General features: G+C 36.3%; 2 protein-coding genes across 7 annotated transcripts; one reads left to right on the top strand and one right to left on the bottom strand.

The window, feature by feature from the left end:
• The first annotated feature begins 53,201 nt into the window (after positions 1–53,201).
• Positions 53,202–58,396, top strand: LOC131149669 (UDP-glycosyltransferase 86A2). Of its 2 annotated transcripts, XM_058100312.1 has the most exons (3): positions 53,202–53,222; positions 54,758–55,268; positions 57,221–58,396. In XM_058100312.1, exons 1-3 carry the CDS (start codon positions 53,202–53,204, stop codon positions 58,120–58,122), a joined length of 1,434 nt encoding a protein of 477 aa, XP_057956295.1. In that variant the 3' UTR covers positions 58,123–58,396. The 2 variants fall into 2 exon arrangements, with proteins under 2 accessions (XP_057956295.1, XP_057956296.1); XM_058100313.1 differs by lacking the exon at positions 53,202–53,222 and having other exon boundaries at positions 54,719–55,268.
• A 14,095-nt stretch (positions 58,397–72,491) lies between these two features.
• On the bottom strand, positions 72,492–126,797 carry LOC131148869 (ABC transporter G family member 3). 5 transcript variants are annotated; one of them, XM_058098817.1, is made up of 13 exons: positions 126,514–126,742; positions 125,633–125,675; positions 124,822–125,530; positions 124,634–124,713; positions 123,952–124,238; positions 122,823–122,994; positions 122,315–122,428; positions 122,063–122,191; positions 78,357–78,548; positions 75,756–75,842; positions 73,705–73,977; positions 73,087–73,194; positions 72,492–72,865 (listed from the first exon to the last, which is right to left on the bottom strand). In XM_058098817.1, the coding sequence occupies exons 3-13, from the start codon at positions 125,291–125,293 to the stop codon at positions 72,611–72,613; spliced, it is 2,169 nt and encodes a 722-aa protein (XP_057954800.1). In that variant the 5' UTR covers positions 125,294–125,530; positions 125,633–125,675; positions 126,514–126,742; the 3' UTR covers positions 72,492–72,610. The 5 variants fall into 5 exon arrangements, with proteins under 5 accessions (XP_057954800.1, XP_057954799.1, XP_057954797.1 ...); XM_058098816.1 differs by having other exon boundaries at positions 126,472–126,733; XM_058098814.1 differs by having other exon boundaries at positions 124,822–125,675; positions 126,514–126,797.
• Between the last annotated feature and the right edge of the window lie 17,382 nt (positions 126,798–144,179).

The raw sequence follows: 144,179 nt of genomic DNA, 5'->3' as shown, positions 1-144,179 counted from the left end.
ACAATTCTTATATCATTTTACTGCTATATATAGATGATATGCTTATTGCAAGGTCTAGCATTGAGGAGATTAATAATCTGAAGAAGCAATTGTCAGAATAGTTTGCAATAAAGGATTTGGGAGTTGCAAAACAAATCCTTAGAATGAGAATTATTAAAGACAAGGCTAATGGTACATTGAAGCTTTCACAGTCAGAGTATATGAAGAAAATTCTCAGCAGATTCAACATGAATGAATCTAAACCAGTGAGCACACCCTTGGGTAGTCATTTCAAACTAAGCAAGGAACAATCACCGAAGACAGAAGAAGAAAGGGACCATATGAGCAAGGTGCCCTATGCTTCAGCTATTGGCAGCTTGATGTATGCTATGGTGTGTACAAGGCCAGACATTGCACATGCAGTGGGAGTTGTGAGCAGATTCATGAGTAGGCCAGGAAAGCAGCATTGGGAGGCAGTAAAGTGGATTCTGAGATATCTGAGGGATTCATCAGATACATGTCTTTGCTTCACTGGTGCAAGTTTGAAACTGCAGGGTTATGTAGACGCTGATTTTGCCGGTGATAATGATAATCGAAAGAGTACTACTGGATTTGTATTTACTCTGGGTGGTAGAACTATATCTTGGGCTTCAAATTTGCAAAAGATTGTTACTTTGTCTACTACAGAAGCTGAGTATGTTGCAGCAACTGAAGCTGGAAAGGAGATGATTTAGCTACATGGTTTTTTAGAAGAATTGGGTAAGAAGCAGAAGATGGGCATTCTACATAGAGACAGTCAGAGTGCAATCTTTCTTGCCAAACATTCGAGTTTTCATTCAAAGTCGAAACACATACAAACAAAATACCACTTTATCCTTTACCTTGTTGAAGATAAGCTGGTAATACTTGAAAAGATATGTGGATCTAATAACCCAGCAGACATGTTGACTAAGGGTGTTACTATTGAGAACTGAAGCTGTGTGCAGCTTCAGTTGGTCTTCTAGCTTGAGGAGAGGAGGTTGAGTTGCAAGGATGAGGGATTGTTTGTTTAGGAGGATTGCAGTTAATATTGGTGATTGAACTAGTCTCCAAGTGGGAGATTTGTTGGGCTTTTGTGGAGCCTAGTTGTGTTTTAATTTGGATGACGATCCGACCTCTTTTTAATTAGAGATTTCTATCCTAAGGTTTAGTCCATGGAGCGAAGGCTTGGGCATTCGGAACGGAACCCTAGGCGCAAGAGGGAGAGCATTGTATCGCCGTACTCTCTGTGTTTTCTTCCTAATAATATTGAAATCCCTACAACTCCGTGGACGTAGGCAAAATTGCCGAACCACGTAAATATTGTCTTGTGCGTGTGATTGATTTTTTCTTTGGTGTTATTTTTTCTTCTATTTTGTTTCTCACAGGTTTCGGGAATTTGTTCTTTATTCCCAACAAATACTAAACAACTGTATATACAAGATATCTCCAATATTTACATTCCGTGAAATATACAAACATATTTAACTAGTACTACTACACAAATATTAGTTCTACACTGTATTCTCTAATTCCACTCAGATGCTTGTTATGTCTAGTTCTTAGTACATTCTGCATAGTTATCTATAATATGGAATAATGATTGGGGTAAGACGACGCTCAGTAAGTAATGACTAGATTATTATCAGTGTGTGGCTAACACGAGCCTTACAATGTAAACATTCATTCAACATTTAAAACTTAATATCGTAACTGTTTAAAGACATCATTTGACCAACTGCAAATCATTTTCATTTGTCGTATACATATATATATATATATATATATTGTCACGCCTCAAACCCGGAAATGGGACCCAAGGGTGAAATAGTAATCTAACATGTCCTTGTATCATACAAATCACCAAAGATACAGTACGATGAATGAGGGTCCGACCTCGTGGGGTTCCTAGGCACCCTATACACATTCATATAAAACCATATACACAACGGAAAATAAGTCTTTCTATACATACACGGTAACATACCATAGTCTACACAAAGGAGTCGAATTCCGCAAAATACAACACAAGCCCTGGTGTCAACCAAAACCACCAAAAGACCACCTAGTACAGTCTTAGTACTTACCCAAGTACCTCTCGCAGTACACTGACCACTACGCTCCCACACCAAGATGCTAATTTCGGTTACTCGACGGACCTAAAAAATATGTAGATACAGCAAAGGTGAGACACCTCTCAGTAAGGGCAGATACAGGTTATATAGGTGTGTGGCATTTGAGTGTTATCATGACAGCAAAACATACACAATTAAATGCAATTTCCAGTACTTCCACAAATAGTTTCAAAATAGTGCATACACGCACACACACATGATCAAGTAACTCGGTGTCGTCACACCCTTCGGCCCGAAGCCGACCTGCAATACCCGACGTCAGTCCGTAGCCGGCTCGCGATACACGGCGTCCCTGGCACATGGCAAACCCTAGGCTCCCATGGCATCGTACGGTTACAAACTGGTGGATCCACACCCTTTGGTGATCAACCGGTAAGGCTCACGCCCTCAGATATAGAGTCAGACACTCTTTCAGTACCTGGAACAACTTGGAACCCAGTTCCTATTACATTTCATTTTAAAACACAACCATGCATGCTCATATAACCAAACAAACCACACCCATTTAGTAATCCATAAATCATGATTTTTCAAACATACACAATTTTATAAAGTCAAGGCACGACCATCCCTAACACAGTACATAACACAATATACCAAAGGCTTTCCAACAAAACCAGGGAATGCAACCCAGTACCCCCTTTTTCCCAAAAACTGTTACATGAAAAAACCCACAATTTTACCCGTTAGATTTCCCCAAATAAGTAACCAAAACACACACAAGACCGTGAACCATAGTTCTATCGAGTCCAATTTCAAAAATAACCGACATAAACTGAATCCTCTTACCTTTTCCCAAATGACAAATCCCGAACTCCAAGGTCCCTAAACAATGAACTAAGTTCCAAAACCTACACACCATAATACAGAATATGCTCACAACCCTATTCTCTACACAACCACTAAATCAGAGTTGAAAATTGAGCCTAACCTCGATTTCGAGCCAAAACCCGAAAACACCCGAAACGAAGATCTGATCCATAGAACTTGTAGAGAATCCTTCCACGATCCTTGTGGTAACCTCGGATCAATGATTCCCACAAACAACAGCACATAAATCTAGAGAGAGGGAGAGTACGTTGAGTTTCTAGATGGATAGAGAGAGAATTTGAGTTTTCTTAGCTGAGAAGTAATGAAAATATCTATTTATAGTATCTTTGACTCAGTTGTCCTCATCGACGAATGGCGTTCTTGTCGACGAGGCCATGTAGACCCCTCATCGACGAAGCGGTGACCTCGTCGACGAGCCTGAGATTCCTGGTTTCCCAAAACCTCTCGGCTTCTCCTCGTCGACAAGCACCTAAAATTCGTCGCCGAGAACTACAAAGCCTTCATCGACGAATTCTAACTTTGTCGACGAAGCCTGCTTAAATTCCAATTTTACCCTTCTCTTAATTATTTAAATTCATATATTACGGTTCGGGTTCTTACAACCTCCCCTCCTTACAAAAATTTCGTCCTCAAAATTTGCTATCTCTCATTCATAAACTCAAACACAAACACGCAACTTTAGAACGAAACTAGCAACTACTACAATGTAGCCCCTTCACAATATATACATACCCTCACTTATGGCGGAGGAACACTATGATTACAAACATAAACTGTCTTAGGAGTTCACAAATACACATGCTCCCCAAGATTAACCACTTATTCCAATATAAAGTAAGGTAATATACATAACTCAGAACAACTATGGATACTTCCGGCGTATTTCTGCTTCCAATTCCCAAGAAGCTTCCTCAACCTCGTGATTCTACCACAATACCTTCACCAAAGGTATGTCCTTGGTACGTAGCTTCTGAACTTTATGGTCCAGAATCCAAACAGGTATCTCCTCATACGCTAAAGTATCCCCAGTATCCACATTCTCGTAGCTAATAACAATTGAAGGATCCAACATGTACCTTCTCAACATGGATATGTGAAACACATCGTGGACCCTCGAGAGTGCTGGGGGTAGTGTAATCATGTAGGCTACCAGACTCACTTGCTCAAGAACCTCGAATGGTCTGATGTACCTCGGGCTCAGCTTGCCTTTTTTCCCAAATCTCATAACCCCTTTCATTGGAGCGATCCTAAAAAATACCTTACCCCGTACCTCAAACTTCAACTCACGGCGGCAAACATCTGTGTAGCTCTTCTGCCGACTCTGAGCTGATTTAATTCTTTCTTAGATCAAACCTACCTTTTTAGATGCCTATTGCACAAGTTCAAGTCCTAGCACCTGACGTTCACCAACCTCACTCCAATACAGAGGAGATCGACATCTCCGACCATATAGAGCCTCGAACGGTGTCATCCCGATACTAGCTTGGAAATTGTTGTTATAAGTGAACTCTACTAATGGCATAAACTGTATCCAGCTACCACTGAAATCTAACACACAAGCCTGTAACATATCCTCCAAGATCTGTATAGTCCTCTCCAACTGTCATCAGTCTGGGGGTGGAACGTTGTACTGAAAGTAAGTTTCATCCCCAATGTTTCCTACAAGCTCGTTCAGAATCGAGAAGTAAACATCGGGTCTCGATCTGATACAATGGACACCGGTACCCCATGCATTCTAACTATCTCATGCACATACATGTCTGCTAGCCTACTCAAAGGGTAGCTAACCTTCATCGGTAAGAAGTGAGCAGATTTCGTCAACCTGTCTATGATCACCCAAATAACATTTTGCCCATGAAGTGCTGGTGGCAATCCGGTCACAAAGTCCACGAAAATATGCTCACATTTCCACACCGAAATAGCTAAGGGTTGTAACGGCCTTGCCGGCTTCTAATGTTCAGCTTTCACCTACTGACACGTCAGACACTGCTCCATGAACTGAGCAATTTGCCTCCTCATACCACTCCACCAGAAAGTCTCGCACAAATCCCAATACATCTTTGTACTACCTGGATGTACCGTATACAAAGAGCGATGCGCTTCCTGCAGAATCGTCATTCTGATCTCATTATTGTTCGAAACACATAGCCTGGTCCCAAACCTCAACACACCTCCTTCAGAGATGTTGAACTCTGAATCCAATCCCTGCTGTACCTTTTCCACAACCTTTGTCAACTCCGCATCACTAGTATGTGCGGCTTTTATACGCTCAAACAAAGTCGACTGGACCACCAAACTAGTAAGGAAAGCCTAATGATCACCACGCACTAACTCTATTCGTGAGCTCTCCAAATCCTGTCTGATGTGATTCTGAGCTACAACTGCAGAAACTATAGCATGTTCTGACTTTCGACTCAACGCATCGGCTACCATATTAGCTTTTTCCAGGTGATAACTGATGATGCAATCGTAGTCCTTAATCAACTCAAGCCACCGTATCTGCCTCATATTCAACTCTTTCTGCGTGAAAAAATACCTGAGGCTTTTGTGATTAGTGAAAATCTCGCATTGCACACCATACAAATAGTGTTGCCAGATCTTCAGTGCATATACAATAGCAGTCAACTCCAGATCATGCGTAGGGTAATTCTTCTCATAATCCTTCAGTTACCGAGAAGCATAAGCTATTATCTTACCCTACTGCATAAGCACGCAACCCAAACATTTCAAAGATGCGTTGCTATAAATCACAAAATCGCCATCCCCAGAAGGAATGGTTAACACTAGAGCAATAACCAGTCGATGCTTCAACTTCTAAAAACACTACTCGCAATCACTGATCCATTCAAACTTTACCCCCTTCCTGGTCAATCAAGTCAGAGGCCCAGACAACTTAGAAAACCCTTTCACGAACCGACAATAATAACCCGCCAGTCCCAACAACTCCGAACCTCCTACACACTCTTCGGCCTCACCCAGTCAACCGCAGCTTTGATCTTGCTTGGATCAACTAATATACCATCACCAGACACTACATGGCCTAAGAATGCCACCTAATTCAACTAGAATTCACACTTCTTCAATTTAGCATACAACTTCTTCTCTCGCAGAATCTGTAATACTAACCTCAGATGGTTCTCATGCTCTTCCGTACTCCTCGAGTATACCAGAATATCATCAATAAACACCACCACAAATCGGTCCAGGTACTCATGGAGAACCCTATTCATAGGATCCATGAACACTTCCAGAGCATTTGTCAACCCAAATGGCATGACTAGAAACTCGTAGTAGCCGTATCTGGTATGGAAAGTAGTCTTTGCTACATCCTCAGATCTGACCCTCACCTGATGATATCCTGACCGTAGGTCAATCTTCGAAAAGACCTGCGTACCCTGCAACTGGTCAAAGAGATTATCAATACGAGGCAAAGGGTAACGATTCTTCACAGTCACCTTGTTAATCTCACGGTAATCAATGCATATGTGCATCGACCCGTCCTTCTTCTTCACAAACAATACTGGAGCTCCCCAGGGTGAAACACTAGGTTGAATGAAGCCCCTGTCTAGTAATTCCTACAACTACTCCTTTAACTCCTGAAGTTCTGTTGGAGTCATCCGGCACGAAGCTTTAGAGATAGGTGTCTTACTAAGAAGCAACTCTATCGCGAACTCCACCTCATGATCCGGAGGTAAACTGGGTAAATCATTTGGAAACACATCCGAGAACTCACTGACTACCCGAATATCCCTGAGCCTCAACTCATCTCGCGGTGGTTCCCTCACACAAGCCAAGTACCCTTGACATCCGTCCAAGAATAATCTCCTCGCCTGTAATGCTGATAGAATCTATGGCGTTGAACGCACACACGATCCCACAAACTCGTACTCCTGCTCCCCAGGAGGTCTGAACATTGCCACCTTCCTACGATAGTCGACCACAACATATATGGAGAATAACCAATCCATTCCCAATATAACATCAAACCCTGACATGTCGTATACTATAAGGTTTGCTGGTAGCAGCTTCCCTTGGATTACCATTGGGCAATCCTCCAACATCCTCCTACATAATGATATAACCCCAGATGGTGTGGCTATAGACAATTCCTCTTCCATGACTTGGGTCTCCACCCCACACAGTTTCACAAAATTAATAGATATAAGGGAGTGGGTCGCACCCGAATCAAATAAAACCACAACTTTATTTAAAAGCAACATCATAGTACCTATTACCACATTCCCCGCATGCTCAGCATCCACTGGAGTAAGTGAGTACACCCTCACTGGAGCTATATTCGTTTGGTGGGTTCCCCGGGATACCTGATTACTCCCTCGATTCTGACTCAAAGAAGGCGTACCCCTCTTCGGTACGTGACAATCCCGAGCCATATGACCTGACTGACTACAGTTGTAGAAGTTACCCCCAAACGGCTGGCACTCACTGCTATGCCATCTGCGACACCTGGTACAACGATCACCCACCTGGCTCATCTGAGAACCCTGATGCTTGGTATTCTATCGGTAACTCGAGCCCCTGTTTCTCTTCTTCCACGATCCCTGACGAGATCTAGACTGACAACCAGAAGGTACTGACCTCTTCTTCTACTCTTGGTCCACCTCGTCCTCTCGAATGCCAGTCTCAATCACAGTGGCTTTATTCACCAAAACCAAGAACTCACGGATTTAAAGCATACCCACTAGTCTGCGGATATCCTTCCTCAAGCCCTTCTCAAACCTCCGAGTCTTCTTGTACTCATTCAAGACCAAACATGGCGCAAACCGGGATAGCTCTATATACTGAGCAGCATACCCCTGCACCATCATACTCCCCTGAGTCAGCGCAAAAAACTCATCTGCCTTAGCGTCACGTACAGAAGCCGGGAAGTATCTGTCAAAGAATACTTCCTTGAAATGGCCTCAAGACATCTCCACAGGACCAGCCCTTTGCTTCTCCAACAGACTCACGACAGTCCACCATCGCCCTGCCTCCCCAGATAATTGGAAGGTAGCATAAAGAACTCTCTGCTTGTCTGTGCAGTGTAGGACCTCCAAGATCCTCTCAATCTTCTCAACCTAGTCCTCTGCTATCATCGGGTCATGTCCCCCTAAGAACGTTGGAGGATGCATGCGTTTGATCCTCTCAATGGTGCATCCCACAGACGTAGGAGAACGTTTGCGTCTCCTGACACTCTGCCCGATCTCCCGTAGGACCTATCTCGTCAGTCCTTGAGGCACAGTAGGAGACTCATCACTCGTCGTCTCCTCGAAGCCACTTCCCAGGTCATTATCCTTGGACTCCATTCTGAAAACACAATAGAGTTCTATCAAGGCTTCTACAACAGGTACAGTTTACATAATTATCTAACCCTAATCATGTTAACTATCACCTGTCAGGTCCAGGTCTGTCCTATCACACTAACACAAAAGTCATCAATGATTTGCCGTGATTTTATTGAAATCTTCATTCTAGGAAAAACACAGAACACTGCCGACAAGTCTTGGTTTAGCAACAGAACATCCCTCAACCAACTCTACCCACATCCAACCTCTTATGTTCTAGTATGTACACACAGCTATGTCTAACCAAGTATGTAAGACCTAACAACCCAATTAGCTCTGATACCAAGCTGTCATGCCCCGAACCCAAAAATGGGACCCAGGGGTGAAATAGTAATCTAACATGTCCCTGTATCATACAAATCACCAAAGATACAATACGATGAATGAGGGTCCGACCCCGTGGGGTTCCTAAGCACCCTATACACATTCATATAAAACCATATACACAACGGAAAATAAGTCTTTCTATACATACACGGTAACATACCATAGTCTACACAAAGGAGTCAAACTCTGCAAAATACAACACAACCCCGGGTGTCAACCAAAACCACCAAAAGACCACCCAGTACAATCCTAGTACTTACCCAAGTACCTCTCGCAATACACCGACCACTACGCTCCCACACCAGGACGCTAGTTTCGGTTACTCGACGGACCTAAAAAATATGTAGGTACAGCAAAGGTGAGACACCTCTCAGTAAGGGCAGATATAGGTTATATCGGTGTGTGGCATTTGAGTGTTATCATGACAGTAAAACATATACAGTTAAATGCAATTTCTAGTACTTCCACAAACAGTTTCAAAATAGTGCATACACGCACACACACATGATCAAGTAACCCGGTGTTGTCACACCCTTCGACCTGAAGCTGGCCCGTAATACCCGGCGTCCCCGGCACATGGCGAATCCCAAGCTCCCATGGCATCGTACCAGTACAAACTAGTGGATCCACACCCTTCGGTGATTAGTCGGTAAGGCTCACGCCCTTGGATATAGAGCAAGACACTCTTGCCAACGTGGTAGGCAATAAACACAGGCCCTCGGATATAAAGTCAAACACTCTTTCAGTACCTAGAATAACTTGGAACCCAATTCCTATTACATTTCATTTTAAAACACAACCACACATGCTCATATAACTAAACAAATCACGCCCATTTGGTAATCCATAAATCATGATTTTTCAAACGTACACATTTTAATAAAGTCAAGACACGACCATCCCTAACACAGTACATAATACAATATACCAAAGGTTTTCCAACAAAACCAGGGAATGCAACCCAGTACCCCTTTTTTCCCAAAAACTGTTACATGAAAAACCCATAATTTTACCTATTAGATTTCCCTAAATGAGTAACCAAAACACACACAGGACCGTGAACCATAGTTCTACCGAGTCCGATTTCAAAAACAATCGACATAAACTGAATCCCCTTACCTTTTCCCAAATGACAAATCCCGAACTCCAAGGCCCCTAAATAGCGAACCGAGTTCCAAAACCTACACACCACAATACAGAATATACTCACAACCCTATTCTCTACACAACCACTGAATCAGAACTGAAAACATTGCCTTACCTCGATTTCGAGCTAAAACCTGAAAACACCCGAAATGAAGATCTGATTCGTAGAACTTGTAGAGAATCCTTCCACGATCCTCCTGGTAACCTCGGATCAACGATTCCCTGCAACCAATAGTGCAGAAATCTAGAGAGAGGGAGAGTACGTTGAGTTTCTAAAGAGATAGAGAGAGAAGTTGAGTTTTCTTAGCTGAGAAGTAATGAAAATATCTATTTATAGTACCTTTGACTCAGTTGTCCTCGTTGATGAGTCCATGTAGACACCTCATCGACGAAGCAGTGACCTCATCGACAAGCCTGAGATTCCCGATTTCCCAAAACCTCTCGACTTCTCCTTGTCGACGAGCACCTGAAATTCGTCGCTGAGAACTACAAAGCCTTCATTGACGAATTTTGGCTTCGTCGACAAAGCCTGCTTAAATTCCAATTTTACCCTTCTCTTAATTATTTAAATTCATATATTACGGTTCAGGTTCTTACATATATATATATATATATATTTGTGTGTGTGTGTGTGTGTGTGTACACTTTTTATTCAAATCATCATTTAGGCCTAAATGGTCGTAATCACATAAATATATAAATATGTATAAAGACTCATTTTAGCTTATGAGTGTCATGTTTACCCTCATGACTGAGTTGTGCAATCCGAAAATTAGATTTAACTGGTTGGCCGACCAAACTAAATCAACATAATCATAAGTGTGATTTTTCCTATCAAGTCCTGGTCCGACCAAGGTGTGCACATGGGAGAAATCCACTATCATTCACCAACACTTACACAATAGTGTGGTTGCACTCATATATAAGTTACGGTACCGAACATTCATAAGACTCGCCATCAGGCTTCTTAAAACATACAATTACAATTTATATAATAAAATAGTATCATAAAAATCTCATCATTATAAAACAAGTAATAATTATAACATTTTAAAATTTTCATTCTTGCTCATTTATGCAATAAACTAAACTCATGCCACACAATTTTTACATGTTAATAATTATTTATTATTAATAGAATTTTATAATGCTGTAAATTACTTGAGTGGATTAAAACACTTTAAAATAATAATCTTGTATATATAAATGCGTATATATATATATATATATATATTGAATTAAAACTATTTATTCTGATAAAATCCAATCTTCATATTTTAGTTTAAATCAGGTTTATTTAAGTAAACACGGTTATAATCCAATCCTCGTATGATAATTTAAATCAGGTTTATTTAAGTAAAAACAACTATAGTCCAATCCCTATATAATAGATTAAATTAGGTTTATTTAAATAAAAAATGGCAATATTTTAATCTCGTATGATAATTTAAATCAGGTTTATTTAAAAAAAAAAAAAGGCTATAATCCAATCCACGTACGATAATTTAAATCAGTTATATTTGAATTTAAACGAATATAATCCAACTCTCGTACGATAATTTAAATCAGTTATTATTTGAATTAAAAGCATGACTGACATAATTCAACCCACTTATCCTCATATGTTCCTTTAACACAGTTCAAGATGAGTTTCTAAAGTGAGTTGGAAAAGAGTGGAAGAGTAAGAATTTTAAGTATGTAAAAATTTCAGTCCCCACTAAATCTTTTTCCTCACTTATCATTTAATTCCTTCTTTGAAATTTCTCAATAAATAAATAAATAAATAAACTGAGGATCTCCTATTTATAGAGAATTTGGAAGAAATATATTTTCGTAATTTTTAAGGTTTCTTAAGGATTAAAAAATGGATATATATATATATATATATATATATATATATATATGAAATATTTAAAGGATAAGGAGAGAGAGAGAGTGACGTGGGGGGGGGGGGATTGAAAATTTTCAATCCTATCTAATGTGTGTGTGTATCTATATATATATATTATTTAATTATTAATAATAATAAGTTATTTATTTATTTAATAATTATTTTATTTATTTTAATTAATTAGTTTTAATTTTATTTATTTTTATTATTATTATTATTATTATTATTTAGGATTATTACATTCTTCCCTCATAAAAATTTCACTTTCGAAATTTACTAACTTTACATTTGATAGAAATCTATGAAATTTATTTAAATGGTTACCTGACTTAGTGTTAAGTCTCATTGAACAGATGTGAGTACTTCTGACGTATTTCCTCTTCTAACTCTCATGAGACCTCCTCAATAGCATGGTTGCGACAGAGTACTTTTACCAATGAAATCTTTTTTATACGTAATTCCTGATCCTTTCTGTCTAGAATCTGTATTGACACTTCTTCATATGATAGTGTATCGTTGACTTCCAACGATTCATAACTTATCACATGAAAAGGATCTGAAACATACTTCTTTAACATTGAAATATGAAACACATCATGAATTTTGGATAACGTTGGAGGTAAGGCTACTCTATAAACAGTCAAATAGCTCGAACGACCCAATATACCTAAAGCTTAGCTTACCTTTCTTCCCAAACCTCATGATCTCCTTCATTGGAACAACCTTCAGAAATATATTAGCTCCTACTTCAAATTCTAACTCTTGTCAATAGGAATCTGCATAACACTTTTGTCGACTCTAAGCTGTTTAAATTCTATATCGGATGAGCTTAATCTTCTCAGATGTTTGTTGTATGATCACCGGCCCCAAAAATTGTCGTTCACTAACCTCGTCCCAATATAATGGAGATCGGCACCTACGACCATATAATATTTTATAAGATGCCATCTCTATGCTGGACTAATAGCTATTGTTGTATGCGAATTTAAACAATGGTGAATACTGCATCTAACTTCCTTTGAAATCTAGCACACAAACCCACAACATATCCTCTAATATTTGAATCGTCCTCTCTGATTGTCCATTAGTTTGAGGATGGAATGTTGTGCTAAAGGTAAGTTAAGATCTCAAGACTTTTTGCAAACTTTTCCAGAACTGAGCTGTGAACCTTAGGTCTCGATCTGATATGATGGATACTAGTACGCCATGTAGTCTAACTATCTATTGAATATACAACTCTGTAAGTTTATTCATGAAGTAGTTAACTTTGATTGGAATAAAGTGGGTAGTTTTTGTTAAACGGTTAAAAACTACCCAAATAACATTTTGTACATGGAGGGTTGGTGGCAACCTTGTCACAAAATCCATAGAAATGTATTCCCACTTTCACTCAGGAATATAGAGTTGTTGTAGTGGCCCTACTGGTCTATGGTATTCAATCTTCACTTACTAACATGTAAGACATTGCTCCGCGAATTGTGCAATCTCTTTTTTCATGTTGTTACACTAGAAGGATTCTCGCAAGTCCCGATGCATCTTAGTTTTCCCTAGATGCACTGTATAGAGAGAGAGCGATGAGCTTCTTCTAGAATTGTTCTTTTAATCTCTCCATCATTGGATACACATAATCTGATATGGAATCTCAAAATTCCATCATCTAAAAGATTGAAATTCACCCTCAGTCCACTCTGTACCTTACCCATAATCTTCACTAACTCTACATCTTTCATCTATGAAACCTTAATCTTTTCCAATAAGGTTAGTTGGATTACCAGACTAGCGCAATGACAGCCTGATGATTTCCCTATACTATTTCCACACCAAATATTTCTAGATCCATTCTGAGTTGATGTTGAGTCACCATTGCTGAGACTAATGCATTCAATGACTTCCGACTTAACACATCTACTACCACGTTGATTTTTCCTGGGTGGTAGTTGATGGTACAATCATAGTCTTTAATCAGTTCTAATCATCTCCTTCGTCTCATGTTCAATTCTACATGACGACATGGTTATTATACAAATAGATTAGTGTTTATGACGACAGATAACATAAGCCAAATAAACCAAATAAAGATAGATTAGTGTTTAATAAAGAAGAAAAGTATAAAGGAAAATGAGTTATTTGGTAGTATATATAACATTAATACTTGTTATAATAACCATGTCGTATCAAAATATAAAGGAAAATATAGTGGTTTCTTCTCTAAAGAAACTTTCTAAAGAATATTATGTCGTCATAAACATTAATTTGGCGTCATATTAAAACACTAATCATAAGCCATCGACGGCGACGCCATTCACCGGCATGCGTAGAACAATTTAATTTGTCACAGAGGTCTTGGAGCTTGCCGATAGGGAAGGAGGACGAGGAGATCGTTGGGTTTTTGCGCGTGTATGGGGGCTTTATGGGTACCTCATGGGTGGAAATGTCGTGCAATCAAAATATGCCACGTCATTCATTGGATGACCTGGGGGATGATTAGGCAAGGCCAGCGGGCGGTTCGATCTATCACTGATGCATTGAGGAGTGGGGCTAGGATATAAACAAAGCATCGTTTTTATACATCAACATCTTTTTACAAATCACCCCCTTTTATTCTAATTGTTTTTTTTTTTTTTTTGCTATTTTGCCCCTATTTCAAAAAAATAATGTTCTTTCAAAAATAATTTTCATACATTTAATATTTCTTTAATTTTTGGTAAAATTTTAAAAAGTAATCTTAAAGAAATCACAATAGATATTTCGTCTTTTAAATTAATAGTTGCATAAAAAAAAAGGTAGTTCACATGCAATGCAATAGAATTAAAAGTACTAAATGTTATAAAAATATTATAATTTTCAATTGTAAGTATGAAAAGTAATAAATTAAAAAATACCATATATATCATATAGTTGGTCTATTAGAGCATTCTGTAGTGTTCCTAGCAATTTAAATTTTTTTTAAAAAAAATACAATTAATATTAAATTATTTATTTGTGGGTTAACATATTTTAATATTTATCTAAGATAAATGATTAAAAGTCCTACTTGTATGACATTACCGTCACAGTCCCCTTCAACTATCAATTGAATAAACCTACGTTTAAAGTTATTTGTTTATTTATTTAATATTTGCAATCGCCATATATATGCAACAATTAGAACCTTGTATACCAAACCTCAATATCAAACATGTTTAGCAAGATGTGTGTGTGAATGCCCTTGAACAACTGAGAGAATGCCCAAAAGATGTTTTAACTTGACAGAGTGTAGGCAAGGTATGCAAAAATTGCTCTCTTCTTGTCTTGTTATCTTCTCCTAGGGTTTTGGGAGTGTTTAAACATGTATTCTCAGCATTGGATCAAATCCTAGTCGTTGGATCATTTAAAATAAACTATTTACATTCGTGTCCGCACTGAACCGCCATTCTACGCCTCGACATTCGTTGACGAGAGCATGCATTCGTCGATGAGTGTACAACACCTATTCGTCGACGAGAACTTGAGTTCGTCGACAAGAGACCCGCCTGAACTTTTTGGGTTCTCAGTATTTTTTCTTCGACGAGACAATAATGTTCATTGCCGAGTAGCCTTCATTCGTTTATCAATGAGGCCATGGGGTTCGTCGACGAGGCCTCTATTTTCAATCCTATTTTACCTCTAAAATGAAAATCCAATCCTATGATAAAAGTATGTAAATTTTTCATGATTTGCATGAGTCCTAGGGTCAGTCTAGTGATCATTTTGAGCTTCCAATCTTATGAAATATGTAAATACAAGTGATACTAAACACACATTACAACTGAAAATCTGACGTGTCTTCATCCTTTTGCTCTTTTAATTTCATTGAATATGTCAGGTCGTATGCGCTTCAAATTCCTCATGGCTTCCATAGTGTCGCGACGTCCCGGGAGCGCGTGTGCCCCGAGCAGCGAAATTAAAATCATTTTTATATTTTCATGGAAAAACATGGATATCGGAGTCGCCACTAACCTTTAGTGCGGTTAGAACACATGATTACTACCCCGTTAGGGGTAGAATCGGTCTACATTACTAGAGTTGGGGCCGGGAGTTCGGTTACGCGAGGGGAAGGTACGAGCACCCCCTACGCGCCCGTCCTTACGAACGGTACCTAATTAATTTGAAATTATCCCTAAGTTAATCTAATAATTCTTTAAATTATTCCTTTTTATGAATTTATAAATACATGTAAAAATATAAATAAATAAATAAATATATACATATATATATTCTCTCAGAGCTTAGGGTACGTGATGCCCGAAGGCTCATACCCTTGCAATAAAATCATAGGGATTGAAAATAAAGAAAATAGATTTATAAAATACACTCCTAGGATTTTTTTTTTTTAAATTTATAAGATTTTTCTAAGTATGAACAATAATACTCCAGGAGGTTTTGGATAATAAACATAATAATTTAAACATATAATAAGGATTAAAAAAAAATAATAATAATAAACTAAAATATTAGAATACCACAATTCATGCTAGTCAATGTACATAACACAAACTAAAATGTTAATATTAAAATACTACATGCGCGTTATGAACTAAAATGCTCAAACATACCTTTATACATATAATAATAATAATAATAATAATAATAATAATAATAATAATAATAATAATAAAAATAGTAATAATAATATATCAAAAACAATAAAATAAATGGAAAATAAATTTTAAAATAAAAGTACTAGTAAGGATAATAATAATAATAATAATAATAATAATAATAATAAATATACTAATAATATAGGAAAATAATAATAATAATAAAAAATAATAATAATAAAGTATCAATTTTGAAGAAAATAATAATAATAAAAATACTAATAATAATAATAAAATAATAAAACAAAGGGAACCCCTTGTTCTATTTGGCTAGGGCAAAAATAGGGTGTCTACAGCTGCCCCTCTTTGTTGGCTTAGTTGCTTCAATGTAACGGTAGGAACTCTCCTACGTTTTTGTAGCAACAAGCCTGCAAAGATAAAAGATACCTATTTTAGCCAAGCCATTCAACTCTCTATGGCTTTTCACGTTAATCAAGAGTTGTTTATTTCTGCCAACCAGAGACGATCTGCACTGAATGTAAGAATCCAGGTTGAGGTACACAGGGATGGCTTGCTGCGAATGTAAGAATCCGAGCCGTAGGGATACGATGATCCAGCCATGGGACACAATGATGGCTTGCTTCGAATGTAAGAATCCGAGCCGTAGGGACACGATGATCCAGTTATGGGACACAATGATGGCTTGCTTCGAATGTAAGAATCCGAGCCGTAGGGACACGATGATTCAGCCATGGGACACAATGATGGCTTGCTTCGAATGTAAGAATCCGAGCCGTAGGGACACGATGATCCAGCCATGGGACACAATGATGGCTTGCTTCGAATGTAAGAATCCGAGCCGTAGGGACACGATGATCCAGCCATGGGACACAATGATGGCTTGCTTCGAATGTAAGAATCCGAACCGTAGGGACACGATGATTCAGCCATGGGACACAATGATGGCTTGCTTCGAATGTAAGAATCCGAGCCGTAGGGATGCGATGATCCGAGCCACCTCAACTAGTAACAAGATGTGAAAGCAAAGTTTGGAAAGTTGTTACTCTATTTGGAAAATGCGCTTGGGGTAAAATCCGAATGTCAATGAATGAATCCCCTTGTCTTTGGGATCTATTGCCCCAGTATCAAAATAAATCAATGTGTGCTTGGGGAAACTTGCCCTAGTTTTCCAAGTAAACCAATGTGTGCTTGGGGTCAGTTACCCTAACACAACTGAAATCTCTCCATCAAGGATGTCAAATAATCGTTCGAAAGCTTAAGATAAGTGTGAAGAGTGCTCTATTGTTGCTTGTGATGCCAGAATGCAATGATATGCTGCTATATGTATGCATGTTGCTAACTTATAATGCAATGATATGTTGTTATTGATATGCATGTTACTAACTTGTGATTATATGTATGCATTTTTTATTTTTTATTTTTTTGTGTAATGTATGAAACGCACAATGGCGATGCATGAAATGTATGGTAATGCGTGAAATGCATGACAATGCATAAGATGCATGGTAATACATGAAATGCATGACAATGCATGTAATGCAGGGCGATGCATAAGATGTATGGTAATACATGAAATGTAGGTAATGCATGCAATGAATGACAATGCATGAAATGCAGGCAATGCATGAATTGCATGGCAACGCATGAAATTTAAGTGATGCATGAAATACATGGCAATACATGAGATGTATGGTAATGCATGAAATGTATGATAATGCGTGAAATGCATGACAATGCATGAGATGCATGGTAATACATGAAATGCATGACAATGCATGAGATGTGTGGTAATGTGTGAAATATAGGTTAATGCATGAAATGCATGGTGATGCATAAGATGTATAGTAATGCGTGAAATGCATGGCAATGCATAAGATATATGGTAATATATAAAATGTAGGTATGACGATGCATAAGATGTATGGTAATGCATGGAATGCATGGAAATGCATGAAATCTTAGGTGATGCATGAAATACATGGCAATGCATGAGATGTATGGTAATGCATGGAATGCATGGCAATATATGAATTTTAGGTAATGCATGAAATGTATGACGATGCGTGAAATTCGGGGTAATGCATGACATGTATGACAATGCGTGAAACTTGGGGTAATGCATGACAATGCATGAATATTTTCTCCCAATGATCTCATCTTTGGTCTCTACATGAGATTCGCCACATTTGAATGGATTTGTAACCAATCTTAGCTTAATCTTCTTTATGCATCCGGTCATGGAAGTGATTGACTCATAAAATCTGCCCCAGTTGAATGGACCTACAGATGATCTTGACTCTGATTTCCTATTCCAATCCGATAAGAAAGTACTTGAATGGGACCTACTGAGACTCAACTCGGAATTTGCCCCAGTTAAATTCATCTGCCACCGATCTTGAATCTATTATTGGATTCCTTTTGAACTTGACATAACATTTGCCCCAGTTTGACTGCTCTTTCTCCACAAGGATCTTCTTTATAGAAATTTCTGGTGATTCTGAAACTCTTTGACTATCCATCCTCTTTTAATGCTCTAAAGAATAAGAAGGGTTCCTTTTTATTTTTTTTATTTATTTTTATTTTTTTTAAGGAACGAGAAATGATTATGCAACTATGACATCAATTTGCTAAATCAAAAGTCATCTGCACAAAATAAATGTTTTACCATGTTTCAATGCTATCATAGGAAAAGTTTATACCAGTATTCAAAAGTCATGTAACGTTGATTTCCCAGCTTAGACGACTGTCATTCTCTTCAATTGCCCCAGTTCCATCAACCTATGCTTTGATCTCAAGATGGTCTTTAAGACTCGGGACGAAACGTGGGCTTAGGGATATAAGCTTTCAGAATAAAAGGGAAACTAAGGCTCAAATATACCACCCCAAATGATGTTTTATGCCCCCAGTTCGAGTTGAGGCGCTTTGCAAAATGTTGACCGAACTTGTTATTTAAGCAAGCTGCCTACGTACCTTTTCAGGATCAGGTCATTACGTAGTTCAGACTCAGTATTGAGTCTGACAAATCATTTAAGACAATAATGTATACCAATCTGGTCAGGACTTTCATTTGGACCGTAATGTAGGCTAAGGATATGGGTTAAAAAAGAAAGGAGTTACATAAGGCTCAAAATCATCAATTTCATTAAAGGTAATTTGGTCAAAGATCACATATGTAGTAAGGGTAATTTGGTCAAAGATCACATATGTAGTAAGTCCCTTATTCTCTTTCTTCTTCCTCCTGTTTTTCTTTTTCTTTTCTTTCCTTTTTAATCTTCTTTTCCTTCTTTTACTACAACTTTCACTTTTCCTTTTATAAAGGAATCTTGTCTTCATTTTCATTTGAACTTCAATTGGGACCAATCTTTTAAGAACTGCCCCAGTGTGGGGTGTGATCCTTCAACAGGATAATCAAGGAATGAATTTTTCAGGCTCAAAAGGGTTGTCAAGGAATTTCTTCTTTTACTTTCTTTTGGATAGCAGAAAAATGGCCTGCCATCCTTTTGGTAATGACTATTGTCTCAAATGATTTGCCAAACGCTAAGGGACCCAAACCCAGGTTGGATTTTTGATGATCTGACTTTTAAGAAAAAGCTGGTTTAACATTCAGGCTCAATTTGGTTAACAAATGGTAAATCATTGTTTGAGTTCTTTTAGGGATAACTGGTCAGCCAAAGAGGGCCATCTATCATTTGATCAAAACATGAGTGATTAATTTATCAAAACAGTGCAGCCACCTCGTTGAATTCCTTGGAAAGTAAAAAAAAACTTCTTCATAATGTCTGAATTCAATGATTGTTTCATCCTTTAACATCTTTTTCTAGCTCATGAACACTGGCAATATTACTTTCCCTATTCCGGCATGAATCATAAGCAAACATAATTTGGCAATGGGACTCATGATGCAAGTGAGATAATGAAATGCATAATTCATTTTATTGAATATAGAAACTATTCCGGGACACAGGCGTCCACGGATTACGAAAAGCAAATAACAATGGAAAACAAAAGAACATCAACTGAAAAGGATTAGATAGTCAAAAGTTCAGTACTTCATCATTTTAGCCTCGGTGGATAACGACTGAAACCATTGATTTGGAAACCTCCTGGATATGTTAACCACTTCCTTCCTCGTGTATGGGAAAATGATTCCCCTGGACTCCTGGTTGCTTGTCATCAAAAGCTAACCATCCTGCATCTCTTAATGATTGCACCTTATGCTTAAAGGCCCAACATCGGTCAATAGTATGGCCAGGAGAGTTAGCATGGTACTCACAACGAACCCCCGGATCATACCATTGTGGAGGAGGGTTCGCAACGGGCGTCCCAGGGATTGCAGATACCATCCCCCTTTCCCGCAGCTGCGGAAATAATTCAGCATATGTCATGGGAATGGGGTCCACCTTTCGGAAGTTTCTAGTCACATTCCTATCTTGTGCTTGCTGATTCGATGGACCAAAGTGAACAATCTGGGGCCTTGTGCCTGTATGCGCCATTTGGTTTACCATGGGCTCAAAACCAAAGTTTCTTTTGGGCCATTGGTTCCCACCTTTGGTGTACTGATTCTTCCAATTAAACTGCCCCTGTATCATTTGTGCCTCTTCCTCCTTCTTCCTATTAGTCCACCTTTTGCCTAAACCAGTTTCTGTGCCACTATCCTTGACTAGGCCTGCCTTGATATCACCTTCAATTCTTCCTCCGGCAGCCACAATGTCCATAAAATCATGGGGAGTTGCTCCCCGAAGGTGCGTACGGTAGGGGTCTTTTAATGTGCTCACGAACAAGGAGATGGCCTCTCGGTCACTCACCGGGGGGTCCACTTGGATTGACATATCTCTCTACCTGTAAGCATATTCTCTGAATGTTTCGGTGGATTTCTTCTCCATTTCTTGTAGCATCATCCGATCAGGCACCATTTCTGTTACATGGCGGTAGTGAGTAACAAAGGCATTGGCCAAGTCCTTCCAAGTGCAGACCCGAGCCTTATCTTGCTGAATGTACCAACGGATAGCGGACCCAGTCAAACTGCTTTGAAAGCAATGCATCATTAGTTTTTCATCGTCTGAGTACGCGGCCATTGCTTGGCAGTACATCACTAAATGTGTTCGAGGGCACCGGGTCTCGTCAAACTTTTCAAAGTTTGGCATTTTGAACTTTGGCGGCAGGGTGACTTTTGGCACCAAGCAAAGGTCATTTGGATTAACTGAATCGAAAGTATTAGAACCTTCCATTGCTTTTAAGCGCTCTTCTAATACGTCACAGCGACGCTCAACCTCAGATTTGCTGATCCCCATATCAGAAGGTACTAATGGAGGAGTTCCTACTACTGGGAACCCCTGTGCTGGCATAGCAGGGATGAAAGGAGGCATATTTGGCGGTGGACCCCCCATAACACCAGGTGGCGGAATTGATGTTTGTCCATGATCTGGGGTGAACCCTGGGGGATGAGCGGGGTCCACATCTACTTCGGGATCAACATGCACTGCCTTTCCCTTATTCATCAGTAACTCCAGAACCTTACTTATCTTGTCATTTATCTCTTCTTGTCCTTGTTCTAGACCCAGGACTCTATTTTCCAATTGTTCACTCATTTCTCTCGCTCTTCGCCTGGTATTGTACTGATGCGTGGTGGTCTCAATTATTGCTTTATATTACTCAAACCACCTCTTTGATTAGGAACTGAAAACCAAAAAATTTCCTTTTTTAGAACCATGAATGCACAATTATGTACTGCATGAGTGAAAGCGTTTTGATGCATGATTAGGGTATGCAATAGGTGTTTATGCATGAATGCAACTAGTGCACTTACATATACAAACAAAGATATAAACGTGCATGCAGCCTATCGTGCATGACTATGTATGAAATGAAATGCATGAATATGATGTCCTAAATTACTACTTAGCTAGAATTCTAGAAAAATCCCACTAATGAAACAGGTCAGGATTAACATGACCATTGATGGGCCACGATTTCAATTCAATTTCTCCCTTACCCATTCATTTCCTTGATGATGGTCCATGTACCTCAGATTCTATAAAGGGTCAAATTATGTTCTGAGGTTGGTGTTGACCCAGGCTAGTCAACCCATTGGATTCATTCAATGTGGACTTGTGGACTTTAGTCTGCACTTGGGCTTCAAGTATTTTAAAATATGGGCTTCGAGCTATTTCATGATGGGTTAAGGCCCTAGTTGAAAAGGAATTGGGCTTGGATTACTTGAAAAAATGTTGGCCCAAATTTTTAGGCAATGGGGTTGAAGTCCTCTTTTGAAATCTGGGTTTGCCCCTTTTTGAAACTTAGGCATGGACCGAGTTTTTGCTTAGGAAAAGGTTAAGCCCAAGATTTGTTCTTAAAGAATTGGGCCCGAGTTATTTGAAAAGGGTTGGGCCGACCCATATTTTTAAAATGTTTGGGCCAAGTGCTTCGTTTTTTTTTTTTTGAAAGGATGGGCCATGGTCTCATTATTGGGCTTTTTTAGAATACTGGCTAAGTAGTATGTAAGTCTAAAATGGATGCAGCATGCATAATATAATACAAGGTATCTCACAGCATATATACAATAGACGGTATGGGGATAAGGATGTCCCAACCCAGGGTAGGTATGTATATACAGGGTTCGTCATGACACTATCCTAGTTAAGGAAAACTATGTATAAGTATGTGTGGGTAGGCTCTATTCCTTATAGACAATAGGTTCCCAGCCTGAACCCTATCTTCACCCAATGGGCTTAGACAAAGTTTAAACTGAGCGGAGTGGTTCGCGCGCCCCCAAGGACCTTGTCCCATGAGGGCTAACGGTATTGTGCTCCTTTCTAATCCTAAAGGGTGAAGCCCGGGTAGAGGGCTAGTGAGAGTGTGTGCATTCAAATTGTAACCTAATCCCACTATCCCCACATTTATTCACATGCTATTAAAAATAAGGAAACAAGATATTTACAATTAATATATTTATTCAAAAGATATGGAAACACAATATCTACAATTAATATGCTTATTCAAAAAAATTTGGAAACAAAATATTTTTAGTTAATATGCTTACTTAAAAAAAAAAATTATGGAAACAAAATATTTACAATTAGTATACAAAATATCTATCATTAACATGCTTATTCAAAATATCTAAACTTAATAAAAAATAAAATAAAATAAAATTAGGAAACAAAATATATTTACAATTAATCAAAGTTATTTACAATATTCACAAAATAATGAGTAATTAAAAGATTTATTAAATTTGAACTTGGGATAATTTCTAATTAATTAATGGCTCGACCCTCTAATGTCCCCAGCGGAGTCGCCAAGCTGTCGCGACGTCCCGGGAGCGCGTGTGCCCCGGGCGGCGAAATTAAAATCATTTTATTATTTTCATGGAAAAACATGGATATTGGAGTCGCCACTAACCTTTAGTGCGGTTAGAACACATGATTACTACCCCGTTAGGGGTAGAATCGGTCTACATTACCAGAGTTGGGGCCGGGAGTTCGGTTACGCGAGGGGAAGGTACGAGCACCCCCTACGCGCCCGTCCTTACGAACGGTACCTAATTAATTTGAAATTATCCCTAAGTTAATCTAATAATTCTTTAAATTATTCCTTTTTATGAATTTATAAATACATGTAAAAATATAAATAAATAAATAAATATATACATATATATATTCTCTCAGAGCTTAGGGTACGTGATGCCCGAAGGCTCATACCCCCGCAATAAAATCATAAGGATTGAAAATCAAGAAAATAGATTTATAAAATACACTCCTAGGATTTTTTTTTTTTAAATTTATAAGATTTTTCTAAGTATGAACAATAATACTCTAGGAGGTTTTGGATAATAAACATAATAATTTAAACATATAATAAGGATTAAAAAAAATAATAATAATAAACTAAAATATTAGAATACCACAATTCATGCTAGTCAATGTACATAACACAAACTAAAATGTTAATATTAAAATACTACATGCGCGTTATGAACTAAAATGCTCAAACATACCTTTATACATATAATAATAATAATAATAATAATAATAATAATAATAATAATAAAAATAGTAATAATAATATATCAAAAACAATAAAATAAATGGAAAATAAAATTTAAAATAAAAGTACTAGTAAGGATAATAATAATAATAATAATAATAATAATAAATATACTAATAATATAGGAAAATAATAATAATAATAAAAATAATAAAAAATAATAATAATAAAGTATCAATTTTGAAGAAAATAATAATAATAAAAATACTAATAATAATAATAAAATAATAAAACAAAGGGAACCCCTTGTTCTATTTGGCTAGGGCAAAAATAGGGTGTCTACATATAGCATTCATATAATTTGTGCATGCTAAATAATGATCCTACTAAAAGACTCAATGCACAAATGAGATAATTGTGTTTTGTCATTATCAAAACGAGATCTGATTAAAAAAGTCAACAAGTGGGGCTCCGTTTTCAAAGATAAAAAAGGATAAGTTGGATGTATCAATGGTTTGGTATTCTAACTTTTTTGATTTCAAAACAGTCTCCACATGTTAGGAACCCAAATGGGTCCTTAAAGCCTAATGTCGATAAGACCTATCAAAAGAGTCAAAAAATTCTAGCAGTGTTTAGAAATGCTAGAAAATTACAAAAAAAAAAAAAACACACACACACACACACCTAGTTTTGCCTCAATTTTTGTGCATGAGGTCAAAAGCTTTTCTGGACCCATCCCTATAATTTCAAATTGTCCTAAATCACTTGGAATTGTCAAAAATGACAAAAATAGTATAGAAATGCATATAAGATAGGGTTTCACTTCTGATTTCGTACACAGGGTCAAAAATTTTGCTACACCCCATTGTATCATTTTAGAGTTTGAATCACTTGATATAGTCAAAATGGCAAAAAAACAAAAAAAAAACAAAAAAACAAAAAAAGGTGCAAAAAAAGCAAAAAAAAAAAAAAAGATTAGGTTTTTGCCTTGATTTTTGCACAGGAGGTCAAAACACTATCTAACTCCTTGCCTTATATTTTAGACTATTGACATCAAGTGGGGAAAAGCAAGACAAAACAAAAAAAGAAGAGGAAAATTAGGAAGAAGAAAATGTAATGTCCTAAAATACATTGAAAAAGATGTCTCATACCAGACTACGATAGTTTGTTTGAAAGAATCGAGGATATATTCAAGACTATATTCTACCCCTAACTCCAATATTAGGGCAGATTTCTTTGATGTGTGAAGATGATTCCAAACTAGAGCAATTTTATTTCATTCCCCAACCTTTCACATTGGGGCAAATTTTTAGGTCGAATGTATGGAGATGCTTGCTTAATGTTTAGGCAAGTTTTGTTCAAAAAGGGTTCGTCATCGAAGCACAGGTAAAATCAAATTCATGATAGCTCCGACAGCCTCTATTTAAGATCTTAAGTTACAATAAGGATAATGTTACAATCAATGAAATGACATAAAACCTATTGTCGCTTCCTTATTAGAAATAACCTATTTGTGTCTTACTCCTTGCTACCAATTCCCAAAGCCTGGATCAATTCCAATTATGTTATGAAACTTGCTTTCTTATCCCTTTGAGAAGTACATTTTCAAAATGAATGCATAATTTTGAACTCATTTGCATTTCAAGATTTGAATTTACATAAGTTTATGCTAATCGTTGTTCATCTTGAAAGAAAATAAGTGACTTGAGTCAAAATTATCACACTACTCTCTTTAGATAAAGAAGAAGTTGGTAAAGAAAGAATAGACATTCTTAGACCTGAGATGTCAATCCATTGAGTACAAGGAGACAATCCTTTAACTTGACTTTGATTCATGGACAAATCTTCAAAGTTGGAAGTTGTTAACATCACAAGCCCAATAATTAAGAAATCAGTAGGTCAAGTCTGGGAATTGAAGTGTTTGATCAAAGGCATGAAGACAACTACCACTAAAAATTGGGATCTAGAAAGGGACTTGTTGAGTTTCAAAGTTTATGGTATCATTGTCTTAAAAGAAAATTTTATTTTCATTCATTCATTCCATGGTACGCATCATGCACGTAAGTCTTATCTCATTTTAATTAGTCTAGGTTGTGTAATGCACGTAAGTCTTATTTCCTTTCAATTAGTCTAGGTTGTGTAATGCATGTAGTCTTATCTTCATTTAATCATTCCAGGGTGTGCATAATGCACATAAGTCCTATCTCCTTCCATTCAAAGGTGTACAAGATGCACATAAATCATGCCTCCTTTGAACCTGTCTAAGGTGTGCAAGATGCATGTAAGTTTTGTCTTCCTTAATATTATCATTCCAAGGTGTGCAAGACTTAATCTTGCATTCTTTCAACCATTCCAGTGCGTGCAAGATGCACATAAGTCCTATCTCACTTCAATCATTCTAGGGTGTGCAAGATGCGTGAAAATTCTACCTTCAATCAATCATTCCATGGTGTGTAAGATACACGTAAGTCATGTCTCCTTTCAACTTGTCTAGGGTGTGCACAATGCACGTAAGTCTTGTCTCCCTTCAATCATTATAGGGTGTGCAAGATGATCATCAATAAATCATTCCAAGGTGTGCAAGATGCATGTAAGTCCTATATTTAGTCAATCATTCAAGGGTGTGCAAGATGCATGTTGTGACTTATGTATTCCCTAAAGGGGAGGGGGTGAATTGGATATTTAAAAATTTCTAGTTCAAGATTGTCCTATTTGAAAACACAACCAATATTTCACAAACCTAGGGTTTTTGAAAACAAACTCAAATCCCACAAATGTTTAAGTATGCAAATATTTAAAACGTATACAACAAATTAAACGTAAGCATACAAGTGTGGAAATGTAAAGAATGTAGGGAAAGAGAATGTAAACACAATATTTTTAACGAGGTTCAGCCAACCCTACCTATGTCCTTGCCTTGGGCAAACCACCCAAGGATTCCATTATCTGCTCCGTTAAACAGGTGGAGCAAAACCACTTATAGCACTCCTTACAGGGTGGAGCCTCCCTTACAACACTCTTTCAGTAGGATGGAACCCTCCTCTTCAAGAGATACCCCACACTTGGTCTACTCTTTCTAAGCAGAGCTACCTCTCCAAGTGATACCCCACACCTGGCACGGTTCACTATCCGAACCGTAGGGATATAAGAGTTATGAAAAATAAATTTTTTGTACAAAGAATTACTTCTTCAATAAGTTGATTTGTACAAATGAAAATCTATATGCACTCTTAAATGATTTTAAAACGAAGATCAGTAGAGTTGGGGGGTTTTCCTCTCAAAATATTTTCCAAGTAAAAATGAGAGATTGGAAAAATGAATTTTCTCAAATAATTGACCTTTGTAATATCAAGAATGAGAAGATTATCAAGCAAGTATATATTAGATGAATATATGATCTAAGCTATCTTGTATTACTCAAAGATTTTCCCCAAAAATATTTTCAAATTGAATGATGGAGAAGTAGGAATTTGATGTTTTGAAATATCATAAAAGAAGGCAAGCCTTGGAGCAATATATATAAATTGAATATAAGCTCAAGCCTTTCAATAAAACTCAATAGTTTTTTTCCCAAAAATGTTTTCAAGATAAAAGTAGTAGGAGAAATAGAAATTTGCTGCTCAAGATGAGTATAAAAAATGTTTAGGAATTGAAGAATATGCAAGTATGCTCCCAATAAATTTTCTAACATGCTCGAAGTGTTTAGGTTTAGTATTTATAGGAAAATTCAAATTATAGCCGTTATATGATCGTTGGATAATAAAATAAGATTTTATTTTCAAAAAATATGACCGTCGGAGCTTAAAATTAGCTCAACCTGAGAGTTCCGATCGACTGGCTTGAGGTCTAGTCGATTCAATCAAGGGGGATTTTCCTTTTCACCACAGTTCGGTCGATTGGGCACATGATCCGGTCTGCCGAATCATCAACCGCTTGAAGGTCAGTCGATTGGGCTTCACTGGGCTTTCAAGAGGCTAATCGACTAGGCCTTTGCAATTTTGGCAAAATGGTTTGACGGGTCGACTAGGCTTTAATAGCCGGTTGACTAGACAGGGCCCTTTACAATTATGCATTTCTAGCGATATGCACTAGTCGGTCGACTGGGGCTTGGATGCTAATCGACTAGGCATTAAAAAATTCAAATTTTCAGCCCTTTCTTAACTTCAAAATCATTTCAAAACCTTTGAATGATTTTAACTTTTTAAGCAAAAGGTTTTTCATGACACTTGGAATCCTAATGTCAATCAATGGTCAATGTTTGATTTTTAATTTAAATTCAAATGAAATGCGTGCACACATTAAACCTAATTACTATTACAACTCTTGAGGTCTGTCTTTTCACTCACCCTTACAAAACATTAGTCATATCCCTCTCACTTTGTTTTCCTTAGCCTAACCTTTGTTTGACATTTAGTCAAAATTGACATCATTATCTTTGTTCAATCCTTTTTATTCAAAGTTCTTGATTGGGTAGTTGTCAATAACCATTTTTATATAATAACCAAAACAAAGATTGGAAAGTCCTAATTATCCTTCTTTGGCCTTTGCTATTTATTTTATACTTTTTTGCTTCTTTTGTCATTTTTTATCGTACCAAGTGATTTGGGACAGTTTGAAATAGTGAGGAGGGGTTTGACAGTGTCCTTGACCTCATACATGAAAATTGAGGCAAAGGTCCTAACATTTTTGGCTTTTCAATACTTTTTTTGCCTTTTTTAATTACATCCAGTGATCCAAGATAGTCTAAAGTAGTAAGGTAGTGTTTGACGATGTTTTTGGCCTCATTCACAAAAATTGAGGCAAAATCCCTACCATTTCTGACTTTTTTGCTCTCTTTTCTCCATTTTTGATTGTATACAGTGATTTGAGATAGTTTGAAATGGTAAAAAGGGGTCTAATAGTGTTTTTGACCTTGTGCATGTATATCAAGGCAAAATCCTATCATTTATGGCTTTTGTAGTCTCTTTTCATCATTTTTTACTACACTGGACGATCTAAGCCAGTCTGAAATGCTAAGGAAGGGTCCAACAACATTTTTTACCCTGTGTATGAAAATTGAGGCAAAGTTCCTTTTATTTCTAGCTTTTTTGCCCTTATTTTTTTGTCATTTTTTGATTGCGCCAGATGATCCAAGATAGTATAAAATGATAAGTAGGAGACTAACAATGTTTTTGACCTCGTGCATGAAAATTGAGGCAAGACACTATCTTTTCTGCAATGTTTTGGCATTTTTGGATACTTATGAAATTTTTGGCTAGTTTTGGTGGACCACCACTTGTCATTTTCTTCATTTTAATAAATAAAATAATTAAAAAAAACCTAATATTATAACATTAATAATTGAAATAAATAAATATATAAAATATTCAACAAATAGAAATTTTAAATATCAAAAATAAAAAAAATTAAGGCCATCGTATGGGAAACCATGTGCACACACATACAAACACGAGCATGTGGAACTTGAAATTACATCATTTTGTTTTGATTTTTAAACTAAAAAAATAAGTAAAAATAGTAGGCGTTTGCTTGCACGTGCATACATGCATGTACCTACCCTTTAGTGGGTGGCAACATTTTGGGGTTATTTTAAATTTATATATATAAAGCTTAGAAGTCCGTTTTTGGTGATTGCACCCACTTAATATGGTATCTAAGTCCCAATAAATAAGATTTGGGGGCTAATTCAAACAAATATTTTAGAGCGTTGAGTTATTTTATTATCTCCTAATTCGAGATGAACCTAAATTACTTTTTTTTTTGTTGGAAAAATACTCTTATATTTCCTAAACTATTTAAGGAAAAAAAAAAAAAAAACACTCTTATACCCTCTAAACTTTATCATCTACTACAAATGTCTCCTTGAACTTCAAAGAGTGATACTTACACCCCTAAACTATATTCATGATTGTCTTTCCATTAATAAAAAATAATTAAATCTAATAGATTATTGTAATATATAGAACAATCATGAATATAGTTTAGGGGTGTAAGTATTACCTTTTTAAATTTAGGAATAATAAAAATAATAAAAATAATAAAGTTTAATAATAATAATAATAATAATAATAATAATAATAATATTATTATTATTATTATTATTATTATTAAACTTTAGTAAATAAGTGTGTCAAAAAAGATTGTAAGGGGGGAAGACAATAAGTTATTTTTGGCTCAGACAACAAAAAAATCAAAAGAAATAACATATTAAAAACATAAAAAATAATTGACTTATAAGAATAAAAAATGAAAAAAAATTCAGAAATTAGTAAGTTAATTCTCTAAAATTAAAATACATTATATCCATATTACATAGATAGAATAATATACATTAATAAGTAACATATACTCTATCCTGTAATTTTATCTATTTACATAATATTATCTTATGAAATTACATTGTATTATCTCAAAAACTTAATTAAAGAAACAATTTAAACTTTCTAAATAATTTTTTTAATTTTTCATTAAATTGAATGCATTTTATACATAACAAACGAAAATAATATTTATGATTATAAATAAATAAATATAAAATTTCAATTTTTTATGCATAAAATAAATTTTAAAAATTTTAAATGCTTTATGTATGAAAACCCTAGTCCACGCTCACTCTATCTGGGCTCTAGATGAGCCACTGAACCACACAAAATGTGAAGACAAAATAAACCCTACAAAATTAAGTAATAGAAAAAGACTAAGACTAGGCCTGCACCATCGCCTAGAAAAAGAATAAGACTAGGCCTGCACCATGGGCTAAGCTACGCTACAAAAGAAGGGTAGATCTAATCTTCAATTGGTAGCATGTTCATGATATCTATAATAATTAAAATATAAAAAATAAAGTAGCATCCTTCTAAGCTCCAGGACAATTTTTAATTTGACGTCAAACTGTAGTTCACCAGTCCCTGTCTCTTCTCTTCACTGTTCATGTTCTGTATTTTGTTTAGAGAACCGCATAAATTAAAATATGTCAAATGTTTTATTATGATTCAAATTTATGATTAGTATTATTGACTAGATTTTATAGTTTATAACCTTCGAAATGACGTACATTTAACTTAAAAAAGGTATCTATAGATAGGTGCACGATTTATCTTGTAAATACTTTCGGCTAAATTAAACTCATTTCATGGGTCCTCGGGAAAGTGGTCCACCCGCTTCGTTTAATATAATGCAATGAATAACTATCACTTTGACCTATACCATTTTATTTCTCTACTTCTTTCTCTAATGACCTCTATTTTCTTATATGTATTCCTTTCTCTCTTCCTCTCATCTCTTCAAACCTAAAAGTTCCAACAAAAAATATGCCAAATTTAGACAATTGGAATGTCTCCTAGGAGACAATTTAAACTTTAAATTATTAAAGAGAAAAATAATAAATTGTTGTTGTTTATTTTTAAAATTTAAACTCATATTTTTTGAAATATTCAAGAAAAATGTAAAATAAATTTATTACATATTTATAATGAAACCTATTTATAATCCATTAGTTAATTGAATAGGTTTGGATTTATATTTTATCCACCCAATTATAAATGGGTGTATCATTTTGAACCAACCTGTTTCAGTCCTATCCATTACTAATGTTTCAGCCTTACCTTACGTATTTGTAATCTAATCAAAATTTAACCAATTGACTCTGTCATGACGTCTAGGAGAGCAGCCCTAGGGGCAAGGGAATAAAATATGATTTTTAAAAAATTTGAGTCGCCACTAACCTATTTTCTTTGGTGTGGTTAAAACACCTAATTATTACTCAATCAAGAGTAGTTTCGCTCTGTAGATACCAGAATTGGGATTGAGAGTTTGGTTATACTAGAGGAAGGTATTCGCACCCCCTATACACCCGTTCTACGAATGGTACCTAATTAACTAAGAACTATGCCCTAATTGAATTTAATAACCTTTTATATTAGCTTTACTGTAATCACAAGAGGGGGATGAATTGGTATTTTAAAATTTAATCCCTTAGGTCAATCTACTAACCGTAGTATTACACAAACCTAAGGTCAATTTAGTGCGTATAAAATTAAACAATATATATATTCAGTGGAAATTAAACTGTATAAGTAATTTAACCAAGCATGCACAATAAAACAGTAAATGGAGACGACACAAAAAATGTTATCGAGGTTGGCATACTGCCTACATCTCCGTCTTGACTCACAAGCATTAAGATTACACTATAGGCTCACTTAACGGGTGGAGCGATACCTAAATACAATCAGGTCAATTAGCATAAGGCCGACCTCAACTTTTATAACCAATCCTTCCGGCCTGGATTATGGCCATTCTCATGCCATGCCTAGAATATAACAAATTTACAATAAAATTTGCATACAAACTATATGCTTCTCAATCAAGCTGATTTGCACCAATATAATTAACACACTACTAAATGATAAGATATGATAAGCTCAGTGTAGTCTTAATATCTACTCTCAAACATTAATGCAAATATGACAATAAGTACGTGAGAGTGTACATGTGACAGGATCTTTGTGTCAAGATAATAGTATCAATCACAATGCAGCAATAAAGATCTCAAACATACTTCAAATATCTTCAACAAATATTTTTTTCAAAATAAACCACAAGAGATATTTGAAAATGGGTTTGTAAAATATTATTTCACAAAAAAAAAAAAAAAAAAAAAAACGCAATACGAACTCTTGAGTATTGCAATGAATATGCAAAACTCACAAGCTCAAAGAAGTTTTCCTACAAAAGACTTATAAACGAAATCTCCTAGAAAAACTTTAATGCTTACTCTCAAAATAAAATAATCTCAATCAACGCAAGTAGATGAGAGTGTAAGCTTAATGAGATGAACACAAGAGCACTCTTACTAAGTGGTATTTGCAATATGGATGAGTAAGAATGGTAATATGAAGCTTTAATATAAGAAATAGGCTTTTTGATTCAGAGAGTATTTTCTAATCATGTTTGCTAATCTTGTACTAATCTTTGCAAATAAGGGGGTATATATAGACACTCCTAAAATTATAACCGTTTGGGACCTATCTGATATTTTTGGAAAAGTTTAAATGAGGTTAATAAAAAATAACAGCGTTTTAACCTCAATAAAATCTGAGCAACCCGAGAGGGTTGGTCGACCATCTTAATGGTTCGGTCGACCGTGGTGCTCAGTTCGGTCGACCAGGATAATTTTGAACTGAGAAGATGGTCGACCAATCTTAAGGCAATTTCCAAAATTATGAGGTTCAGTCAACCAGACTGAGTTCGATTGACCAAACTTGGGTGTTCAGTCGACCAGGTTAATTTCCTTCTATAAGTTTGGTCGACTAGACCATTGGGATCTCCCCACGTGTCAATTCGGTCGACCAGGGCATTGCAACACATTATGTGGTCGGTCGACCAAAGGGTCAAACAATTGACCTGGTGGAGGTTTGGTTGACCGAAGAGCCCTGAGTATTAGGGTTTGATCGACCAAACATGCCAATTTGGGCATTTTGATTATTTTCGTTTTATAAGATTGTCCCTATTCATATGAGGATTAACTTTAAGATAATAAGGCACATTTTCATGTAGAAATGAGGGTCCTAAGGTCATTTTAAGTCCTTTGAGCTTATCTACTCTATCATGCGTGTAATGCATTAATTATTACAGACCCTTGCGCTTTAATTATTACAAATCTGAATAAAAACTTAATTAAATTACAATGTATAAAAATTTTGGGTCTTTATTTTCCAAGACTTCTCATGCCATCAAGAGATCTTACTAATATGAACCTGCACACAAACTGGATAGACATTAGATACTTGAGTATTTGTTATTATCAAAACAGGGTATAACCTATACAGTCAACATTCTCCTCTTTTTTGATGATGACAAATACATCATGCAAAAGTAGGTACAACCTTGAAAGGCTCCCCCTAACAATATGCATAAAGAGAAGTTTAAGGATTAAAGTTCACAAAACATTTTTCAAAGTACCCAATTTGGCATTTTTCTCCCCCTTTTGCCAATAGCAAAAAGGGCTATGATATAAAACATGTAAGTAAGACATTGAGTGTGAGTCATTTAAATACAAGATATGGTTGGGAAAATTTTTAGAAATTTCGGCAGCATGCCATTTGAAAAAGAGCATTTTCCTAAAAATACTTGTATAGAAATGACCTGATTGAGTTTTTAAATTAACAATTTATCCACAACTACCAACTATTAAGCATGCAAGAGATATAATAGTCATACATTTGCAAAATACATACAAACTCATAAAGTATAACGCAATGATAGATTTAAAGTTTAGAGTCGTATGTTTTTCTATGTTAAGAAGCTCCCCCTAAGTTTGTGCACTCTATCCAAAAGCTAGGAGGCATCTCTACTATGCATTAAACCTAGTTCTCGCCTAATTTGTATGAACCTATCTTCATGAAGGGGTTTGGTCAAAATATCAGCCCACTGCTCATTTGTGCACACAAACTCAAGGGCCACATCCTCTTTTTGCACATGATTACGAATGAAGTGATGTCTAATCTCAATATGTTTGGTTCGTGAGTGTGAGATAGGATTTTTAGAGATATTAATTGCACTAGTATTATCACATTTTATCATAATCGTATCGTAGTGCAATCCAAAATCCATGAGTTTTTGCTTCATATAAAGTGTTTGAGCACAGCAATTCCCAGCCGCAATATATTCTACTTCAGTTGTGGATAAGGCAACTAAGTTCTATTTCTTGTAGAACCAAGAAACCAGAGATTGTCCTAAATAGTGATGAGTGCCGCTAGTACTCTTCCTATCAACCTTACTACAAGCAAAGTTAGCATCAGAATAACTAACAATCTCAAAGATCGTATGCTTAGGATACTATCAACCTAACTTTATGGTTCCAACTAGATACCTAAGAATTCTCTTGACCGCTAATAGATGGGATTCCTTAGGAGCAACTTGAAACCTAGCACACATGCACACACTGAACATAATATTGGGTCTGCTAGTTGTAAGATATAAAAGACTCCCAATCATGCCATGATATAATTTCACATCAATAGGGATCTCTTGCTCATCTTTATCTAATTTGGAGGAAGAACTTCTATGAGTGCTAAGAATTTTACCATCTTCCATACTGAATTTCTTGAGCAAATCCCTAACGTATTTAGATTGGCATATGAAAGTCCCGTTCTTAGCTTGTTTAATTTTAAGCCCTAGGAAGAAACTTAGTTCACCCATCATGCTCATTTCAAATTCACTTTGCATGCATTTGACAAACTCATTACACAAATCTTCATTTGTTGCTCCAAAAATAATATCATCTACATAAATTTGCACAAGGAGCATGTCATCATTTTTAGATTTGATGAAAAGTGTAGTGTCAATTTTGCCACAGGTAAACCCATTTTCCAGTAGAAAACCACTAAGCCTTTCGTATCAAGCTCTAGGAGCTTATTCCATTCCGTACAAGGCTTTGGACAACCAGTATACATGATCAGGATACTTATGATTTTCAAAACCGGGAGGTTGTTCTACACACACTTCTTCATTAATATATCCATTTAAGAATGCGCTTTTAACATCCATTTGATACAATTTAAAGTTCTTAAAAGCGACATAAGCAAGCAACATATGAATGACTTCCATTCTAGCAACAAGAGCGTAGGTTTCATCAAAATCTATTCTCTCTTTCTGATTATATTCTTCGGAAACTAGTCTAACCTTATTCCTAGTTACTACCCCATTCTCATCCTTCTTGTTTCTATACACCCATTTAGTTCCAATAATAGTATGATCATTAGGCCTAGGAACTAAAGTCCGTACTTTTCTTCTTTGAAATTGGTTAAGCTCTTCTTGCATAAACATCACCCAAGACTCATCTTCTATAGCTTCCTTAATGTTTTTGGGTTCTTCTTGAGATAAGAAAGCAAAAATGGCTAACTAGGTTTCTTAAAGAGGACTGGGTTGCTACACCACATGAAGGTTTACCTATGATTTGATCTAAAGGGTGGTTCCTAATGAATTTCCAATCCCTAGGCTGCTCTTGAACCTCACTCTCATTTTTATTATCTTCAGATGATTTATCATTTATTTTTGTATTTTCATTCACATTGTTTTCAATAGATAGCTTGTCTAAGTATTTTCTAAATTAATATAATCTTCATCATCTTTCTTAGAAAATAGATTAGATTCATCAAATATAACATGAATAGATTCAATGATAGTTAAAGTTCTCTTGTTAAAAACTTTATATGTTTTACTATTAAGTGAATAGCCTAGGAAAATACCTTCATCAGATTTAGAATCAAATTTCCCAATTTGTTCATTATCTCTAAGCACAAAGCATTTACAACCAATTACATAAAAATAAAAAATATTAGGTCTATGACTGTTCCACAATTTATACGGAGTCTTATTAAGTGAAGGCCTGATTAATACTCTATTTATGATATAACATGCAGTACTTACAACATCAGTCCAGAAATATTTGGGTAATTTATGTTCATTTAGCATAGTCCTACCCATTTCCTACAGTGACCTATTCTTTCTTTTTTCAACACCATTTTGTTGTGGGGTCCTAGGTGCAGAAAAATTATGTGAAATGCCCTCTAGGTCACAATAGTTTTCTATCCCATCATTTTTGAATTCAATTCCCCTATCACTTCTTATGTGTGTGATTTTGTAGCCTTTTTCATTCCGAATTCTTCTACATAATTTCGTGAATTGTTCACATGATTCATCTTTATAAGAAAGGAATAGCACTCATATGAACCTAGAATAATCATCCATAATAACAAAGGCATACAATTTACCACCTAGATTTTGAACTTGATTAGGACCAAATAAATCTAAGTGTAGCATTTCAAATGGTCTAATGGTAGATATGATTTTCTTTTTCTTAAAGTTTGATTTAGTTTGCTTACCCATTTGACATGCATTACAAATTTTATCTTTCACAAAATGAGTTTTAGGTAGCCCTTTAATCAAATCTTTTTTCACAAGTTTAGACAACAAATCCATACTTGCATGTCCTAAACGTCTATGCCATAACCAGCTAGCTTTATTTATTGCATAAAAGCATGTAACTTGTTGAGAAACTAAATTATCAAAGCTAGCTGTATATAGATTTTCATAACGTTCAGCAGTTATTAGCAGCTTTACTTTCAACAATGCATATATCATTTTCAAAAGATACTTTAGATCCTTTATCACACAATTGACTAATACTCAATAAATTATGTTTCAATCCATCAACCAATAGTACATTATCAATAACGAGAGAAGGTTCCTTACCAACCTTACCTACGCCGATGATTTTCCCTTTTGCGTTGTCTCCGAATGTCACGAATCCTCCTTCCTTAGGAGTGATGGATGCGAATTTGACCTTGTCTTCGGTCATGTGCCATGAGCAGCCGCTATCCAAGTACCACTTGTCCTTGGAAGAGGACAACCTCAAGCATACCTACAAAAATATCTAAGAAACTAACGCTGGTCCCCAAATTATATTAAGTCCAAAGGGGTTAGTTTCTGATTCACCTTTCACTCTCCACACCTTTTTAATTTTTACGTGCTTGTTTTTAACTGGATAGTCAAACTGAATGTGACCAATCTGTTTGCATTTAAAACATATCAATCGACACCGAGGGTCTTTAGGTGGAATTTGGGAGTTTGATTTTCGAGTAAAATGTCCCAAATATAGATTAGGTCTTCTCACATTTTCAATGCCATTAAATCCAAGACCCTCTTTACTAAGAGAGTTTCTTTGGGCCCCAACGAGTTTTTCAAAATTGCGTTGGCCCTCAAAGAATTTATAAATAATCTTGAAGCTATCCTCCAATTTTCTTTCAAGTTCATCCATTTTCAAATTCTTTTCTTCTTGCCAAGCAGAATGAATAGATTTTCCCATTTCGACAAGCTTTGAATAATTTTCACATTTCTTTTTCAAAAAATCATTTTCCTTAGTCCATTTATCTAGCAATTTTGACACGGGGATATATTCATATTGCAATTTTTTATAAGTAGACATGCTATCAGAATCATAATCATCATCATCAAAATAATATGAAGATAAAGTAAAATAAACTAATAAATATGACAAAATTAAATTAGCACAAGTAAATCAATCTAGCATGCACCGTATAGTAAAGCAAGTAAAGTAAAATAACACCGGATATGTTATCGAGGTTTTGCAAATGTGCCTATGTCCCCGCCTTAACTCATAGGCACAAAGATTCCACCACGGCTCACTTAATGGGTGGAGCGGCACCGATTACAATCAGGCCAAATTATCGGGGATGACCCTAACCTCTACATACAATCCTTCCATACTAGATTATCACCCTTTCAGGCCCCGCCTGGAATATAGAAAGTAATCAATACAAATTTCATGTACAAAAATATGAGTTTCTCTAATAAGAAGATTTGTAACAGTATAATCAATATACTACAAGATGATAGGATATGATAAGCTCAATGTACATTAAATAACTACTCTCAACGTAATGCAAGTATAGCAATCAGAAAGTGAGAGTGTATACGTTAGTATCTTTGAATCAAGATAATAATATCAAACACAAGGTGCAGTATCAAAGATCTTAAGCACACAAGCAAATATCTCAAAAATGTTTTCTAAAAAATCATGCACAAGAGATATTTGAAATTAGTTTGTAAAAATATTTCACAAACAAACACAATACGAGCTCTTGAGTTTTTCAACAATAATCCAAGACTCACAAGCTCTAGAGAGTTTTCTCAAAGATGACTTATGAACCAAATCACAAGGGAAAACTCAAAGCTTATTCTCAATAAAATCAATCTCAATCAAATACAAGCAATGAGAGTATAAGATTATAGTATGATCTCTAAAACACTCTTACTAAATGATTTTCAACAAGAAGGGTAAGTAAGAATGGAGGTAGTAAGCTTGTATGTGAAAAATGGGTATTTGAAAATTCAGAGAATATATTGCTAATGATGTTTGCAAATCAATACTAATTAAACCAAATGACGGAGTATATATAGACATTTTAAAAAATATAACTGTTCGGGACTCATTCGGCATTTTTGAAAAAGTTTAAGGTTAATAAAAAATAGCCCCTATTTAACCTCGGTAAAAATTGAGTAACCCGAGAGTTTCGGTTGACTATATTTATAAGTTCAGTCGACTAAACCACTTTAGAACTACAGAATATAGTTGGTTGAATCAGGGCAATTTTGGAACCCTTCGAGGTTCGATCAGCTGTATCTGAGTTCAGTCTGCTATTCATCCAGTTCAGTCGACCCAATCAAAAATGAACTTGGAAGTTTGGTCAGCTAAACCGTTGGGTGTCAGACACGAGCAAGTTTGGTCGACTAAGGAAGACATATTCAAAAAGATATAGTCAACCGAACCTAAGTCAACAAGGTGACAATTGGTCAGTTCAGTCGACTGAGGCGTTTATAACGCACTGCATTCGGCCGACTGAAACTCATTTACACTTAAGAATGTTGTCTTGATTTTGAGTGTTGTTACGTGCAGGGACCTAAGGTCTACTTGTGGTCATTTTGAGCTTATTTGTCATATCATGCATGCAATGCATTAATTATTACAAACCATGATTAATATTACAGACCCAAAATAAAATAAGTAATAAATACAATTGAAATTATTTGGTCTTCATTTCCTTTGCCTTTTCAAATGGCGCCATATGATGTGAACATTGCGGTCCTTATGGCTTCCTTGCATCCTTACTATCCGTGCATGCTAAGGGTTAATTCTTGTTAATAAGCTTAATGCATAGGTAAGAACTATTGGATTTGTCATAATCAAAATGGGAAGGACTCATTGAGTCAACATTCTCACCTTTTTTTATGATGGCAAATACAATAAGTAAAAGTGAGAAAAGCCTAATAGGCTCCCCCTGAGAATATGCATAAAATTTTAATTTTAACCAAGAATCTCAAGCATTTAACAAGTGAAGACGAAAATTCCAAAGTTTATGCATTTAATGTCATTAAGGATTTAAAAACTACCACGTAGTTACCTTTCCCAATTTTGCAATATTATACAACTCCTGCTTTTGACATCAGCATTGGAGTCCATCTGCTGTTCACTCCGTACTTTATCCATAATTTTCATCAACTCTGTGTCTTTTATCTGAGCGACTTTAATTTTCTCTTGCAATGTTGGTTGAATTATCAAACTAGAAATGAACACTTTGGCTCCCCATCCATTAACTCTACACCCAACCTCTCTAAGTCCATTCTGATCTGATGCTATACAACAACTACCAAAACTTGACGCACCCACTTATTTCAGACTCAACGTATCAGCTACCACATTAGCCTTTCCGAGGTGGTAACTAATGGTACAATCGTAGTCCTTTATCAACTCAAGCTATCTTCGCTGCCTCATGTTCAACTCTTTCTGGGTGAAAAAGTATTTAAAACTCTTATGATCAGTAAAGATCTCACACCTTTCACCATATAGGTAGTGCCTCTAGATCTTTAATACAAAAACTACAGCTGCCAGCTCCAAGTCGTGCATAAGATAGCTCTTCTCGTACTCCTTGAGTTGGTGAGAAGCATACGCAATAACCTTTCCTCGCTACATCAAGACACACCCAAGTCCTTTTTGAGATACGTCATTGTAGATCACGAATCAACTATCTCCTGATGGAATGGTCAACACTGGGGCTGTGGCAAGTTGTTGCTTCAATTCCTGAAAACTCTGCTCGTATTCACTAGTCCACTCAAACTTCCTGTTCTTTCTTGTAAGTTGCATCATAGGACCTGATAGCCTCGAAAACCCCTCAACAAACCGGTAATAATATCCTGCCAGACCCAAGAAACTTCTAACCTCGTACATGTTCTTTTGTCTCGCCCAATCAACTGTTGCCTCTTCTTTGCTCGTTTCCATTGAAATTCCCTCACTAGATACTACATGTCCCAGAAATGCAACTTGTTCCAGCCAGAATTCGCATTTCTTAAATTTAGAAAATAGTTTCTTTTCCCTAAGTACCTGAAGTACCAATCTTAAATGAGCTTCATTCTCTGAAGGGCTCCTTGAATAAACCAGAATGTTGTCGATGAACACCACCATGAATTGATCTAAGTACTCGTGGAACACCCTGTTTATCAGGTTCATAAATGTCACAGGTGCATTTGTCAAACCAAACGACATAACCAAAAACTCATAGTGGCCATACCTAGTACGGAAAGCCTTTTTTGGTACACCCTCAGATTTAACCTTCACCTGATGATACTCGAATCGTAGATCAATCTTAAAGAAAACCTGCATGCCCTGTAGCTGGTCAAACAGGTAATTAATACGAGGCAACGGGTACTTGTTCTTCATGATCACTTCATTAATTTCCCTATAGGCGATGCACATCCACATCGACCCATCTTTCTTCTTTATAAACAGCACCGGCGCTCCCCAGGGTGATACGCTCGGTCTGATGAACCCTTTGTCAAGTAGTTCCTGTAGCTACTCCTTTAGTTCCTTTAGTTCAAACGAAGCCATTCTGTATGGAGCCTTGGAAATTGGTGACGTACCTAGAGTTAACTCAATTGCAAAGTCCAACTTGCGATCAGGAGGCAATCCCAGTAAGTCCTCAGGAAAAACATCTAAGAATTCCCTTATCATTGAGATATCCTCCAGCTTAAGCCCCTCCTTTGAAGCTTCTTTTATAAATGCTAAGTACCCCTGGCTTCCCTCCAAAAGTAGCCTCCTTGTCTGAATCGCTAAAAAGATCTGTGGTGCAGAGCGCACACACAATCTGACAAATTTAAACTTTCACTCCCCAGGAGGTCTGAACACTATCTGCTTCCTCTAACAATTGATACTTGTATAGAAATCCATCCTTAAAATGACGTCGAACCCATGCATTTCAAAGGCAGCCTTCTCCCCTGCATCTCCACTAGGTAGTCTCTGATCACCTTACTGCATACCACAACTGACCCTATCAGCATGACCACACCTAACTCAGCATCTAACAAATGAGTCTCTACCCTGCACAATTTAACCAATCCCCAAGATACGAAAGAGTGTTTCATACATGAAACAAATAACACTACAACACTATTTGACAAAATGGAAATAGTACCTGTCACCACATCGTCAGCATTCTCTGCATCTCCTAGCGTAAGTGAGTAAACTCGCGCCTAGGTGGTGCCCCTCTAGTGACCACCTCAGGGTGCTTAGTTACCTCCCCAATACTGATGTTGAAGGAGCATGAGTCAACGCCACATGGCAGTCACACGCCATATGTCCTTTCCCACCGCACCAGTAGCAGATAGCTGATCCATCCCTGTACTCGCCCCAACGCCTCTGATGGCATCAAGTACAGGTTGGACACGGTGAATTCCCATAATGATCTCAATATCCCATCTCTTGCCGCTGGCCCATGAAATTACCAAGCCTCCTCCATGAACCCTGGCTGGTGCTAGTTTGAAATCCCTGAGGCAAGGGACTTTTATTTTGGTGTGCTTCTCTCTCGCCCTCCTAAATGTTAGCCTCAAATGCTAGGGCCTTTTCCACCAACTCAGAAAAATTCCGAGCCATCAACGCCACCACCTATGCACGTATACCCTACCTTAAACCTTTCTCAAACCTCCGGGCCTTCTTTAGCTCATCTAGGATCATGTATGGTGCAAAATGAGATAACTCCATAAACTTAGCCGTGTACTACTGTATGGTCAAGTGTCCCTGAGTCAGATTTAGGAACTCCTCAGACTTAACCTCTCTGGTGGCAGTAGGGAAGTACCTGTCGAAGAAAACCTCCCTAAAACGACTCCATGTTATAGCTGCAGGTCCTGGCCGTTGTTCCTCCACCAGCCGTACTGATCTCCACCACTTTTTCGCTTCCTCCATTAGTTTAAATGTGGCATACAGCACCTTTTGCTCCTCTGTGCACTCTAGCACACCCAGCAGTTCCTCTATATCCTAAACCCAATCTTTCGCTACGATTGCATTCACTCCTCCTGCAAATGCCAACGGACTCGTCCAGATAAACAGCTGAAAAAGTGCAGCCCCTCTTAACCGGTGGATGATCCTGTTCTCTAGAGTCTCTCTAGTTTTCCTTCCTAACCTACCATTCTATACCTCACAACACTGTCGAGGTGTTAACTTTGGTGCAATCCCAAGAGGGGGGTGAATTGGTATTTAAAAATTCCTTCCTAGGTCAATGAGTCTAGCAGTAGTTTTACACAACCTAGTGGCAGTCTAAGTATATATGAAATTTCATATATGAAATATTTACCAATATGTAAAGCATACAACGCAATTTCAGTATTTATCAACTCAATGCAATTATGTGTCTACTAGATACGCAGTATATTCAGTACAGAAATTAAATCAAGCACACAACAGAATATAATGCAGGAAATGTAAAAGTGACACCGAATATGTTATCGGGGTTCAGCCAATCCTGCCTACGTCCCCGCCTTGGCACACCCACACAAGGATTACACTATAAGGCTCACTTAACGTGTGGAGCGACACCTAAATAATCAGGTCAATTAGCACAGGGCTGATCTCAACCTTTACAGACAATCCTTATCAGGCTGGATTACCGCCCACTCAAGCCACGCATGGAATACAAGAGTATTTTTCTCAAAATAACAGGGTACAGTGATTATACTTCTTAGTCAAGCAGATATGTATCAAAATACAACACAAACAAATATGCACTCACCAATGATATGGATTTAATGCTCAGGTGAGATCCAATATGTAAACTCTCTATGATGTGTGAGTGTATGTATATGTGAGAGTTCAACCTTTGATTCAAGATAAGATATTTAACACACAAATGATTAAAGGAAGTTTAACACAATCCAAATCAAATATCTTAAGGATATTCTAAGTGTAAAACTCAATAGATATTTTGGATTGAAGCTAGAAAAAATAATATCAAAGATAATATGCAAGCTTGTGTAAAATAATATTTTTGCAAATAAAAATCCCCGAGCTTGATGAGTCTTGCAATCAAGATGCAAAGACACACTAGCTATAAGGGTATTCCCACTCAAATATTTATTGTTGAAATCGGGGGGAAAACCCTAGTTAAGATCTCTCAATGAAAATAATCAATCAACAAACAAGGAGAGTTTTAGCAATGTAAAACACTCAATGACACTCTTAGGAACTTGATCTATCAAGGGAATAGCAAAATAGAGATTGTATGGAAGTAGTGTGAGCTAAAAGGGATTTAAAAAAATTTGAGAGAGTTTTTCCTTAATGATCTTACTAATCAATCCTTAATTTTGCAAATGAGAAGATATATATATATATATGTATATATATGCAAGGGCAAAATTATAACCGTTGGGGAATCAATGGGCATTATTAAAAAGATTTTAAATGAGTTTAATATTTTAACCCTTTTTAAAAACTTTAACTGCAGTAAAATAATTTGCCAACCTAAGAGTACCGGTCGATTGGACTTAAGGTTCGGTTGACCCAGTGACGAAGTTTGGTCGACCAGAAGAAATTTGAACTGAAAGTTTGGAAGACCAGACAAAGGGTTCCAAGGCGATTTTTCCATTTTCGCATTGTTCGGTTGACCGGGACACTTTGAACTAAAAAGTTTAGTCGACTAGGCAGTTGTGGCATCTCCTGAGGACCTTCAGTCGACCAAGGCGTTGAAGTACTTTCCTGGTTGGTCGACCAAAAGGTCAAAGTTTTGAACCCAGGGAGTTCAGTCGACTAGCATCATTGAACTAGTCTGGTTTGGTCAACCGAGCCATGGTCAAACTGTTGACCCAGGCCGGTTCGGTCGACCGTGAGAAATTATGCTTTTAAGTCCGGTCAACCGAACATGTATTTTACATACATTTCAGTTCTAAGCCCCTTATACCTTAACCCTATTCATATGAGCATATATATTTAAGAAGATAGTGCATATTTTTATAAATTACAGGGAGTTCTAAGGTCAGTCTAGGTCTTCTTTTAGGATACTGAAAAAATCTAGCGTCAATCGACCTTCGGTCGACCGAAGGGTGATCCCTAAGGTCTTTCTGTCCCTATGGTCAAACTATGGTCATGTTGATCATTACCCCTATCATGCATGTAGATGCATTTTTACAGACCATATAAATTATTATAGACCAATTAAAAAAGAATGCAAATACAATAGAGAATAGGTCTTCATTCCTTCGATTCTTCAGAAGACCTGAATGAAACTTGATCTTCATAGTCCGTATGGCTTGCTTGAGTTCCAACCAAAAGTGCATGCTAAGGATAAACCTGTTTAAGAAGCTTAGTGCATAGGTGAGAAACATTGGTTAGACTCATAGAGTCAGCACGAGGCATCAACATCATCCTCACTTGAAGTCTCCACATGATTATCCCCTCCAGCCATGATGTACTTTCCCTTGGAATCCATCTTGTAGATAGGATAGAAACCAGCTTAGAAATTCCACATTTATCATGATTGAAGCAAGTATGAAGTGAATAAGCTAATACAATACAGGAGTTCTTAGTTAAAAGATCATTCAAGCAGTCCTACCCCAAAACCGTCGACAGTTTGTGTTTCCCTCTAGAAAACCATTGACGGTTTATCTCTTGCAAACCACACCACCCTCCATTACTCATATAAACTTAGTCAAATTAACTTATCGGCCTCTAATAACAACACTGGGACAGACACATACCCACCCGACCTAATGTTCCAACTTAAGTATACAAGTTCCAGTCTCTTAACCCAGGAACAAAACCATTGATGGATTTACCGTGGTTTTCTTGAAATTTTCATTCTAGGAAAAACACAAAAGACCATCAAAAGATCTCTGCCTCCAAGTTTTCAGACCAAAACCCAACATAACCTACCAATTCCTATCCTTAACTTATCTCAACCTATAGTCTCGTAATCATCAACTGTCAAAGTCTGCAAAACCTATAAAACCTAGGCTCTGATACCAATTGTAATGCCCCAACCCGCCACGTGGGGCTCTGGATGCTACAACATTAGTGATGTCTGTGTACCTGATACCATATTCTTTACATAAATGTAGTGGAAATAAATGATACATTCTCCCAAAATACATTACTAGAGTTCTAAACTACCTTTATACACAAAAGTCTCCAAATATTCATATTACAACCCATAATATCATATAAAAACCAACTAAGTCCATACAACCATCATACATATTTGGGGACATCATACATTACTTAATCACATTAAAGTTCTCACAGACACTCACAAAAACTAGCTATCACCCTATCCTAGAACTCGCTAAGCTCGATTTTGAGATGGTTTGGAAAAGATTATTTGTATATTGGGGTGAGACATTTCCCAGTAAGGAAGATTAAGTTAATATCAATGTGTGGCAAACATGCATTTTAGTGTATACAAAAAACATTCATTCCCCATTTAACCAAAAAATCGCATTTATGCGTTGTACTCACTCTACGCAGTTGTAAAATACCCTTTTCTTTTTCACTGTATAAACCAGTTCAGTAAACAAATAACATCATTTACATAAATCAACAGATATGCATAAAAGACACTCCGTAGGACTAACGACATGCTTAACCCCTATGACGGGTTGTGCGGACCGAAGGCTGAACTAAGCCCTGGGGGATCAACCCAGACAAAGTCAAAGTAACCATATGCTAAATACATCTGTAGGCATCCACAACCCAATTGTAGGTTCGATTGCCCTACCACTTCTTAGTCCAAACCCCAGGGAAGGTACAACCTCTACGTAGGCCAATCAGTTGAAACCACCCTACACTGCTCAGTACAGTGTGGGCGCACATGGCCAAATAGTAATTCCCTTGCAATAGTATCGTGCTCTCAATACAACTTGTCCTCAAGGTTCTTAAACCATGTCATGCAATTTAAGCAATAAAAATTGTAGTATAAAACTCATTTCGTATAAAACCTGCCATTTTACATTCCAGGCATATTGTCACCAAAAAAACTTGGCCCTCAGCCATCAATTAGAACTTGGCTTTCAATCGTCACATAAAACCCGGCACTTAGCCGTCAAATAAAACCCCGGCCCTCGGTCATCGAATAAAACCTAGTATTTTGCAAAGGCAGTTCCAATATTTTCACAATCAATTCAGTATTTTTCACAACCATACCCAAATTCAATTATACCATAACCCATACAGATTATTCACCTACCACACAATTTCAGTATTTGAACATAGTCCAACAATGAACCAAGAAAACACAGTATATTTAGTTTGTAAGGTAAGACCAAGCTTTCCACTGTTTATTTTATTTAAAATACCGTATAATATATCCTATGTTTGTAAAGTTCATTTTGAACGGTCGATTTTTGAAATAACCTTTGAAATCAAGTATATACATACATATAACACATTTTAATCGGTTCAACCTTAATAAAAAGTTGACTTAACTTAATCCCTTTGCCTGTTCCAGAAAAGGAATCTGCTAACATTCCGAAACCAAAAACCCTAGTTTTCCGATCCCGCTACCGAAAGCGAACTGGAAAGCCAAGAGAGGAGAGGAGAGTGATCAAGGGATCTGGGTGAGCCTATGGGAGAGAGAGGGCCACATGAGAGTGAGAGTAGAGAGAGAGAGTCCCAAAAGTATATTTAGAGAGAGAGAGAGAGAGAGAGTTCTTTGAGTTATGAAAAATATACTTTGCTTACTACTTAAGTAAGCTTACCCGCAAGAAAACCATTGATGGTTTTCCCCACCCTCACAAAATCGTCGACGGTTTGGCAATTAACCCTCCCCTGTTGACTGAAATTGTCAAAGGTTTTCCCAAGCTCTTTAAAATCATCGACGGTTTGGCAATTAACCCTCCCCTGTTGACTGAAATTGTCAAAGGTTTTCCCAAGCTCTTTAAAATCGTCGACGGTTTGGGTCCTGCCAAACCAATCTTTTTCATTTCCTTTTCTCTCCCTTTATTTCTCTCTTTTAAATTTTTTTTTTTCCAGGTTCGGGTTTCTACATGTTAAGCTTGTTCCTCTCCTTATGAGTGAGTAGTGTGAGGCTACAACATTCTCTCTAGAGATCAAGCGGTGAGAAACCACTAATCTATCCAACGATTCCATCATCCTCCATCTAACACTCCCATGGCTTCCATCAACACCACATGGCCACCACCAACATACACCCACACGGTCACCTCCCCAACACTCCATAGTTGTGTTCATCTTGGTGTTTCAAAGTTTGTATGAAGGATTTACGGTGTGATCTAAATACGTGTGGAACAATGTTAAATTATCCAAATGAATCTCTTGGTAAATTCAGTACTTGTTTGAACCCTTGTTTTATTTAGTGAATCATTGCTAGTAGTTTAAAATCCCATATTTGAATAACCTATTTGAATCCATAGATTGCAATATTGACACATGCTAGTTAAAATCAATTATGAGAATATTAGCTTGTTAAACTTGGAACTTGTAATCTTTATTTTGAAATTAACATCTTCCGCATAAAACTAGATTCCTTGATTAGTAAACACTTGGGACTTATTTTCTAGACAAACATATACACCTTTTCAAAATTCCAACAAACTTGTGAAAGATAGCATGATTTATGGTATTTATGTTGGTTAATCAAATTCTTAAATCAAAGGGTTTTGAATGTATGTGCTTGTGTGAGGGTTGATAACCATAGGACATAGGTTGACCATTCCTGTCCTGCATCACCCATCTTTCACACGTGCTTGCACAATTTAAATTTGAATAAGTTAGGTAGTGCTTGGTAATATGAATTTCACAACTTAATTTAAATTTATGTATTTTTAAATATAATATTAAATTAAAGGTCAAGAATATAATCGTCACTAATAGTCTAATATTAGTGATAATTTTTTATAAACCGTCACTAATAGTATATTATTAGAGACATTTTTTAAAAATCATCACTATTATACTACTATTAGTGACAGTGTGACAAAAATTTTCGTCACTAATATCCAAGAAATCGTCTCTAATATTTTACCATGATAGTTTGAGTGGTAAAATGAGTTTTTGGTGATAAAAGTATTAGTGATGCTTTCAATTTTGTTACTAAAAGAGTGCTTGTTATTATTTCATACGCACGCAAATATACCAAAGAAGCAATGCAATCACGGTGTGAAAGTCGCTCTTGCAACCGCCACAACTGCAACAACTATTATTATTCCATACTAACACAAACTCATAAAGGAAACAACGTAACCATGGTTATTTTAGTCTACACTCGCAACACATTCAACTCACAAAATTAAATGAAATATTAAAAAGGAATAATAAATTAATAAAATGAAAAAAACAATTAATAAATTTACCATTCCTCCTTATATGCACAAATCCACCAATAAAAAAGAAAATATTCAAATATATCTACTATTCACACATTAATAGAAAGAATAACAAAATAAAAACAAAACTTGGTGGAAGCAGGTCCGGTAGTAGGGCACAGGGGGGAGGAGGTTGCGACTATGTGCGTCTAGCAGTGGCGTAGGGAGGAGGGAGGAGGGGTTTGCGCAAGGGAGTTGGGAGAGGGAAGGGGAATTATTTGGATCTTGTGACTTTGTGCGTCCGGCGATAGTGGTGGGTAGTGGCGGAGCAGGGAGAAAGGAGGAGGGGTTCGTGCGAGGGAGCTAGGAGAGAGAAGGGGAAATTTTTTGGCAATAGGAGAAAAGGATTTGGGGAAATCAACACGAAGAAACGAAGGAGAAGGGGGGTTTTATGGGTAAGGATTTTAGTGACGGTTTCAAAAACCGTCACTAAAAATCTACTATTAGTGACGAAAAATTTCATCACTAATACATTGAGTACTAGTGACGAATTTTATTTTTGCCACTAATGGCTCATTATTAATAACCCCATCACTAATCATTTCATCACTAAAAAACCCTTTTTTTGTAGTGTAGATGACCTCTCATTGTAATATTTAAGGAGACATTAAGGTAAGTGGCTCGCCTTACTTGCCACATGCCTAGCCAAAAGATTGTTACCATTTAGGGACAGACAAAGATGGCACAAACATCGTCGCTTCATCAAAATTTTGAATTTTTAAGGGAAGTCCACATTTTTCACGAAATCTCTTTAATTAATAATTAGTATCTTTTACCTTTCTTATTTCTTTATTATTATTTTTAAAGAAATTTTTTTGAAACTTTGCTATTATTATTATTATTATTATGGTTATTATTATTATTTGAAAAGAAAAATTTTTAAAAGTCATTACTTGTTTAAAAGTATGAATATAAGGTTTTAAATTTTTATTTCTACGGATTTTTGGACAACTTAAATTTTACTATAGATCATACGTATGTAGCACATTCCATGAACGAGCAAAGACGAAGAAGAAGACTGTTTAAATTGTAAATGCATTTTTATTTTGATTTGGTTTGTAATATTGTGGTCTATAATAACTGCATCTCATGCATGATAGGCTTATATGCTCAATGATCGTAGACTGACCATAGGGAACCAGAGGACCTCAGGGATCACTATTAGCTTTGGTGTATTCCCAAGAGGGGGGATGAATTGGGTATTTAAAAATTTGTCCCTAGGTCAATCGGTTTAATAGCAGTATTACTCAACATAAAGTATGTCTATGCAATTATAAATTCATTCATTCACAATAGTAAAATATAAACATACATGTGTTGGAATTTAAAATGCGAAAATTAAAAGCATACACAAGAAATGTTATCAGGGTTCATCCAACTATGCCTATGTCCTCGCCTCTAACTTGCAAGCCCAAGGATTCCACTAATACTCACTTAACGGGTAGAGCGGCACTGGTTATAACTAGGTCAATTCACGAGATTGACCTCAACCAACACGCCTTACCAGGATGGCGTACCTAACTTTCCTAATCATGTCTAAGCCAGTCCGAGACTATTCAACATGGCTAGTTTCCCTCTTCAGGCCCGTGCCTGGAATACAACAGATTTAAAATTTTACGTACAAACAAATGCTTCTTACATAAGTTGATATGTACCACTATGCACAATATAATCAATGCACATCAATGATGTATGAACTATAAGCTCGGTGCTCTACATGTGCAATCAACACTCAATATTTTGGATAATCTCAAATATGCACAAGAGTGTATAAACAAGGTTTCTTTGAAACACAATATAAAATATCTCAATGCAAGCTTAGGGTTTCAAAGATGTCAATTAAAGTATTCAAACAACCTCAAAAATATTTTCTCAAATGTATCTAGCACAAGATTTGTTTGAAATCTAGTTTTGTAAAATATTTTTGCATACAAAAGAATAAGCTCAAATGAGTATTTCAATGATAATACAAACTCACTTAACTATATGATTTTTCCCAACCAAAGATTTATCAAATGAAATCGGGGGAAAAATCAAGCCAAACCCTCAATATGAAAATCACAAGCACAAGAGTAACTAAGGGTTTTTAGTAAAATGGAATAATCAATAAAACACTCACAAAGCTATATTTCTCAAAGGAATGGAAGTATTATGAGTGTATGGGGTTGGAATGAACAAATAAGGTTTAAGAAATTTGAGAGAGTTTTTGGCTAATCCTATTTGCTATTCTTGCCTTAATTTTGCAAATGAAGAAATATATATAGGCATAGGCAAAATTATGACCATTGGGGACACCAAAGGTATTCTTAAAATTGTTTTAAAATGGTTTAGAAAAATTAACCCTGTTTAATTAAATCTAACCCCGATAAAAAATAATTTAACCCGTGAGATTCAGGTGTTCGGTCTGAGGTTTGGGTGGCCGAATAGACTTAGTCAAAAATTCAATTTTTAAAGGTTTGGGTGCCCGAAATCAGGGTCGGTTGGCTGAACCAAAGATAGAAATTTTCTATCAGCAGTTCAGGTGCCCGAAGCTGAGTTCGGTTAACCGAACCAGCAAGTTCGGTCGCCCGAGGCCTTTTTGAACACGAAGCACTTTGACATGGGTTCGGTCGCCCGAGGACGATGCACTCATTTTTGGTTCGATCACCTGAAACCTGGTCAACCCACTGACTTCTTAGCGGTTTGGACACCCGAGGTGCTTTGAACACAATAGGTTCGATCGCCCAACCTCTCTCAAAATTTCCAATTAAGTCCAATTTTTGCTTCAATTTATTCTCCTAATTATGTAAGTGATATGGAGACTTTCTTATGTGCAAGTACTGGGACCTAGGGTCTTTTCTAAGGTCTTACTAAGTACGCCAAAAAACCTGGCATCAGTCGACTATCCCTAAGGTCAAACTACGTTCTTGAGCTTTAGTTCCTACATGCATGTCATGCATTAACTATTACAAACCGTTTCTATATTACTATTACAGACCCAAATTACACAAAATATAAATTACAATGAGATTTCAGGGTCTTTAGTCTTCAAGTCTTCTCATGTGCCAACATATGATCTGATAATATAAACCTGCACACAAACTTGACAGACATTAAATACTAAGGTATTTGTCATGATCAAAATGGGATGTGACCAATAGGGTCAACAATCACCCTTTGGTTGACCTTCGATTGACCGACGCTGGATTTTTTTGGTTAACGCTCAAAGACCATAGATTGCCTTTATGTCTCTAAACATCACATGAAAAGTCCCCTATAATTTAGAAATTATACTTATGTGAACAAAAGTGACTTTAAATGAAAATCCGAACCTAAATGTACAAGTTGAATAGCCTCGGTTGGCCGAACTCAAAGCCATATAAAAGTTTCGGTCGACCAAACTTGTGAGAGTCAACAGTTTTGACTACTCGGTCGACCGAACCCGAACCTACATAGTAGCTTCGTTCGATCGAACATCCCTAGGGTCAATAGTTGACCATTTGGTCGACCAACTTTAAAATGAACTCCAGTACTCTGGTTGACCGAATTAGCACATAAGGAAATCCCAACGCCCTGGTCAACTGAACTTGTAGTAGTAAAATGGCTCGGTCAACCGAACATTCAAATTCGGTCAACCTAACTTAGCCTGGTCAACCGAACCTCGGAGGTTCCAAAATTGCATATAGTCTAGTCGACCAACACATACATTAGTTCAAAAACACCCTAATTGACTGAACTGAGTAACCCGATTAACCGAACTTTAAAAATGGTTGACCAAACTTCTTGGGTTGCTCGAATTTCAACGAAATTAAAACGTGGTTAACTTTTATTAACCCTATTTTAACTTTTTCTAAAATACCCAATAGGTCCCCCAACGGTCAAAATTTGAGGGATATCTATATATTACCCCCTAATTTGCCTTGATTAGCAAGAGATTAGCAAAAGTCATTAGCAAAAATTCTTTCAAATATTTTATACTTTTTTTGCTATATACGCAATATTCCAAGCATATTTTTATACTCTCTTACATATTTATTAGCAAATATGATTTTGAAAATAGAGTTTGTTTTTCTAGTTCTCCTAACTTGTAAATCAATTACAAGATGTAGGAAGATTTGTTTTTTTTATTCTGCATCATTTCAAAACATTTCCTTGGCATTACTCTCATACATTCATACATATTTGAAAAACATTTTTGAGAGTTTTGCTTTGATTGTTTATTCCCATAATTTTTCGTGTATAAATATTTGATTGGGAATAACTTGTTTTTAGTTTTCTAATATTTGCATTCAAATTGCAAGACTTGAGAGTTTGTATATCTTATTTTATAAATATTTTACCAGATTAAATCCTAAATATCTGTTGTGATTATATTTGATAAAATATTTGTGTGATACTTGATTAGAGATTTTGAGGTAACCTTGAATATTCACTCGTTGAATATATTATCTTGAATTAAATTTTCAAGATCTTACTTGAGCATAAATACTATCAACTGTGAGTGCATTGATTACTGTTTGTGCGTATTGGTACACATCTGCTTAGTGTAAAAAGCATAATATTTGTACACAAACTGTATTTGATTACTTGTTGTATTTCGAGCACGGGCCTAAAGAGGGAGACTTGTCCTGTGAAAAGTTTCGGATTTTCTTTGACCTGATTAGGAAAGTAAGGTGCACCATCCTGTTAAGGTGTTGTGTTAGATGCCGCTCCACCCGTTATGTGAGCTTTAGTGGAATCCTCTTGTGAGATTGAGGCGGAGATGTAGGCACAGTTGACCAAACTCCGATAACATTTCTTATATCTACTTTTAATTTTCGCAATTAAAATTTCAGTACTTAAATATTTATGTTTTACTATTGAGATTGATTGGGTTTATGAATATATAGAAAGACCCGAAGTTTGTGTAATACTATTTGTGAAATTTGAATCGACATAAGAGAAAAATTTTAAATACCCAATTCACCCCTCTTCTTGAGAATACATCAATTTCAATAATTTTAATTAAATAATTAAATTAGATAATTTATGTTATTTTTTACCTAAAAATCTGTACATGGTAAAATTAAAATATGAGTGGCGCGCGCGCACATGAGTATACACGATCATTCTTCTTTATAGCTTCGGCAAATGAAAGCTTTCTTGTCCATTCACCTCCGTAAATTAGGCACATTCGGTCATTCTGCAGGTGCTCTGCGGCCTCTTGTCTCTCTCTCTCCCCCTGTGCACACTAGCTCAAATTAGTTTACAGGCAGATTTAATTGACAATCTCTCTCTCTCTCTCTCTCTCTCTGAGATCGAACTATGGCGGATGGAGAACAGAAACCTCATGCCATCCTGGTAGCATACCCACTTCAAGGGCACGTCATCCCCTCCGTCCACCTGGCCATCAAGCTTGCCTCCAAGGGCTTCACCATCACCTTCGTCAACACCAACTACATCCACCACCAGACCTTCCAAGCCCACCGCAGCCGCGACTCCGCCTGCAGCGACCCCTTCGCCGCCGTTCGCGACTCGGGTCTCGACATCCGCTACACGACCGTGTGCGACGGCCTGCCCCTGGAGTTCGACCGCTCCCTCAACCACGATCAGTTCATGGGGTCGCTGTTGCACGTGTTCTCGACGCACGTGGAGGAGGTGCTCGGGAGGATTATCAGCTCTGCATGCCCGCCGGTCACCTGCTTGATCGCCGACACCTTCTTTGTGTGGCCGGCAACGATTGCCCAGAAGTTTGGGCTGCTGTATGTTTCTTTCTGGACCGAACCGGCTCTGGTTTTTACACTATATTACCATATGCATCTTCTCGAGAAAAATGGTCATTTTGCTTGCCCTGGTAACCCTCTCTCTCTCTCTCTCTCTCTCTCTCTCTCTCTCTCTCACAAAGACAAAGCTATTTTAGGAGGAGGTTGCATGCTTAAATTTTCTAGCTTGTAATGCACTTGATTAAAAAAATTATTTAAAATGATCAGAGATTATTTAATTTATATTAATATTGAGTTAAAAAGTTAATTAAATTTGCAATATAATGCATGAATACTAACTATGTAGCAGTACACAGTCGAGAATTCAGATTACTTGGCTGAATAGGAATTTCTGTAATTATAAGGGTTATGTAAGTATGGAAATAATTATTTATGTTTGAGAAAAATCTTAAATTTGAATTTGTATAGATTTGAATAAAATGTAATATAATTTATTAATTTATTAACTTATATTTTCATGAATTTAAAATTCATGCTCCTACCAGCACTGCACCTTTCTTTTATTAATAAACGACAAAAACAGGTATCATAGGTACAATTATCCTTGATCAACAAAAGTCAAAAATGAAATAAATAAATGAGAAGAATCTTTTCTTTTACAATTAATTCTCTAAAATTAAAAAAAGAATTAAGCCTCCTGTGAATGGTTTCATGTCAAATTCATATAAGTAAACTGAGCACTATTTTTAAAATATTCACGAGTTAGGTGCATGCCAACATTCCCAAGTGGTCATTTATCTGAGTTTAAATGTCTTATAAAGCTATCCTTAATCTCAAAATTGTATTTAATTAAGTTCCAATGATGATCAGTATAGTATAGGTTAAATCAAACCAATAAACAATGAACTAAACCTATATTATTAGTTTAGTGATTTTTCAAATCAAAATTGAACCCAACTTTTGAGTTACTATTTTTGGTTAATCGATAATTCAATTTTGGTCATCAAATCGATAGAGATGTATGTAATTTGCTATCAAAAATAATATTCGTCGTATACAACATATATATGCATATATTTGCATGTATGTATAGACAAGCATTAAATGTTGATTGATGAACATTAAGATATCAAAATTGAATTGATAATTGAAAATCATAAAAAGGTAAATCGAAACAAACCCAAACAGATCAGTTAGCCGAAATTTAACTAATCGGTGTTCAAACTGAATTTTATCGAATCAATTTGGTTATTAGGCAATTTTGAACTGTCCTAATCCAACCTAATAATGTCAACAAGACCACAATGGTACCACATACCATACCCCTAAATAAGAAGTTCACTAGATTTGGTTTCAATTCCTCAATCATTGAAAAAAAATCCCCAATAATAATTAATTGAAGTTAAGTATAATATTGATTATTTTTAATTATAATATATATATATATATATATAATGTTAATTGAAGATATAAATTATTCGTAAAATATCTATGAAAAGTGTAAATATTTATACTAATTAACATTTGCAATTTACTAAATAAAATTAATATTATTATTGTCTTGTAAATTTTTAAATATAATAGTTAATATTTAGACAATGCATTGCCCTCAATTAATTTAGTTAATTAATTATCAAGTGTTCAATATTTTTTATATTCATAATTGTTGAAACTTTTAGGATATAAATTTAATCATCTATGAAATTTTTAGTAGGGTTTTGTGTTGAAAAATATAAGTATTTTTCATATATTAATCATATACATATATACATATCAATAGTATAACGATCATCTTTTAAAAATACTATTAAAATTCTCTTATTGAATCAAATATTGAAATAAGAATCTTGTATACATTAATAACAATTTTATAACATAAAATATTTTTAAAATTTATAAAACGCGAGACAAATAAAAATATACTCATAAGATTGACATCCAATACTTAAAAATTGAGATTCCTAAAAATATCATTCTATTGAAATATTTTTAATGTTGTGAATCAAATAATTAATTGATTGCATCACCAAAAAAGTTGGACCAACATTATAATTTTGACATTGTGCATGGGATGGACGATCAGATCCTCGCGGTGACACGGTGGATTACGTACCGGGGGTGGCGGGAATCGAGCCAAAGGATATGACGTCGTATCTCCAAGACACGGACACCTCCTCCGTCTGCCACCAGATCATCTCCAAAGCCTTCCAGGAGGCCCGCGGCGCCCACGTCGTCCTCTGCAACACGGTCCATGAACTCGAACCCTATACCATTTCCGCCCTCCGACCCGGCATTCAGTTCCTCGCGGTCGGACCCATCTTCCCCACCGGGTTCTCCAGGAGCGCCGTCGCCACCAGCCTCTGGTCCGAGTCCGACTGCACCCACTGGCTCGACGCCAGGCCGCGCGCCTCTGTCCTCTACGTGTCCTTTGGCAGCTACGCCCACGTCACCAAGAGCGACCTCGTGGAGATCGCCAACGGTTTAGCCCGAAGCGGGGTCAGTTTCGTTTGGGTGCTCCGACCCGACATCGTGAGCTCCGAGGATGCGGACCCCCTGCCCGTCGGATACAGGGAGGAGATCGGCGACCGCGCGATGGTAATCCCCTGGTGCTTCCAGATATCGGTGCTGGCCCACCCGGCGATCGGCGGGTTCTTGACGCACTGCGGGTGGAACTCGATACTGGAGAGCGCCTGGTGTAGGGTTCCAATGCTGTGCTTCCCGCTGCTGACGGATCAGTTTACGAATCGCAAATTGGTGGTGGATGATTGGAAGATCGGGATCAACTTGAGCGACGGGAAGCCGATCACGAAGGAGGAGGTTTCGGAGAATGTCATCCGTCTGATGAGTGGAAAATCAGGGGACGAGTTCAGGAATCGAATAGGAGAGATGAGGACGATGATGGAAGCGGCTTTGACGCCCGGTGGATCCTCCGAAAAAAATATGGATCGGTTCATAGCGGGTCTAAAGGCCAGTACGCAAAAATAAGCATGGGCCCGTCTAGCCGAAGCTGAGTTAGGGCTCGGACTTGGAGGACATAACATTCAATAATGGAGATAACTGAGATCAGACCACAATTTTATGTACACGATAATTGAATGGTTGGTCTTATGTTCCTGCATAAATCTTTCTAAATAACGTACGAGGAATGTTGACAAGTCAATTGATTTAAGTTTAGTTGATCAAATTGAAAAGGGAGAAACTAAAGGTGTAATCGGTTTATTACGGTTTAGTTATGGATCAAATCCAAAATTGAATGGAATCTTGCGATTTTTAGTTTTTCCAAACCAAAATCAAAATCAAACCAAATTTATTATCTCTTAGAGAATCGAACATTCAACGATTCAATTATGGTTTTTTTAATTTTTAACTGATCTTTTAAATATTCAACTATTGTTTTTCACAAGAATTGTTGATAATCTATTAGGTATTTTGATTTCTAAATATTAAATGGACCAATCATGTATTAACATACTAATTAAGTAATTATATTGATTTTTATATATAATTTAAATTTAAATCGATTTTTTAATTTTTCGATTCAATTATATTTTGGAAATCGAAACAAAAAATTTACATTTTCTAAGACCAAAATCGAAACCAAATATCGAACAATCAAACCGCTTATGATTTCGGTCCAATTTCGATTCAGTTTTTTATTTTTCAGTAATTTTTGTACACTCCCCCCCCCCCCCCTTGAAGAAATTGATTTATCAAAGTTTAGCAATTTAAATGATTAAATATTGTTTTTTTTTCTCAACTTGTTCTTACAAACATTTAATGGGCATTGATGATTAGGTCACATTATCAAAGTACCTAAGTAAACATTATTGTTCTATGTAAAGAATATTATTCAAATGTTGCGCACTATGGTGACGACTTCTGTTGATTTTTTTTTTTGGAGAGAACCAAATGACAAAAAACAGATATTATTATCATCTTTAACCACCGCGTAGTAAATGTAAGCAACATAACTAAAGCCAAAAGCACATAGTTAGCATGACTCAATTACCGCTTTTACTAAAAGCTTATACAATTAGACTGAAGCCAACAATACATATCTAGTTTTAACATTCAGTTGCATGTATAGTCATATTGCATTTGAAGAGAGAAGCAAACGAAAAATTACACACATTATAGGAATAAGATAATTTTTCACCACACAATAAAAATAGTCAGCATGACAAAAACCAAAAACCTCCTAAATGTCATAGCTCTAATTCCATGTTGATAGCAAATTTTACCTAAAAGCTTGAGAGGGTGTTTGGTTCATGACAGCTTTTAACATTTCTGTCAGCTACCTCTATCAACATGACAGATCTAGCTTCTCTAGGATCTCAGCTCCCTATTCCATCCTTTAAAGGAGACAGCAATCTGGTCTACGAACCTATGACCAAATCTAGTCACAAATGGTTCGACATTGACTGTACCTGTGACGATTGTATTAATGATCCAATGTACGATTGGTCTGATGAAAAAGAAGTAAGAAGTAAGAAGAAAAAGAATGACTCCCAACAGAGACTCAAAAAGAGATGTGACAACAGAGACCCAAAGGTCGACTTGCTAAGAGAACCATCTGAAAAATTTGAATACTATATCAAATACAAGGGGAAAAGCACAAAATATGATAAGTCTCCCCAGATCAACATGCTCAGACCTTCAAGTTATGATGGTGATTTCCCACCATTAGAGTACGAAGATGTGTGGTTTCGCACGATGCACTCCTGGAAGATCAAAGATCCACTTGTTGTCAACCCAGATGGATCTACCAAGCAGGTATCCCAAGCTCAAGCAACTCTCAATTGACTGTCAGAAAATGTAATAGCTTAGAACAAAATGTTCCGGCAAATTATAGATAACCAGAGAGAGCTGGCTAACAATATCGGAAACAAGTTTGACATCACATCAGTCAACACCAATGAAATCACATTCCCATATAGTTTGTATGTTGAAGTCGAACGTGGCCAACATTTTAATATATTTGAAAATGAAAGATTTTCAGAAAAAATAAAAAATAAAAGACATAAACATCACATCCGTACCCTTTTATCCTCCCTAAGGACATAAACATCACATCCGTACCCTTTTATCCTCCCTAAGGATAAGTTACATAAGAACTCTATTTGCTTGAGAATCTTACTTTTGGAATCAAATTGCTCTCCTTATTTTAACCAATTAGATCAATGCCATGTAATATGATATTACACAAATGCCATTATGTTATTAATAAAAAAATTATTATTATTGTCATGAAATAGAATTGTTACATTTTGAAGATCATATTGTTCCCAATTACATTGGTTAATTAAATTATTAAGTTTAAATTTTTTCAATTTATGATTGTAAATATTTTAAATATAAATTTAATTAAGTACAATTTTCAACACATTTTTGAGTTGAAAATATATAACTATTCTATCTATATTATTCATACACAAGTCAATCTCCTAAAAGATATCCTAATGGTCAAAGCTTTAAGATACCCTTATTAGATATCTCAAGTTTGAATCCTAAGGAAGGTGGGAATATAAAATGAGAGATGGACCACCTCGCATTGTTTAGTCTAGTCCCATAATCATACGCTCACTAGCATTTCTCATGCTGAACCAAACTGTCATAGGCACCTTATGTATATTCTTGAAAAAGCTTATAATATCACCAAACAAAAATATTCTCAAGAAACATACACTTTAAAAATGAAATTCTCAAAAATGTCATTGCATAAGAATATTTTTTATTCGCAAATCAAATGCCCCCTATGTCACACCCCGATTTTCTACCATTTTTTTTTCATCTATATATATATTTTTATAAAATAAACCTGCTTTGATACAAGAATAATACTGCCATCATGACACTCTAATACCAAACTGTAATAACCTGTGTAAAATTCTATACATAATTCCTCTAGCAAATGCATTATAGTAACATGTGTTGCCTAAAGTGGCACCAGGTACAACAGTCCTCAAACAGTCATATAACTTAGCGAAAGCATCTATATACATACACATCCAATAGAAATACCAAAGTTCTATTCATCACCATAACTATACATAATTTTTCAAAGTTTGTCCATCCATAACCATTTCAAAAATACACAATACTTTCCTATACAACATGGTGTCTTACCGTTATTTACTCTAAACAGTATTCTTAATCTCTTCTTTGAAGAACTCTAGGCATGTCTACCTAGGTTTCCTGGAATGATGAAATTATAAGAGTGAGACACCTCTCAGTAAGGCAGAATAGATTATTATCAATGTGTGGTAACATGAGTTTTAATGTTTCAAATACACTTTAATAGTCTATCTTTTCTTACTCTGTGAGCTCATATAAAAATGTATACATGCCCGTAAAAACACTTTTCATATTACATACCTTTCTTTCAAATCATGTTATGAGTAAAATAGTATCTCAAATCATACTCTATATAAAAATCTGTATCTTAATTTATACTATGTATATAACAAGTGTCTCAAATCATACTCTGCATAAAATAAGCATCTCTATACAAGTAAACGTGCATATATGTATAGAAGAACTGCCCTGAATGGATAATATTGTAACATCATGAATTAACCCCGCATGATCCGGGTTGCATGGACCGAAGGCTGAACCTATGATGTAGGACGGGAATGGTCGACCTATGATTCAACCCTAACACAAGCACATACACTTAAAAACTTTAAATTAAGAATTTAACTATTCGAACATAAACACAATAAATCATACTTTATTTCACATGTTTAAATATTTTAAAAAGGTGTATGACTTGTCAAGCAATTAAATCCCAATTGGTTCTTTCATAAAGGAATCAAGTTATATGTTGAAACGTTGTTATTTCAAAGATTCAAGAATAAAAGTTCTATTTTAGCAAACTAATATTCATACAATTGATAGCAAGTACCAATATTTCAATCTATGGATCAAATGGGTTATTCAAAGATGTGATTTTAATCTACTAGCAAGGATTCACAAGATATAGCAAAGGATTTAAACACAAGTACTAAAGTTACCAAGGGATTGATTTGAATGACTTAACGTTGTTCCACACGTAGTTAGGTCACACGGTAGGTCTTTCGTACAAGCTTTGAATCACAAGATGAACGCAGCAATGAAATGTAGATGATGATCGTCATGTGGGTGTATGAAGCTGCTAGCCATGTGGTGTTGATGGGGGCCGTGAGAGTATTAGATGGAGAAGGGATTGATGGAGTCGTTGGATAGTTTAGTGGTCTCTCACCACTTGATCTCCGGAGAGAACGTCGTAACCTCACACTACTCACTCACAAAGAGAGGGACAAGCTTTACAAGCTCAAGCAAAGAAATTTTTCTTCTATATTCAACTTCAACTTCATATGTTGTTCTTACAATAAGAATGCTATTTATAGACATAGCCTGAGACAAAGCATTAAACACTCAACAACTCTCAACAACTTTCAACAACAACTAACCTAACACAATTAATACTTACTAAAAAACAAGAAACTCCAACTCATAAGCACACAAGTCAAGCTTAATTGCCTTACATTATTACAATTCAAATTTGGAATTTAAACATATTCCAAAAGGAAGGCCAAAACCGTGTGGGGCCCATTGGAGCAGTGTGGGACCCACAAGTCTTATGGGGGCCCAAATGGGTCTTAAGTTGGAATTTGATTCAATACTTCACTTAGGTCTTCAAATATGGTCTTCAAGCACCTAATAATCTTGAAATAACATATCCAAGCAAAATATAAAGTCAATATGATAACAAAGTCTTCCATAAAAGAAAGTCTTCTAATCACAATAAGTAAACGATCTTTAATTTATCTCATGTGTTCCTGCAAAATAGATATAAACAATAGTGGACATCTGAAGGCCGTCCACGTGTCACCATGTCAGAAAAGGATTGGACATAAGGAGGTCGTCCACATGTCACCAAATTAGCAAAAGAAAAGGGTATGGCATATTGATCCCCATCAACCTAGTCATGGTTGGCCTACCAAACTAGATCAACTATGTCTGTAATTGTAAATGTATCTGTAACTATGAGTATGATTCTCTTATCCAACTGGTCTAGACTCCAGGGGGTAACTCTACACTTCAATGGAAGAATCAACAATGCCACCAACAACTAATCAAAGAAGTGTGGTTGCACTGCCAACTATGGGGCTACGGTACCGTGCCTAGCTATGGTCCATCAGGGTTCTTAAACCATATAATGTGATTTCCAAAACAATATATATAACATGATATCATAAACACATCTCTATAAAACTGTCATACTATATATCTATATAAAATCACTGTAACTCTGTATAAAAATACTATACTATAGTTCCATAAGGAACTTTGTTTCTCTGTATAAAATATATGTGTTGTAGTTCCACATAGGGAACATTGTAGTTCCATAAGGAACGTTGCAGTTCCACTTATGGAACGATTATATGTACTGTAGTTCATTAAGGAACGTTATAGTTCTATATATAACACTATATTACTATATAAAATACATGTATAAAACTTTGTACTGTAGTTCTATATAGAACACTATATCTTTGTATAAAATCTATATAAAATTTTGTATAAACTCGGTTACACTGTAGCTTTATAAAAAGCACTATCATACTATAGTAAAAATCATATCTGTATATATTCCATAAACTAATAAAGTTATTCATGCATAATATTCAACTCATGCCACAAATTTCTCTGATAATCTGTACTTTAATATACTACTGAAAATATTGATATCATTATCTCTAGGGTTTTACTTAACCCAAACCAAGTCACACAAAATGTATATCATTTCAAACTCCCACTTCATATGTCTGCATATCTAGGAAAACTCAGACAATCATTTCTCATACTATAATTTAGGTTGTTAACTTTGTAAAACGCTTGACATAATCTATTCCACTTACTTGATTCCTAGAGAAATACCTGCAGGGATCCTAAAACTATGTCTGCAGCGTTCACATAAATACTTGTATTCATACATTTTAACTTAATCAGCTAAATCCTAGAATAATTACTATCCTAGCATCCCTAGGCTCACACGCTCCTGTTAACCGGTTAAATTTTAAATGAAAAAAAAAATGGGTATGAACCACTTTCCATATTTAAATTTAATTTCTAACATATTTAAAAACACCAATATGATCAAATCCCTGCAATTTAATCTTATTCCAAAATATTCTCAAAAATCAAATTTAATAAAATACTATAACTTAATAAATAAACCATAATTTTCATACCCATAAAATTACTCAAAAACTCATATACAATATTCCAATAATTATATACCATGTTTAAACCGGGTGAATTTCTAAAATAATTGACATAATTTGTACTCCTCAACTTAGCCTTGGAGTGGTGTCTAGGATCCCCAAATCAAAAATCTGCTCTGTTGATTTTATAGGTCACGCCCGATTTTGATAATGACAAATACTCATTATATCTATAAATGTTTGAAGTTATGTGCAAGGACTTAAATTGACAAATCAAGATGCACATAGAGAAAGTGAAGATTGAAGACCCAATTATTTTATATTGTAATATATTTCATTCATGTGAAGGGTCTGTAATAGTAATTAGGGTTTTTGGTTTGTAATAATCTCACACACATCACGTGCATGGTCTAATACATAAGCTTAAACCAAAACTAAATGAAACAGGACCTACAAACACCCTATGACACTCACTATTGCACATGTACGTGTTAGACATTTGAATAGGGTGTTTATTGCATGAAATAGGACCAAAATGCACAAAATGTGCACCTTCGGTCGACCGACCTTTGTAGTTCATTCTGGCCCCGGTCAACCAAATACGGTCCGGGTCAACAAGTTGACCATGACCCAGCCGACCGAACTATGTAGTTCATTTGGCCCCAATCGACCAAACCTCCTAGGAAGTCTTTGACTTCCTAGTCAACCGAGCGAAAATTGTATACCACCAACCTAGTCGACCGAGTTCCCACGTGTGGGAACCCAACGGTCTGGTCAACTGACAGGCTAAGTTCAATTTAGCCTGGTTGACCAAACTTTTACAAATCGCCCTCGGACATATATGTCCGGTTGATCGAATGACCAGTTCATTTTTTGCCCGGTCAACTGAACCCCAAGAACTTGGATCCGACCGAACTTGTCCTGGTTGATCGGGGCTCTCAGGTTGGACTTAATTTTTACAGTGGTTAACTCGATTAAACAGTGTTAAAATAATTAAAAAATCATTAAATCTTTTCTAATAATTCCAAATATGTCCTTAATGATTATAATTCAGGAGAAGTTTATAAATACCCCCTCATTTGGAATAATTAGCAATCTGATTAGCAAACCCGATTAAGAAATTCTCTCTCATTTTCAAAAATCCTACTACTCACTTTTACACTCCATGCACTCATACTTATCTTCTACTATTGCCAAAATACTTCTTAAGTTGATTTAAGTGATTGATTGGAAAGGTTTGCTCTCCTTGTTTTGTTTGGTTGATACGATTTCTTGAGAGCCAAACCTAAGTGTTCTTAGGGGACTTTGTTAATAAGTTTCTCCTAAGAATACTTGTATTAAACTTCTGAGTATTGTATATTCATTGCAATATCTTGAGAAGTTTGTATTTGTTTTTGGATTGCAAAAACTCTTTCAAAACATTTTCAAATATTTTGAGTAATTTATTTTGACATACCTTTGAAAAGATATTTTTTTTATGTGATATTAATCTTTGTTGCAATATTCATTGACTTCCATATCATTTGCTGAATACAAAGATTAAATATCTTTTGCAAACCAAGTATATACATTTTTTTATATTTACATGATTGAGACATCCTACTGATTGATATATTTGAGACTAGATTGATATCTTTGTTTGAGCACGTTGATTGAACATCTTGTGATACAAAGAACATACTGGTTTGCACTCTCACGCACTGGTTACACTGATAGAAAATATAGTTGAGAGTTGATATATTAAACCACACTAAGTTTATATATTAAATCATTTTGTGGTGTATGTGATTGAGCGTATCTGGGTACATATTTGCTTTATACGAAAGTATAATCACTGTACCAATATTCTTTGATTGTAAAATTTGAGTGTTTCTAGGCGTGGCCTGTGAGATCGGTAATCCAGCCCGATAAGGATTGGTTGTAAAGGTTGAGGTCAGCTCTATGCTAATTGACCTGATTTGTCTAGGTGCTACTCCACCCGTTTAAGTGAGCAATGATAGTGATAATCATTGTGCTTGTTAGCCAAGGCGGGGACGTAGGCAATTCGCCGAACTTTGATAACATTTCTGCATGTCACTCTTACTTTACTGCTTTCTTGTGCATGTTAGCTTAATTAAATTGCTTTATTTAATTTTTGGCATACATTTACATTACTTAGACTAGATTGACCATAGGATTATGAATATACTGTTGTTAGGATATTTACATAGGGATTAAATTTTAAAAATACCAATTCACCCCCTTCTTGGGATCACAGTAAAACTAACATGCTCCGATTAACTTGCTAAGAATTGAAGTCGAGACCTCGTGGTGATGTCTATTTTTCGATTTGGTTTATGGATGAAGAAATAATCTAGAGAGAGTGTGGGAGAGCATGAGGAGAGAGAGAGAGTGAGGGTTGGCATCAAATAGGAAGGTCTCAGCTTCTATAATTGTAACCTTAGTAAAGCTTAAGATTCAAGCTTTCATATATATATATACACTCACAATTAAATTTATGCCATTATTTATTTTATTCATTTTTTTAAAAAATAATTAATAATTTTTTTTTCCAGGTTACTACACCCTAAGCTATTTTGGGCCAACTGTCAAGGTATAACAAAATCGACATGCAATTGTACGAACCAAAGAATAAGCAGTCAATTGAAACAATAAAATAGTTCAATTAACTTCAAAAAATGGACCATCCCCACTGCCATATACAAGAGTTGTGTCCATGCAACAATTTTTTTTTTTTTTTTAAGCCTCCAAATTCACCACTAGTCTCATGTAAAGTTCAATGATGATCACATGTACCAATGTCAGTCAGATTATATCAATCCATAATTAGCCTATCTATTTAAGGCATGATTCTTGTATTATAGCTGTAATATATCTTGTGATTAGCTATATATTTTAGCTTCCTCTTTAGTTAGACAGGGTTGATGTAATTGCTGAGATTCGGCCATGTAATTGTCATGTAATTAGCTGCCATGTAACTGCCATGTAATTAGCTCAAACGTTGCTATATAATGAGAAAAACCCTCACAAAGAAGTTATTCAATACAATTGATATGGTATCAGAGCCTAAAACTTGAATTAGGTTTTTTGGATCAATTTCTTTCATGATTATGAGGGTTGTTGAGTCACCTTAGGCAGTTTTCTTTGGTTTTGGGAATCTCTAGGCATTAGAGGTTCATTGTGGTTTGAGTTTTGTGGCTATCGGTAGTGTCTGGGCATCATTATGGTGATGCCAAGACATTCTTAGGAGAATTTTGTGGTTGATAGTTTCTAGGCATAATTATGGTGTTGTAGAGACATTCTAGTGTGAGTTTTGTGGCTATCTAAGATACCTAGAAGCCATAGGCTTGAATCGGGGTGGCTGGTTGTACTCAATAGATAGTGTTGCACACGGCTAAGGAGTTTGTGGTTTTCGGTGATGCCTGGAGGTTGTCGGCTTGATCTGAGATGGCTGGTTGTGCTAGACAGATTGTATTACACACACGGTTGCTTCACTTTCTAGGGTAGGTAATTGTTTTGGGCTTGTTTTCTTTGTGTTGGGCTATTTTGGCTTTGCTGGTTCGACTGGTTTTGACTTGCTTCTAGTGTATTAAGCAAAAAGGGTTATTTTAAGTCAATTATTTTTGGGTTGTATTGGGCTTTGTGGGTTGGGCTACTTTGTGCTTTGTTGGTTGGTGTTTTTTGCATTTTCTGTCTTGTCTTTTATTGTTGTGTTATGGGCATCATGACTACCAACTCAGATTCTTGTGGTGTGCGCTTCACGAGTAAAAATTGTGGTACTTGAGAATTTTAATTCCGCATATTTGTTATGGGGAAGGAGTTATGGGGTCTTATTGATGGTAGTGACCCGGCTCCAACTGAGCTTTCTAAATTGGCTTAGTGGAAGGTCAAAGATGCTAGAGTAATATCATGGATTATAGGATCTATTGATCCTCAACTTGTCCTATATCTGAGGTCGTACAAGACTGCTAAAAGCATGTGGGAATTTTTGAAGAAATTTTATAATTAGGACAACACAGCCCAACTTTTTTAGTTGGAATATGAGATTTCCAATTACACTCAGAGCGATCTCTCCATTCAAGATTATTTTTTTGGGTTTCAAAACTTATGGGGTGAATTTGATGACATGGTTTATGCTAAGGTGCTAGCTGCATCTCTCTCTGTTGTTCACAAAGTTCATGAACAGAGTAAGAAAGACCAGTTTTTGACAAAATTATGGCCTGAATTCGAGACAACTCGCTCTAATTTGATGAACCTTGATCCTTCTCCTTCATTGGATGTGTGTTTTGGAGAATTAATTCGGGAGGAGCAGCGTCTTGAAACACAAGTCATTTTTTAGCAAGATAAAATGACATCTAATGTCGTTGCGTATGCAACTCATGGGAAAGGCAAAGGTAGGGATATGTGGAAGGTTCAATGCTTTGGTTGTAAGGAGCGTGGGCACATTTCTGCTTACAGTTCAAAGAAATCTTACAATTACTACAAGAAGTTGGGCCATATTATCAAAGAATGTCCTATTCATCCCCAGAGTCATCAAGCTCATGCCTATTAGGCGGTGGTTGGTCCTTCTTCTTCATCTAGTTCTTCTACAGCTAGTGATCAATCTGTCCTTACCCCAGAGATGGTTCAACAGATAATTATGTCAGCCTTTTCTGCCTTAGGGCTCCAAGGTAATGGTACTACTACATCTCAATATTGGATTGATTCTTCTGCATCCAATCATATGACTAGATTGTCTGACACTCTTTGCAATGTTCACCCTTGTCATGGTTCACCCCATATTCAGATAGCATATGGAGTCATTTAGCTATTGATGAAGTTGGGGATATTAATTCTTATTTCAGAGATGTTTATGTATCTCCTGAATTTTCTACTAGTATTATCTTAGTTGGCCAATTAGTTGATAATAACTGTGATGTTTATTTCTCCAATGATGGTTGTCTTGTGCAAGATTAGGTGTCGAGGAAGACACTCACTAAGGGGCCTAAAGTTGGCAGACTTTTTTCCATTACACTTTTCCATTCCTAGTTTATCTTTGGCTTGTATGACAGTTAATTCTTAGAGTGAAATATGGCACAAACGTTTGAGTCATCCAAACTCTGTTGTTTTGTCTCATATGTTAAGTCTTGGTTTGTTAGGCAATAAAGAACATGTTTCTAAAGCTATGTCATTTGATTGTTCGATATGCAAACTTGGAAAAAGTAAAACTCTTTCATTTCCTTCTCATGGTAGTCGCACTGCAAAATTCTTTGATATTGTGCATGGTGATGTTTGGGCTATTTCTCCTATAATTTCTCATATTCGATACAAATATTTTGTGACATTCATTAATGATTTCAGTCGATATATTTGGGTCTATTTTCTTCAGTCCAAATCTGAGGTCTCGTCTGTTTTTTATATCTTTGTAGCATATATTGAGATCCAATTTTCTACAGGTATTAAGATTTTACGGTCTAATTCTGGTGGGGAATACATGTCCCACGAGTTTCATGATTTCTTACACCACAAAGGCATTGTGTCTCAATGCTCATGTCCTAATACCACACAGCAAAATGGGGTGGCCGAACATATGATCCGACATCTATATGACGTTGTTCGCACCTTATTGTTTGAGTCCTCTATTCCTTCTAAATTCTGGGTTGAGCATTATCTACGCAGTTTACTTAATTAATAAACTCTCCTCTCATGTCTTGAATTCTGATTCTCCTAATTTTCGTTTGCATCATCAGCATCCTAGCTATCTTAATTTGCATGCTTTTGGATGTGTTTGTTTTTTTCATTTATCTTCTCATGAACATCACAAACTTTCTGCTCAATCCTGTAAATGTGTCTTTATGGGTTATAGTATTTCTCACAATGGCTATGTTTGCTATGATCCCGGTTCTAACAAATTTCGTGCTTCTTGTAATGTTGTTTTCTTTGAAAATCAATATTACTTTTCTACCCATCTTAAGCCCTTGTCTAAGCTTAGTGTTCTTCCGTGTTATGATGAATTGCCTCCTCTTCCTGAACAGTTCAAACCTCGAATTATGTATACTTGACATCTACCGACTTTGCCCTCTCTCGAGCTTTACTCTTCCTCCGCATTTGATCCAACGTCGTCTGTGCCTCTTGAGCCAAACATGGCTCCTACATCTGGTCCTCAACGCTCTACACGAGTATCACGCCCTCCTAGTTGGTATGGTTTTAATGCTACTTTAACTTCTATTCCCATTCCTACATGCTTTTTTTAGGCTATTAAACATGAATGTTGGCGAAAAGCGATGGATAAGGAACTTAGGGCTCTCCAAGATAATCTTACATGGGACATGGTTCCTTGCCCGTCCAATATTAAGGTCATCAGTTGTAAATGGGTTTACTCGATCAAGCTCCGCTCTAATGGAACTTTGGACCGGTATAAGGCACGGTTGGTTGCCCTTGGGAACAAGCAAGAGTATGGGGTGGACTATGAGGAGACTTTTGCTCCAGTAGCCAAGATGACTATAGTGCGTACAGTTATTTCTATTGCTGCTTCACAAGGCTGGCCACTTCATCAAATGGACGTCAAAAATGCATTTCTTCATGGTGATCTCAAAGAGGAAATTATATGGTCCTCCCACTTGGTCTTTCCTCCTCTTCTTCAAATGTATGTAAGTTGAAGCAATCTTTCTATGGGCTGAAACAGGCTCCCCGAGCATGGTTTGACAAGTTTCGAACTACTTTGCTTCAATTTTCCTTTCAGCAAAGCCAATATGACTCTTCTTTGTTCCTTTGCAAGACATCTACTGGTATTGTTCTTCTAGTTTATGTTGATGATATTGTTATACCAGGACCGATTCTGCTTTGATTTATCATCTCCAGCTCACGCCTCTTTTCATATGAAGGATCTTGGTCCTCTTACGTACTTCTTGGGATTGAAAGTTCACACTGCTCCTTTGGGCATCTTCCTAAATCAACATAAGCATACATAGGATTTAATTACTTTGGCTAGTCTTCAGGTTACTTCTTCTGTAGATAGTCCTTTAGAAGTTAACACAAAGTATCACTATGAGGAGGGTGATCTCCTTTCTGATCCTACTGTGTATCACTAGCTGGTGGGTAGCTTGAACTATTTGACTATTATTCGACTTTATATTTTCTTTGTTGTCCAACAAGTTAGCCAGTTTATGCAGACTCCATGCCATTTACACTTAGTTGTCGTTCATCGTATCATTTGATATCTTCAAGGGTCCCCTAGTCGTGCATTGTTCTTTCTTACTAGCTCTCCTCATCGTCTCATTGCTTATAGTAATGCTGAGGGGGCCAATTGTCCTGATACTCACCGTTCTGTCACGAGTTGGTGCCTCTTCCTTGGAGATTCTTTGATTTCTTGGAAGAGTAAAAATAGGCTCGTGTTTCAAAATCTTCAACCAAATCTGAATACCGTGCTATGTATGTTGCTTGTTCTAAGATTAGTTGGCGTCGTGGGTTTCTTGCTAAGTTAGGTTTCTCTCTACTTGATCTCACTCCTCTCCATGCTGATAACACTAGCGCTATTCAAATTGCTGCTAATTCCATTTATCATGAGCGCACGAAGCATATTGAGGTGGATTGTCACTCTATTCGAGAAACACTGGACACTCATGTCATTTCTCTTCCTCACATTACTACTAACCTCCTGATTGCTGACATCTTTACAAAAGTCATGACTCATCAACGCCATTAGTTTCTCATGGGCAAATTCATGCTTCTTGATCAACTCGCATCAATTTTTTTTTTTTAGGGGAGGGGGGGGGGGAGATGGTAGGGATGTAGGTCAGATTATATCAAGCCATTATTAGCCTATAATTAGTCCATCTATTTATGGCATGATTCTTGTATTATAGCTATAAATATCTTGTTATTAGCTGTATATTTTAGCTTCCTATTTAGTTAGACAGGATTGATGTAATTATTGAGATTCGGCCATGTAACTACCATGTAATTAGTGTCATGTAACTACCATGTAATTAGCTCAAACGTTGCTATATAATGAAACGAATCCTCACAAAGAAGGTATTCAATACAATTGATACCAAATGCTAAATGCTTAAAGAAAGACCAGAGCTGATCCCAAGCTGCCCAATCTCAATATCTTCAAGCAGCAGTCAAAAATCATAATTGGAGACAATGAACAAAACCCCAAAAGAAAAAACATGGCGTGGTATCCTCCATTGTTGGATCCTGCTACTATATTGCATAGGCAAAAACCTAGAACATAAGGGTATCATACAATGCGAACAGCCAAACAAAAGAGTACTTCCCATTCATCTTGCGCTGTCTGTGTTCTGATTACATTGGAAAAATCTACGTATGGATAAGTTTTTTCTTACGCGAAAATGTAGCAAAATAAATGCAAGAATCCGATACCCAATTGCCATAAGAAACAACACTAGTAAATTCTTCCACTTCGAACTATTATCTGAAGATATGTCATATGCATTATGGAGTGCATCAAATCCAGATATGGCCCTTACTCCAGCTGCAAAGGAAGTCCCAACGTACTCGTTCTCTAAAAGTCCCTGAAACATGGAGGTAACAAGTTCAAGGATTTATTCAGCAAGCAAAATATCAAAATTCAGAACAAATGTAAACAAAAACTGACAATAACAACAAAGTATTCCACAAGATGCTCCTTGCTGAAAAAAAAACTTGAGAATTCAGATCTATAACGCGTCTTAGGATAATCAGGGTACAGATGATTTTGAAATGCTTAGGAGGATAGCTTTAAAGATCAACTTGCCTGGACAGAGTAAGTGTGGAATGCAATATAGGAAAATGGATACATCCACACTGGTCGAGGCAAAGCACTACGGATTCTGAAGTAGCCAGCTGAAAGCATCATTATGACCTGAAAACCCCGTCAATACTGACAATAAGAATAAGGCAACACACCTAAGTTGGGCATAAAATAAAATTTTCAACAAAGACCTATGAGTAATGCCTAATCAGATGGTCAAGATAATACTTGAGCCAAAGTCTGAAATACATGTGTCACCTTTGCAACGCTATAGCTGAACCTCAAAAAAAAAAAAAAAAAAGAGACAAACAAACAAAAATGAAAAACAAAACAAAAATTAGAAAAACAAAAAACTACAACCATTGTCATGCTATTTAAAAGAACGGAGAAACAAAATTTTGATTTTGCAGTCCAACTGGGCCAAGCATTTAAAGCTATGAAACTCTCCCGCCAGCAACAAGGATGACGAAGACAAAGAAGAAAAGAATAAATTATAAACAAATTATAATAAGTATATATTTAATTAAAAAATTGTATTTTGAATAAAATTAACAACACCTAAATCACTAAAGCACAAATACCAATTAAATAGCAACTTAGAAAGTAGAGAGTGGAACTAACATGCATGATTACAAGTGTCAAGATGCACCAAAATACATCTCGACAAATAGAAGCAACAAGCAGCAATAGTCCTTCATTAACTAAGAGGCACATGAAGAACATCAGCACAAAGTACATCAACAAGCTGAACTCGTCTCGCAGCCCTACTAGGAAGTAGAAAACTAGGCTTGATGATATGGAAATGAGAAACAGAAATGGGATGCTGGAAAGAAGTTGGCCAAGTAGAAAAACTAATGCTCCTGAATGTTGGTTTGATTCTTCACACGCATATATCTGCAAAACATGCAATAGGTTTGATTAGATCATTTATGAAAAAAGACAACAGAAGCAATTATGCAACTCTTTGAAATAGGAGCTACACTACAATTTCATATGAATCTTCCTGCCACAAATTATGGTCCACCAACATCAAACAAAACATACTGTTCCAGTTCTTTCTTAATACCACATTTTGGGACCTTGCCAAAGGCCAGATATCATTAGGTTATAATTTGGTCCTTTAAATTCAAGAAACATAATTTTACTGTTTGGGAAAGTGAAAAAAGAGACTGACAAAGGATAGAGTTACAAATTCCAAATTTGTAGCAACATCCCTGCACTGCACATAGACTATATAGGACATGATTTTATCCACTACATCAATTAAGTGCAACAGCTATCACGTTCCATGATAAATGTAAACGGAAAATATGGTCCCTAACATATTTTAACAAACTTAAGATACATATCATAAAACATTAGGCTTGCTTGCACTCTAAGTACGCAAATAAATTGAAGCACAGTTTTAAATATTTTACAGAATGCTTGCAAAACTTAAAACAATGAAAATAAAGTCATGCAAATTCATGTGGGCACATGCAATTCAAAGGCATAAGCATGCTGATTACCATTGATACAAGAAGCATGTCCACACTTCAGCAAAACAAATTTGGACTTCCAAGCTTGACCACCTTCATTCACTTCAAAATTTTGAACAAAACATGCAATATTTCACAAATACTTCATCTTAAGCATTTGTCTCAAGTATTTTAGTCATAACTTTTTCTATACAACTCTAAATTAGACGTTCTTGGTATCAACAGAAAGCTAAGAGAAAATCTCACAACTTTCATGTGCAAAGAAACATATAAATGGGATGGTTAAAAACTTTTGCTTGTTGGGCTGCAGCAATGTTGTGACCTTAAACTACACAAAATGGTGGCTGTGGATGTTAAAATAGGGTTGAGCCTACGACGCTCTTACGACATATCCACTCCGGTTAAAATGTTGGTGACTATAAATGGAACCCGGTGGTATTTCCCGTCCTTCGATCGGCCGAGAATCGGGAAAAAAATTGAGGAGAGCCCGGATTGACAATCAAGAACCACCACGAAATTCATGGGAAGATTCTCTGCAACTTAGGCGGAGCAGATTTTCAGTTTGAGTTCCAAGGCACCAATTTTCTTCGATTCTGGCTCCATTAAACCCCGGATTGACAATCAGGAACCATCACGGGGTTCCTGGAAAGATTCTCTACAACGTAGGCGGAGTGGAATTTCAGTTTGGGGTTCTAGGGCCTTGAGTGTAAATGCACTTATGTGTGCGTGGACATTGAACTGTATTAATCCAGAAATTCACAATGATAAGCCATGCTGTAATTGAAAAGTGATAAAAATCCAGAAGAATTAAACATTAAAACAAGGAAGCCAACAAGCAGCACATCAGCTCATTGCACATTTATGCAGGGAAAAAAAATGTGTCTTTTCTCTTTCAAAAGTCGGCATATTAAATATAAGCCCTTATCATCATCTTCTCCGGTTGCAAATTAGTTTAAAACCCCCTTAAATGTTGTCTACTGTTCTAAGAATATCCAAGCAGTCTACTAACTGCAACCAGACTCTCAACAAGGCAAAGCCCTACAATATATGAAATTAAACAGGCTAAAACTCAAGAGAAGTTAAACACTTGAGCAATATATTAATAGCACTTTATGATGTCCAAATAGACAGCAAGTGATAATTTTCTTGCTCCTTGGAGTTAACATCAAACAAAAGTACAATGACTAAATTTACCTTGATTTCTTTCATATGCGCGGGTACACCAGCAATGCTCAGAAGAGAAGTAAATGAAACAAATACAAATACTGCTGCAACTCTTGTCTGCAATTCACAAAGCAAAGAAAAAGAAACAACTCATGCACATTAGAAGTGTGATAGATGGTGTGAACACACACTCAAAGGCATAATTGCTCTGGCATTATATTGAGTTTCATGTGCAACTCAACCATGTCCAGAGAAAAAACTATGAGAATTCATTAACAGAGTTTACTAGAATTTTGTACCAGATACAACAGTGATGCAGGCCATATCTTTCCAGGTTTCGGACAAGCAACTCAGAGCAAGAGATCAGCATCAACAGATTGGTTCCATGTCTTGTTTTTTTAACGTGGGGGAACTAACAGAGTGCAGATTCATGAATAGTGGTTTACAATTTCTTAGTTTGCCATTTGGCCTACTTATGTTACAACTTTCAAAATGTCGGAAATTTTTTACATTCATGTGATATATCAGTGACAATCATAGCAATGAGTCATGAAAACTTAAGCCTTCAATTTTAGAAATATGTTTGCTCAGATTACTCCAGAATAGTAACTTAAAAAATGAAGGTAGATAGCCAAGAAAGAAACAATGGCTAGTTTAACTTGTCATGACAGAAAGTAAAATAATAATCCACAAGCTAAAAAGCTGCCATATGAATATAGCACAAATGTATTTACACTTCACATTATTGAACCTTGATTTCATGAAAGTCTTAAACTGATATTAACTAACAACTTGTTTTTTTTTCCAGGGATCATTTGTGAAAAACTCAGAAATCGAGCTGACTGACATAGTGACGAGTCAGAACTGGAATCATGACTCAGACCAGCTTTGGAAATATCACACTAATGGTTGTACAAGCAGCTTCTAAAAGCCAAATACAAACAAAAATCTTTAAAAAAGTTAATGCAATCCAAAAAAAGAGCTTCTAAAAATTAAAGAACACACATGGCACTAACTTATTCATCCTTTTCTTCAAAGGAAAGTGGAATCTATTCTCTACCATTTTCAAAGATATTTTTGTCTCAATTCACTTTGTAAAGTTTTCTAAGCTAAAACTTGGGAGAGCCACATTAGAGTCTAAAGAATTTAGAATAAGTAGGAATAAGACAGAATATATAAAAAATGAAATGTAATTTTAGTAATGTAAGGAGTAGTAGTGGAGAGAATATTAAACTTGATAATCAAGAGATTAATAGCACTAATAGATTTAGATATCTTGGATCTATTATGCAAGCACAAGGTGAAATTGAAGAAGACGTAGTACATAGAATTAAAATAGGTTGGGTTAAATTGAGGAGTGTGTCAAGTGTATTGTCTGATCGTAGAATACCCTTAATAGAATTAAAATATGTTGGGTTAAATGGAGGAGTGCGTCAGGTGTATTTTCTGATCATAGAATACCCTTAAAATTAAAAGGAAATTTTTACAAGATAGTTATAAGGCCAGCTATGCTTTACGGTTCAAAATGCTGGTCAACTAAGAAACATGTACAAAAAGTAAAAGTTATTGAAATGCGAATGTTGAGGTGGATGATAGTTATAACATTAAAATATAAAGTAAAAAATGAGCATATATGCAAAAATAGACATAGCACTAATTGAAGACAAGATATTGGAGGGGCGGCTTAGATGGTTTGGGCATTTGAAAACGCAGGCCTAGTTCAACACCTGTGAGGAGGAATGAGTTAGTTATTGGATCTGGCATGAAAGAGGGTAGGGCTAGGCCTAAACTAACTTGGAATGAGATAGTGAGGAAGGATTTAATTTCCCTTAATCTAATAGAGGAAAACGTTCGCAATCAAGTGAATTGATGAAAAAAGATTTATGTAGCCAACCCCACCTAGTGGGACTAAAGGCTTCTTGTTGTTGTTATTGTTGTTGTTGTCACTTTGTAAAGTTTCTATGCCTTGAAATTTTATTTTTTTTAAGTAAAGTGTTTTCCTACCAAATAAATTGAAACTATTGAAAAAAGGTAACCACTTTCCACTAATCACTTCAACAATGATGAGTCACCGCAATAGCAAATCCTATCAGACATTACAAATTGGTTTTCTTTAAGCTGGTTTCAAACACTCTTTCAATAACTTGCTTCCAAGAAACAGACCCAAAAGCATGTGCAGCAAGGGAAATTAACTTTTGAAAAATCTAACCTTAGAATCCATGGCATAATATTAACCAGTTCAAGTTGACAAGATTCATGTTTTATCCACTGAAAAGTACTAAGCAGTCAACAGTGTATGGGCTGATTCACAGAGTTACGTGGTTCTGAACATGACATAACTTATTTGAAATTGTAATAGAAGCATGTCAATTAAATTACACCATCAAAATTTAAAACACAAAGCATGACAAGGGATATATATGGTATTGAAGAAATTCCAAAGCAATTACAAGATTCAAAACTTACAAGCATTACATTATAAGCAGGCAAACTCCACAAACCATAGGGGTCCAAGGAAGGGTGGCGTGGCAATTGCTAATTAAGATATAGGCATGCAATAATTACTGAAGTCTTTGCAACCATAATTCCAAACTCTTTAGGGATCAAAAAATAGTTGATTTTAAAACTCACCTTAACAGATAACAGAGAATGCCCCAAGCCAGAAAAGGCTGTACCAACACAAAGCGCAAGAAGCATGCAAAGAATTAGCTGAAGCCAGAAGTACTTCCATTCCCTTGACATAACTAATAATGATCTCCAAGTCAAAACTGCAATCCTAGTAACATTGCTAGCCACTCCCTTGCTTTTAAGAAGTGGACCTTCCTGTAATAATGCATTGAAAAGAGAATTATGAAGGCTATTGGCTTTTAGAAGCAAACTAACAGCCACCAAAGCTCTTTCTTTTACTGCATTCATGATGCAAAAGTTCATAGAATGTTTTAGAGTAAGATACAAAAAGAGACAAAAAACGAGTAAAGAGAATCAAATTCCAATACAGTAACTTCCAAATTCGAATTATGAATAGATCTCAAAATAAGAAGCAAAAGTGTGCAATACAGAAGGATTGAGCCAAACTGCAGTAATTTTGAATTAATTTCTTATTGGCAGGCTGCTAAAAGAGAGATTATAACAGAGGTTGCTCTCACAACTTCAAGAAACTTTACTTGCAACTTCTACCTTTCAATTCTCGCACCTGAAGATTTGTCCTATATAACTCCAAGAAAATGAAACTACAAGTAATAATCAAGAAAGATTTCATATCTTAAAAACTGCTCCCCTAAAGTGCAAAAAGAAGAAAAAAAAAAACTAGGTAATGACAAATAAAATTACCTTCCATACTTAAAAAAAGTTTCCATCGATCTAAGAATGACTCATGAAAATGAACCAAATCAGTATTGTTTCTTTCTGCCAAAAAAATATAATTGTTTCTATATTATAAACAACTTCTACCATATAAATTGCTGAACATTTGGATGCATACAGAATCTACTCTTATTAAGTTATTGATTCTGCCATGTAGAAAATAGCATATCATGAAAAGGGGTCAGGTATTCTAGGGCAGTTTGATCAAAATAAAATTCTCTTCCACCGTTCATCTTCTTCCTAGTTTCCAAAGGATTCCAAAGTTTCACTTATATTCTTCCTCTAAGATTTATCTTGGAATAGCATTCTTAAGATAGTCATCAAAATGTTTCCAAGTTACACCAATTCTTTATTATTAAAAAAAAAAAAAAAAAAATGCCTCCTAGATGGACATCAAAACAAGTAGGATGAGTTCTCTTCGATAACAAAATGCTCTCAAATCTCTTGGATGACAAGCTAAATAAGGTTTCTTCAGAGAAATAAAATTCAACACAACAATGTGCAACACAATGGAAGATTTTCACTTCCCATCACCAAAGGATCATAATCAATGTTTTAAAAAGGTTCAATGGAAAATGGAAGCTTGCCTCAAGACAAGGCATGCCCAAAATGCCTCGAGGCATAGTCTAGAATACCAAATCCCAAAAGGCCAGTGCATTATATACTGAGGCTTCCGCATTTGTAGAAAAGGCACACCTTGTGTGCCTTTTTGGTTGAGGCTTATTCATTATGGGTGCGCAAATCTCAAGTTAGCTTTGGTTGGAAAATGTTAACACATTTTTTTATAAAACGAATGTCCTCATATGAGGTAGTCTCTCGAAACTCTTAAACCTCAACCTTTCCAAAAAAGAGAGTTGCATCTTAGATCATGAAAATAATTTAACTTTTATAATGCCATAATTGTCTCTTGGCCTGGTTTACTTAATGAAAACAAGTTAATAATTTTTTAATGGCCATGGTTATTTTACAATTATATCATGTTTATTTTTCACCAATTTTTCTTGTTATTTTCTTTTTTTTTGTTTATTTTTCAATATATGTAATTTATTTACATATACATATCTAAAAAACAAAATTCCCAAAAAGCCTACGCCTCACCTCATAAGGGTTAAAATGCCTAGTGTTAGGGGGTGACAATGTAATGTGGGTTAAATGGGGAGGAGAGATGGCTTTACATGTATTCTCTAGGTATTTAAATAATGGGTATAAAATTACTTGAGTTATGACTTGTATGGTTGTCCTGTTAATTGAATAAAATAAATAGTTCTATTTATCATTAAGTATGAATGTCGCTTGCCTTCTGTTGTTTTTTGTCCCACATTGGTAGAAAAAGTTGTTTTGTCTTTTTTCTTTGTTTGTTTCACATTGGTGAGAAGTGTTTTTTGGACTTGAGGTTCAAGTTATATAAAGAGCTCAACTCTCCATTTGTAAAACACACCTCAAAGTTGTACTTTGTCAAGAAATAATGGATTGATCGTCGGTGCCCGAGGATATAGCATTAGTTGTAGTATTGGTGTTTGGCACAAGTGGGTTGCCCGGCACAACAATTAGTATCAGAGCTAGGTTGAATAGTGTCGATAAGGAGGTGTTCCTCTATTAGGATCCTTGATTCCACGTTTGATGCCTAAGAAAGACCTTATTTAAGTGAATGCTCAGAGACCATTACAGCTTAATCGCTCCCTGAAAGTTGGCCTAGTCAAAGTAGAATTTCATAGGATAAAACAAAGTAGACCCAGTTGGTACGTACTATTCATCCTAGGCCTTTTGCTTTGTTGGTTGCCATTGAATATATAGAAGATGGCAGAAACTAGTGCAACAGTAGAAGAAACTCTCTCCACACGAACTCCAACCCCTACGGCTTTGACATCATCGTCAAAGACGATAGCTAATGCTCGGTTTGAGGTGAAAAAATTTGATGGTACCAATAATTTTGATATGTGACAATGTGAGGTGATGAACATCCTATATCAGCAAGAATTGGATATTACTTTAGATGATAAACCAATGGATATGGGTGACAGAGATTGGGAAAAGATCAATCGTCAGGCATGTGGTACGATTTGTTTGTGTCTCGCTAAAAATCAGAATTATTGTGTTATAAGGAAGACATTTACAAAGAAATTGTGGAAGACATTGGAAGATACATTTATAACCAAGAGTCTAGAAAATCGGCTCTATTTGAAAAAGAAATTATTTCGCTTCCAGTATCAACCAGGTATTTCGATTAATGACCACATAAATGTTTTCAATAAAATTTTGGCCGATTTGTTAAATTTGGATGAAAAGGTGAAAGATGAGGATAAGTCATATTGTTACTGAACTCTCTCCCTGATGATTATGAACATCTGACCACCACTTTATTGTATAGGAAAGATAAGTTACTTTTGATGTTGTTTGTACTACATTGATTAGTACTGAATGCAGAAAAAAGGATCAGAGGGTCCATAAGGAAACAGCAGAAGCACTAACAATAAGGGGGCATTCTTAGAGTCGTAAGCCTGGAAGGAGGAGTAAATCTCATAGGAGGAGTAAATCTCATGTGAGACCTGCTAAAGATGAATGTGTCTTTTGTCGTGAGAGGGGGCATTGGAAGAAAGATTATCCTAAATTACAGCAAAAGAATAAGGGCAAAATACATTCTAATGTCAATATAGCCGATGATGATGGAAGTGAGTCAAATTTTTCTCTTGTTAGAACATATTCATTACATTATTTTGGTGAGTGGATTTTGGATTCTGGTTATTCTTATCACATGTGTCCCAATAGGGAATGGTTTTCTAATTTTGAAGAATTAGATAGTGGAGTTGTTTTTATGGGAAATGATAATACCTATAAAACAACTAGAATAGGATCAATACAGTTGAAATGTCAAGATAGAACTATTAAAATCTTGACTGATGTTAGGTATGTTCCTAGCCTAAAGAAAAATCTCATTTCATTAGGTGTCTTAGAATCTAAAAGGTTCACTATCACTTTGAAAGATGGAACCTTAAATATTAAATCAGGTGCACTGGTGGTGATGAAATAAGGAAAAATAATTTTTATTATTTACGAAGTAGTACAGTTATTGGCTCAGCAGCTACTGTTTCAGAGAAAGATGTATGTTCAGATACAACCAGGTTATGGCATATGCGATTAGCACATGCAGGAGAAAAATCTTTGTAACAATTAGCTAAGCGAGATTTGTTAAAGAGTGCAAAGGTGTGCAAACTTGAATTTTGTGAGCATTGCATTCTGAGAAAACAGACTAAAGTGAAATTTGGCACTGCAATCCACTAGACTGAAGGTATTTTAGATTACATCCATACAGATGTATGGGGGCCTACAAAACAGCTTCATCGGGTGGTATGCATTATTTTGTCAATTTTGTTGATTTTTCCAAAAGAGTTTGGGTGTATTCTATGAAGAATAAAAATGAAGTGTGTGATATTTTCCTTAAGTGGAAAAAATTAGTTGAAACTCAAACTAGTAGAAAGATTAAACGGCTCATATCACATAATGGTGGTGAAAATAAAAGTGACCCGTTTATAAAGGTATGTCAGGATGAAGGTATTGCTAGACGCTTCACAGTTAGAAATACACCACAACAGAATGAGGTAGCAGAGTGCATGAATCGGACTTTACTGGATAAAGTTTGATGTATGTTGTCTAATACAGGGTTAGACAAAAGGTTTTGGGCTGAGACCGTTAGATATGCGTGTCATCTCATCAATATCTGCAATAGGAGGAAAAACACCCTATGAGGTATGGTCTGGAAAGTCTGCTAGTGATTATAATTCTTTACATGTATTTGGTACTATGACTTATTATCATGTTAAAGAATCTAAGTTGGATCCAAGAGCCAAGAAAGCAATATTCTTGGGAATAAGTGCAGGAGTCGAAGGATACTGTCTTTGATGTCTTGAGACGAAAAAAAATGATTTTAAGTAGGGGTGTGACTTTTGATGAACTTATGATGATGAAGAAAACAATGCGCAAGGAGTCATGAGTTGAAGAGAAGATCAATGGTACTCAACAATAACTGGAGGTTGAGACAATTTTGGGAAACCCAGTGAGAAATGAGACTACACAAGGTAACTCTCCAGTTACGGTGGGGAATAGTGCAAAAGAAGAGGAGATTTCAATTTGCGAATCTTCATAGTAACAAGAATCAATTGTTTCTCAGAGGCCAAGACGAGAAATTCGAAAATCTGCTCGGTATACTGATATGGTGGCCTATGCACTTCCAGTTGTGGAGGATAATGGTCCTTGCACTTTCAAAGAAGCAATGAGGAACTTTAAATCAGACAAGTGGAAATTAGCAAAGGATGAAAAAATGCAATCTTTTCATCAGAATCAGACTTAGGAGCTAGCTTAGCTGCCCAAGGGTAAGAAAGCAATTGGTTGCAAATGGGTTTATGCAAAGAAAGAAGGATTTCCAGATGCAAATAATGTTCGCTTCAAAGTTAGATTGGTAGCTAAGGGCTACGCACAGAAGGAAGGCATTGATTATAATGAGGTATTTTCTCCACTTGTTAAACATTCTTCCATTCGAATTTTGTTAACTTTGGTAGCACAATTTGATGTTGAACTAGTTCAGCTCGATGTAAAAACTGCATTTTTACATGGTAATTTGGAAGAGGAAATCTATATGACTCAGCCAGATGGATTTTAGGTTACTCGAACAGAAAATTGCGTATGTAAACTGGGTAAATCGTTGTATGGTTTAAAACAGTCTCCAAGATAGTGGTAGAAACGATTTCATCAATTTATGATGGGTCACAAGTACATCAGAAATAAACATAATCATTGTGTTTATTTTCGCAAACTATAAAATGGATCTTTTATATATTTACTCTCGTATGTTGATGATATGTTGATAGCTTCAAAGAACAGGGAAGAAATCAACAAGTTGAAAAGTCAGCTAAATCACGAGTTTGAGATGAAAGATCTTGGTGAAGCAAAGAAGATACTTGGCATAGAGATTCGTCGAGACAGAATGAGAGGAAGAGTTAGTTTGTCTCAGAAACAGTATTTGAAGAAGGTAATACAGAGTTTTGGCATGTCTAAGCCGTCAAAACCAGTAAGCACTCCTCTTGCTCCTCATTTCAAACTTAGTGCAGTTTTATCTCCTAAATCAGTTGAGGAACGTAAGTATATGTCACAGGTTCCTTATGCAAGTGCTATTGGTAGTCTGATGTATGCAATGGTTTGTACTAGACCTGATATTTCACAAGCTGTTAGTATGGTGAGCAGGTATATGCATGATCCGAGTAAAGGACATTGGCAAGCTGTGAAATGGATTTTGAGATATATTATGAATACGATTGATGTTGGTATCGTATTTGAGAAAAATAATACTATTGAACAACGGGTTGTTGGATATATGGATTCTAATTTTGCAGGTGATCTAGATAAACGTCGATCAACTACTGGATATGTTTTTACATTTGCTAATGGTCCAATGAGTTGGAGGTCTACCTCACAGTCTATCATTGTCTTGTCTACAATAAAAGCTGAGTACATGGCAGCTTCAGAGGCTGTTAAGGAAGCTATTTGGTTGCAGGGTTTACTTAAAAATTTAGGAGTTGTTCAGAAGCACATTGTTGTGTTCTGTGATAGCCAGTGTTATTAATTTGGCAAAGAACTAAGTTTATCATGCACGAACGAAGCACATCAACGTTCGGTTTCATTTTATGCGGGATATTATTGATGGAGGCAAGATACTTCTTCAAAAGATTGCTATAGCTAAAAATCCCGCAGATTTGTTGACCAAGATTGTGACAACAATCAAGTTCAAACATTGTTTGGACTTGATCAATATCCTGCAAGTATAAATATTTTTGGAAGGCGCCCATGATGTGGAACTCCAGAAAATGTTGGTGACTAAAAAATTTGTTGAATTTATCGTCAAGGTGGAGATTTGTTGTTTTTTGTCCCACATTGGTAGAAAAAGTTGTTTTGAATTTTTTCTTTGTTTGTCCCACATTGGTGAGAAGTGTTTTTTGGACTTGAGGTTGAAGCTATATAAAGAGCTCAACTCTCTATTTGTAAAACACACCTCAAAGTTGTACTTTGTCAAGAAGTAGTGGATTGATCATCAGCGCCCGAGGACGTAACATTAGTTTTAGTATTGGTGTTTGGCACAAATTGGGTGTCCGGCACAACACCTTCATGATCCATTGTTGTTTGCATTAATACTTTCATGGTTACGAGTGGTTTTCGAAACTTATATGGTGCTCATGTATGCATGCTTGAACTTGTAATTATTGGCCGAGTCTATCGAGGGAGAGCCTCGACGAGTGCCGCGCAGCCCCTTAATTGAGTCTTATTTGGGGATCTGTGATAGTTGGTATCAGAGCATAATGTGTGTGAGCACCATGAGTGGTAAAATGAGAACTTAAAAGTTTGTAAAGACAGAGCGCGTTGAAACGATTAAGGCAACAGTGGAAAAACTTGAAACCTTGGAGACAAAGTTCTTTGAACTCCAAGGGTTTGTGACGGAATTGACAGAAAAGAAAGGCGCACCAATAGAGGGTGAGGTCGCCAGAGAAAACAGTATAGAAAACCTCTATAGTGTATCTAATCTTGAGAATAGAATTATGGAACTTGAGAAATTTATTCCACGTATAAAATCCCTGAAGAAAAGACCAGTAGAGCTTGAGGCCTCCCTACGGGAGTTAACTAAAATTATTTTTTATTTACGTGCAGAGAATGTCCAAGAATCCATTAACAGCTTGAAAGAGGATTACAAAGACGTGGGTGAGCTCCAGAACATAACGAACCAGTTTAATAACAACTTGCAAGAGATGAGTGCTATGTTAAATGCAATGGCACAGACATCTCAAAGGCCAATAACCGATACCAATAAGGGGTCTCGAATCAAGGTACCAAAACCTAATATTTTGCAACTAATAAAATCCTTTTAAGATGGTGATAGGTTAACACCCAATGCTCTTGCTCACTTTTGACGGCCCACATGGTGGAAATCAACTGAAAACCTACCAATTCACAAAGAAACCATGACAATTTGATGGTGGAGTGGTCGGAGGACTTCCACTAGACTACAGAGAAAGGGTAATGGTTCACGCCCAACGACCAGAGAGTAGGTAGGGTGCCACGCCAAGCACCTGGGAGGGATAGGCAAGGTGTCACGCCAAGCACTAAAGGATAGGCAAGGTGAACGCTGCACACTGTCAATAGAAAGCCATAAATTATGCCTTGTTAATAGCTATTATTCTAGGTTGTATATATTTTAATAAATAGGAGAGGAGATTTAGCTTAACATGTATACCTTCCTAAAATCACTCTATGTAAATTAGCTGGCTTACCATAAATAGCTTCCTAAGATCACTCTATGTAATTAACATGTACAGATTTAAGTTTCCTTGTAAAATTGGCAATCTTGCCCATACAATGAAAGACCTTCTCAAACAAGAGGACAATTCGAACCATTCTTTTATGGTATCAAAGCCATTCTCTAAGAAATCTCAGTCCTAGTTTTATAAGTCATAGCCTCAGTACTTATGGAGAAGTCAGATAATGTTTGTGTCAGAGTCTAATGGCAAAAATTATGCTACTTGGGAGTTTCAATTGGAGACCTTTCTCAAGGGTAAAGAGTTGTGGGGACAAATAGATGGCAGTAGCAAAGGGGGATCTACTGCGGAAAGGTCTAGGACCGACAAGGAAGCTTGGGATGCCAAAGATAATCAAATCATATCCTAGATTCTTGTTTTTATGGAGCCACATCTAATTCTTTCTCTACGTCCTCGTAGGTCTGCAAAGGCTATGTGGAATTATCTCAAGCAAATCTATAACCAAGACAACAATGCTAGGCGCTTCTAGTTTGAGTTGGCCATTGCTAACTATACTCAAGGGGTTCTATCAGTTCAAGACTACTACTCTGGTTTTCTGATTTTGTGGAATGATTATTCCAACCTTGTTATAGCCACGGTCTCTGCAGAAGGATTGGAGGCAAGATTGGCGATAGTACAACACATTCACAAAACCATCCAAAGAGACCAATTTCTAATGAAATTGAGAATCTATTCATGCCTCTCTAGTAAATAGAGATCCTGTTCCGACTTTGGAGGCATGTGTTGGAGAACTCTAGCATGAGGAACAACACCTCAATACTCAGAATATTATGGAGCAGTCTCGTGTTGCTTCTAATATTGACTCAGTTGCCTATGCTGCTCATGGCAAAGGGAAGGGTCGTGACATTAGCACCACACAATGCTATAGTCGTAAGAAATAAGGCCATATTGCCCCCAACTGTCCTCAAAAATTTTGTAATTACTACAAGCAGCCAAGGCACATTATTAAGGACTGTACTATTCGTCCTTACGCTCCAACAAGGTCTATCATGTTGTTACTGGTGACTTACAGCAACTATGCCCACTGCTACTACTACAACTTTTGCTGCTGGTCTCCAGGACTCCACCCCTCTTGATACTCCCATGGAACTTAATCTCAAGCTGCGCAAAGAAGAGGGAGACTTGTTATCAGACCCTATAGCCTATTGTACGCTGGTTGGCAGGTTGGTCTATCTTACAATTACTAGACCTGATATTTCTTATGCAATCCAACAGGTTAGTCAGTTCATGGCTTCTCCTCGGCACCTTCATATGGCTATAGTTCAACGAATCATTCGCTATGTCCATGGCACAGCTTTGCAGGGACTTTTCTATTCTTCTGGTAGTTCACTTGATCTTGTAGCATATAGTGATGCTGATTATGCCGGGTGTAGTGACACTCAACGTTCTACTATGAGTTGATGTATGTTGCTTGGTCCAGCTCTTATATCTTGGAAAGCAAGAAACAAGACCGTGTTCCTTAGTCCTCTACTGAGTCCAAAAATAGGGCTATGTCCCAAGCTTGCGTTGAGCTACATTGGTTCTGAGGGCTATTGGCTGAACTTTGCTTCTTTCCAGCTCGTCTTACTTCTCTTCATGCAGATAATATTAGTGCCATTCACATTTTAGCCAATCCCATCTTCCATGAACGCAATAATCATATCGAGGTTGATTGCCACTTCATCCGTGAGGCGTTTGAAGCTCAGACTATCTTTCTTCCTCATGTGTCCAGCAATCTTCAAGTGGCAAATATTTTCACCAAGGCTCTCACATGGCAATGGCATAATTTTCTTACAAACAAATTGATGCTTATGGATAACCCGCATGAATTTGAAAGGGCATGTCAATAGAAGGCCATAAATTATGCCTTGTCAATAGCTATTAATCTAGGTTGTATATATTTTCATAAATAGGAGAGGAGATTTAGCTTACTGTGTATAGCTTCCTAAAATCACTCTATGTAAATTAGCAAGCTTACCATATATAGCTTTCTAAGATCACTCTATGTAATTAACATGTACAGATTTAAGTTTCCTTGTATAACTAGCAGTCTTGCCTATATAATGAAACACCTTCTCAAAAAAGAGGACATTTGAACCATTCTGTTACATGCTCTGGTAAGTCAACATTGCAGAGAAAGGGTAATGATTCGCGTCAAGCACCTAGGAAAGTAGGCAAGGTGCCATGCCAAGCGCCCGAGAGGGGTAGGCAAGGTGTCACGCCAAGCGCTAAAGGGTAGGCAGGGTGAACACTGCACACTCTGGCAAGTTAATCTTGAGGAGAAAGGGTAATGATCTACGCCAAGCGCTCAAAAGGGTTGTAGGGTGCCACGCCAAGCACCTGGGAGGGGTAAACAAGGTGTCACACCAAGTGCCAAAGGGTAGGCATAGTAAACGATGTATGCTCTGCGCCGAAGGGAAGGGAATGATAAGAAGTCCCTTTCAGCCATGTAACTTGGGAAAGGATGGAAAATGGGTGAACAGATGTATCTCGCCACGATGAGTAGAGGAAGAAGTAGGCCAAGAGTTGGTGCCTACGACCATCCAAGTTGTATTGGATGAGTAGAAAGAGAAGTGATCTTTTGCACAGCAAAGCATCAAATTCCTTGGTCATGTGATTGAACAAGGTCATATCAGGAGGGATATGGAGAAAGTGAGAGTGATTCCAAAATGGAAGATCCCGACGACAGTGAACGAGCTACGTTCCTCTCTTGGGATTGTCATCAATTACAAGTTCATAGAGGGGTACTTGAGGAGAACTGCTCCTTTGACAAAACGAAGAAGGTCAAGGGTGGAACTGGATAGAGAAGTGTCAGGAAGCCTTTGATGAATTGAAGGATGCTATGATGAGAGATCCAATACTCACTCTTTCGGAACCCTTTGAGATGCAGGGTTTATACTTGTGAATATAGATAGGGTTTCAAAATATGGTATGTTTATACCCGCACCAAAATAGTGTTCGACAAAGGAGATGGCATAACTATTCTTCAAGTATTGGGGTGTTCCCCAAGATATTGTCAACGACCGAGACTAAAGATTCACATGCAACTTTTGTATAGAACTTTTTAGAATCCTTGGTTCGCAGCATGACATTTCTTCAAGCTATCATCCATAGACAGACGGACAGACGAAGAGATTCCATAGACTACTAGAAGAGTACTTGCGCCATTTCATCAATGCCAATTCAAAGAATTGGGTGCAACTACTTGATATGGCTCAATTTTGTTTCAATGCCCAAAAGAGCTCAACAACTAACAAAAGTCTTTTTCATCTCGTTACAAGCCAGCAGCCTCAATTACCTTGCACAGTGGATAAGCCATACAAAGGAAAGAGACCAAAGATGTAGAGGAGATCCTTGCAGACAAGTAGTCAATGACGAAGGTCAGCAACAACAACATTTGGGAGAAGACGGAAAACCTCTAACATGCCACATAGAAAGATTCAAGATTTCATAAACTTCAAGACAACAACAACAAAACTTGAAGACTGAAGACTCCTTGTAGCAAATCGACAAGGACTTTGATAAAATGAGTGGGGGAGGAAGTTAGGGGGTGACAATATAATGTGGGTTAAATGGGGAGGAGAGATGGTTTTACATGTATTCTCTAGGTATCTATAATGGATATCAAATTACTTGTGTTATGACTTGTATGGTTGTCCTAATAATTGAATAAAATAAGTAGTTCTATTTATCATTGAGTATGAATGTCTCTTACCTTCATGATCCATTGTTGTTTGTATTAATACTTTCATGGCTACGAGTGGCTTTCGAAACAAATCTGGTGCTCATGTTTGCAGGCTTGAACATGTAATTATTGGCTGACTCTGTCTAGGGAGAGCCTTGACAAGTGCTGTGTGGCCCCTTAATTGAGTCTTATTTGGGGGTCCATGACACCTAACCTTATGCCTTTGCCTTTCAAAATGTTGACCATAATTATAACCACTCAACAGATTTGGACAGAAGTCGAACTATCATATGATAACTAAAGTTGTAAAAACTTAAATTTGATTTGCAGTATATCCTTGGAAAAAATTGACCACAACCACTTTGTATCACCTTCGAGGCTTTAAATTGAAACCCACCATCCCCCCATGTAGAAATTTTTCTTAGATGGATTTAGGGGCAGATCAATGACAAGAGCAAGTGCCCTTACTACCCTAGCTTGTCAATATGTGTGTGTGTGTGCGTGCATGCCACATAGCTACACAAAAAAAACAAAAACAAAAACAAAAAAGGAGGAAAAACAAAACAAAACAAGGGCCATTGCCTCTGGTAGCACATTTAATTTTTGGTTTATTTATTTAATATTTTTAGGGAATGTAATGTCATTTTCGAAAAAAATATATATATAAGCTTCTACTATTTCCCAATGTATGTTTTGTGATTTTGCCTAATTTCCCAACGTGAGCAATATCTCTCATAATGTCATACATAATGTCTCTCACACACAATATTGTTCCAAAAATCTCCATTTTCTTTTTTTTTTCTATTACAATTCTCAAACTTCTTTCTCTATCTAATTAAAATGTTAAGAGCCCATTTGAGGCACCCTCGAATTAAAAGTAATTTTTTAGTATAATATTACTGTTAGGATAGTCTTTAACAAATTAGCCAGTTCATCATCCCAAAGTAGGAAATTAATTTTGAAGTTAAAATCATACTAAGAGTAAGTTTATTGTTGAATTTTCATGCAAAGTTGATATTTAGATCAATCATTACTTTTCAACTAAATTATTAGACGTTGGATTAAAATGTCTAAAGAATGAAATCTTTTTTCCACTTATTATATGTTAGCATAAATAATTGTATACAATAAAATCACTCTTCCTTGAAATAAACTATTCAAAACAAGCCCTAATATTGGTAGAAGATGAATGAGATTGAAATTTACAATGATCCACTTTAGGAGTATACTTGGGAATCTTGGCCTTACAAGGAAATTATGGAATTAAAGACGGATTACGTCTCAAGCTTGTGAAGCATCTTTTACAACAAAAAATTGTAAGCCCAATGGCCTAAAGTAGAAAAAACCCCCCACCAAAGTTGCACTAAGTTAGAAACTGTAATAATTCACATCAAGGGTGTATTAGGGAGATGCTGGCCATATAAAGATGAATGAAATCTATACCTTATGAGACGCCTTTTATGGGGCAAAATGGTGATGCAGACCAAAGAAGACAATACCTCGTGGAGTTGGCTAAGAGTATTACATTAGGTATCATAGACAGGTTAAGATCCTGAGAATGATGGTATTGCTAAAAAATGTTGATTTTTTCGCAAGAGAAAGTATCCGTGAAGGACACCAAGGGAGTACTGCCCATTTATAGAAGCACTGGTTTAAAAAAGGAAAAAAAAAAAAAATCTAGCCAAGATTGGAAGTTTCAAAAAAAATTCTAGCGAAGAGTGATCTCTTTTAGAATTTTCAAAACTCCAACAGGAAAGAGTATGCATTAGCATATTTTCTAGTTTCTGTACAAGCAACTCAATAGCCACAAAACTCATGTTTCTCTCTCCATAAGCACCAAAAAAGGAACTTTATGATATTAGAGAATGTTGGTATCAAATTTTTTTTTATTGTAGAATTTTTATTATTTTGCTTAATAATATGACATGAGTTTTAATTAAGTTGTGGCATAAATTTATAATGTGCAGATTTTAAAATGATTAAATTAAATATTGAATTATAAATTAATTTGATTATTTTCAAAAGCACATAAAATATATTATTAATTCAAGAGCTCATCCCAATGTATTGACGAGGTTCAAAAACCTTGGTATCGTCCCACCCCTACTTACAAATCAGAGAAGTGTAGTCCTAAGTTTAGCCCAAATAACAAAAACTTCTAGATCTGCCCTAGGATGGAGGTTTCTTTCTAGATTCTGCAATGATGGCTTCTGCTTTGGACAATTTTCTAGCATTAAGGTATTCTCCCTCATCTAGCTTTCTATTGACCTTTTCTTGTATCTAGGCTAATTCATCTTCTGTCCAGCTTTCTTTAGTAATGAGTTTATTCAACTCCTTCTAAGATCTTTGAATATCCTCAGTTAATTCTGATAGAACCTTAGTCTCATCTATATCTTTGAGGGCACTCGAAACCTCTTCTACTTCATAGTCATTAGCAGTATATTTACCTAATATACTACTTCAAACTTGAGACCTCTGAGGAACTTCTCCTTCCTGGTTAAGTTCTCTTATTCTATCATCATAACTTTGTGCTATTTCTTTTATAAAGTAAAGTAAGGTATTACTTGGCGGATACGCAAAGTACAGCAAAGATGAGTCAACAAGATATGTGTTGTCCTCTCCTTTAAGTTATTTGTTTTATTGCTTTATGTCAGCATCAAGTCAGCGTCTATTCGAATGAGAAAGCAAGTTGTGCTTATCTTTCCAATAGCTTGCCTATTTATAGGAACCTCCGACCCTTTGTTTCGGAGAGAGCATTGAGAAAACTCAATTCAAATAAACACTTGTCTTCTAAGAATCTCTTCTTGTGTGAATTTCTTCTTTGTGGGCTGAAGTCTTGTTATCGCCTAAGCCAAAAGGAGGCATGGAGGCACCGTTCAGGCACCTTATACTAGAAGAATCTAGGGAAGGCTTCAAGAATTAGAAGAGGTACATTTGTTTACTCTCCTTTCAATTTTATTGATCGATCCTTGTATCTAGACATAGTATTGTTTAGACAAGAGTTTCGGTAGCCAAAGACAAAGAAAGACTCTGATAATCAAAACGACTAAAGTCCGATCTGCAAATGCCAGAGGCAGTAAGCTTCACAAGAGCAGTAAGCTTTCAGAGGCAAAAGACAAAAGTCATATCCAGTGCTTTGTATGTAGCAAACCAATTTTCTAGAGGCTGTAAGTTAATCCTAACTAGAAAACCTACCGGAACTCTTTTCTAAACAATACTATGTCTACATACAAGGATCGATTGATAAAATTGAAAGGTAGAGAGTAAACAAATGTACCTCTTCTAATTCTTGAAGCCTTCCCTGGATTCTTCTAGTATAAGGTGCCTGAACGGTGCCTCCGTGCCTTCTTCAGGCTTAGGCGATAACAGGACTTCAACCCACAAAGAAGAAATTCACACAAGAAGGGATTCTTAGAAGACAAGTGTTTATTCTCAATGCTCTCTATAGTCAATTACCATTCTTGCCTTGCCCCTTACTTGCTCAGCATGGTTTATGACCATGAAAGCTACACTCCTGTGCTGGCTTTGACTGTGCCTAATTAATCCCATTTCTAATAACTCTGGAATCTGCTTCTCAAATCCCTCTATCATTAACTTAGGATAGGCAATTCCTTTACTACGAATAATCGTAGTTTGGTCATTAAGTATTATGTATGCCTCTAGCATAGCCATAGCGCCTGAGGATTATCAGACTAATTTTCTGAAAGTAAAGTCTTGATTTCTTCAAGCTGATTGTTACTTTCTATACTTAAGACTCCTCTAACTAAATTTATCCACTTATCAAGCTTCTCTTGATAAACTCGTGTAACCTTAGGTTCTGTTACACTAGCATTTTCTTCTATCATGATCTGGTTTCTACCACTTCTAACAGTTGCTATAGAAGTTGTGATAAAATGGTTATCGAGGATAATACCTTAGAAAATACCGTAAATGGTTGGTATCTTCTAAGAAATCTATTTCCTAAAAGGTAATCATCTGGTAACTCGGGTATCAAGCAAAGAATTCGCTCCTTAAATATTTTGCCATTTGCATTTATTTTTACCTTTCTTGCAACCTCTTCAATCTAGAGTATAGCACTATTGCCTATTGTTACCTACAAACTTGTAGGTTCCCAAGTTACTCCTAAAATTCTAATCCTGGTACAGGACCAAGTACATCCTATATCAATTAGGGTTGTACATTCTATTTCACTAATAGAAATGTTTATAAGAGTCGCCCATTCCTCCATCAAAGCACTAAGGATAGATGTTCCCATATAGGATATATGAAACCGATCATCTTCCTTGGCATAAATAGGGATTCTAATGGTTCTCTGACCAACTATTCTCCTACTTATCGAAGTTCTGCTTTCAAAAGGAACCCTTCTAGCAGTCAGGATTGCCAAGAATGATGTATGCCTTGAGCAAATTGGACAGAGGTATACCATAGTTCGTGGATACCATACAAAGAGACCATAAAGGTTATATAGAAGGAAGTAACTACAGAAGTATCCAGTACAGATACAGGGACATTTGTTGTTCCTCTATTGACCGCACCAAAAGTATAGAAGGCCATGGATAAAAAGGCCGGATACGTACAATTTGGGATAATTCAAATAGGAGTTGATCCATTAGTCAGAAAGGACCAGGATCTACCTATCCTCGTAGCAGTCATGGACGGAAATATAGGTAAATTTGCTAGATCCTTATTAGTAGTCACGTACCCCCAAGGGGGCGTGGCGGAAAAAGATACCTATCAGATCTGCTAGACATCCTTACCTAAGAGATGCCAACACCCATGGGCAGAGAGTCCTGCTTTGCCAAAACTCTTCACAAGTGAGAGTTCCCATGGATGCAATGCCCATTGGAAGGTACGCTTCCAATCGGGTTTACAAGCTCTAATACCAATTTTCTAGAGGCCGTAAGTTAATCCTAACAGGACAACCTACCAGAACTCTTTTCTAAACAATACTATGTCTAGATACAAGGATCAATCGATAAAATTGAAAGGAGGAGAGTATACAAATGTACCTTTTCTAATTCTTGAAGCCTTCCTTGGATTCTTCTAGTATAAGGTGCCTAAATGGTGCCTCTGTGCCTCCTTCGGGCTTAGGTGATAACAGTATTTCAACCCACAAAGAAGAAATTCACACAAGAAGAGATTCTTAGAAGACAAGTGTTTATTTTAATTGAGTTCTCTTAATGCTCTCTCCGAACAAAGGGTCGGAGCTCCCTTTAAATAGGCAAGCTATTGGAAGGATAAGCACAACTTGCTTTCTCATCCGAATAGATGGTGACTTGATACTGACATAAAGCAATAAAACCAATAACTTAAAGGAGAGGGCAGCACATATCTTGCTGACTCATCTCTACAATACTTTGCGTATCCGGCAAGTAATACCTTACTTTACTTTATAAAAGAAAAGAGAGATGCTTGCTTTATGTATACGACAAGCAATACCCTACCTTACTTTATAAAAGAAAAGATGCTCCATATGACCGAATCAATTAGCCCGCTTCATCCGGTCTAGGATATGATACTTTTCTAGACTAGTATCTGACAGCTGGTCCTATATTTGACTGTGATTGCTTCACTCTTCAAAAATACTTGAGTGCTCTAATCCCTCGAGTGCTCCAATTACTTCTTCATCAATGCCTTCATTGAAATTGGCTAATTCTACCAATACTTGTTTATGTTCATTCTGAACTACTTGAATTGATGGTAAATGAGAATTCTAATCTCTGATCTGACCAAGCAACTTATGTGCTTCAATCGCCTGATCTGCTCATTGGTGTTCTTCTGAATATTGGAGGAATCTTCCTTCAATTGCTACCAACGTTTCAAAATCCGCAAAAAGGACACAATTCGAAGCTACTCTAGCTTCTAATAAATATATTCCCCAGATAATCTGAATAATTTTACAACATTTTTTGTGCTTATAAAAATTATCACAATCTAGTTCATCTAGTTTTTCTTCTACAAAATCTGAAACTGTGTCATCTCTCCAGCTCTCTGGAAAGAGATTCCAAAAAAGGATTTTTCCGATTGTTAATTGGATTGGTTCAACATAACCTACCCACCATAATTTTTTCTAGATCTACAAAATTCAATACATTTCGCACCAAAGGTGGTAACCAATTAAAAAAGGCTCCAGTCTTTCTGAACCATAGAACTCTATTTCTCTTGTTCTTAAAGCTCTTTGTGCTGCCATAAAGAATTCGGGTTGTAGACTGCTAGGAATCTGGAACTTAGGAATTCCAAGTCCAGTCTTTCTCCAATACTTCTGAAGCTTTGGAAACTTCTCTACTTCTCTAAATCTAGAGATGAACAAACTCTTTTCTAGCTTTTCTGCTACAGTTACTCTGACCATTATTTGCTGATGGAAGATCTTAGCAAACTTTTATCTGTCAATTTCTCTATGGTCTTCTGAAATGGCTTCCAATTCTTCCATCATTTCGATAATACTCCTGAGATTCATCTCAAAGTGTGGAGTAGTTGGGTAAATTAGAATTCCTTCTAATATTTCCCCTTTTCTTTTAGATATTTCTTTTAGATATTTCTGGAGTCCTTCCCAATATATCTACTAAATCAATTAATCTAGTTCCTCCTTCTTGGAGATCTGAACTAGTCTTACTAGAGTCCCTTTCTCAGTCCCTTTGAGTCATAATCCATTTTTTCCACTATTTCTCTGCATATTTCCTTAGCCTTTCTAACCTTTGGATTCTACGAACACTAGGTGATGGCATCTGCAGATCAGACTTCAGTTGTTTTGGTTATCTAAGTCTTTCTCTATCTTTTGTTGTTAAAGAAACTTCTTCCTCCCCTTCTAGAAGTTAAGACTGGTTCCTTTAAATATTTCTTTTCCTCTATGAACTTAACAATAGGGCATACTACCGCTTTGTGCTGTTCATTGCAGAGAGGGCATTTCTGGCTGCTACTGCTGGCCATCTTTCTTGCAAATAATTAGATATCTGGTTAAAGCATCTGCAACAATATTATCTCTACCTTTAATATGTTCTATAGAAAAGGAGTAATACTGAAGCTCATTTCGCCATCTAACTAATCTAGCTTGCGTAAATCGTCTTAGTTTTAATCCCATGAAGTTCTTCACATAGGAACTATCTGTTCTGACGATAAATATTTTTCCTAAAAACAGCTCATTAGCACAAATACCTTTTACCACAGCAAGAAGTTCTTTCTCATGTACTGGGTAGCTTTGTTCTGTGCCATTGAAGCATCCGCTTCAACATATGCTAAGGTGTTCTGTTTTATCAATTTTTCTAATTTTTAAAACACATCCCCAAGCTATATTAAAGGCATCAGTTTCTAGGATAATCTCTGATTCAGTCCCATTTGGATATTCTAACCATGGTAGATTCTGAAGCTCATCTTTAAGGATCCTAATTACTTTAGTATCCTGTTCTTCCCAATTCCATGGATTCTTACTAGAAACCTTCCTTTGGATTGGTAGGGTTTTATCCGCAAGGTTCGGATAAATTTCCTTGCATAATTTAGAATTCCTAGAAAGCTTTGACACTGCTTTCTATTAGAAGTTCATCTAGAAAGTGCACTAGCTTCTTTGCTATGTGCGGTTGGTGTTCCTCTCCACTTCCATGAATCTTTAGTCTAAGGAATTCTATTTCGGTTTTTGCCCAGATGGTCTTTCTTTTTGAAAGTACCATTCCTTCACGTATAAACACTTGAGCCACCTACTTTAAATGTTTATAGTGATCTTCCATATCCCTACTGAATATCAAGACATCATCAATATATATGGCCACAAACTGTGACCACTTGAGCCAGCTGCTTTAAATGTTTATAGTGATCTTCCATATTCCTATTGAATATCAAGACATCATCAATATATATGGCCACAAACTGTGACATACCATTGAATGCCTTGTCCATTCTTCTTTGGAATATTCCTGGAGCATTCTTTAATCCAAATGGCATTACTAACCATTCATAAAGACCTACTGGTGTCATGAATGTAGTAAGGCCTATGGCATCTTTTTTTATCTTATTCTGCCAAAATCCTGACTTAAGATCAAATTCGCGCTAATGAGCTGTTTTTAGGAAAAACATTTATTGTCAGAACAAATAGTTCCTATGTAAAGAACTTCAATGGATTAAAACTAAGATGATTTACGCAAGCTAGATTAGTTAGATGGTGAAATGAGCTTCAGTATTACTCCTTTTCTATAGAACATATTAAAGGTAGAGATAATATTGTTGCAGATGCTTTAACCACATATCTAATTACTTGCAGGAAAGATGGCCAGTAGTAGCAGCCAAAAATGCCCTCTCTACATGAATAGCACAAAGCGGCAGTATGCCCTATTGTTAAGTTCATAGAGGAAAAGAAATATTTAAAGGAACCAATCTCGACTTTTAGAAGGGGGGGAAGAGGTTTCTTTAACAACCAAAGGCAGAGAAAGACTCAGACAATCAAAACAACTGAAGTCCGAGCTGCAAATGCCGGAGGCAGTAAGCTTCACGAGAGCAGTAAGCTTTCAAAGGCAGAAGACAAAAGTCATATCCAGTGCTTTGTATGTAGCCAATTTGGTCATTCGCAGAATCCAAAGGTAAGAAAAACCAAGGAAATATGCAGAGAAGCAATGGAAAAAATGGATTGTGACTCAAGAGACTCAGAAAGGGACTCTAGTAAGACTAGTTCAAATCTCTAGGAAGGAAGAACTAGATTAATTGATTTAGTAGATATATTGGGAAGGACTCCAAAAATCTCTAAAAGAAAAGGGAAAATATTAGAAGGAATTCTAATTCACCCAACTACTCCACACTTTGAGAAGAATCTCGGGAGTATTATCGAAATGTGGAAGAATTGGAAGCCATTTCAGAAGACCATAGAGAAATTGACAGAGAAAAGTTTGCTATGATCATCCATCAGCAAATAATAGTCAGAGTAACAGTAGCCGGAAAGCTAGAAAAGAGTTTGTTCATCTCTAGATCCAGAGAAGCAGAGAAGTTTCCAAAGCTTCAGAAGTATCGGAGAAAGACTGGACTTGGAATTCCTAAGTTCCAGATTCCTAGCAGTCTACAACCTGAATTCTTTATGGCAGCACAAAGAGCTTTAAGAACAGGAGAAATAGAGTTCTTTGGGTTCAGAAAGACCAATGCCATTTTTAATTGGTTACCACCTTTGGTGCAAAATGTATTGAATTTTGCAAATCCAGAAAAATTATGGTGGGTAGGTTATGTTGACCCAATCCAATTAAGAACCAGAAAAATCCTTTTTTGGAATCTCTTTCCAGAGAGCTATAGAGATGGCACAGTTTCAGATTTTATAAAAGAAAAACCAAATGAACTAGATCATAGTAGTTAAAAGCGCGCCCCTAGGCACAAGGCGCAAAGAGGCGAGGAGGCTAGCTCCTCATACCATGCAAGGCGAGGCGACCTGCAAGAGGCGCAATGAGGCGAGATGAGGCGCAGAGGGGCGACAGGCGCAGTGAGGCGTGCCTTGAAAAATTTGAGTCTATTAAATGAAAGAAATAGCTAGAGTTAGAGTCGTACCCCTTATTCGACTCAAACAAATAGGAGCCCTAGCCCTCTTCTACCCTTCGAAGCCCCACGACCCTTCACAACTTTGTCTTGCACATTTGAACTAGCAGGAGCCTTCGCGAGCCTTTGAACCAGCAGCGTGAGTTCATTTGCGAGCCTTCGAACCAGCCAAAAGCCTTCGCGAGCTCATCTTTGAGCCTTCGAACCATCACCATGAGTTCATCTTTGACATTCCAAACCAGCACGAGTCGCACGACCCTTTGCGACTTCGTTTTCCACATTTTGAACCAGCAAGATCCTTCGGGAGTTTGTCTGCGAGCCTTCGAAGTAGCCGTGAGTTCGTCACGTCGTCTTCGACATTTCCAACTAGCAGCGAGCTTCTTCTTCTTCTTCTTCTTTCTGTTGTCTGCATACTGCTACCTGTTTGCATTTTGCTTATGTCACGTGAGGGTGATGGTGGATTTCGAACACGTAACCCCCCAAAGCAACGGATCACAATGGATTTCAAGCTTCTACCAAACTTAAGATTGGATTTCGGATACAGCTTGCTCTAAAGAATGACCCAAAAAAAAAAAAGAATTTTCAAAAGGTTAATGTTTAAATAATTCTTATATGATCAAAATTTCTCTACCACTCATTAAAATAATATGTTGTGATATGGATCGTATAATGAAGATGCACAACGGGATAAACAACAAGAAGTAAATGTAAATATAACACACACAACCAGAACAAAATCAACACAAAGATTTACGTGGTTCGGCAAAGCCTACATCCACGGAAGCAATGGCACACAAATTTCACCAAGGTAATCAAAATGTACACAATACACTTCTTTAATGATCACCCACTCTCTCAAATATGCCTAGATGACATATATAGAGGTTCCTCAGAGGTTTTCCCCCGTTTGCCCAACCACTCAACGTTCAAAAATTCAGAAAAACTGCCGTAGCCCAGGCACCTCTTGTCAATGAACACAAGGCCTCGTCGATGAGACCAAGAAGACCTTTCGTCGACGAATACAGGGCTCTTGTCGACAATGCAAGAAATCTGAAAATTTCCTGCCCTCAATAATTATTCGTCAACAAGCTTCAGAGCCTTCGTCGACGAACCTCTGTTGTTCCCTCGTTGACGAACATAGGCCCCTCGTCGACGAGTCCTACTGTGCTGCCCCCTTCATGTTTTTCCTCTTCCTTCTTTGCTTATAAAAACAGAAGTATAAGAATCATAAATAACAATCTCCACCTTGGCGATTATACGCCCCTTAGGAGCAAAAACATGAATTGTTTCTCTTTGAACTTAAAAAACGTTTGGTTGGGTATGTCTCCCTTCTATCACTTGGAGACATGGAGTAAGTCCAAGCAATGCTTGAACTTCTCTAAAGTAACTGATTTGGTCAGAATATCTGCTACATTATCAGATGTGTGAACTTTCTCCAACACAAGTTCACCTGAAGCAATCAATTCCCGAACTCTGTGGAACCTCACATCAATGTGCTTGGTCCTAGCATGGTATACCTGATTCTTCGCCAAGTAAATGGCACTCTGACTATCACAATGCAACACCACATCATCTTGCTGTAACCCTAGCTCTCTAACTAAACCAGTAAGCCATAAGGCTTCCTTTGCAGTTTCGGCAACTGCCATATACTCCGCCTTAGTCATGGACAATGCAACTAGAGACTGTACCATGGATCTCCAACATACCGGTCCTCCTACAAGGGTAAACACATATCCCGTTGTAGACCTTTTGTCATCCATATCTTCAACTTAATCTACATCAACAAACCCCATAAATGAAAGACAACCCTGTTGCTTGCCGAACATGGTACCATATCCCAATGTACCTTGCAAGCATCTAAGTATCCATTTGACGGCTTCCCAATGTTGCCTTCCTGGATTAGAGAGGAACTTGCTCACCACGCTTACCGTATAAGCCAAATCTGGCCTCATACATACCATGACATACATTAAACTCCCCACAGCACTAGCATAGGGAACCTTTGACATGTCCCAGATTTCCTCAACCGAACTTAGGCAATTTGCAGTAAACAACTTGAAATGATTCTCTAGAAGTGTACATACCGGTCTTACATCAGCCATGCTAAACCTCTCCAACACCTTTTGTACATAACCACCTTGAGATAACCATAATCTCCCTGCAGTCCTGTCTCGGCAAATCTCCATCCCAAGTATTTTCTTTACTGAACCAAGATCCTTCATAACCGCCTTGATAGAAGTATGTCAGATCACTAGAGAAAAGATCATCATAATCTATCCTTTTCTTTTGTGAGTATTCTTTTGCCACCAACCGTGCCTTGAATTTCTCAACTTCCTTTTTTGATATTGCCTCCTTCTTCCTATACACCCATTTGCACTCAATCGGTCTCTTCCCATCTAGAAGCTCCACCAACTCCCAAGATTGATTTTTACGTAGTGACTCCATTTCCTCAATCATTACTCCCATACACCTATCTTTCTCCTAGCCGTGCATTGCCTCTTGAAAATAAGTTGGATCGTTGCAACAAGTAAGGAAAGCATAAGATACTAACTCATCAAAACCATACATTGGCAGAGGCCGAATAGTACGTCTAGATCTTCTTAACGAAATATCGTTGACTTACTGGCTCCCTGCAACCACGGGACCATGATCATTTCCGTTGTCCTGAGCTTCAAACTCCACCTGCACGATATGTTCATCACTGCCCCAGCTTTCTAGCTCCTGTTTCTGTTCATCAAACTCTTGAGTATGCTTCACTATAGCCTTCTCATCAAAGACTACATCTCTACTGATCACCACCTTGTTTGCCACGGAGTCCCACAGCTTATACCCCTTTACACCCTCTAGATATCCCAAGAAGATGCAACGACGAGACTTCGGGTCAAGCTTAGACCTCTCCTCACTAGACACTTGGACATAGGCTGGACACCCGAATACCTTCAATTCGGAGTAGTCTACTACATTTCCCGTCCAAACCTCTTCCGCCACTTTACCCGCTAGTGATGCCCTTAGTGATCAATTAACCAAAAAACAAGTCATACTAATTGTCTCGGCCCAGAAGTTCTTCAGTAGCACTGCATTCAATCTTGAGACACCGAGCCCTATCAGCAAGAGTCCGGTTCATCCGTTCTACCACACCATTTTGCTGAGGTGTCCGGCGAATTGTAAAATGTCTTTTGATGCCCTGCTCCGCACAAAACTCCATAAATCGAGAATCAGTATACTCGGTCCCATTATTCAACCTTAAATATTTGATTCTCCTCCCTGTCAGGTTTTCCACTTCAATCTTCCAAATCTTAAACTTGACAAACGTACTAGATTTGTGAGACATGAAGTAAACCCAAACCTTCCATAAGTAATCATCAATGAAACTCACATAATATACATGTCCACCCTTTGATACAACTCTTACTAGGCCCCAAACATCTGAATGTACATAGTCAAGAATTCCTTTCGTCTCGTGAGTAGCTGAACTGAATTTTGCCCTGTTTTGTTTTCCAAGAACACAAAATCTGCAGAATTCCAACTAACATGATTTTAAACCTTTCAACAATTTTCTCTTGTGTAGTTCTTTCATGCCATGTTCTCCCATATGCCCAAGACACATATGCCACAAGACGGTCTCATCTATTTCAGCATCCACGGTTGCAACTCCACCTACAACGGTAGTTCCTAGCAACGTGTAAATATTCCCATCCAGTTTCTGCCTTTTCATCACAGTCAGATTACCTTTCCATACTGTCAAGACTCTACCTTTGGACTTGTAATTGTAGCCATTGTAATCCAAAGTACCAAGAGATATTAAACTCTTTCTCAACTCAGGTATATGTCTTACATTACACAATTTTATCTTTACATTTCCTATGCCAACGATCTTACAAGAAGCATCATTACCCATAAAAATTGTTTCAGAATTTACTAACCTGTAAGTGTTGAACCACTCTTTGTTTGGAGTCATGTGTAAGAATATGCTGAGTCAAGTATCCAGGAGTCGGTTAGATTATCCGACTCCACTGAAATTGATAGAACATCAACATCTGTTAAATCCTCTTCTTGAACAACATTCACGGATTTAGAAATCTCCTCATGCTTATTAGCATTTCCCTTCTTCCAATCCGGACACTCCAGTTTCACATGCCCCTTTTTACCGCATTTATAACACCGGATTTCCTTCTTCTTGGATTGATTCCAGGATTTCTAATTAGACCCATTTTTAAACTTTCCTTTGCCTCGCTCATTACAACCCTTTATCACAAGTTCTTCTCCTTCATCATATATTTTCAATCTTTGATGAAAATTTAACAAGGCACTTGTTACTTCTTCCAAATCAAGTGTTTATTTTCCCCATGTAAGAGTGGTCACAAGATTTTCTTAGGTATGAGTTGAGGGCAAAGAATTTAACAGCATCAAAATCTTATCATCCTCATCAAACTTCACATCAACTCTCATAAGACCACTTATGATTTGATTAAAAGCATTGATGTGTTGATCTAGACTAGATCCTTCTACCATCTTAAGCTAATATAAACGTTGCTTAAAAAAAAATTTGTTATTGAGTGATTTAGACATGTATCGACTTTCTAACTTTCGCCAGATAGCCGTTGGAGAATCTTCCTCCATCACCCGATAGAGAACTTCATCGGCCAAACACAAGCGTATTGTCAACACTGCCTTTGCTTTCAAATCTACCCATGTTGTCTCATCCATTGTTTCCGGTTGAGTATCAAGCAATGTTTTAGCCATTCCTTGTTGCACTAAAATATCTTTCACTCTCCTCTGCCATAAACCAAAATTTCCGGTTCCATCCAATATGACAATGTCAAATTTTGCAGAAGACGATCCCGATACCATAACAACTACTCTTTGATACCAATTTGTTTTGATATGGATCGTATAATGAAGATGCACAACGGGATAAACAACAAGAAGTAAATGTAAATATAACACACACAACCAGAACAAAATCAGCACAAAGATTTACGTGGTTCAGCAAAGCCTATATCCACGGAAGGAATGGCACACAAATTTCACTAAGGAAATCAAAATGTACACAATACACTTCTTTAATGTTCACCCTCTCTCAAAATATGCCCAGATGACATATATAGAGGTTCCTCGGAGGTTTCCCCCCGTTTGCCCAACCACTCAACGTTCAAAAATTCAAAATTCAAAAAAACCACCTCTCGTCGACGAACACAGGGCCTCGTCGACAAGACTAAGAAGACCCTTCGTCGACGAGTACAGGGCTCTCGTCGACAATGCCAGAAATCTAAAAATTTCCTACTCTCATTAATTATTCGTCGACGAGCTTCAGAGCCTTTGTCGATGAACCTCTGCTGTTCCCTCGTCAACGAGTCCTGTTGTGCTGTCCCCTTCATGTTTTTCCTCCTTCCTTCTTTGTTTATAAAAACAGAAGTATAAGAGTCATAAATAACATAATATATATTCTCACTCTCGTCATAGTATTTTCGAGAAAGTTTTGATATGTCAAATGTGACAATTTAAACTTAATTTTGATATTAAATTTTATGAGTATTATTTTAAATCATTAGAATCACTTTAATACAAATTCAAGTCGTGATTATTGTATAGTCAAATCTTCAATTATAATTATTGTTGCAAAAATTTATCTAAGAGAATTTGGATCAATTATAATATTGATCACATGCGAAAATTAAAAGAGAAATGACTTAAGGGATGCAAGTTGTACTTCAGAGAATTGCTTCAATGCTTAAATTAGGAAAATCTTTTAAACCAGTGTCTCTCCCATGCAAACTATATATTATTGACTCTTTTCTTTTATACTTTGAAATCTTTTATTGTACTCTTTTCTTTTGATGTTGAACTATGTTGAATTGCCCTGGAAATTTTATTAAATTTTCAATTTTGTTATTGAATGTTTTGGCATTTTAAATTCTAATATTACTAGATATTCATAAGTTCATATATCAATTACCCCAAATAGGTATTTTACACTATTTTAATAATTGTGCGCCTCATGAACGCCTTGCGCCTCGGCTTCAAATACCCTTTGCGCCTCGGCTCGCCTCGTGCCTCTGACTACCATGAACTAGATTGGGATAATTTTTATAAGCACAAAAAATATTATGAAATTATTCAGATTATATGGGGAATAAATTTATTAGAAGCTAGAGTAGCTTCAAATTGTGTCCTTTTCGCAGATTTTGAAATGTTGGTAGCAATTGAAGGAAGATTCCTCCAATATTCAGAAGAACCCCAATGAGGAAATCAGGCAATTCAAGCACATAAGTATCAAAGATTAGAATTCTCATTTACCATCAATTCAAACAGTTCAGAATGAACTTAAACAAGTATTGGCAAAATTAGCCAATTTCAATGAAGGCATAAATGAAGTAACTGGAGCACTTGAGGGATTAGAGCACTCAAGTATTTTTGAAGAGTGAAGCAATCACAGTCAAAAATATGACATTGTCAAATTCTAGTCCAAAAAAGTATCATATCCCAGACCGGATGAAGCAGGCTAATTGATTCATCATATCGAGCATCTTTTCTTTTATAAAGTAAAATAGGGTATCATTTGTCGTAAACATAAAGCAAGCATCTTTCTTATCATTTATAAAGTAAAGTAAGGTATTACTTGGTGGATACGCAAAGTATTGCAGAGATGAGTCAACAAGATAAGTGTTGTCCTCTCCTTTAAGTTATTTGTTTTATTGCTTTAAGTCAGTATCAAGTCAGCATCTATTCGGATGAGAAATCAAGTTGTGATTATCCTTCCAATAGCTTGCCTATTTAAAGGGAGCTCCAACCCTTTGTCCAAAGAGAGCATTGAGAGAACTCAATTCAAATAAACACTTGTCTTCTAAGAATCTCTTCTTGTGTGAATTTCTTCTTTGTGGGTTGAAGTCTTGTTATCGCCTAAGCCCGAAGGAGGCACGGAGGCACCGTTCAAGCACCTTATGCTAGAAGAATCTAGGGAAGGCTTCAAGAATTAGAAGAGGTACATTTGTTTACTCTCCTCCTTTCAATTTTATCGATCGATCCTTGTATCTAGACATGGTATTGTTTAGAAAAGAGTGCCGATAGGTTGTCCTGTTAGGATTAACTTACAGCCTCTAGAAAATTGGTATCAAAGTCTTGACAACCGATAAGAAAGGATTATATTTTCAAAGGGCTAAACTATATTCACGAATACAGTGGTACGAGAAAGTGATCAAAGAGATCTAGCTCGAGAAATATCACCAATCATCTTTTTTTAAAACCAACTTTGACTCAGATCCAAGAGAAGTAAACCTAAGACAACTTAAAGCGGGTGTAGAAACACTCATTGCTAAGATTGAAGATCAGATTAGGCTCTATCAATCAAGAATTAATCACTATGAGTGGCAACTAGCACAATTCCAGGGAACACTAGGAAAGGAGTTAGACAGCCAAGATCTTATTTCTTTCAAGTGATAACCATGTCAGGTAATAAAAGAGCTATTACAGACAAAATAAAAGAAATAATGCAAAGCTATGATGATAGAATAAGAGAACTTAACCAGGAAGGAGAAGCTCCTCAAAGGTCCCAAGTCCAAAGTAGTATATCAGGAAAATATACTGCTAAAGACTATAAAGTAGAAGAGGTGTAGAGTGCCCTTAGAGATATAGATGAGACTAAAGTTCTATTAGAATTAACTGAGGATATTCAAAGATCTCAAAAGGAGTTGAATAAACTCATTACTAAAGAAATTTGGACAAAAGATGAAATAGCCCAGATACAAGAAAAGGTCAATAGAAAGCTAGATGAGGTAGAACACCTTAATGCTAGAAAATTGGCCAAAGTAGAAGCCATCATTGCAAAATCTAGAAAGAAACCTGCACTAGGTGGAATAGGTGGATCCTCAAGAGCAGGACCATCTCGTCCCAAGAGATCAATAGATCCTCCTAAATTCTCTACTTGGGATGCAAAACCAGTATGGCAGCCCCTAAGATTAGAGCCAAGACCTTGGGAGCGAAAGAAGTTAACTTTCAAGGAAATGCTCCAGACCACAAGGCAGCCAAAAAATGTCTTAAATTATCTAAGTAGAATTCAGGAAGAATTCAAACCACATAGAGGTTCTACAAAAGTAGTACCTCAAAATGGAACAATCCCGAGGCTTAATTGCGAGAAGGATCCCGCAACAGCCATAGATGATTGGGCCATGGATATTAGATTTAATATCCTAAGACACAACGTTGAAACATGGACAGTCGAAAGAGAGTACAAATTCGCCGTCTCCACGTTAAGGGGGAACACTGGAAGTTTTTGGGAAACGTTGCAAAGAAACTCATATGTGAGTGCAATTATCCTAACAACAATTAGTACCCCAAATGAGGTAAACAACAACAACAAAACCAAGCCTTAGTCCCACTAAGTGGGGTCAGCTATATGAATCCTTTTCCGCCAATTTATGCGATCATGGACCATTTCTTTTGATAGATTCAAGGATATTAAATCCTTACTCACTATCTCCTCCCAAGTTATTTTAGGTCTACCCCTACCCCTTCTCCTACCCCCCACAGCAATTAAATCCCTCTTCCTCACAGGTGCACTGTGTGGCCTACGTTGCAAGTGTCCATACCATCTGAGTTGTCCCTCCCTTATCTTATCTTCTAGAGGAGCTACATCTAACTTACCACGAATATGTTCATTCCTTAATTTATCTTTCAATGTTATACCACTCATTCATCTAAGCATTCTCATCTCGGTAACTTTTACTTTTTGGATATTATGTTTCTTTGTCGCCCAACATTCTGATCCATATAGCATAGCTGGTCTTATAGCTGTCCTATAAAACTTCCCTTTCAATTTTAAGGGTATTCTACAATCACATAGCACACTTGAAACACTTCTCCATTTTACCTAACCTGCTTTAACTCTATGCATTACATCATCTTCAATTTCTCCTTCAGCTTGCACAATAGATCCAAGATATCGAAATCAACAAGTGCTATTTATTTCTTCATCATCAAGTTTAACTTTGTCTCTAATATTCCTTTTATCATTACTAAAATTACATTTCATATATTCTATTTTATTTCTACTTATCCTAAAGCCTCTAGATTCCAAAGCTTCTCTCCATAATTCTAACTCAGCCTCTACTCCGTCCTTAGTTTCGTCAATTAATACAATATCATCTGCAAACAACATACACCATGGAACCTTCTTTTGAATACTCTTAGTCAATTGGTCCATCACTAAAGCAAAAAGATAAGGACTCAAAGCAGATCCTTGATGTACACCTATGGTAATTGGAAATTCTGTAGTTTCTCCATCTATAGTCCTTACACTAGTCATTACTCCATCGTACATATCCTTAATGACATTGGTATACCTACAACATACACCTTTATTTTCTGAAACCCACCATAAAACTTCCCTAGGTATCCTATCATATGTTTTCTCAAGGTCAATAAATATCATATGCAAGTCCCTCTTCTTTTCCCTAAATTTTTCCATTAATCTTCTTAAAAGATAAATAGCTTCTGTGGTAGATCTCCCAGGCATAAAACCAAATTGATTTTCTGAGATCTTCGTTTCTAACCTTAATCTTTGTTCAACTACCCTTTCCCATAGTTTCATCGTATGACTCATAAGTTTAATTCCACGATAGTTATTACAATTTTGAATATCTCCTTTATTTTTGTATATAGGTATTAACGTGTTTTTCCTCCATTCATCTGGCATTTTCTTAGTTTTTACAATTGTATTAAATAAATTAATTAACCATATAATTCCGTTATCACCCAAGCATTTCCAAACTTCAATTGGGATGTTATCTAGTCCAATAGCTTTCCCATTTTTCATCGTTTTTAATGCAAACTTAACTTCATTAACTCTAATTTTGCAAATAAATCTTATATGTTTAGTCTTTTCCTTATTTGACAATTCTAAGTTTAAGCCTTCTATTTGGTTTTCATTAAACAACTTACTAAAGTAACTTCGTCATCTTTCTTTAATATCTTCGTCCTTAACCAAGACAATATCATCCTCACTTTTTATACATTTTACATTTCCTAAGTCCTTACTCTTCCTTTCTCTAGCTTTAGTAAGTTTAAATATATCTCTCTCCCCTTCTTTTGTACCCAACTTCCATACAAACTATTAAATGATCTATATTTAGCTTCACTAACGGCCTTTTTTGCATCTTTTCTTGCCTCCTTATATTTTTCAAAGTTATCTCTGTTTCTACATTTTTGCCACGTTTTATACCAAATTCTTTTTGTCTTTATGATTTTTTGTACATCTTTATCCCACCACCAACTCTCTTTGCTATTCGAGAATTTTCCCATTGATTTACCTAAAATCTCTTTTACTATCTTTTTAATAGAACTAGCTAATCTATTCCAAAGAGTATTTGTATCTATCTCATCCTCTATGGTCCAATCCCCATCTTTGATCACTTTATCTTTAAATTTTATTATATTTTCTCCTTTTAGGTTCCACCATCTAATTCTCTTACACTGGTTTATTTTATCCTTTTTCTTCCATTTTTTAATACATATATCTAACACTAAGACTCTATGTTGTGTGGTTAGACTTTCACCTGGAATAACTTTACAATCCTTGCATGATAAATGATCTACCCTCCTAGTTAAAAAAAAATTTATTTGACTTCTATTTTGTCCACTTTTAAAGGTTATTCAGTGTTCTTCTCTCTTCTTAAAGCAAGTATTCATTATACTAAAATCATATGACATAGCAAAGTCTAAGATCATCTCCCCAGACTCATTTTTGTTTCCATATCCATATCCTCTATGTATCCTCTCATAATTTTTATTATCTCTTCCAACGTGTCCATTCAGATCTCCTCCTATAAATCTTTTCTCAGTCCCTGGTATGCCTTGTATAATACTATCCATATCTTCCCAAAATTGTCTCTTAAGATTTTCTGCTAAGCCAACTTGAGGAGCATAAGCACTAATGATATTTATTATCTCTTGTCCTAATACCATCTTGATTTTTATAATTCTATCCCTTACTCTAGTTACATCCACAACGCTATCTTTTAAGTTTCTGTCTATAATAATGCCTACTCCATTCTTATGTTTTTCTTTTCCAGTGTACCAAAGTTTAAATCATGATTTATTGATTTCTCTAGCTTTCTCCCCCACCCACTTAGTTTGTTGAAGGCAAATTATATTAATTCTTCTTTTAATCATTGTATCCACAATTTCCATGCTTTTACTTGAAAGTGTCTCTATATTCCAAGTTGCTAATCTAATCCTAGTTTCTTGAACTAACGTCTTTACCAGCCCACGTCCAGAATGATGCAGCTAGCAACCCTCGCATTTTTGACACCGTACCCGGACGCTGACACGGCACGTCGCTTCGGCGCGACAACCTAGCCCACCCTCACCCTCTTTTTGCTACACTCAGGTGGTTCAAGTGCAATGTGTCGCTCATAGGGAACGCCCAAGCAAATATTCGGTAAGGATTCATATCATAATGATCTAACAAATTTTACGCTGGCTATCAACTACCTAAACGCAACCCTCCTCCTTTACTCGGGGCTTGGAACCTGCTGGGTGTGAAAAAATTAGGACATTAAGTGCATTACAAGCGGAGTTAGTACCCCAGATGAGGTAATAGCCATACTAGCAGATTTCCTCAAACAGAAGTTTGCAGGATATTCTCTAGTTGATAGAGGAGAAGAATTAGTAGAAAAAGCCAGAATGACAATTTCTAAAATCCAAATATGTGACATGTGCTATTTTGATGAATATCTTTGTGAGTTTCAGCATTGGTATTATCAGCTTTGACCTCAAGACCGAGCATATGCAAAAGAGGTCTTTATCCAAAAGTTACCAAGCAGTTGGCCAGAATTGGTAACTCAAGCCATTAAGCAAAGACTCGAGAAGGATACAAAAGTATCAGATACACTCGGAGCTAAAGCAGCAACAGTAAGGCAAATGATAAGGCTTTACTGCATGCAGAGGCATGTCTTACAAGATGTAAGAAGTATGTCATACATGAATCCTGCATGTCGCTCCGAGATAAGTGGAGTTGCAGACAGATATGGTAGCGATCAGAGAATAGCAATACGGTTAGAAAAACCAGAATCAAGTTGTTCAAAAGGGCAATGCCATATAAGGGAAAATAGACCAAGAAAGAAATCTTGGAGGAAATTCAAGAAAAGAAGCTCCAAGAAAGGGCAAAAGCCAAGAAAGAGATATTTGAGACCTAGTCGGGTTAGAGAAGATGTTAAGGAATCTTTTAAGAAGAAATATGGAAGATATCCTAAATGTCCTCAGGGCAAATCTCTTTCAAACTGTAATTGTTGCTGGTTCTGTGGCAAGAAAGGCCACGAAGCAGACAACTGTCCAGAAGCAGAGAAGAGGAAAGGAAGCCTCGAGAGTATCTTGATGGAAGAATCCTCTGAGCTTCTTTACGAACCAATTTGGGGAGAGGAAATAGATACTGATGATGAAAGTATTTACTCTATTTTCTCAGAATATTCCGACACAGATGAAGGGGAAGAATCAAATGAAGATTTCTTAGAACCATCTCCGTTTCAGCTAAAGCTAAGCCAGTTAAGGATAGCTATGATGAAGCCAACTGAAGATGTACCAGACCTAGTTCCATTAACAAAATTAGGAGATGATATTGTACATTCTTCAGAAACGAAGATCCCTTCTAGCAGTCAGGATTGCCAGGAATGGTGTATGCCCCGAGCAAATTGGACAGTGGTATACCACAATTTGCGGATACCATACAAAGAGACCATCAAGGTTATAGAGAAGGAAGTAACTGCAAAAGTATCCAGTGGTATACCACATTTGTAGTTCCTCTATCAATCGCACCGAAAGTACAGAAGGTCATGGATAAAAAGGCCAAATATGTACATTTCGAGATAATTCAAATAGGAGTTGATCCATTGGTCAGAAAGGGCAAGGATCTACCTATCCTTGTAGTAGTCATGGACGAAAGTATAGGTAACTTTGCTAGATCCTTATTAGAAGGAGCAAGAGCCAACTTGCATTCAAGATCAGCCTAGATCAAGGTTATACCATATCTGCATGTAGATCTCCATGACAAGAGTATTGAAAAAACGCTAAAGGTAAGGGTAAATACAAGGGACTAGCAGAATACACTACAATGTAACTTAGATAGGAGATGCATTAAGTTAATGGCCAGATTGTATTTGAAGTTTTATAATACATGGAAAGTAGCGTTAAAAGAGGGAGTTAGCAGATTTACGCAACTCTTTGAAACGTCTAGTTCTAGTTCAGTTAAAGGCTTACAACCAGAAGTGGTAAATCCAAGGTTGTTAAGTTGGCCACAAGTTTGGGCCACTCCGAGAACAGAAGAATGATTAAGGTCCCTTTTGCCAGAGTCAGTAAGATAAGAGGCAAACAAATTGATTATTACTAAGCAGGTAACTGAAGATGCACCCAAAAGGGCTAGCATGTCCAGAGAGGAAGAAGTAGCTTCGAAAGTTCCTTCTGAAAGCAGAACTTCAATAAGTAGGAGGATAGTTGGTTAGAGAACTATTAGAATCCCTATTTATGCCGAGAAAGATGAATAGTCTCATATATCCTATATGAGAAGATATATCCTTAGTGCTCAGATGGAGGAATGGGCGACTCTTATAAAAATTTATATTAGTGAAATAGAATGTGCAGCCCTAATTGATACAAAGTGTACTTCGTCCTGTACCAGGAATAGATTTCCAGGAGTAACCTGAGAACCTACAAGTTTGCAAGTAACAATAGGCAACAGTGCCATACTCCAGATTGGAGAGGTTTCCAGAAAGGTAAAAATAAATGCAAATGGCAAAATATTTGAGGAGCCAATTCTTTGCCTAATACCTGAGTTACTAGATGATTTCCTTTTAGGAAACAGATTTCTTAGAAGATACCAGCTATTTACGGTATTATCCTCGATAACCATTTTATCCCAACTTCTTCAGCAACTATCAGAAATGGTAGAAACCAGATCATGATAAAAGAAAATGATGGTGTAACATAACCTAAGGTTACACGAGTTTATCAAGAGAAGCTTGATAAGTGGATAAATTTAGTTGGAGGAGTATTAAGTATAGAAGGTAATAGTCAGCTTGAAGAAATCAAGACTTTACTTTCAGAAAATTGATCTAATAATCCTTAGGCGCTATAGCAGAAGGCTATGTCGGAAGCCGACATAATACTTAATGACCAAACTACGAGTATTCGTAGTAAAGGAATTGCCTATCCTAAGTTAATGATAGAGGAATTTGAAAAGCATATTCCAGAGTTATTAGAAATGGGATTAATTAGGCACAGTCAAAGCTAGCACAAGAGTGTGGCTTTCATGGTCATAAACCACGCTGAGCAAGTAAGAGGCAAGGCAAGAATGGTAATTAACTATAGAGAACTGAACAAAGCCACAAAGGACGATGGCTATAATGGTCAGAGTAACTGTACGAGGAAAGCTAGAAAAGCCAATATCAAATTTATTACCCTGCCCTTCCCTTCTTTCATAGTTATTTCCCAGTCATTTTTTATTTTTTTTTCTGAGTTGAACCCATCAATACTTACTCATCTTACAAGAAAATGCTTAAAACATGGTCTATTGACTAATGCCGTAATGTAGTAAAAATAATGTAACACATTGCAACAAGAAGGTGAACTTCAAGCAAGGGCATAGGTGCTTTTAGCAACCACTGAGACCATCAACTAGGCTTCCCCAAGCATTTGGACAACTAAAAATGAAAATTCTATCAAAAAATATATTTTTCTTCTCCATCCTCTCTTCCAGTAATATTAATCAACTAACTGTAATTACTTTATAATCAAAAAATAAGCAACTTTACAGCAAACCTTCCAAAATAAATATATTTTCCTTTTCATGTCAAGTAATTATCTCAAGTGTACATAGGAAAAAAGTCCCTCAATACACAATGTAAACACATACAACATTGTATTTTAAATGCTTGTATTCTCAAAATCATGCACTTGTGCACAAATTGAAAACCATCAAAAGGTAGCCAAGTTCTATACGAGTTAAAAAATTCAGGTCAGACCATATTTCTTATTTGCTTATGAATCTTGTAATGTTAGATTTTACTGTGCACGATTATCATAATTAAATATAATTTAGAATTAGAATTTATGCTCATCATGAGCCAACCTGCAGCCCAACACAACTGCTGGGCTGGTTATTTAGGACATAAACATTATATACAGTGTTCAGGCTACAACATACAATGAAAATAGAAACAACAAGAGAGAACAAAAGCAAATAATATGGTTTGGCCCTAGGCTACTCCACCAAACAATCCACTATGAAGAACTTCAATTAGAATCAGTCAAACTCTAACTCAAACAAACCCCTTCACACCCAATAGCTTGCATACAAAACCTCAAAAAGGACTTGGCACAATCTGGAACAAAACCATAGACAATAAAACAACACTAGCAAACCACTTCACACATACACAATCATATGCAAAAGCATATACTTATAAGACTCAACAAACCCAATTCTAGATTAGATAGGGCTCCCTTGTGTGAGCAGCACAAGTCTATGGGAAGTACAATACCAAAACTGTAGTCAAAACCAAGTTTAAAATAAAATAGGAAAGCCCGATCCGCCATGAACCATTCTTTAGGATCTGTTCACCAGCTTTTGTCAAAAAAAATAAACTTGAACCACAAAACCTACAATCAACGCAAGACATGGCTGGCCTGTTTTGTGGCCAACTAGTTTAGTAACCATTTTGAAAAATAAGTTTAACCCACTCTTCAATTTTGAAAACTGAGTCGCCACTTTATTTCAATTTTTGAAAAGGAAAAATAAAGGAAATCCTTTTTCATAGGGTTATATGTTCGGGAATACAATTGTGAATAGTGAAGGCAACCCTTTAATTCCTTTTAAATAGAATTAAAGAATTAACACCCTAAAGCACCCATTTTAAGAATAGTTGCCACTCTTACCTTATGTGTATTTGTCTGCCATAAGAAAATTCATTTTCTGAAAATCAAATTTGGTAGAAACTTTTTAAAAAATGAAAGCAAAAACTGGTCGAACACCTTCAGAGGTCAGGTTGACCTGCCTTGCTCTTGGGCAAGGCCGGTCGATCGTCTCCTAAAGGTCAGTCGACCACCTGCAGAAGGCTGCCTATGCTTTTTTTTTTTTTTTTTTTTTTTCAAAAAACTTTAGGTTATCATCATCCTTTGAAAAGGTTTTCATGGTATCTATGCAGAGGCCAAAGCCCAACGGAGACCCCGCTACTTAGTACCTTTGCAAATTGTCACAAAAAATATAATGATAAAAATAAATAAATAAACACATTCACAAATACAAAAAATCCTTTCATTTTTTTCAAAAGTGACTGCATCTATGTAAGAATAGACTACTACATACCCTAAAAATGGGATTAAGCCACTTGTAGTTCCCCAAAATATTTTCAATTTCTAATTAAAAAGTAAAAACATTGTGGAGTTTTGAAAACTACTTGAAGTCTTAAATAAAAAATCCACATTTTTTAAATAAAAATATGATTTTTTTTTTTTTTGGTTAAAAAAAGCTCCCTATGGAAGCGAAGCCTTGAAGTCTGTTAACATTTAGAAAATAAGCACTTCTTCATCTTCAAGCCACATCATAGGTGATTACTTTGAAAAATGGTATATTTTTTATTAAAAAAAAATAACTCAATATTTTTTTTTTTTTTTTTTTTGAGGGAGAACCACAAACCCACCTTGAAATCACTTGAAAATTAAGTCATAAACATTCTGAAAAAAAGTTTAAAAGCTCATGCACACTCATTTCAGAATTTTTTTTATTTTTGGAAAACACTTGAACATAAATTGACATTTTTGGTTTTTTTAAGGGAAAATCATTAAACCAACTACAAATAATTAGCCAGCAGACTCAACCATACACTCCAATGAGTGTTTAAACCAACCATTGACTCAAAATTCCAAGAAAAGTCCAAAAAAAATATGGCTGAATTCAGCCTCTAGACTGCGCTGTTGACTGCGCCTTAATGGCCAGTCAACCATCTGCAGAGAATGAACTAGTTGATTGTGCCCTTGCGTCTGGTCAAACACCTACATGTATACTTCACCATTTTCAAATTTTTATGCAAAATTCTTATGAAACCTGCACATGGATTTTATCTGCTCCTATTCTAGATGACGTGCTAAGTATAGAAATTAACATGCACACGTAAGGAAAAAGGTAGAACGATTTTCAAAATCATTTTTTCAAAAATGCATTTTTTGGACTAAAATAGTGTCAAAACCAATATAGTTTTGAAATATGCATGTAAACCATCCCTAAGACACTGAAGCAACACTATGCACGAATTCACAAGCAGAGAATTACACTACAAAAAAAAACACAACAAATAAAAACCATGCATGCAAAATTACCATACAAACATAAAAAATACAAGATGAGAGTAATAGGACTGCCTAAATCCAAAAAGATCTGTATTTCTAGTTGGAGAATACTCAAAAAATGCATGCACACCCCTAAGAACTAAATGAAAGATTGAGAGAATGAGATGTCTCTCAAATACCCAAAGTGTGAATTTCCTTCTCCAACACCCAAAACACGAATTCTCTCTACGAAAAAATCTCCCTGTCCCCCACTAGGATGTGCCCATAGACCATGCATTGTGGAGGGAAGGTTAGGGATTGTCGACCATCTTTAAGTGAGCGATCGACCATCCTGTACAAAATTCCTTTTCTCTTTGTTCTAGCTCAATTTTTGAATTATTCAACAAAGTTATGAAATGTTTGGTCAAAAACTCACTATCAACAGCTATTAGACCTAAGACTCCCTTGTGCGTGGAACACATCTTTTGTAAGTAGGAAACTGACATTGATGCCAAAACCAATGATGCACTAGTCGACTAAATGGACCTACTCTTAGAAAAACCTTGCGCTCTCCATCTAAATAGGCAAAACTATCCCTTCTGCACTGGTCTACCTATCTTGCCACTTCTTTAATCTGAGCCACACACAACAGATATCCATCTTGGCTAAAATCTAACCCTATTGTGAAGCTTCAATAGCTCCACCATTTCACTAAAGCCACAAACCACACTAACTTCCATACTCATTGTCTTGCGTGTAGTTATCCTATCTGCTCTTACCATGTTTTTAATCAATAAACAGGGATTTCATAAATACAGCGTGCCACCCATGTACAAGCAAAGAAAAGAGAGAAATAGAAGTTCAATCAAGTGTGTGATAGGGTTCCCAAGAAGTCAATAATTTTGCGTGTGTCCAGCATGTTCCACCACTAAACCAATTTGAAAGAGTTATCCATCTATCCTTAAGGACTCTGCAAAAAGTAGTTGTTCCTTCAAAGCTCTAGAATTTATCTCTCCACAATATCCACAAAATTAGGGCAAAATAACAGGCTAGCACCGTTCCTTCTTCCAGCAGCAGCAGATTTGACATCAGAGGAGAGCTTCAACAACCAAGGAGTTGCAATCAGGCTAAGAGCTTAAAGTTGCAATTTTGTAGCAATTATGCATTATCTTTGTAGCTTTTACTTTCTTCCTCTTCTTTCCTCTTATCATCTGCAAGCCAAAGACATGTTCCTTCCCCCCCTCCCCCCCAAAAGAAAAAAAGCAAAGAGCAAATAGCTTCTTTTTTCTTCTTTTCATTCCAACTAGCAAAAAGTATTGTTGTGATATGTGGCTCATATATTCAATGGAACGCATGTACAATGAGAAAACATGGAAGAAATAGAAGTTTGCAAGAGGAAACCGTCGACGATTTCTCTGTAACCATTGACAGTTTGGCACAGTTCAGTGAAACAGTCAACGGTTTTGAACCTGCCACATCGACTGTTTGCTCTCGGTATTAAACCGTCGACGGTATGTCTGAAACCGTCGACGGTTTGGCTCGGGTTCCCAGCGCTGGTTTTCAAATTTTGAATTTTGGGACGTTGGATAGGTTGGGTTTGGGGGGGAAAACCTTCGAGAGGGTTATACATACATTGTATATGTTGTAACTCTCGATGTTCATGTCTTTGGGCACAAGATAGTAAGAAAAACACTGCTGATTACTCCCGTGGATGTAGGCATTGCCGAACCACGTAATTCTATGTGTCATTGTTATTGCTTTCATTATAATTTACGTGATTGTTATTTTGCACATTTCACCGTTGAGTGCTACATTGTAAGATCAATTTATTCTACTATGCAATTTGTTTTTCACAACAAATTGGCATCAGGCATTGTTGTAATGGCTTCTAGAACTTCTTCTGCAAAGTTCGATGTTGTCAAGTTCGATGGAATGGAAAACTTCGATTTAAGGCGGAGAAGGGTTAAGGATCTGTTAGTGCAGCAAGATATGGTGAAAGCTTTATACAGGGTTTAGCCGGAAAGCATGGATGAAACAAGTTGGAATGAATTGGAAGCAAAGGCGGCGTCGAGTATCCGACTTTGTTTGGCTGATGACGTGTTATATCACGTCATGGATGAGGATTCTCCTGCAGCAATTTAACAGAAACTGGAAAGTTGGTATATGTATAAGTCTTTATCAAACAAATTATTTCTTAAGCAAAGATTGTATTGGTTTAAGATGGTGGAAGGTTCGGATTTGAACCAACACATCAATGCATTCAATCAAATTGTCAATGATTTAATGTGTGTTGATGTGAAGTTCAAGGAAGAAGACGAGGCGCTGATGCTATTGAATTCTCTACCTACGTCTCACAAGTATGAAAATTGGGTTACTACTCTAACATGGGTCAAAGAAATCCTAAATTTGGAAAAGGTAACAAGCGCATTGTTGGGTTTTCATCAAAGAAAGATGGCCAGCGATGAAATTCCACATGGTGAAGAGCTTGTGGTAAAGGGTAACCAGGAACATGGGAGAAGCAAGTTCCGGAGCAGATCTCAATCGCAGTCCAAGAAGGACAGAAAGTGTTTTAAGTGTGGAAAAATTGGGCACCTAAAACCGGAGTGTCCAATGTGAAAGAAGGGGAACGCTGAAAATCCAGAGGGTTGGTCAAAATTTGCAAATGTAGTGGAAGAAGGAGACTCAGAGAGCAGTGATGGTGATATGCTTTCTATTTCATCGGATTCAGAACACCTCACAGATTCTTGGATCCTAGATTTGGGATGTTCTTATCACACGACATCAAATAGAAATTAGTTCAACACCTACAAGTCAGTTAATTCTGGTTTTGTTCTAATGGGAAATTATGTTTCATGCAAAATAGTTGGAATAGGAAATGTCAAAATTAAAATGTATGATGGTTTTGTGAGAACTTTATGCGATGTAAGGCATGTACTGGATTTACGGAAGAATGTGATTTCATTGGGCACTTATTGTAATGGGTATAGTTACAAGTCTGAAAGTGAGATAATGAAGGTGTATGAAAGCGACATGATGGTGATGAAGGGATAGAAATTAGCAAGAAATATCTATGCACTGCACAATTATAGGTGGAGCTACAGCTAAAGAATGTGAGTCAAGTAATATTATTTTGTGTAAAACAGCCACACACAAGACAGAGGGTATTCTTAACTACATGTATTCAGATGTTTGGGGGCCGGTGATAGTAGCATCATAGGTTGGACATATGTTTTTCGTGGGTTTATCATGAAAGGTCTTGGTGTATCTCATGCGGCACAAGTTAGAAATGTTTGCCAGGTTTAACTTGTGGCTAAGATAGAAAACTAGACCGGGAGAGATCCTCAGGTCAGACATTGGTATTAAGTACGTTGGTTCTGTTCAAGGAGTTTTGTGCGCATGGCAAATTGTATGTAAGGCTTACAAGGAACTTCTTGGTAAAGTCAATGAGCATGGTGTGTTTCTCGTTTACCGATCGCCAAGGGTATCACTAGATGGGAAAGTTGCAGGTGAGGTGTGGACAGGTTATGCGGTAAACTACTCTGGTTTGAGAGTGTTTGGATGTCCAGTCATGCACATTTCTAGTGAGGTAAGATCTAAGCTTGGTGCAATGTCCGGACGGTACATATTTCTAAGGTATAAGAAAGGTAGGTTCAAGTTGTTTGATCCAGAGGCAAACAAAGTGGTGATCAGTGGAGACATGGTTTTTGGTGAGAAAGTCATGATGCAGCGTACTCAGGTAAAAGAAGAGAAACAGGTGCCTAAAAACCGCAGCAGCAATGAACATGTAATGCAGGTAGAGCCAAAAAGAGTCTTGGTTTGGAGATTCGCAAGTACAAAACTGCACGGAGATTGGGGTTATCTCAGGGTGGCGTTGTGGACAGAACTGCAAGGAGATTGTGGTTGTCTCAAGGTGCTTTTGTGGAGAATCAATGTAAATTGTCTACTGCTCAGTACCCAAGGACGAAGGGTGATGTTCAGGATATGTCGAAGGTCCCTTATGCTGGTGCAATGGGATGTTTTGGCAAGCATCAAAGTGATCCGTCAGTTGTGAAATTTGTGAATGCAGACTATGCAGGGGGCTTTGATGACAGGAGGTCTACAACAGGGTATGTGTTTACTGTTGTAAGAAGGCCTATTTGTTGGAAGTGCAAGGTACAATCTCTGGTTGTAACATCTACAACTGAATCAGGGTTCATGGCAAAAGTCGAAGCTACCATGGACAAGTTCAAGCATTTCTTGGACTAGGTTTCTGTCTCCAGTTGCTAGTGGACTTAAAAGTAGGGGCTATTTGTTCATAGGATTATTTAACTCAAACTCCATAACCTTAATTTAGTGATAAGGCTAATGCTCAAGGCCAATAGGCTAGCTTGTGGGGAAAAAAAACTCTTTAGGCAATATCAATAAGAACCCCTTTTCACCTTTTTGCCTAACAAAACCTCCTCTCAAAATGAGAGGTTCCAAAAGAATCAAAATATTAGTGAGCATCTCAGTAGCTCATCTTGGTAAAGGCTCGTAAGCGCAATCATTTGCATATAAACAAACTTGAGCCAACATTTTAAAGCTCGATCTGAGCTCAGCTCAAGCTCGGTTAAAAATTTAATGAACAAGCTTGAGCGAGGCAAAGCTCGGCTCGGCTCATTTGTAGTCCTATGTCCAACTCAAGGAATCTATAGATATATAAAGAGGAGCCCCCAAATTCGTGTGAACTTTTTGTTTACTAAAAATATTCCTGCATAATTAAATATTACTTGAACAATAAAGCTAGTCTTCTAGTGCACTATTGAAAGATGTCAGTTATCCTAACAAACCCATTGTTGCTTATAATTAACACGTAAATATGTTATAACTCATAATTAACAAATAACTACAAGATTTTTCTTCGCTGTCTTTTTTTTTTTAACATCATAAAAAATTAAGCCATACAAATCTTGAATTTCAATTGAAAAATTTACCATTACCTGACCAAATCTTATATGGAAACATACAATAATTTAGATGAGTAAATGTTAAGAAATAAAAAATAATTAATTAAATTTGCAAACAAATAAAATAAAAAACGTAAATAATTGAGTAATTAAGTACAAGAAAATGATGACATATTTTACAAGCATTGCATAAAAAATGGCAAAAACACAATAAATAGATACCTTTTCCGTGAGTTTCAGTATCATAGTTTCAACTGCAGCAGCATCAGCAGATGATTTATAAGTTGCTTCAAGGGTGCGTATTGCGACAGCAGTGTCCATGTTAACTGATGAAAAATCCCCATGGTCATCCTGTCAAAATGTTTCATCCCATGTTCCATGGCATTATCAAACAATATTAAGCATCTGCTCCCTGTTACAGTATATTTCAGACAACGAGTATTAAAAAAATGAGAACCATCATAAAAATATTACCTGCCAATTTTTGCACATTGCAATGATCCTGTCGAAGTCCGTGTTTATAGCACGTAAAAAGTGATCAGAAGGACTTTGCATAATTGGGCAAGGAAATCCAGCATTTGAGAAGTGCTGCATCAGAAAAAGTAGAATTAGTTCAGCAGAAAGATAAGTTTCACTTATTTCCCACTATAAGATGGGAAAGGAAAATAAAATTTGGAATTTCACGATATCTTGAGATTACAAATTTCCTAAACTACTTTACTTTCAGGGCAGCGATTAGCAAACATGGTAACATACTGTTCCTGAATTCCTTTAAATCCAACAAAATAGTGCACATGACAATGCCAAACAGTCATTGTAACAAAACTACAGCAACAAAAAATGAAAATCAAATTTACAACGGATATATTATATACAAGCCCCACAGCTCCATGTATGATGGCTTCACTACTTCCACAATCATAATTTTTATGCAAGACAAACAATTTTAAGGAAACAGAATCAGAGCCACTGATATGCTCACCTGCAAGCAAGCCAATGTTTCTCCGAAGAAGAGAGTGTTTCCATTTGAAAGGAGGCAAATCCGATCAAAGAGACCAAACACTTCTGTGCTGCTCTGGCAAATAGTAAAAATGAGGGTGCAACCAGTGTTTGCAAGTTTCTTCAAGGTAACCATCATGAGAAGTGCAGATACACTGGAGAAAGTGACAAACATAACTTTTAGCTGGGAAAGCAAACTGGAGTAAATAATTTAAAATAGGAAAGCATAAATTATAAGGCATATTCACGGTCCGCAATCATAAAGGATCTCAACATGGGATCGCTAGCAATGTGTCAACCAAACAATTTTTATGAAATATAAGTGCAGATTCTGTCAGAAACCTTGGGAAAAAACTATAACCATGTGTTCAGAAGCATGGATTTCAGGCCTTGGAATTTAGATTTGTGTGGATTTGGACAAAATGCATTGTAAAATTGTATTGATTTCTATCACACAAATCCAAATCAAAGGTTCAAAATGCAAGCTCCCAAACACAACCTAAGAAAATGTTCTGAAATTACAAATCAGGACCAACTGCTCGTCTTAAATTAGCCAGATTCCAGATTGCAGGAAAGAATTCATGGTTGATTAAAAAATAAAATAAAAAATAAAAGAATTGTTCACCCTCAGAATTGCAGGAAATTCCTTGCCTAGAAACATCTTCTCATTAAAATAAATAAATACTCTTTTGGGTAGTTGGCAATGGGGAGGTTACGGATTGATGAAAGCAGACAAACTACTGCCTATTTTTTTCGTATCAATTACATTTCCCCTCCCCTATTAGTTACAAATTTGTCAGACTGATCTTGAGTAGCCTGATGTCTTACAATGTGATTATGTGAACAACATAACCCATATTTACACAACACAGAGTCTGCCTGAGTGCCATGGAAGGGTCAATATTCAATAGCGCTACAACCTGAAAAGTCAACGTGAGCTAGCTCTTACAACTCCCACCTCTACAAGTAAGCTACAAATGAACTTGCAGTAACCATCATTCCAACAGACATGCACCTAATATCTTTATATCTTATAATATGCAAATGTCAAAACCAAAATAAGGTCCTGGATCTGAAAGAGGGTATAAACATACAAAAAGAGGGGAAAATACCTGTCAAGGTGATACAGTGGTTCATCTATAAATAAGATATGTGGCCGCATCACAAGCTCTCTGGCAATGCTAACGCGCCTTCTCTCACCACTAGGAAGACCCTTCATATAACAATGGCCGCCAATCAGTTTGTTTGCACAGTCACCCAAAGACATGGCGAGGATGGCATCCTCTACCACACTCTTTTTTTGACAGAAGAAACCAGGAAGTTGGAGCAGTGCAGCGTAATACAAAAACTCACGGACAGTGAGAGATCCAATCAGTGTGGTTTGCCTCTCAACATATCCCTGTGGGTGGGGAAACATACTTTTATGTTAGAACTTCCAACCTTCCAATGCAACGTGTTAGTAACTCTTGGTTTCGTAACTGCACTACTACAACCTTGAGTTGGTGTCAGAATAACAGAAAAAATGCAGAGAAAAAGAAAAGGCAAATGCAAAAAAGTGAAATGAGTCAAAGGACTCAAAAAAATGAAACTTGAATTGCTGAGACAATTTAGCTACACAAAGTATTTTAACTCAACATATACTACATTTGAAACTTTAACCTGTTTCCCATTTTTAACTTTTATCTTGGAAATTTTCAATTCACTAGGCCATTATACCTATATAATTCATTAGTTTCACTGGTAAGTGAGATAACTTAAAGCTTACAATCACAAATAAAATCATTTAGAACTTACATAGGACCCATATGGCATCGACATTTTTGTCCCATTCAGAAACACTTCACCATACATTTTGGCGGAACCATGCAATCTTCCTGTGTAAAGGAGAAAACAACAATTAAGTATTAACCTCCAAAAGCACAATCAGAAGTACATATTCAAATGCTCAATAATTACTGACAATCAACCTGCAAGACACGAACCTGCAATAGCCCTCAATAGTGTGGATTTCCCAGATTTGGCAGGGCCCATTATCACTGTCATAGTCCCTGGTAATGCATAGCCATTTGAACTTTTCACAACCTTATCAGAGTACTTCCTTTTCCCCTTTATCGTGACAGTCAAATCCTTCCACACAACCGAAGCACCTGCAAGTTTCCTTGGAACAACTGCACCCTCCACTAATGGAGGAGACGGCAAGGACCCACTATTGAGCTTCGAGAGAGATGGGGAGACAGGTGTGGTTACCACATGAATTGCGTCACCTCCTTCCTCGACCCTGACATCAACATCTGCATCTTCCCAGTCTGGTGAATCCTCAAATGAGATAGGTTGTCTAAGGGAGCCAGGTTTCCTCAAATAGAAGAAATTACTTGAAGGCACCCTACTAGCAGGACTACTAGCTGAAGAGGAGGAAGACCTATAGTTGTCTGATTGAGACTGTATTTCTTCCATTTTCTTTCCCGAATTCACAAACTCAATTTATCTATAACATTATTCCCCAATCAAAGGAAAGGAACCTAATACAGATAAGGTACTTGTCTTTACTTTTTACCAAAATGACTGCAGCATGAGACCAATGTGGTAAATTCCAGATATTACCATTCTTTCAATCAAATGCACTTAATTGATGAAATCACGTCACAACTGCTCATGACAAAAATTACAAAATACACGTGGAAAGTAACAAATCTGCATCAATTAAGAAAAGGAATTTGTTGGAAATTTCAGTGCCAACTAAGAAATCACATATAAATCTCGTTCTTCAATTTCACACACCAATACATCACATACACTTCAACCTTGATGCTTAGGTCTCTGTTTGGTCACTGAGAAACTGTCAAAACAAAAAAAATATATTAATAACAATGAACTTCGTATCAAATATATCTTCATTATTTAGGGCACAAGAATTCAATCGACACAAAAAGTATACATATTCGCAAAGGTGCTCTCGAGCTGAGCTGACTTGGGAATTAGAAAACAAAAACTTGCAGTTTACTGATCTTTACACAATCATTCAACCACTTAATATATGCTTATCAATTGTTCTAGAATGCAAAAACATAAAACGAGAGTGTCAAACTGTTATTTTCATTTTTTCTTGCTTACTTCTGTTCAGTTTTCTCAGCAACCAAGCAGAAGGTCATGGCAAGAACTATAAATCACGCAAATGACAGAAAAAGAACCAGAAACGAAACAGCGCAGGACCAACCAGCTAAAAATGAACTCATTATCCAAAATAAACGAACAAATAAAGTTCTACAAAAAGTAAAAGAAGCAATCTTCAAATGCTTTAAAAGCGCATCAAATCGTACAAAGACAAGTAATCAAGATCACATTTATGTCCGCGGATACATAGCAAAACAGAAGAACAATCCATTACTCCAACTCTCAGATAATATTGTGAAATGCCTGAAGCAAACAACGTTCAGCAGAAAAAGGAGAGACCCATTTACTCAAGCAATCCACAAGAACCCATAAACCCAAAAATGATCAAATCGCACATTTGCACCAAAAGTAGTAAAGATCATACGTGTCTCCCCGCGAACATGGCAAAACAGAGAAACCCATTTACTCAAACCCGACATAAATCCAACTACATCTGAAAAAGTGAAAAGAGCAACATTTACCGGAGAACAAGTGAAATGGGAAGATAACAAGAAGAAACCCACCTCGGTGGATCTGAAAACAAGCTCGAAAACACCAGGAATGGGACGCCGGCCGCTGGCCGCCGGACCCCATACCAAAGCCAGTGTGAACAAGGAGAGGAGGAGGAGGGAGTGACAGAGTCAGAGAGTGTAGCCCGAATAAGTGGACCGTTTGAACCGCTTTTTCCGGTTTATGTAATGCTCTGCTTTGCAGCTCTCTTCTTTATCCTTGTTTTTTCTTTTCTGTTTTAAGGAAAATGATAGCGCCATTAGTGCGACCTTACCCTGTGCAAGAAAAATTGTGAGCTTTCCCACGCGGCATTTGCACAGGTTCATATGGGATAGCATTGGCATCTAAGTACGTTTTACCATGCGTCCTCTTCTGCTTTTATTTTTTGTTTTACTAGGTTCATAAAATGTGAATTTTGTATTGCAGGTTAAATGCTTTGGGCTCACCAAGCCCCACACGCTTTGCTTTTTAATTTTAACGAGAAAAAGGGGCACAATTACTAATCACTAATCAATAGGAGGTGATTGATTAGTTTTTGTATTTTTTAAGTTTTTGGATTTCAAAACGGCAAGGCTTTCATCAATTAACTAACTAAAGTTTCTTTTTCATTTTTTTGGAGGGTAATGCATTTGAAATTGCATTGTTGGAGTAATTCAATTTGATTTTTATTTTTTTTCAAATTCTTCTTAGAATTTAATGATGATAACATAACTTTTACTATAGGAGTTTAATTACTAAATTATTTAAATGCCAGATTGACATTTATGCATTCTATTTTTTATTTTAAAAGGACATATCTTGCTAAATGTTCTTTATTAAAATTATTGGGTGCTTTTGAGGATGCGCCTACTCTCTCGCACAAGGAAGAGTAGACTAGTAGCTCCACGCTTTATATGAAAGCATGAATGCATGAAGCCAATTACTTTTTATTTCTTCCGCCTAGCAAGTTAAAAATAAATAAATCATCATTTTACTTCAACTAATTTTTATTTTATTTTATTTTTTAAAAAATCATATGTAAAGAGTTGCTTAGTTAGTAAGACTTTCACGGTAAGTGTTACTGGATCTAAGTTCTCATAATACACCTTGACATTGTAATGGTATCAAGTCTCACTTGGTTAAGCCAATAATACACAATCTGAATTCGTTGGTTAATTTTACTGTATGTGTAAAGAAATATGACATACACAAGTAATAAAATGACATGCACAATGTAGAGACTCGAGAAAATAAAATAATAAAAGAAAAGAGGAAAAAGTGATTTTTAGCCGAGGAAGGAGAAAACCAGCGATGGTTTTCTGAGAGCTGGAGAAAACCGACGACGGTTTTCTCTGCAATGCTGAACATATGAAAGTCTCGCAGACGTTTTCTTTCATTAAACCACACAAGTCCTCTCTCTCTCTCTCTCTCTCTCTCTCTCTCTCTCTCTCTCTCTCTCTCTCTCTCTCTCTCTCTCTCTCCTTTTCATGCAAACCTACGAAGCTCCCTCCTTCCCTCATCGATTCTGGCTCCGTTAAAGCCCGAATTGACGATCAGGAACTATCACGAAATTCCTGGGAAGATTCTTTGCAACGCGTAAGCAAAACAGATTTTCAAGTTGGGCTTCCGGGGCACCATCCCAAAACCATGGTAAGTGGTGTATTTTAAGGTTTTTAAGTTAAGTTAGAGTATATGAAATGTAGGAAGTGTTATATGAAAGTTATTCTGGGAGTTGTGTTGAATAATTTGGGGAAAATGTGAATTGCAGGTTTTTCGGTTGCGAACGCCAAAGGGCGTAGAAATTGGGTGTTTTTGTGAAATCTCAGTAAGTCAGGTAAGAGGAATAAATTATTACAGTTGATTTGAGAAATATTGGATGAGTTATAATGTGAAATTGGAATTATGTTATTTTACTTGAAATTTATTATGATATAAATATCAGATGAAAACTTGTGTGTCATATGATTTATATGAAAATGTGATTACTGAATTGATGAAATGAATTGTGAAAGTTGAAATGAGATTATTGAAAATATGAATTGAGATATGAAATTTTAAATGGGGAAAAATGTTGAAAGTGAAATGTACTGAAAAATAAACCTCTTCTGAGAAATGATGAATATGTGATATAAAGAAAGGTTTTATTGAGAAATGTGAATTTCATGAAATGAAATATATATATGAGGTGAAATGAGTTGTGTATATTGAAAATGTGAAATGGAAATATTGCAATGCTAATTCTGTAATATGAAAATGTGAAGTATAATTATGGGAAATGTGAATATGTGAAATGAAAATATTGTAATGTTAATTCTACAATATGAAAATGAGAAATGTGAATGTGAGAAATATGAATATTGGAAATGTGAATATTGCATCGTTAATTATGCAATATGAATAATAAATTGTGAAAAATGAAATGTGAAATTTCGAAAGGTGAATGCTCACATGTGATTGATGAAATGCTAATACCACATAATGATTGTTGGTATGTGGCAGTGATAACCTTGATGGATGGATATGAAAACTCTAATGATGGGTTGTGATATTGAGAGCACGGTATCGTTGCTAGTGGAGTTAGTGCAACCATACAGACTCATGGAGCGTGTGGTGTGATAGTCGATTGAGGTGTTTAGTAAAGTTGTTATGCCTCTGAGTCCGGATCAGGGCTATAAGTTGACCAGTCATACTGCAGAGATGAGATATATGATATTTTGACCTAACTGGGTCGGCCAACCATGGTTAGGTCCAGCCTTCTGGCCGCACAACCCTATTCATGGGGGAAGCACGACGTAGAGAGATATCCTCAAGACAGTCATGAGTACATACACGGATGTATCGGTTATAGTGACACTTATGAGCTTGATATGAAAATGGAAATGAAAAGGAAATGATAATGAAAATGGAAACGAGAAAGAAAATGGGAAATGAAATAGCATAAGTTAATAAATAATTAAAGTAAAGTAAAACACACCGCCTAAGGGCTTACTGAGTAAGGTGAGTGCTCTGATAAGTATCAGTTGTAGTTGAATATGTTATGATATAATGAATCTCATATTACCACACACTGTAGATAATTTATTCCGCCTTACTGAGATGTGTCTCACCCAATCATTTAAATATTTTAGGAAACCGAGATAGATCCGGTGATAGAGCTCCGAGATAAAGGGGAACAGATACCCTATGTGGTCAGGGTGAGTATTTTGAGTTAGGGAGGTTTGATTCCCCTAGAGGTTTATGTATTAGACTTGTATATATGGATGGTATAGTACTCTGGCATGTGTATTCGCTGTGGTATGCATATGTTGATGAAATGACTTCCATTGTTAGGATTATGTATATGAGTATGATTGTATACCCGGTACCCACTTTCAGGTCAAGTTTTGTATTGTGGTATCAGTAGATGACGTGGTCGATATATGGTATATGTATTATTTGTATGGGAAAAAAATAGTATGAAAAGTCGGGGCGTCACACACAAGGCAACAATTTATAGGAATAAAACCTCTCTACCTAGTTCTTATTGAGAGACTTAAGCTAGAACACCATGAACACACAAATTCCCTCTAATGTCGCATACCACCCACATGTCATATTAATGCAGTTGATGCCTCCAACTATTTAGGAGTCTACCATTTACGAGTTCAATTTGCCTAGGTTGTGTTGGACGCATCCAACATTTGATGACAAGACATAATTGATTGTGTTTGCAATTAAGTGGCCAGAAACATTGTCATACATCAGCTCCCAAATTATTCTTTGAGACAAGCTTGCATGTTAGTCCTTGTAAGGAAAACTATCAAGTAATCGCCCTGCCTAATTAACATCTTAGCACTGCAACCTTTTATCATTGAAACTACACAACCTATGAGTCAATCTCTTGTGTTATACATGGTTTCTACTTTCTCCTGAACCATGACTAATCACACATGCACACACAAGCACGCACCATGTGTCAATTAATGAGACACTTGACACATATACTCAAGTTAATCATCCGACCATGTCCATCAAAATCAGGCATTGTAACAACCTTGTCAAAGACCATGACCTCAATCATGTCCATCTCTAACCATATCAAGTAGTAACTGAGCATCTATGTGCTTCTTCCTTAATTAGCAACATAGATCATTAAGTCTTTGAATTTCAAGATAACTTATGATAGACCATCTTGAACTATTGGCTTAGCACATGAGTTTACAACATTACTTGTGTGCCTTGATTAAGTAAAGGTAATCAAGGGTATAATAGCAAATTATTAGAGCTTGAATTTTGAGAGATTACAAGTTTTCTATTGAGATAAAACATTTGTATTTAAACATGGAGAGTCTAGGAGTGTAGAGTACCATCCTATGCACATATATCCATGTCAGCCACTTATGGTAAACACATCAAACAGATAAGGATACAAAAAACTTCTAAGCCAAAAGATATACCATATCCACAAAAAATTAAAAAATCAAAAGACAAGTTGACATTTTTGTAAGAAAATAAAAGGCTAAAATGTATAAAACCCCTATATACTAAAAGTTACTTGCCTAATACCCCCTTAAACTAGAACAATCATCATATAATAACTTTCAAGTATTTATAATATTCAATATTCCTTTTTTGTCTAATTATAGGTTAGAAGTTTGATGAAATAAGCCTTCAATTCCAAAAATACCACTTATGCTAATATAGATGGGCAATGATCTTCATGCGAAGATCATTTAAAAGAAGGAAAAAAAACTTACTAGTGTTGACTCCATGAGTCTAATCTTGTTTTGATTATAACAAAACCAAGTTTCTCACCTGTGCACTGAGCTTCTTGAACAGGTTTATCCTTGTATGCATTGATGGTGGGAACTCAAGTAAGTCATACGAACTATGAAGATCAAACTTCATTTATGGCAACTGAAGAATCAAAAGAATGAAGACCTATTTGCTATTGTATTTGCATTCATTTTTTGGTCTATAATATAATATGGTCTATAATAACTGCATCACATGCATGATAGGACTAAATGCTCAAAAACCATAGATTGACCTTAGGGATCACCCTTCGGTCGACCGACACCAAATATTTGGGACTGAGTAAAAAGTCCTTAGATAGACCCCTAGGTCATTGCACAAACACTTAGGAAAATCCCCACCATCAACTATGCAATCAGGGATAACTTATGGTTTAAAATATGACTTAGATCTTAATTGTGTAAGGGGTTCAGGTGACCGAACCTTGGCATTGAAAACGCCTCGGTCAACTGAATAGTTGGAAAGTCAAAAAGTTGACATGCCTTCGGGAGACCGAATTCAAAATGAACTAAGTGTCCACGATCGACTAAACTTAAACCCTAACTTTTTCCAACAACTCGGGTGCCCGAACTTCACATTCAAAATACTCTCAGGCGATCAAATGTGCAAGTTCGGTAGACCGAACTTGAGACCAGGTGATCGAACCTCGAACATAATGAAAAATCGCCTTGGTCAACAAACCCAACCCTTGATCAGGCACCCGAACTTCAAAATTCACTTTTTCTATTGTGTCTATTTGGGTGATCGAACCTATGGCTCAGTCGACCGAAACTCTCAGGTTGGTCAAATTTTTACTAAGGTTAATTAGGATTAGATAGGGTTAAGTTTCTTAAACCATTTTAAACAATTTTAATAATTCCCTATGTGTCCCCAACAGTTATAATTTTGGTCTTCTCTATATATATGAGTTCATTTGCATAATTAATGGGTAATTTAGCATAATCATTAAGAGAAAGTTTCTATGAAATTTTAAGAGCTCATTCTTCCTATAACAAATCCAAATACTCACCCTTCGATACCTTTGCTAAACCAAGTTTGGTGAGAGTGCATTTGAGTTAATCTACATTGTTTGCACTTGCTTAAACTCTCTTTGTTTTTGTTGATTTATCATTTTTGTTTGAGAGTTTTAGCTAAAGTTTTCCTCTGGTTTAATTAATAATCTTTGTGTGGGAAAACTTTCGTAGCTAGTGAGTCTTTGCATCATTATTACAAGACTCATTAAGCTTGTGGTTTTTGGTTGTGTAAAATCATTTTCAAGCATATTTTTTCAAATATCTCTTGAGCTATTATTTTGAGAAAATTATCTTTGAGATATTTTGAATACTCTAGTTGGAAGTCTTTGAAACTTGTGGTGATTGATTAATATTGATACTTTGTTTCATAGATTGTTTGAAAATACACTCTAGGACTTGATTGTGTATTTACATCAGATTAAGTGTTAGCACACTTTATTGGCACTAAGCATAAATTACTATCATCTGTGAGTGCATATTTATCTGGACTATATTGTGGTACATATCTGCATGTTTAGAAGCACTTTATTTGTACGTCAAATTTGTATTTCATTAATTGTCTACCCAACGTGTGTTCGGATGAGGGAGACTTGCCCTGTGAAAAGTCTCGGATTGGTTTTGTCCCAGTTAGGAAAGTTAGGTGCACTATCCTAGTAAGGTGTTGTATACGGTGCCGCTCCACCCGTGAAGTGAGTCTTAGTGGAATTCTTGTACTTGTGAGCCAAGGTGGGGATGTAGGTAGTATTGGCTGAACCCCGATATCATATTCGGTGTCACTTTTACTTTTCCTGCATTATATTCTGTGATGTACTTGATTTAGTTTCCTTACTGAATATTATGCATATATGATTGACACGTTATTGAAAGTGATTGAAAGATACTGGAATTGTGTTGTATACATTGAAATTGATTAATATATATCATATTTGTAGCATCATACATACTTAGACTGTCCCTAGGTTGCGTAATACTGTTGTTAGACTGGTTGACCTAGGAAGAAATGTTTAAATCTCCAATTCACCTCCCTCTTGGGATTGCTTCAAAATCAACAACTAGTAAACAAAAAAATTTCCCAATTTCATGGTCCATTTAAGTTGGTGTCACTAACAAGCAAATTCTTTCCCACAGTCACCTTCCTATGTAGTGATCCAATCATAACTGAGGCTATTACAACTGCATCTTTGACGTTTTCAAGTGTCAACCATGGCCATTATGCTATTGACATCTAATATGATTTTTTTTTTTTGCAATAGCCTTGACAACTAAGGCTGACATGGTCATGCCTTCAATGTTGTCAAGTGCTTCTATAACAACTTTTTTTTTTTTGGCAATGGCCTTGACTACGCCTCTTCCTCCAACCTCTCCAAAATCACTATCATCAACAACCAAATATATTTCTACAACACCAACTTGGTGGATGGTTATAATCTACCCATCTTCATAGAAGTGTTTAAGAATATTGAAAAATACATCTAAGCATGGTGCAAGAACAACCAAAACTCAATGTGCCCAGAAAACTACAAATGACTGCATGGTTTTAGATATAAAGACTTTAATTAATTTTTATTAATTTTTCTTCATTAATTTAATTAATAATGTTATTTTGATTGGTTTCCCTTCAAACTTTGGAGACCATAATAGTTTTTGGCGACTATTATTAATAGCGTAACTTGTTTGAATAGTTAAAGACAATCATAACGTGATTGTTTTAGTTCAAAAGAGCAATACAATTGGCTTCTAATATGAGGAGGATTTTTACATTTAACCAAAATGAAGATTATTTTTATCAACTAAATCTTTCACTAATTCCTCAACAAAATTTCAAAATATAGGTGTAGAGGGGCCATGGGATTTTTTTGTCGCTGACTTTGTGTGCCTCTTTTTTCTTGAAAAAAGAAAGATGAAATATTTAACTTCAAAATCAAGTATGTCAACATCAAAACACAATTAATGTTATTAAATGATTTTATTTAAACATATTAAGGGTTATTTGATATCAATGTGAAAAATTATGAAAATGAAAACCAAAAATGAAAATTAAAAATAAGAAATAAAAGACTAAAAATTGAAACTAGCACCCTTTTTTGTTAATATTTTCAAAACTAGAACAAAGCAAAAACTAGACTAAATAGATGCTTATTTTGTCATTGAATCAAATAATAATTGAAAACATAATTTAAATAACACAAGTATAAAAATTATAATTATTTTTAAGACAATTGAAAACTAGCAAAATACTTTTTAAACGGACTTTATTATCTTTATTTTTTTTTATAATTTTTATGAACATTTATTTTAATAATATTTTAAATACATATTGTTAGAATTGGTGTAATCCCAAGAGGGGGGTAAATTGGGTATTAAAAATTTTCTCCTAGGTTAGGTTCAAATCAGTAGTTGGTAATTCGTAACCTAGGGTCTTTCTATGCAATTCCAGAACCCTACCCAAATATAACTGAGCAGATATTTAACATAGATATAGCAATCTCAGTATTTTCCAATAGATATATAATGTGTGTATGACAAATAATGTTTAGCAGTCTAAAACAAACATACATGTGCGTAAAAAGTAAAGAGCACAAAATAACACAAGATATGTTATCGGGATTCGGCCAATACTGTCTACGTCCCCGCCTCAAGCTAACAAGTAAGAAGATTCTACTACCTTTGTCCACTTACGGGTGGAGTGTCACCGATTACAATTACTCTCTCCTTACTGGGTAAGGGAATACCCCAGGTCAGATTCACAAAACTAACCCCAACCTATACAACCACACCTTAGAAAGGTGTACCTAGTTTTCTTAACCAGGTCTAAACTATCTGGTACTTTCTTAATCGAGTCTAAGCAATCCGGTGCACGTTATAGGCCAGTGCAATTCTCTTTTGATGATCATAGGTTGAGAATTACAACACAAATTTGAATTTTGTGTACAATACAGGCGCTTCTCTACTAAGCAAATAAGTACACTGTTGAAGCTCAAATGCACTCACACATGATAGGAGTATTAACTCAATGAGATTTTGGTAAACAATATATCTACTCTCAGAAATGCGTATATATCAATGTATGCGTGTGAGAGTAAGATGTTTGATTTCAAGATAATATCTTTACTATATGTATTATCAAAGAATCTTTAAGACCTAAGCAAATATCTCAACAATATTTTTCAAATATTAAGCACAGCAGATTTTAGGGTTTTCAAGCTTGCCAAAATATTTTTCAAGAACAATTTGCAAGCTTTTGAATCTTGTAATAAGGATGCGAAGATTCACAAACACTAGAGAGTTTTTCCCAAATAATATTTATGAATAAAATACAATGGGAAGAGCTATAGCTAACTCTCAAGAATCAATCTCAAACAATGCAAGTATGTGAGAGTAGTTAGCTTAGATAGAATGTATAAATGCCCACAAGATTTGAGTGTTTATTCAAACCTCAAGTTGCAATAACTTTGCAAATGAAGATGAATAATACAAATGCACTCTTTCTAAAATATGCAATCAATAGAGTATGAGAAAGAGTTTTAACAATGAGCTTATGAAAGTGTGGGAGTATGAGAGCTTTAGTACAAAAAAGATTTTCAGAAAAAATTTGCTAATCAAAATGCTAATCAAGTTTTTAATCTCATACTAATCTGGACAAATGAAGGGGTATATATAGAATTCCTGAAATTTTAGACTATTGGGGATATGGAGGGAATTTTGGAAAAATTTAATTAAAAATTAACCCTCATTACCATGGTTAAAAATTACTGAACCCAAGAGGTTCGGTCAGCTAACCTTTAGCGTCGGTCGACCAAACAAACATAGAATTTTGAAATCAATTCTTGGGTTTGGTTGGCTGTGGGAGGCGATCGGTTGACTGACCGAGGCGATTTGCCGAACCTTCGTAGGTTTGGTTGGCCGAAGTAAATGGTCGATTTGCCGAGAGGACAAGGCCGGTTTGCCGAGCCAATTTTAAAGCTCAGAGGTAGGTAGGCCGAGGCTTAAAAGCCAGGCCAAAGTCAAGGTCGAGCGGCCGAGGTTTTTTAGTAGTAAATGGTTTGGTTGACCGAGGCTTCATAACACATGCCTCACGTGGCAAGTTCGGTCGATTGAGTCATTTAATACACGAGGGGTCGATCGACTGAGATTTTTTAATTAAGCCTAAAAATGCAACGTCGATCGACAAAGTCTTTGTGATATTAATTTTGGCTTTACTTTGCTTTTAAACTTTTCTAACCCGCGTGAACAAGTTATGACATTTTAATTAAAGGGTTGTGGAACCTAATGGTCAATCTGTGATAGTTTATGAGCTATCACTTCCATCATGCATGCAGTACAATTATTACAGATCATAAAATTACATGCCAAACTGAAATGCAGATTACAATACAGAATAGAATGTCTTCAAGTTTTGCCCTTCAAATTGCTATGCTAAATGCCAGGTGATGCGATCTTTCCATTCCTCATGGCTTCCTTGTGTCCTTACCATTTGTATGTGCTAAGAGTGATCCTATTCAAAAGCTTAGAACACAGGTAAAAAACAAAGTGATTTGTCATTATCAAAACGAGATCGGACCCATAGAGTCAACACATATGATCATTTTAATTATTTTAATTTTAATTAAAGAGTATGTATAAATGAATGATTTAATTAAGAAAATTTAATTTTGGAGATCAAAATATTTTGGCAATAGGTTACCAAAATGACTAAAAAAAATAAAATTTAGTTTTCAACTTTTTTGCAAATAGTTGAAAACTGATAATAAAAAATTGAATGTGTAAGGGTCTATTTGTTATCATTTGTATTTTACGAAAGTGCTTTTGTTTATATTGTTAGTTTTCTATTTTTATTGTCACTTTTCAACTGTTTGCTGAAAAACTGAAAACCAATTTTTATGATTTTCAATTGTTTTGATAACCTATTTTCAAAATATTTTAACATTCAAAAATGACTCTTTTAGATTAAATAATTCATTTTGTACATAACTTTTAATTAAAATTAACATAAAATGATGATATGAATTTAAAAAATAATTAAAATAAGATGATCATAAAATTTCAACAAAAATAAAAATAAAATAGTAAAAGCCATTTATGAAGTACTTTTTTACTATTTTTCAATTGCGATGTATGATAAGATTGTTCTTCTAAAGTGAATTTTGTAACATAATAATTAAATAAAATAATTATAATAATTTTATTTTTATGATAATAATTTTAATTTTTATTAGTTTGTACTTTTATTGTTCTAATCATATTCTTAATTATTATTTGATATAAGAACAAAATCGAGCATTCGTTTAATCAAATTATTAATTTGTTCTAATATTACAAACATAAATCAAATAGATTACTAGTTTCTAATTTCTAGTTTTCATTTTCATAATTTTTGAAAATGATACCAAATAATCCCTAAATTAATACATTTTGATAATTTGTCTTTTCATCATACAAAAACAAAACCAAAAAAAAAAAAAGAAACAGAAAAAGAAAAGAAACAGTAATTAACATACCCTAATCTTCTTACCTATCTCTCTGAAAAACCTTGGAGGTTTACAAGAGTCTTTCCCCAATAAAGCTTTTGCTGTGATGGTAATTAATAGATTGAGCACTGAAGAATTCATGGGGATGGGACCTCATGGGGGGCCAAATTCTTATATATATATATATATATATATATATATATATATATATATGAGAATACACTATTTGCTTTCTTATTTATCTTAATAATCCAATGATTTGGGAATCTCACCACTTTTTGACTGTATAAAGATCAATGGTCATACTAGTTAATTGCCCTGGACATTAGTTCTAGGCATACACAAAAAACATTTACAAATGCAATGGCAGTTGCATGTACCCAGCAGTGAAAACTACACAAAAGGCAAAAGAAAAAAGAGAGAGAAGAAAAAAAAAGAAGAGAACAGAAAAGAAAGTGATTACATGGGTTCGTTCAATTAGAAAAATCAAGAACAGCAAGCATATAAATTAAAACCCACCCAGCTTTATAGTAGTACATTAATTATATGTATGCACCTCAATGATGGAGTGTCGGTTGCCACAATGATACTCCAGTACACAAATATTTTTTTATGGAATAATGTTCCCAGACCATTTTTACAGCATCGGTACTCATACACAAATCCCTTGATGATTATAGCTTTTAGTTAACGTGGTTGTGACGCCTCATATAATATATATAATATATATATATATATATATATATATATATATATATATATATTTCCAATGCATGTAGGCCTTAATTATTAAAGCAAGCATGCAGAGAATGAGCAATGAAGGGAGAATGGCTGCATATGATGATAAGAGGAAATGGACAAGTTCTCATGTATTGTACAAGCACTGGTTTTTGTTTGGGAAGAAAACAACAACTATATATACATTGCAGTTTTCAATGACAAAGATGGAGCTGTGTCAAAAGGAACCTTGCCATTTTGCTTTGTCATTTTCCTTGAAATAGAAGAATGATTTGGTATGAGAGGAGCACCCAAAACAAGCATGTGAGATATTGGAAACAAATGTGTGTTGGGGAGGATCAACGAGCAACAATAGGATCAACGAGCAACAATTGCACAAGAAAAATATACAATTGTAATACAACACCGGATTTACATAGTTTGGTCTACTGTGACCTACGTCCACGGTAGCACACACAATCCACTATAACTGAGAGAATTACAAGGAGGAGGAGGCTACTACCCTAAACTCCACACTCTGTTCCTCACACAGCACACCACACACCTCTCTACAACAACATAGCTCTCAACACCATAACACAACACTGTAACCCATGATTACACGTTTAAATTGCATAATTAGGTGCTTTAATTTATGCATTACGAATTATATTTTTAATTAAATACCTAATTACTCTCAATATTTTAACATTGTGTCCTATTTATAATATTTGGATTTTATTGAGTAATTATGAATTTTTGGTATTATTTTATTATAGGGCGACTATTGGAAGCTAAAAACTGACAGTACTTCGTGATCTATTCGTAACTCTCTCATCCAACCTCCGATTCAGATGATTTAGGATGCTGTAGAAAGATAAGAAAACACTCTACAATTTTTATGTTTTGTATTTTGAGAAATACTAACTGTATCAAGGTCAAAATTGGACGCGAAGTTACCATATGCTGTTTTATGGATTATTTCGACATTACTTTGTAATCTGGGCATAACTTTCTTGTCCGAGCTTTGATTGAGACGATTCAAAATTCTAGGGAAAGCTGAGAAATAGCTCTACAACTTTTGTGTTTTGAGCATTGATAGATATGGATGTTTAAGAAGTCCAAATCGGGTTTGAAAGTGCAAAACCGACCATGTGTTAACAAAAGAAAAAAAAAATGAATAAAGGCCCATTAAATGATGTGACAACCTGAGAGGGCTGCACGGCTCATGCTGTAACGACCTGCTTATTTTACCATTTTTTTTTCCATAATCATAGTACCTAAGTAATAGTCCTAACAAATCATAATCCACCTGGAACCAAGGGTACTAGTGGAATACCTGAAGTACAGTACTAATACTTAAGCAACACGAAACGTGAAATCATGTACATATCAAATTACCATTCAACACAATACCAGAGTTTACTATAACCGTCATATAAACATATACATCCCAAAAATATCCAAAATGAGCCCTAGGGTCGCTAACCAGAAAGATCCGTCTGACCCCAACAAAATAACTTACCCTTCAGGTAGGGTAGAACTATCGAACTCTAGCGCTGCGGAGCTTTATCCGTTCTTCTATCTGGGGCTCCTGAAATGTTTATATAATTTGGGATGAGACACCTTTCAGTAAAGGAAATAAACTAATACCAGTGTGCGGCAACATGAGTAATTTCGTGTTATACATATAATAGTACATAAATATACATGATAAAACTGTCTGTATCACATCTGGAAAAACATATATAATCATAACATACTGAATTTTCATACATATAAATCATATCATATAACAATACATAGAAAACATTTTGGAAGGTTAGCTGACTGGTGTCTGTCTTACCCCCACATGACTAGGTTGTGCTGTCCGAAGGCGGGATCAGACAATGGCTGGCCGACCACTGCCAAGTCAAAAGTAAAAGTATGTAAGTACGATGGGTCTGCCTCTCCTGGTCCATACACCAGAGGGCGCCAACACTACCATAAACCACATCGACTGTCAATCTCCCACTGCCTCGTACGGCAAGCGGTAGCACTAACATAATCATGATTATAATCATATAGCTATGGTGCCGTGCTTCGTGAAAGCCTAAACCAATTCAACTAGGTTCTGATAAATCATAACATATTTCCAAATACTGATACATGGCTATTCGTAATAATAACTGTCAAGTTAATATCATCATCTAATTTTGCATAACATATCGTGAAAATCTTCGGCCCTTACGCTGGCATTTCATGTTTTATAAATCACGGCCCGTACACCGGTATTGCATATTATAAAACCTTCGGCCCGTACGCCGGTATTTCATATCAAACTCTCAACCCGTATGCTGGCATATTATATAAAAATTTCAGCTCGTACGCCGATATATCATATAAAAACTTTGGTCTATACGCTGATATATCATATAAAAACTTTTGTATCATTTTAACATTTTTGTGGAAGTAGTAAAAACATAATATCCCATCATCATAATTTTTCATGGTAAATTTTACTCATGCCACACAAATTAGGTATTAAACATATTTCTGATCAACAACATTATTCCCAACATAATTTTATAATATAAAATTTATCTGAAATTAAATGCTATAAAATAATATATACAATCCCATAAGAATCCTAACTTAGTTTATTCCCTTACCTGACTTTTGAAAAGCTCCCTACAAAGTCTAGTTTTACACCCACAGGATTCCCCGTTCAACACCCTGAAAACAATATCCCCCCGAACAAAACTTTAGTATTTCCTCGAGTACCACATTTCTTACAATTGTAGAAAAGTCAAATATTGAATAAAAAGTCTTACCTTGAATTTGGGATGAAATCCAAGTTAACCCCACCAATGATCCGCTCCAGTAGACTTGAAGAGAACTTCCCTAGGAGTGTCGTGGTGGCCTCGAATCGTCGAACCGACAAGAATCTAGCCCTGAATCTTAGAGAGAAGGGGAAAAAACTGAAGAGGAGAGAGAGAAACACTATTTGGCATGAAAAATCTGTGTTGGAATCCGGATTAAAGTTATTTATACACTGGCGTTCGTCGACAAGATACGTCACTTCGTCGATGAGGCCACGAAGGAAGTTCATCGATGAACACCTATTCCTCGTCAACGAAACTCAAAACTGAATATAGCCTCTCAGTATCTTCTCGTTGATGAGACACGTATCCCCGTCGACGATCCTCTCAAGCGTGTTCGTCGACGAGCTTGCTATGTTCGTTGACGAGACCCTTGTTTAGAATTCTAAATGCAATTTCCTTTCTCTCTCTCTTTTATTATTTAAATATCATAATTCTTTGGATCACTATACATGCGCTGGTATTTCCTGGGGGCGCTGAATTGGAGCTAAAGGGCCGAGGAGTTCCTTTTTATTTGTGTTGATTTTGAAAAGTCAAGGGAAAGGAGCTTAGGTAGGGTTTCTTTAAGTTTTCTTTAGTTTTTTTTTTAGGTAGGCTTGGCAAGAGAAAGGGAGGCAGTAGCAGCAACTCTCTCTTTCATCCTCCAACATGACTACTCTCTCTCTCTCTCTCTCTCTCTTCTCTCCTTATTTTTTTATTTAAATCTTAAACAATTGTTGGATCTATTTTTATTATAAAAAAAATAGTTTGACTTTCTTGTTATTTAAATATTGTTAATTAGTTTTCAAATTGAATCTTTCTCTCTTCTATTCTCTTTCTTTAGTTTATTTGTTTAATAAAAAGTTGTAGTTGGGATTTTATTTTAGTTTAAACTATTCAGTTTAGATTGTTTTTTTTAAGTCTTGCGTTAAATCTTTAATATTTGTTTGAGTCATTCTTCAGTTTGTTTTTCTTATTTGGAGTCTTTGTTAGCATTTAAATATTTTCTTTGGGTATTTTTACTATTAAAGTTAGTGTTTTTATTTAGTTAGAGTTTATTTTTGTTTGGGTTTATGTTTAAAGTTAGTATTTTTATTTAATAGAATGATTGCAGGATTTGTTTCTTTCATTATTCTAGCATTGAATATGACATCTATTTATTTATTTTTATGCATGATAAATTTCCAATTATGATTTACGTTGTTTTAAGTTTCATTGTATCCTAGGAACTGAATCTGAACTGTGTTAAGTAATTTCTCTTTTCTTAATTTCTTTTGGAATTACACAAATTTTGAAACTGAACTGCATTCCTTGAGGAGATGATCTGACCCTTGGGTTAATTATTACACGATTGAACTCCTATACTTGGGATAACTTCCGAGCTGCTCATTTTTAGAGTGAGTTAAGTTTTTGGCACCATTCCCGGGTAATGTCAGTTTTAGTTTCAAATTAGTATTTTTCCCGTTATTTTAATTTTTCTTATAAAAAAAAGAAAAAAAAATTGAGCTTTAAAGAAAATATGGCTGCACCTGCACCACGCACGCTTATGAATTTTTTGCAACCTACATACACCACTGCACCATCTTACACTGTTTTACCTAATGACGAACTTAATTTCATGATGCAGCGCAGGAGGAAGTCATTGATACCTTAGTTTTACGAGATGAAATCTGAGTGTCCTTATTGGCACCTGAAGGAGTTTGAGTTGACTTGCAATATTTTTTTCTCTCGTGTTAGAACTGATGAATTTACTAGACTTCGTTTATATCTTACCTCTTTGAAGGATAGGGTGAAGATGTGGTTTAATTCTTTGAGACCTCACCCTATATCTAATTAGGCTGATATGGAATGTGAATTTCTACATAAGTTTTATTCCTCACAGAGAACTCAATTTTTGCAGGAATAGATTATTCAGTTTATACAGAAGGGTGACAAGACTTTTAAGGCTTACTGGGAGAGGTTCAAGGATTTACTAAGTACTTGTCCACATTACGAGTTTGAATCATGGAAGTTAGTCAATTATTTCTATACAACTCTTACTCCTGATTGCAAACACTTCGTACAGACCATGTGCAATAGAGAACTCTTCAGCAAGGAACCCGATTAGGAACTATCATTCTTTGATTACTTAGCTGAAAGTGTCCAACAATGGAATACACGATATGATCAGGTAACTATGGTAGTACAACCTATCAGTGCAATCAGTGGTGGAAATAAATATGAGCCAACATATTATCCAGACACACTTCTGCCTCAGTATCAGCCACAATAGATCTCTCAAAGTTGTGTGCCATCAGAATTTCAATCTAATGCAGCACCTGCTCCACCAGAGATGTCTCTTGAGGATATTTTCCATAAGTTTATACGAATTCAAATCACAACTAACAATCAGTATGCTCAAGCCATAAATGAATTGTGGGACACTGCTAATGCGATGAGCACGCAGTTGGATATCTTAAAAAAAAGGGAATTTCTAGTAAAACCTCAGCCTAGTCCTCAAGAATACCAGTAGCAACAACAACATATACATAATGTTTCTCTTGAGATTGCGGAGGCCATTATTACTTTGAGAAGTGGGAAAGAATTTTCCTAACTTGCGATGTTCATCAATAGACAACCAGTTGTTTCGGCACCCAAAGTTATGGCTGAGATAGATAAAATCAAAGAAAAAGCAAAGGAAGCGAGCCTAGAAGTGAAGAAGTCAGTTAATAAGAAGACTGAGACTAATAAGGAGTACCAACCTGTGGTACCCTATCCTCAGAGCTTGGCAGCCATGGAACCGTCACTCCAGACTAGAATAAATGTCAAGGAGTCCAATGCTAAAGCAAATCCTCGCAGTGGTAAGATGATTGATACACCCGATAAAGAG

Source organism: Malania oleifera, chromosome 2 (genome assembly GCF_029873635.1).
Source record: "Malania oleifera isolate guangnan ecotype guangnan chromosome 2, ASM2987363v1, whole genome shotgun sequence".
Taxonomy (NCBI): domain Eukaryota; kingdom Viridiplantae; phylum Streptophyta; class Magnoliopsida; order Santalales; family Ximeniaceae; genus Malania; species Malania oleifera.
Note: the sequence above shows the minus strand (reverse complement) of the source record. Positions and strands in the feature narration are given on the sequence as shown.

What these genes read in the sequence shown, in the direction of transcription:
- LOC131148869 (XM_058098814.1), bottom strand. Translation starts at nt 125,293, where the DNA reads ATGGAAGAAATACAGTCTCAATCAGACAACTATAGGTCTTCCTCCTCT. An exon ending in CGATGCCATATGGGTCCTAT is followed by an intron (nt 124,239 to 124,633) that starts GTAAGTTCTAAA and finishes CCCCACCCACAG; the next exon opens with GGATATGTTGAGAGGCAAAC. An exon ending in CCACTGTATCACCTTGACAG is followed by an intron (nt 122,995 to 123,951) that starts GTATTTTCCCCT and finishes CACTTTCTCCAG; the next exon opens with TGTATCTGCACTTCTCATGA.
- LOC131149669 (XM_058100312.1), top strand. Translation starts at nt 53,202, where the DNA reads ATGGTTGACCAAACTTCTTGG. An exon ending in TGGTTGACCAAACTTCTTGG is followed by an intron (nt 53,223 to 54,757) that starts GTTGCTCGAATT and finishes GATGGAGAACAG; the next exon opens with AAACCTCATGCCATCCTGGT. An exon ending in TGGTCATTTTGCTTGCCCTG is followed by an intron (nt 55,269 to 57,220) that starts GTAACCCTCTCT and finishes ATGGACGATCAG; the next exon opens with ATCCTCGCGGTGACACGGTG.